General features: G+C 39.2%; 2 protein-coding genes across 4 annotated transcripts; both read right to left on the bottom strand.

Moving 5' to 3' along the window:
* Window positions 1-7083: 7083 nt before the first annotated feature.
* Window positions 7084-34674, bottom strand: ERCC3 (ERCC excision repair 3, TFIIH core complex helicase subunit). Of its 2 annotated transcripts, XM_087871205.1 has the most exons (16): window positions 34568-34674; window positions 34004-34209; window positions 33110-33346; window positions 31351-31400; window positions 30796-30931; window positions 30431-30595; window positions 29938-30142; window positions 28393-28707; window positions 23384-23568; window positions 19769-19971; window positions 18895-18991; window positions 17671-17788; window positions 14145-14263; window positions 12079-12231; window positions 10545-10691; window positions 7084-10203 (listed from the first exon to the last, which is right to left on the bottom strand). In XM_087871205.1, the coding sequence occupies exons 1-15, from the start codon at window positions 34593-34595 to the stop codon at window positions 10560-10562; spliced, it is 2349 nt and encodes a 782-aa protein (XP_087727331.1). In that variant the 5' UTR covers window positions 34596-34674; the 3' UTR covers window positions 7084-10203; window positions 10545-10559. The 2 variants fall into 2 exon arrangements, with proteins under 2 accessions (XP_087727331.1, XP_045633659.1); XM_045777703.2 differs by lacking the exon at window positions 7084-10203 and having other exon boundaries at window positions 10241-10691.
* A 7908-nt stretch (window positions 34675-42582) lies between these two features.
* MAP3K2 (mitogen-activated protein kinase kinase kinase 2) lies at window positions 42583-123229 on the bottom strand. Of its 2 annotated transcripts, none has more exons than XM_045777739.2 (17): window positions 122674-123229; window positions 82424-82492; window positions 80314-80432; window positions 79191-79231; window positions 77776-77875; window positions 72503-72616; window positions 72032-72119; window positions 67413-67543; window positions 66518-66597; window positions 65078-65145; window positions 64808-64903; window positions 64237-64443; window positions 62631-62779; window positions 62125-62256; window positions 57958-58087; window positions 52462-52639; window positions 42583-51707 (listed from the first exon to the last, which is right to left on the bottom strand). In XM_045777739.2, the coding sequence occupies exons 2-17, from the start codon at window positions 82428-82430 to the stop codon at window positions 51482-51484; spliced, it is 1866 nt and encodes a 621-aa protein (XP_045633695.1). In that variant the 5' UTR covers window positions 82431-82492; window positions 122674-123229; the 3' UTR covers window positions 42583-51481. The 2 variants fall into 2 exon arrangements, with proteins under 2 accessions (XP_045633695.1, XP_045633696.1); XM_045777740.2 differs by having other exon boundaries at window positions 64808-64900.
* Between the last annotated feature and the right edge of the window lie 3877 nt (window positions 123230-127106).

Below are 127106 nucleotides of genomic sequence, written 5' to 3'. Positions count from 1 at the left end.
AATAAGAAAATATACATGTATTTACTCTTTGAGGAGAAGAAAACAACACATGCGAGATACTCTATAAACTTAGATGGATGGCTATTGGGCATGTCAGGAAATGGATGGAAAAGACAAAGGAAGTTGGGGGGTGGGGGAGTTAGAAAGACACTTCTCTGAATGTAATTTTTGGTAAAGTTCAGACTTTTGCAATCATGTTAGTGTTTCACATATCAAAAAAGGAAAATAAGTAAAATCTACAAGGAGGGGGAAAATTTAATACAGACTAAAATTTAATACCGCTAATAAAAAAAACTTCAAATGAGCCAAACTGCATATCCCATGAATAACGTAACCCCACTGAAGGGGGATTAGGGAAAGAACCCAAATTATGTTCGAACACAGTATTAGAATGTATGCCCTCAGGCTAAAACCCCCAAACATCCCTGAACAAACACTGAACTCTAATTAATAGGCTTCTCTTCTACGAAGGCAAAAATTAACATCTCTGAAACTACCTGATGTACCTTCTAGGACTGAAAAAATAGGAAAATAAATTGTGTAAGATGGGAATCAGTTTTCTCACTGTCAGAGAAGAGAGTCGTAAATATGAAAGATAAAACCTGTGTGTTGAATTGGAATTATAGGTATCAGTGTGAATTCATGGGGAGATGAGTAGGTAGGTGGAAGGAAGGAAGGAAGGAAGGAAGGAAGGAAGGAAGGAGGAAGGAAGGAAGGAAGGAAGGAAGGAAGGAAGGAAGGAAGGAAGGAAGAAGGAAGGAAGGAAGGAAGGAAGGAAGGAAGGAAGGAAGGAAGGAAGGAGGAAGGAAGGAAGGAAGGAAGGAAGGAAGGAAGGAAGGAAGGAAGGAAGGAAGGAAGGAAGAAGGAAGGAAGGAAGGAAGGAAGGAAGGAAGGAAGGAAGGAGGAAGGAAGGAAGAAGGAAGGAAGGAAGGAAGGAAGGAAGGAAGGAAGGAAGGAGGAAGGAAGGAAGGAAGGAAGGAAGGAAGGAAGGAAGGAAGGAAGAGGGAAGGAAGGAAGGAAGGAAGGAAGGAAGGAAGGAAGGAAGGAAGGAAGGAAGAAGGAAGGAAGAGGGAAGGAAGGAAGGAAGGAAGGAAGGAAGGAAGGAAGGAAGGAAGGAAGAAGGAAGGAAGAAGGAAGGAAGGAAGGAAGGAAGGAGGAAGGAAGGAAGAAGGAAGGAAGGAAGGAAGGAAGGAAGGAAGGAAGGAAGGAAGGAGGAAGGAGGAAGGAAGGAAGGAAGGAAGGAGGAAGGAGGAAGGAAGGAAGGAAGGAAGGAAGGAAGGAAGGAAGGAAGGAAGGAAGGAAGAGGGAGGGAAGGAAGGAAGGAAGGAAGGAAGGAAGGAAGGAAGGAAGGAAGAAGGAAGGAAGGAGGAAGGAAGGAAGGAGGAAGGAAGGAAGGAAGGAAGGAAGGAAGGAAGGAAGGAAGGAAGAAGGAAGGAAGGAAGGAAGGAGGAAGGAAGGAAGGAAGGAAGGAAGGAAGGAAGGAGGAAGGAAGGAAGGAAGGAAGGAGGAAGGAAGGAAGGAAGGAAGGAAGGAAGGAAGGAAGGAGGAAGGAAGGAAGGAAGGAAGGAAGGAAGGAAGGAGGGAAGGAGGGAAGGAGGGAAGGAGGAAGGAAGGAGGAAGGAAGGGAGGGAGGGAGGGAGGGAGGGAGGGAGGGAGGGAGGGAGGAGGAAGGAAGGAAGGAAGGAAGGAAGGAAGGAAGGAAGGAAGGAGGAAGGAAGGAAGGAAGGAATGGAGGAATGGAGGAAGGAGGAAGGAAGGAAGGGAGGAAGGGAGGAAGGGAGGAAGGGAGGAAGGGAGGAAGGGAGGAAGGGAGGAAGGGAGGAAGGGAGGAAGGGAGGAAGGAAGGAAGGAAGGAAGGAAGGAAGGAAGGAAGGAAGGAAGGAAGGAGGAAGGAAGGAAGGAAGGAAGGAAGGAAGGAAGGAAGGAAGGAAGGAAGGAAGGAAGGAAGGAAGGAAGGAAGAAGGAAGGAAGGAAGGAAAGGAGGGAGGGAAGTGGGAGGAAGGAAAGGGGAGAGACAGATATTAGATAATACTGAAATGGATATAGATGTATAAGGGTGTGTGTATGTGTGTGTATATACACTCATATAATGCTACTTTTATCATGAATCAGGTTCTCCATGCTGAGTTTAGTTTTAACTAGGCTGTCTGTTCCATTCCACTGGTGTATTTTTCCATTCCTGTGCCTACAGCATTTCTCAATTATCTTTAATACTTTATTTCCTTATTCTTTGATATTTTACAATTAGTTTGTAAACTTCCATGAAAATTCTGGTTAAGAATTTGATTTAAAATAGATCTAATTTGGGGGCATCCTTGGTTTCAGCTCAGATCATGATCTCAGGGTCATGAGACTGAGCCCTGCATGGGGCTTGGTGCTCAGCGCAGAGTCAATATGAGATCCTCTCCCTCTCCTTCTGCCCCTACACCAGCTAGCATTCTCTTTCTAAAATAAAATAAATAAAATCTTCAAAATAGATCTAATTTATAAAGTAATATAGACGGAATTGATATTTTTGATGATTATCCCTAATTTTCTATTTTTATGCTATTGAAATTGTATTTTTTGTTTCAATTTCCTGTTTGTTGCTAGTTTATAAAAATGTAATTGATTTTTTAAAAGATTTTATTTATTTATTTGAGAGAGAGAGAGCACGAGTTGAGGGAGGGGCAGAGGGAGAGGGAGAAGCAGACTCCTCGATGAGCAGGGAGCCTGACACAGGGCTTTTATCCCAGGACCCTGGGATCATCACCTGAGGTGAAGGGAGAAGCTTAACAGACTGAGCCGCCCAGGCGCCCCACAAAACTGATTTTTATATATTGATATTATATCCTGCTATCATGCTAAATTCACTCATTAGTCCTAGGAGGTTTTTCTGTAGATTCCATGCGATTTTTTTATATAGATAATTATGTCATCTGCAAATATAGTTTTATTCCTTCCTTTCCAATCTGTATGACCTTGACTTTTTTTCTTACCTTATTATACGTGCTAGAGCCTCGGGTACAATGTTAAATAGCAGTAGTGAAGATGGACATACTCGCCTTGTCTCTGATCTTAGTGGGAAAGCATTCAGTCTTTCAACATCATAGATGATGTTAGCTGTAGGGATTTGTAGATTCTCTTTATCAGTTTGAGGAAGTTTTTGTCTATTCCTGGTTTCCTGAGAATTTTTATCATGAAAAAGATGTTGGATTTTGTCAAATGCTTTCTTTGTATCTATTGAGATGATCATGTGGTTTTTCAGTGTGGTGAATAACATTGATTTTCAAATGTTAAGCCCACTTTGCAATCTTGGGATAAAATCTGCTTAGTCCTGTTATGTTATTTTAGATTCGATTCGCTTCAATTTTGTTAAGAATTTTTGCATGTATGCTTATGAAAGATATTGGTCTGTAGTTTTTGTTTTCTTGAACTGTCTGCTTTTATTATCAAAGTAATGCTCTCTTCAGATAATGATTTGGGGAGGAGGAGTGTGTCATTCATAATATTCACTTACCCTTTTAGTATCTGTAGAATTTGTAGTAATGTCCCCTCTCTTATTCCTAATATTGGTAATTTTTCTCTCTGTTTTCCCTAATCAGTCTGGCTAAAAGTTTGTCAATTTTATGGATTTTTTTCAAAGAACAAGTTCTCAGTTTTGCTGGTCTTCTCCATTGTGTTTTGTTGCCCATCTTACTGATTTTCTGTTTTAAAAAAAAATCTTTCTTTTCCTTGCTTTGTAAAGTTTTATTTGCTCTTTCTTAAACTGGAAGCTGAGTTCATTGATTTAAGATGTTTCGTCATTTCTATTACAGTTTAATGCTATATATTTCCCTTTAAGAACTGGATTGGCTGCATGCCCCAATTCTTGATATGCCGGATTCTGCTGTGTTCTTTTATGTCATGGTCAGCCAGGCGTAGCTACAAGAGAAGACATGGGAGAGGTTTATTATATTCACAGGTCCTAGAAACACGAGGCACGGAACACCATGCCATATAGGGCCACCTGGGGGAAGTCTCAGGGCAGTCAGCAGGCAGATAGCAGGAGTGGGCAGGGAGGGGGCAGGCTGGGGCTAGAACCTTTACTGGGTTTCTGTGGGACAGGCAAGGATAAATACTTTAGGGTTGGCTAGTTTGAATAATTTCAGCAGGTCTAAACTAGAGGGATGGTCCCTCGTTGCCCACATCTGGCTCTGCAATGATTAATATTACCTCTTAGGGTTTCTGGGCCAGATGGAGGAGGGACGGCTCCGGATTGGTTAGTCTGCAGATCAGAGACATGCTCCTGGCTGGACCCTTCGCCGTCTCAAGAACTGACTAGCCCTAGGAGTCAGTCTCTCCCCAGCCAGAAAAGTTAAGATACCAACATACTGGAATATGCAGAAATAAAAAAATACAAACAACATGGCTTTCATTTTCGCTCAATTTAAAAATACTAAATTCCCTCTTGAGGTTTTTAATTTAAAACTGCACTGCTTGGTTTTCAAATAGTTGGGGTTTTCCGAGAGATGTTTCTTTTATTGATTTTTAATTTAATCCCATTGTGATGACAGAATATAGTCAGTATGACCTGAACACTTTTGAATTTCTTGGAACCTGCTGTATGGCCCAGAATGGAATCTGTCTTAGCAAATGATCTGTCTGAACTTGAAAAGAATGTGTATTTTGCTGTCAGTGGGTAGTATTCTAGAAGTGTCAATTAGGTCAAGTTGGTGGATAGCGTTGTCTTCAGTGTCTTAACTGATTTTTGGTCTATTTACTCTATCGATTATTGAGAGAAAGGTATTAAAATCTCTAAATATAATTGTAAATTTGTCCTATTCCTTCTTGCAGGTCTACCAACTCTTGCTTCATGTATTTTTAAACTGTTATTTGGAACATAAATATTTAGAGTTATTCCCTCTTTATGAATTGACCTCTTTATCATAATAAAATGATGCTCTTTATCTGGGATAACATCTATGCTCTGAAATCTACTTTCACCCGATATTGGTATAGCTACCCCAGCTTTCTTTTGGTGTTAAGGCAGTATATATATTTCCATTCCTTTACTTTTAACCCATTTGCATCCTAATATGTCATCTTTAAAAAAATTTTTTATTATGTTATGCTAGTCACCATACAGTACACCCTTAGTTTTTGATGTAAAGTTCCATGATTCATTGTTTGCGTATAACACCCAGTGCTCCATGCAATACGTGCCCTCCTTACTACCCATCACCAGCCTATCCCAGTCCCCCACCCCCCTCCCCTCTGAAGCCCTCAGTTCTTGTAGGCAACATAATTTGGTTCTTGTTCTCAGAATCTGACAAACTGCCTTTTAATTGAGGGTGTTCAGACCATTTCCTATTTATTCTCGATTTTTCCCATCTGCCTCTTATTTCCTTTTTTCACTTTTTTTTAGGGTTCCGTATTTTCCACAATTCCATTTTATCTCCTATGTTGGCTTATTAGCCATATTTCTTTGCTGTGCTATTTTAGTGGCTGCTTCAGAGGCTGCTTAAACTTAACCACAGGCTACTTCCAAGTAATACTGTACTGCTCTCTATATAATACAGGAAATGTACAATAGTATACTTCCATTTCCACCCTCTTGGCTTTTGTGCTATTGTTATACATTTTATTTTTATAAACTCCACCCTACATTACTGTTGCTATTGTTATTTTTTATTGTGGTGAAATATATATATAACATAAAACTTAACATTTTACTCACTTATTTTAAATATTTTATTTATTTGAGAGAAAGAGAATGAGCAGTGCGGAGGGGCAGAGGAGAGAGAGAAGCAGACTCCCCACTGAGTAGGGAGCCAGACGTGGGGCTCGATTCCAGGACTCTGGGATCATGACCTGAGCCAAAGGCAGATGCTTAACTGACTGAGCCACCCAGGCGCCCCTTGAACCACTTTTAAGTGCACAGTTCAGTGGCATTAATTATAGTCACATTGTTGCACAATAATGACCACTATCTCTCTCTCCAGAACTCTGCAATAAAGTCTTTACAAAATGAGGTGTAAAGAATAAGAAAATCTTTTCTATTCACCAATGTCGTTTGCAGTGCTCTTCCTTCTTTTGCATAGATACAGATTTCAAACTAGTATTATTTTCCTTTCCTTGGAAGAACTTCCTTCAACACGACTTGTAGTGCAGGTTTGCTAGTGACGAATTCTTTCTGCTGCCATTCTTTATCTGTATTCACTGTATATAACGTGTCCTCTCACTGGCTCCTTTTTAAGATTATCTTTTCATCACTGGTTTTAAGCAATTTGATTTTGATGTATCCTGGGTGTTGTTTCCTTTGTATTTTCTGTGCTTGGAGTTCATTGTGTTTCTTGTTACTAGGGGGTTACAGTTTGCATCAAGTTTAGAAAATTTTCAGCCATTGTATCTTCAACCCTTTTTTCTGTCTTCCCTTCTTCCTCTTCTGCTTCCAGGATTCCGAACAGATGCACCTGAAGTTGCCCCACGGCTCACGGATGTTCTGCGCATCTTGTTTCTGGGGTTCATTTTGGACATTTAAGGTGATATGTTTTCGAGTTCACTAATCTTTCCTTCCACAATATCTATCTCCAATAACCACACTGTTTTAGCTGTCAGTTACTGTTGGCAGAGGCTGAGAAATTTTTAAGCCACCAAGAAAGGGCTCCTTTTTAAAACAGTTCTGTCCTCCGTTTGCATCTTACTACTTAAGCAGCAAGAAGAAATAAGGTGGCACTGTGAACTGCTTGCAAACCTTGCAAACCTTGACCACAAAGTTCATTAGAACGTCCTGCTCTCCACAGAACCACAGACAACAGTGCCACTAAGGTTTTTGCCACTGTAAGAGATCCCCCTTCCGCTAGTTTCCAATACCATGTCCCTCACTTCCTTTTGAGCACTCACTGGCATAGTCCAGATTTCTACTAACAGTCTGGTGAAGGCAGTTTAGGTGTGCTCTAACACGTTCCTCCAAATCCCGGCAGCCTCTGCCCACTTGCTAGTTTCAAAGCCACACCCACCACTGCTGGGTATTTGTTATAGCATCCCACCCTCCGCGCCACCCTCGGTATTTGTTCTGTTGCCATGTTAACTATACGCAGCCAGGACCACTAACCATCTCCAGAACCTAGCAATCAATTCTACTTTAAAAAAAAAAAAGAAAAAGACATGTAAATAATAGAAAAGTTTTTTAATTTAAAATTCAGTGCCTTAAAATGACATTCACTATCTCATGGTTTCTGTGCCTCAGGAATCCGGGAGTCCAGGGCCTCAGCTGGGTCCTCTGGTTCAGGGATTCTCACAGACTGTAATCAGGGCTAGATTAGGGCTGCAGCCATCTCAGGTTAGCCATCTAACCCTAACCTTAACCCTAAGGCTCAACTGGGGGATGACCCGTTTCCAAGCTCACTCATGGGGCGGTTGGCAGGATTCAGCCTCTCCTGGGATGTTGGGTTAGCCCCGCCCCTGCGTGCACTCCATTCCTGGCTGTGTGGGACTCTCCACAGGGCAGCTTGCTTGGTCAAAGCAAGCAAATGAGAAGTGTCAGAGAGAGTACAGAAACAAGATAGAAGTCAAAGTCTTTTGTAACACAATCTTGGAAAGGATAGCCATCTCTTTGATAGATTTTATCCATTAGAAGCAAGTCTGTACTTCTAGCTCACCTCTAAGGGAGGAGATTATACCAGGGCCTGAATGCCAGAGGTGGGATAATTGGGAGCCATTTCAGAAGCTGCCCAAGACACCCATAGATTTTTCACTTTAGACATCATAGTTTTGATCTCTGACATGGGTTTTTACATCTTCTGTGTCAACGTGTTGAATTTTTCTGGCTTTGCGAGCATCTGAACCACAGTTACAACTTTTAATGGCCTGTGTACTAACTGTATCATTTGGGCTATTTCTGGGTCCATTTTATTTCCCATTTCATTATGAGTTGTATTTTTTTGCTTGCCTGGTAATTTTTTTCTTTTTTTTCAAGAGAGAGAGAATGCATGACGGGGGTGAGGAGGGGCAGAGGGAGAGGGAAAGAACCTTCAGCAGACTCCCACACCCAGCATGGAGCCTGAGACAGGTCTCGATCTCATGACCCTGAGATCATGACCTGAGCCAAAATCGAGACTTGGATGCTTCATCGATTGAGCCACCCAGGCTCCCCAGTTGCCCACTAATTTCTGATTGGCTGCCAGACATCAGGAATTTTACCTTATTGGTTGCTGGATATTTCTGTATTGCAGCAATTAGCTTTGTTCTGGGACACAGTAAGTTACGGGCAGTTTGATCCTTTCAGGTCTTGCTTTTAAACTTTGTCAGACAGGACTGAGGCAGCATTAGTTTAGTTCTCACTTCACACACTGCTGAGGCCGAGCCTTGCTTCGTGTTCTACTGGCGCCCTGTGAATTATGAGGTTTCTTGCTCTGGCTGACAAAATAACCAGGCCCTGGGTGGTCCCCCAGTGCTTTCACGTGGCTCCTTATATGCCTGTGCTGACCAGTGCTCGGTGTAAAACTCAGGGGACCCTAAACAAATCTCTAGGTCTTTGTGCAGCTCTCCTCTGGTACCTCATCCTGCCAACCCCATCGGCCATGGGTGTGAGGGCTAACTAAGGGCAGAGGCAGGAGGAGGGGATAGTGGGGTGGGTGGTTACCAGCAGGTGACTCACTCAATAAGCAGGCAGGGTTCATAGCGCTCCTTACAAGTCCACAAACATTAAGTTTTTAAAAAATGTTTGAAGATTTTTTTTTTAACTTCTCTTAAGTCCATAAACTCTTTTCAGAACCCAATTCGACAGTCAACTGGGCACCTACTATACACCAACCAGCTCCTAAGGTCCAGATGGAACTCAGACTAACAGAGTATAAATGTGAAAAACGAAGAAAACCAACACCATGAAGGACATAGGACAGCGGGGGCAAAAAATGGGAATATGGAAGATGTGTGCCTGGCCTTGTCAGGGAAACAAAGGGGGCATCTGCGAGTCTTGTCCAAGTCATATGGGGAAGGGCGGCTCTCTGCAGTAAGCAGTCTTCCAGAACACAAAAGATGGAGGACTTCTTTAACAGTCCCCGTTTTCCAGGATCACAGGGCTTGGGTTAACATCCACATTATCAGTAGACAGGTTACAGAACAAGAAAACCGTGAGCACCAAGGGCAGAAATGTGAAAATACAAGATGTATTTAGTATTGAGTATCTCAAGCATAAAAGTGTGACAGCAGATAAGAATCTGGGAATAATACCAGGTGTGATCAAGTCTGAGACAATTGCGTGCCAGCCCCTCAGGGTTGTAATGAGCAGGTCTACGGGCCTTAGCGCATACATGCCTGAGCACAGGCCTCAGGTCTGGCTGCTCCGGGCAATTTCTGAGGTTTGCACAGACAGAGCGGCTAGCTGCTGGCCAGACTGTGTTTGTCCCCGAAAGTCAGCTGAGAAATGGAATTCGGGCAAGGTGGCTCTTGCTTCAAAGCACTCCTGACCAAGTAGATCCTGCCTTCCCAGGCCTGGTCTGCAGCTGCCTCACAGAACAGCCGTGCAGGCATGTCTGATGACACAGGAAACAGAATGGGCTGCTGCGGAGCCTCAGGGGAGGTGGGGGGGTGGGCAGGGACTCCAACTGTAGAGGCCTTATTTATTTAGCACAGGCTTTCAACACTCCCCACGTGTGAGCGCTGTGGCCTCTTAGGATAAGCCTCCTCCTCAAAATAGCAAGGTTTTCTTCATGACCTATGTATGCCTTGTGTGTCTCTTTTTTATGAAACAATCCTTTTCCTCTTTTCTTTCATACCAGGAACAAGAAAGAAAAAGACACCTGTCAGAATAAAGGAACCAGCTCTTAAAGATCCAAGGGCAGCACACTGCTATTTGAAGAGGAACCCAGCCTCCCAACAACATCAAAAGTGCATCTGGGGGAGAAGTAAGAGATGACTCTCTCGGAGAAGCCCAACCGTAGGAGCTGTGTGCACGGTGGCTTCCGAGGCATGCGATGGCCTCCAGCTGACCTAGAGGACCTGCACACAGGGGTGCCGAGCGTGGAGCGCCCAGAGGCTAAATGGCAAACAGGCAGCTCAAGCACTTCCCTCTCTCTGGCCCTTGGCCCTGTCCACGCCTCAACACCAACTAGCAAGTCTTCTTTATCTTGGGGTGTGTCTCCCCAGTACAGCTCCTCAGGGATGGGCCCCATCTCACTCCCTCGTGCCTGCTACGAAGAGGGCCTCGATGGAGGTTTGTCACCTAGACGTAGCCCATGCCTGTGACAAGGCAAAGAACACCTGTCATCAAGAGTGGTCAAATGCTCCCTTTCTGTTTATTCAGAACATTAAGATAAATACATCTTAAATATTACAAATATTTATATACAGGAATGACCACTGCCCATGATTAAAGAGGGGTCTGAAAAAAAAACCCAAAATAGAGTCCCCCAACTTTTTTTAAGCCCTGGACGACCCATGAAGACAGAACCAAGCTCTCAATGCATTTTCTTCAACACAGTTAACAAACACTGCATCCGTTTGGTCAATGTTAAAGGAAAAAATACGGATATGGAAAATCCCTATCCAAAGCTGGTGCCGGGCCCCCAGCCTTCACCCACATGGCCCGAGGGATGTCACTTCCTGAAGCGCTTGAAAAGCGGGTGCACGTGCTTCGTGGAAGCCTTGCTCCGAGCTGAGTGGTACTCCATGTACACGGTGTCGTCAGCCCCAGACATGGAGCTCATGGTGCCAAAGCGCCGAGATACCTGTGGGGGGACCCAGCCCACAGTTAGTTTCCAAGGGAAAAGACACTCCTTTTATAACACTTATAATCATAATAAGTTTTATAAAGTTTTTAAGTTTAATAAATACTAATTTTTTAAGAACATTTATTGACCACTTACTGTGTCTCAGGCATTGTATGAAGCAGTTTACACGTATTTACATGTATTAACTCATCCAATTCTCACAATTATTATAATCCCCATCTTACAGATGAGGAAACTGAGGCACAGAGAGATTAAGTAACTTGTCCGAGATCACAAAGCTCTTAAAGAGATGGGACTTGAACCCAGGCAGCTGGCTTCAGATTCCCCATTCTTAACCACAATGCTACTCTGCCTCTCTTAGTGACAATTTATAAACAGAATTTTTCGACAGCGAGGGCAGCAGTCCCCAACACCTTAAGACTCCCCATTAGGCTCTGGATCAAGTGGAAAGCCAGACAGCCCTGGGCTTGAATCTTGGCTCTACCTCTCACTGGGTGACTTTGGACAAATACTGAATGTCTGAGCCTCAGTGAACTCATCTGTAAAACGGGGATAGCCTCAACAGTCTTGACATAAGTGGTGTGAACAGAAATCACACAGACAAGGGTCTGACCCAGAGCCTGGCACACTACTTGTACCAGATTACAAGCCAAGTATGCAGACAGGCACCAAGCAATGCTTTCAACAGCCTGACCTTAGGTGGCTCACTGGTTGGTGCGAATGGCCTTAGCACACAGTCAGAGGCAAGAAATTTCCCTGAAGCATCCATCCATGGAGAGTGCCCAGAGGGGGATCCAGCCCTCAGCCTGGAGGGAGAACAGCACCTCCCCAGAGGACACTGCTTTCTTTCCTTGTCCCAACTACAGCTCACCTTTTGACTCTAATATCAATTTAATTTGTTTCCAAAGCACCTGACTAAACTGTACTTTTCTCTTGGAAGGGATGATAAAAACTCCCCATAATGGCCCTTTCATTTATTATACCATTTTATATTGGTCTAGCACATGGCAGGCCCACAATACCCCCTCCCGCAGCCACCCTGGTGTAAGCCTGGGGCCACCTGTGCCACCCCGGGCTCCAACGTCAAGGCACTAACAAAATCTGGACCACATTGTGAGGTGAACGGAGCAGGAGGCCAGCTACGGCTGCCGTGGACTTGGCCGTGTGAAACAATATGGAAGGAAGGAAGGATGCACACCAAAAGGTTCACAGGGGCTGTTTCTGTTACTCTCTTCTCTGCGGCTTCCCGGGCTTTCCAAGTTTTTACAAAGGTCACAGAGGTGCACGTGCACACACACACACACACACAACTAAGTACATGTGTGTGCATAAGACTTCTGTCCTTCAGGAGAACTGACACCTGCAGCCTCACCCACTCACTCACCTGGCTGGATTTGGAGCCAAATTCTCCTGCCACCACCTCTTCCTCAGCATCCAGGTCAGTGGCTGCCAGGACTTTCTGTAAGAGCTGCTGCTGCTCTTCTCTCGTGGAAAATGCCAGCTCTTCGTCCTCCATGCCAGCAAGCTTTGTGATTACCTGTAGAGCCGAAAGCCGCAGGCCACATGTCCCCTTCTGTTTTCCCTCCCTCGGGCCCATCTGAGCAGGCAGCTAACAACGGAGAGCTCCTCTCTGGCATTCCAGAGACTAGCTTCGGAGCCATCTGGAACAAGGAGCTTAACTACTGACTGCAGGGCAGGAGGTGAAGGAAATTCCAGAGAAACCTACTCCCCAAACGGCAGATACACGATCACTTACAAAAGATCAACCGGGCCTCAGCAACCCTAAAATGTCCCTTCTGGCAGTTTTCCGTCCTGCATCAGAGAAAGAAGGGGACCAAAGACTGACAGGCACTGCTGCTGCCCTTGGGCAGGGTCTTCAGCCTCCTGGGAGCAGGAGGGAGCACTCAGAAATGAGAGCCTGTGGAGGGGGATTTACAAGATGTTTTCTCAGAGAGCAAGCGAACAGCATGGTGGAGATTTGGTTTTCCTTTCTCTGGGGGTAACTTACTACACAGCCTATCTATCCCTGAAGAAAGCCTGGACTGAGGGTGTACAGGAATCTTTTTTCCCCCTGTTAATTCTTCTCAGCATTTTAATTGAAAGCAAAGTCCCAGGAGCAGGGATGTGGCTGAGCCCTTCAAGCGGCCACAGACCCAGAGCGCAGACACAGGGCATTTCTGTCCTGGCCCGATCATCCCTCGGGAACTCCGGGGCCATGATTCTGGAAACTCTAACCTGGCTGCTCTCAGCCGGCAGTGCTGAAGGTAAGGAAGGCAAGGGCAGCTCCAACCAACACAGACAATCACATGCCCAGATGCCTTTCTGCCCAGCTCACCTTTCAAACAACCCAGAATACTCCCTGATCTGGTGCTTGTGTAATCCCTGACTCTCCGGGGATCAGGAGGTATGAAAATGCTGCCATCACCACACATTTTGTACAGATACATAAAAAGGCCTTCACACAAATCCTTCAAAATACAGTCAAGTATCCCATCCTCCAGCTCAGCATGAAATGTCCGAAACTGTCACTGCTTCTGGCTAAGAGAGGAGGGGCTGGACAGCCCTGACCTCTTGCCGATGGCTAATAACGAGAACTCACCAACTCGTAAAAAGACACGATCAAAAGTGTCTGAAAAGGCAGCCTGTAGTCTTCTGTAAACCAAGAACCTGGGAGCCTGCATGTTCTAGGGAGCGTCCTTTTAGTTCTCTGCTTCCCGCACCCCCATCCACTCCCACAAATAAAAATCTTCGGGACACTAAATCCTGACATAAACGGGAAAGAAAGCAATGGAAGTCACCTCAGCCAATGGAAATCAGCCAAAGCTTTGGCATCTCCAGAGCCGTGCAAATGCCCATTTGTCGCACATGGACAGCGCTGACGTGAGGCCCACTGAGGCCCGGGCTCACCAACAGACTAAAGGAAGGGCTCTCCCAGCCACCTGGAGGGACCCCCATCACAGCCTTCCTTGTATTACAAATCAGGTCTATGAACAACAGGAAATCCTAAAGCTCTGGCTGACAACCATTGCTGGGGCAGGAAAGTAACCCCAAGGCGCTCAGAGCAGCAGTGAGGCCACAGCTCCACGGCATCTCAAGTCCTGTGAGGCTAGCACATTTTCCCACTGACAACTAACACTCTGTTTGCAAGACAACCGTAAAATGTTAACAAGCAGAGAACCAAGCCCCTCGCTTCCGAGGCCCCATTCTTTGACCATTCACAGTGGGAGGCTGGGTGCAAGAAGGGATCCTGAACAACTGTTTCCCTCGAAGTCCCCAGCAATGCATGCCAAGATACAGGGAATGTGAGGCAGGGCTTCCAGTGCCCTAATGTCCTGTGCTGTCTGAGCTCTGTCCCACATTGGTGCCAAGGGCAGTGCCTACCTCTCCTGGAGGCACGGGTACAAAAAAAGCCTTGGTTCTATTCTGACCGGAGATCAAATGAATACATACCTTGAAGCTATAACCCTGATCTACCAAAAACCTCTGCCGCTTGGTTGAGTAAGCCATTTCCTGTGTGTCCTGGGATACCAACGAGTAGAAGAAGGCATTGTACTCCTCGGCAACCATCCCTTAAGAGAGGAAAGGAGAAAGGACAACATTAGCTGTTACAATGCTAGGCACCGAGGGTTCAGGGCTCAAAACTAAGTACAGCTGACCCCTGAACAACATGAGAGTTAGGGGCACCAACCCCCACACAGTTGAAAATCCACACGTAACTTCTGACTCCCCCAAAACTTAACTACTCATAGCCTACTGCTGACTGGAAGGCTTACCAATAACATAAACAGTTGATTAACACATATTCTACATGTTACATGTATTACATACTATTTTTAGTATAAAGTAAGCTAGAGAAAACATTAAGAAAATTGTAAAGAAGAGAAAATACATTTACAGTACTGAACTACAGTTATCAAAAAAATCCTTCACAGTTCAAATCCGTGTTATTCAAGGGACAACTGAATGCAGTGGAAGAACTTTGCAGTCAGGGGGCTAATGGCCTTGACTTTGCTCGGACACTTCATTAAATTAAAAACGTTTGTGCTTTAAAGGACACCACCAAGAAAGTAAAAAGACAACCCACAGAATGGGAGAAGATATTTACAAAGCATCTATCTGATAAGGGATTTGTATCTGGACTATATAAATAACTACTGCAAATCAATAATGAAAAGAAAAATGACCCAATTATTAAAAGGGCAAAGGATCTGAACAGACATTTCTCCAAAGAAAAGCCCATGAAAAGCGCTTGACATCATTAGTCATCAGGGAAACACAAACCAAAATCGCAGTGAGGTACCACCTGGCACTTCCTAGGATGGCCAGAATCAAAAAAGATAATTACAGCAACCATCAAGGATGTAGAGAAACCAGATTCTTCATACACTGCTGCTAGGAGTGTAAAATGGTGCAGCCTTTTTGGAAGATAGTCTGGCAGTTAATTAAAATGTTAAACAGAGAGTTACCCCAGCTGACCCAACAATCTACTGTTAGATATATACCCAAGAGAACTAAAAACATATGTCCACACAAAATTTGTGCATGAATTCCATAGCAGCAGTATGCCTAAGAACCGAAAAGTGGAAACACCCCAAGTGTCCACCAACAGAAGAACAAATAAACAAGACGCGGCACGTCTGCACAACGAGTGGTCATTCAGCAAGAAAAAGAAGGAAGTACTGGGGCGCCTGGGCAGCTCGGCCAGGTAAGCATCTGCCTTCAGCTCGGGTCCTGGGATCCAGCCCCATGTTGGGCTCCCTGTTCAGTGGGGAGTTTGTTTCTCCCTCTGCTCTCCACTTGTGCTCTCTCAAATAAATAAATAAAACCTTTAATTAAAAAAAAAAAAGGCAGTACTACTACATGCTACTACGGAGGACCCTTCTGAAAACATCAGACTAGTGAAAGAAGGCAGTTGCAGAGGGCACAGATTGCATGATTCTGTATGTAGGCAATGTCTAGAATGGGCACATTTATTAAGGTAAAAATAGAGTCATGGCTGCCTGCAGTTGGGGCTAGGAGGCAAGGGGAAAGGAGCGACTGCCAGCCGGAAAGGGTTTCTTTTCTAGAGTGATGAGAATATTCTAAACATAGCCTATGGTGATGGTTATACACTTTGCAATTATATTAAAAGCCACTGGGGGCGCCTGGGTGGCTCAGTCGGTTAAGGGTTCAATTTGGCTCCAATCATGATCTCAGGGTCGTGAGATGGAGCCCCAAGTCGGGCTCTGCACTACGTGTGGAGCCTGGTTAAGATTCTCTCTCTCCGGGGCGCCTGGGTGGCTCAGCTGTTAAGTGTCTGCCTTCGGCTCAGGTCGTGATCCCAGGGTCCTGGGATCGAGCCCTGCATCGGCTCCCTGCTGGCCAGAGAGCCTGCTTCTCCCTCTCGCACTCCCCTTGCTTGTGTTCCCTCTCTCACTGTCTCTCTCTGTCAAATAAATAAATAAAATCTTTAAAAAAAAAAAAAAAAAAAGATTCTCTCTCCCCCCTCCCTCTTCCCCTCCCCACCCCACTGTACACACCCATTCTCTCATGCATGCTCTCTCAAAAAAAAAGAAAAGAAAACAAAAAAAAACAATGAATTGTTCCCTTCCAATGGACCAACTGTATGGTATGTGAATTTTATCTCAATAAAGTTACTAAAAAAAAGAAAAGAACGGTTCAGAGAGAAAACCTAGAACAGAATTATCACAGAAACTAGGAAAGAGAATACTGCAGCTATGAAAGCTGATTCTTCCAGACAATCTGCAGGTTCTGTTTCACAGTTCAATTGTCAGCAGGTTCCGTATCTGTGTCCTGCCTCTGAATTCAACTGTTTCTTAGTCTTACAAGAGCTCAGAGATGCAAAGAAAGCAGCCAAATACCTTATATCAAATATAAAAAACCAAAATTCTACTCAAATCCAAAGTGGTTTTCAAGTTAGATTTGTTTCTTTTGGGGAGGTGGTGAGTAAGTCATAAGTTACGAATTATGTTCACATATGCCAGGCAGATTATATCCCTGTCGGTTTATAAAGGCTGCAATTTATCCAGCAGCCTTCTATACCCTGTTACTCCTCACAACAACTCTGCAAGACAGGATGTACTCCCACTCTGGATGGAAAAGCAAGGCTAAGAAGGGCAAACTAGCTGCCCAAGATCACAAGGCTAGCCTGGTGCCCAAGCACATGCTCTTTCTACTAACGTGCCCTGTTTCCTTATTAAATAGTTAGCTGCCTCTTACACGTCTTCTAACATAGTACAATTCCAACATACGCCCACTAACCTTGCTTCCGAACATCCCAGCAGTCCGGCTATCTCCTAAGAAAGGAAAGCGAATACCCAGAGGACAAGGCCTGGGTCCCTGTCTTACAGCCTGCCTGGTCCCAGGAGGAGAGCCGCGGCCATCTCAAAGCAGCAGCGTCAGTGCCTGCCACGCCCACGGTCAGGGTCTGCGCCCTTCGATCACAGTTATCAGGCACAGACTCCGACCTCCTGCATCCTCACGCGCTGAGCATGCAACACCCCTGCTGCAAGCTGCCGCGCAGGACGGGGCTCTTCCCAGGTGGTGTGTGAGGCAGCCACAGGGCTGCCCAAGCTGCTCCTACCACGCCTTCCTCTTACTCCGACTCAAGGTCCAGGGTACAGCTCCTGCTCCTAGACGTCACTGGTGGCCCGGCTCTGCTTTCTCCCTCTACGGTGACACCATTACACACCGCTCTCCTGGCCCCCCCACTACCTACCAACGCAAACGCGCAGCTGAGAAGATATCCACGTGAACCAGGCAGCTACCAGGGAAAATATCCACATAGTAACCCCAAGGCATGAGAAATAATAAGAGCCAAGCCTTGCTCTGGGATCCCTCCCTGCAGAGTCCACTAGGCCCGGGGGCGCAACCTCGCCACCATGAACACGTAGGCAGCTTTGTCCTACCCTCTTCCTAACCAAAGTCGTTCAAAAGGAAAGGCTTCCTGGAGCAGAAGCGGTAAGACCACCTTTACCTTTTTTGGCTCGGAGCACTCGCCCCAGCCTCTGGGCCTCCTGCCGCCGGGAGCCACCGTGAGATGAGATCTGAATGAGAACATTTGCTTCTGGCAGATCAAACGATGTGTCGCCCACCTATGGAAATGAAACAGCTGTGGGCCTGGGAAGGTTTTTTTATTTGGGATAGAAAGAAAAAAAAATCAATTGGCCCTGAATTTAAATAAGCTCCCTTGATAATTTAGAAAGATAATCACCATCCTGAAAGATAATCACCATCCTCTTTTCTCTGTACCAGAGTCCTACGGATGCAGGCGGGCCTCTAGGACCTAGCGTGAAGTCTCCTGAGAGCTGTCCTAAAGAAGCGGTCGGGACCCACAGCCCCACTAGCTGTGTCAGCAGCATTGCCAGTATGGACTGCTGGGGCCCAAAGATGAGAGAGCCCTGTGAGCAGAGACTATCTGTAAATGATCCCTCTTCCTTTTTGCTACAGAAACATGTCTGCACAAAACCATCCACACTCTCAACCGGAGGCCAATGAAACCACCAGCACGTGCGGGACACAAGAACTGGTGGGGGCCACTGTCCACACCGGGCTGGATCTGGCTCCGGGTAGCAGCCTCCGTTTGAGGATTCCGACCATCAAGGTTCCCAAGCACCCATCAAAGTCTGGCACTTACTGACCCAGCCATGATGACTTTATTAGTAAATCTCATTTATTTTGAGCTTTGAGGTCTAATCTGAATGTCCGCTCTACACTGCTGGGCCACAGCTTCTAAGAGCATCAGCAAGCTGGGCCTTCATGAGTTTGCATCGAGCTTACATTCCCCACCCACCATCAAGGCACACGAGGAGCCAAGAGAAAGGCTGCCTACAGCCCACAGCAATCTCTAACTGCACAAAGAGAACCTCATCTGAATGCCTACTTCGGCCAGAACAGGTAATGAAAATTTCCCCCTTAGATAAATAAAATATAATGTAAAATTCCCATATCCCCAAAAGAAGCGGGAAAAATCTCAGTCAAGCAAAAAGACTTTCTAGATCATCCACAGTACGTTAAACCCTGCATCTGCTCCTTCTGCTATCCATCAGGATGCACTCCTCTGTCCCCCACACAGAAACATGGGAATGAAAACCCTTCATCAAGTCCCTTCAACAAGCATGAATTCGCGATCTAGAAATCCCCAGAGCTCCCCCAGCCCGGGGGTGCGATGCCTCACCACCACCCTGCACGCTACACAGACCTTGGATATGAAGATGGTGTTGATTTTGGGGTTGTGCTTGAAGTTCTGGAGAATCTGCATCCTCTCTCCTTGGGATGTAGGACCATAGATATAGGGTCTAGAGAAGAACGAAGCTGCATTAGGAAGGACACAGAATCACCCCCTCAATTATCCCGAAAGCACATCAGAGGGAAAGAGAGCTCCTGCAAGGTTTCTCTCTTCCAAGAAGCCCTCCGTCATGCAAGTATATCAGGAGGAGGCCATAAAAATGAGTGGCTATAGGCCCTCAGCTGGTCACCATTCTGGTGACCATTCTCTTCAGGATTCCCTCCTTTACTTTTTCCTTTTTTCTTTGTTTATGCTTTTTCCTGAGTCATCATCCCTCATCTAAGCTTTGTGTCTACACACGTAGTGCTAACACAGAACCCAGGTGGGGCTGTGCGCTAGTGAGGACATTGCTGGTGATTCCTGAGAAGTGCTTTCTAGATGCAGGGCCATAGCTGGGATGCTGGCCCGTCAGCCTTGCCTTCCTGGCCCATAGAGTCTGACCTCGGCTCCACCAGAGTGCTCACTCAGCTTGCCACTCCAGAAGCCAACTTGCGCCCACCTTTCCAAAGCAGCACAACTCTAGCCCCTGATCCCTGGGCTGAGAGTGACCGGGCTCCCTTTTCTACGTGCTCTGACCTCTGAGTCTGACCACTTGCTCCTCTGTCTTACCTGGTTCCTGGGACTGGGGCCACAGAACCAGACCTTTAGATCCTAAGAAGTTCCTGAGAGCTTCGAGAGAGGAAGAGGAAAACAAAAAACAAAAACACAAAAAACCCCAAGCACCTTCTGCACTCTAGCCTGGGGAAGATAAGCTGCCTGGAGGCAACCCCAACTTTTCAATTCTTACTTGTTCAGCCTAATGGCATATTCCTTCAGGGCAAACACATTGTCAGCAAAGACAATAATCTTGTCATTCCTCCTTTCATGAAACTTGATCAGAAACTGGCAAGCTCTGAATTTGTTGGGGTTCATGGTGTACAGCAAGATTCGTTTCTTGGTTTTGATTGCCACATATTCCCGGTAAAACTCAGGAGACATTGGGCACCAAACCTGTGACACGGTAATAACCAAGGGTCAGTTTGCAAGTTGAAACATCATATGCTTAGAAACTTTCGAAGACCATTCATTTAGCAAAACTAGCTTCAAAAAGGGGTGCATGGGTGGCTCAGTTGGTTAAGTGTTGGACTCCCGATTTTGGCTCAGGTCGTGATCTCAGGGTTGTGAGACTGAGCCCCATGTAGGCTCCAAGCTGGGCACGGAGCCTGCTTAAGATTCTCTCTCCCTCTCCCTCTGCCCCTCCCCTCCTCCTCCTTTCTAAAAATGGAAAAAAAAAAATGTATACACACACACACCCCAAATCAAATACCTAATGGTGAACCAGGACACTCTCATATTTATCTCTTAACACATAGATTTTTAAATGCATCGATATCCAGGGAATTACTTTTACACCAGCTTCAAGTAAGGGAAATCAGGTTCTCAACCAGTGGTCCAGGTAACCCCTCCTGTTTAGACCATCCCTTCACACGCAAGTTTACACAGAGTACTGCTATGGAGAACCACACACACACTTCCCAGCTCTGTCTGTTGAGTCAGCCTAGCAGTGACATCCTGGGAGTCACCTAGCATCCTGGGAGTCACCTAGCACCTAGTTCTTGGTTTGTAAATTCCATTCTCTACTAAAAGGGAACCTTGGAGCAATGGCTGATTCCAGGGCCAGGGTGGGTAGGGAAAGTACCAGCCTAAAATATCTTGCTGTTCCAGAAAACAAGGAAGTGCTCAAAGAATGCTGGGGACATGTCAAACGGATAGAGAAGCCAGCTGGAAGGGGGTCCCATTGGTTGCATCTGAGACAATTTGATCATTCAAATAAGAATGACAATAACACTCCTGAGAGCCTTCTCTGTGCTGGGCCCTGTGCATGGGCTGTTGGCAAGGTAAAGCAGCTCAGACAAATATACTGAAGTGCCATGGGCTTTAAAGGTCTCAAGGCTATGAACACACATTCAGGACCCTCTGGAAACTTTGTACTGAACAGGCCATAAAGCCTATACTGACAGGCTCTGAATTCTGTGACCAATGCCACTTTGTGTGATCATCACAGACCCTTTCTTCACGCTGCAACCACCGTGGGATTAGCTGCCATCATAATATGCCTAACACTGGGCTGAGCTCAAATTCATAGGTTTTACTGCTGCTGCTATATTTTCTGGTTCCTCTTAGGCCATGTCCTGTCCATGTCCCCATTAGAATTTCTAGTTCTTTACACACAAAGCAATTGTTTTTTTCACAGTAAAATCTTTAAAATTATGCATTTCACAGAACATAAGAAACGATATTCAACATCATCAGTAAATAGGAAAATACATATTGAGATCATAAAGGAATATCATTTTCATACTTACCACGTCAGCAAAAATCAAAAGAAAATAAAACTATGATGTGTTGGAGAAGATGTGGAAAAACCTCACTCACCCTTGATGAGAGTGTCAACTGATACAACACTTTGGAAAACAGAGTTTTCTAGGATGCAACTAGTAAAGTGAACATCCACGTAGCGTTTGGCCCAGAAATGTTATTTCCAGGTGTATCTGCCAGAGCAGTGGACTTCACAGTTGAATCATTTTACGTCACAAACCAAACATTCATATGCACGAACAGTTTTATTAAATAACATATACCCTTAATAGGTATTATTCTTTCTGGCAAATTCTATTCTATCCTGATCATGACCCAATAAAGTAATGTCACCATCCACTACGGAATCACAGCACAGTGTGAACAACACTGCTTTAGAAAAAATTACCCAAGGCCCCAAAAAACAGGTATAAAAATATATGCAGCAACACTGTCATAACAGCAAACAAACCAAGCTCCAAGATTATAGAGACAAAATAAATCAGTGCCTCACTAGGGCTGGGAATAGAAGCAAGGGTTCATGGCAAATGGGCATGAGGGAAATTTCTGGGGTGGTGATGGGGTGGTAGGAAGTTCAATTCTAAAACCGGAGTGTGAAGATGGCTAGAGAATTCTTTACACTTACTAAGATCACAGAATTTCTAAATCATAGTATTTACTTACAACAGGTGAATGTTAAACATGAACTTACAACTCAATAAAGCTGTTAAAAAGACAACTTAGCAACCTAAATGTCTGTCAACACTAGAGATTTTATTTTTACCTGCTGTGTAATATTCTATCATATATCAAACTGTGGTGTATTTGTACAATGGAATATTACAGAGCAATTCAAAAAAATGAACTACAGCTACTTGCATCATTGAAAAAGTAATACATTCTGCAAGGAATAAAAGCACTGAGCAAGAGACATATATAACCAAGTTCTATTTACATATATATAAAGACTTTTTTTAAAGATTTTATTTATTTATTTGAGAGAGTTAGCAAGCACAAGCAGGGGAGGAGTAGAGGGAGAGGGAGAAGCAGACTCCCCGCTGAGCAGGGAGCCCAATGTGGGGCTTGATCCCAGGACCCCAGGACCATGACCTGAGCCGAAGCTTAACTGACTGAGCCACACAGGTGCCCCTAAAGACTTTTTTTTTAAGGCAAAGCTAAACAGAATAGGTAAGGGAAATATACACAACAGATAAAATAAAGGGAAGCAAGAGAGTGACAAACCCAAGTTCCACAACAGTAGAAACCCTGGCAGGGGGAGGAGAGAAGCAACTAGAGAGGAACAGGGGGCCTCACAGATCCTGGCAACGCTCTGCTTCCTGAAACGGGCGGATTATGAAGCCACAGTGACAGGGTAAGGAAGTTTTCGGCAGAGCAAGTCCACGGGCACAGGTTCTTCACACTCACCTTGACCCGAGAGGCCCCCTTCTGCCCTTTCAGGACAGAGGCCACCCTACCCTTGCCGGTGAGTGACAGTCACTTCAAGGTGCCAGAAAGGATTGTTGTTGTTGTTCCTTCTGAGAAGACTTACCTTTGAACGTGTACTTTAAGCATTTACCTATGCAGGTATTCACTGCAGAAGAAGATCGGGACAATGTTTCCCAATGTGTGCAGAAATAAAATGACCTAGGCCACAGGTACCTTCTGGGGGCATCAAAACCAAGAGGCTGGGACACTGGCGTGGCCTGGATGGTTGCCCACGCAGGACCACCCAAAAATCCCTCAAGGGTGAGGGTGGGTGGGAACAGCCTCAGGTGCTCACTCCCAGAGAAGAAGAAGAGGAGCATAGACCTGGGACTCAAACCAGCCTGGATTACCGTCCCCACGTGAGCACTTCCTGACTGTGTGACTCTGGAACGTGATTCTGTGTCCCAGGCCTTGGAGTGGGAAGGACACCGCCTCATCCTGAGGCAACAGGCTGAGATGTGGCACTTTTGCCAAGTCCCGACCTGTGTATCTGCCCGTGGGGAGCTGACCCGATCCCTTTCCCCTGAACCCTGGGGGGGCGTCCCTCCCTTGGAGACAGTGCCAGGAAGGAGGCGGCTACCTCAGCACACTGGACTTTGGCGATGTAGCCGTTGTTCTGCAGCTCCATCCAGTTGGCCTCGTAGAGCTTGGGCCCGATCAGAAAATTTAAATCCACAATTTTGTCATCTTCCCGGACGAGGGTCGCGGTCAAACCCAGCTTGCAGTGGGCCTGCACGATGGTGAGCACCCGTCGGAACATCCTGGCTAGGGAGACAATCAGTGCATTCACACCGTCACTTTTTAAACGCTCAAGGACCACACACATCCTTGCGGCTTCACACTGGTCTGGGACACTATGGGGACTAACCCCCGGGTTTCTGAATTACAGGAACCTGGCTCTAGCCAAGAGTGACTAGGCAAGAACGCTTAATCATCACTTTCAGACCTGTCCAAAAGAGGGAAGAAAAAGAGAACAAAAGGGAGAAATGGCTTTAGGGAAGCCCCAAGTTAGGGAACCCCAGGATCCTTCCTTGCAACAGCTAAGCTACCAGCAGGAGCACAAATGGCAATCTGAAACATGACCTACAACACTTAAAATACCACTGAGCTCTAAACGATGCAAGGAATTTGCTCGACCTGAAACTTGTACCCAGGTCACAGAAAGATGGCTGGGTAACTGGGGGATCAGAGGATAGGAGCTGGATCTGCTCAGCTTCCCACCATCTTCCCAGAAACCAAGGAGAAAACAGGGAGACATGAAACTCCAGGCACCCTGACCTGCCTTGGAAACTCTCTTCTCTGCGCTTTTCCAATTAGATTCATCTGGTCAACCAGCAACCCCATCTCTCTCTCTTTGTAATGTTAAAATTCCTTCTGATTTATCAAATTAAATAAACACATAAGTGAGTATGAGACATTAATTTAAAAAAAAATCCAACTGTGGGTTTCCATGGGCTCATCTTTTAAAAACCCTAATACTCTGAGAGAAGGTTAAAATGTTCATGTCATGCTTATCTTCTAATACGATTAAAGGTAAGGTCAGTGATACCGCAGAAACAGACGTTAAACATCAGGAAAGAGGGGTCACACCACACCAGTCGAAAACATAAGAACAACGCAACAGCAGAGGGCTATCTAACCCCCAAGTAAGTACCAGGTCTTCCAAGCCTAACGTGGTTTGCACATACACTTGGAAGACAAAGACCAAAAGCACAGTTATGTCCGAGGACTGTGCCGCTCCAGAAAAGGGGAGCCAAGGACCCCAGACCAGGCTCCTCATGTCAGAAGGGCATGGCAGCCAAGGCAATGGAGACTCCAACCTAATGCGGGAGCCTGGGAGGCAGTACCAGCAGCCCAGATATTCTATCAACCCGAGGGAAGCCCGAGTCTCGACCCCGCCTGGACACTCTGCAGCCAGAAATAAGGCCTTCCTGTGGCATCTGCCCTGCAAACGCGTCATGCCCCACTACCACGTTCTCTAACAGCCATATGACTGTCTGGAGGAAGAGCTCACATACGCTATAGTGCATGGCTTGACCAATTTTTACACAGCTGTGTGCCTGTGCAATGTGCTCTCAGCACCTGGAAGTCTCTCCACTGACCCCTCCTGTCAGCGCTCTCCCTCAACGGAACCATGATCCGACTCCAGTCATCCAAACTTTATATAAATAGAATCCCAATACACACTTTGTGGGTATGACTTATTTCACTGTATGTTATGTCACAGTTGTCATTTGACATTTATTTGTGTGATTTTATGTCCCTCCCACTTCATCTCCAGTCCAAGCAGTGCCCGATACTTAGTGGGTTCTTAATAAATACTTGCTAAAATAATGAAATTGGCCCAATGTCTTGCATGCAGTAAGCACTTAATACACGCCAAGTCCTGCAGTTGCAAATCTCATAAACAGAGTGACCCAGAAGGGCTCTTTTTGGAAGATGTATAAAACAACACAGCAACCTTTACCTTTTGAGAGAGATCTCAGAGATTGATCATTCTACCTAATCCAACATGGTAGATGTTTAACAATCAAGAAACTTACTGTGATTTACTAGAACTCCCTTATTTAACATTGGCTCTCTGGCCCAGTGAGTGTCTCAGGCCAAGGGGCTCACAAGACTGAACTCAGAATTCTTCACAGCTGTTTGGTTTCACTCTCCTACCCAGCCAGAGACAAACTGACCCAGTGAACCAGGGAAGAAAGAGACACACGTAGACACCCATGGCAAGCGTGAAATTTTGTGGGGGTACACCTCTGAATCCTCATCACCAGACAACCAATCCCAAGCCTGGCAGCCACCCTCTGGGGTCTGAGACCCAGGCTAAAGAGGAACATCAACATAAACCAAACACACACGCAAGCGCAGAAAGCCTTTTTTCCCCAGCTTCAAACACAGCCTCCAACTAAACCACTACATGGCAATTCCAAATTCATCTGCAGGATGATTCTCTAGGTCACCAATTTCCGATCCAATCAGACCCAATACCTTCCTGCTCCTTAATGTTTTTTCTTTTAGTTTTCAAATTAGCACACAGTAAAACTAGTGGGTGGGATTGGTTCTATAAATTTTAGCACATGTATAGATTTGTGTAACCACCACCATAATCAGGATACAGACCAACACATTACCCCAAACACTCCCTCATGCTCTCCCTTTACTGTCACACCCTCCTCAACCCCTGGCACCCACTGATCTGCCCTCCACCACTATCCTTTCGTCTTTTTAAAGGCACCATACACTAGGTAACCTGAGATGCCTTGATTTCACTCAGCATGTACCTCTGGAGATTTATCTAAGCTGTTACACACAGCAACCGCGTGCATGTTCCAGGGGAGGGACGGACCCGTTGGTCTATCTGGTCACCCACTGCCAGGCATTTTGGTTGTTTCCAGGTTTTGGAGACTCTGACTAGAGATACTCTAAACACTCAGGAGCAGGTTTTTGTGTGAGCCTGAGTTTTCATTCTCCAGGATGGATGCCCATGGGTGGGCCTGCTGAGTCACATGGCAATTTTCTAAGAAACTGCCCAACTTTTCCACAGTGACTACATTTTGCGATTCCTCTGGTGATACATGCCAGCTACTCTGTCCTCTCATCAGTACTCATTATTGTCAGTATTTTTCATTGTAGCCGCTGTGATGGGTGTGTAGTGGCATCTCATCTCATGGTATTAATTTGCATTTCCCTCAGGGCTAATGATGTGGAACATCTCTTCCAATGCTTCTTGGCACCTCTACATTCTCTTTGGTGAAATGTCTATTCTTGTCTTTTGCCCATTTTCTTAACATCACTGCTACTGCCAGAGTGTCTAACTAGCAATCAAATGCACGTGTCTAAAGCCTAACTCCTGATCAGCGCTCTTCAAACCTGTTCCTTCCATAGCTTTCAACATCTCGATCAATGGCCAATTCTTCCTTCCAATTACTCAAGCCAAAAACCTTACAGTCATCCTTGATTTCTATTTCTCTCAGATCTCACATCCAGCCTGTCAGCTTCACCCTCACAAGACATGCAGAAGTAGATTACCTTTATTCTTACTCTTGTTGGGACCCATCCAGCTGCTTCTACCCTTGCCTCCTTTAGTCTATTCTCGGCACAGCAGCCAGGGTGGTATTTTTTAGCCATAAATCAGACCATGTCACCCTCTGCTCAAATCCCTCAAATAGCTTCCCACCCACTCACAGTACAAGCCAAAGGCTCTACAATGACCTATGAGGTCCTATGGCATTAGGCCCACACTCTATTCTGCCTCTCCCTAACATTGGCTTTGACTGCTCTCATCTATGTCCCTCCCACCACATGGCCTTGCTGCGTTGGACCATGCCAAGTACTCTCCCACCTCAGGACCAACGCCCTGTTCCTTCAACCTGATCCCTACCTGGCTTGCTGTGAACATCTCTAAGTACCTTCAGACATCCAGGAGTGCTGAGGGGCTCTCACTGCACCGAAAAGAACGGATGCTAGGGCCAATTAGGCCATATTTTGAATATTCTATGTGAAAATGCCTCTGATTTCATTTCATTCAGAGAAATCTCCAATTTACACTTCTTAATTTATCAGGGCTCCCCCTTCATTTTTTTTTTTTTTTAAAGATTTTATTTATTTGACAGAGAGAGAGACAGCCAGCGAGAGAGGGAACACAAGCAGGGGGAGTGGGAGAGGAAGAAGCAGGCTCATAGCGGAGGAGCCTGATGTGGGGCTCGATCCCATAATGCTGGGATCACGCCCTGAGCTGAAGGCAGACGCTTAACCACTGTGCCACCCAGGCGCCCTCCCCCTTCATTTTTTTTATCAAAAAAAGATTTGCCTAGAATACTACTCAGCAATAAAAGGGAAGACACTATCAATACGTGTCATAATATCGATAAATGATCATGCGAAGCAAAAGCAAGCACATATAAGAAAATATGTATTATATGATTCTATTAATAGGATATTTCCAGAAAAGGCAAATCTATAGAGACAGGAAGCACTTCAATGGTCCCTGGGGCTGGGGGTGAAAGCACTGACTGTAAATGAGTATCAGGGAGAGGTTCTAAAACTGGATCGTGGTGACAGCTGCCCAAGTCCACATATTAACTAAAAATCTTGAATTGTACACTTACAATGGTTGGATTTTATCAGTGGATAATATATCAATACAGCTATTCTTTAAAAAAAAAGGACTGCCTGCAACACTTGGAGAAGTAGGGCTTCTGTGATATATTTAGAATCAAAACTTCAGGCGTCAAACAAAACAAACACCACTGTGACAAGGACTTCAGTGCTCCTGGTCCAGTTTTCATGGTACCACAAACTAGGGGGTTAAGGGTAAGCTGAGCTGCAAGAGTAAGATGGAGAAAGGAGGGAAATACCATTTCCTACATGACTACTCCTGGCGCATGATTAAGGAAGCCGTGAAGAGATACACCCATCCACCACCCACCCTCATCCTCGCCCCCACATGCTTATGACTTACTTTAAAACTCTACCCACCAAGCCTTTCTACTGTGATATACTACATAGCAGTCCTTCCCTCAACCCAACAAGTGGCAATCAATTTCTGTCTCTGTGATGAGCGGGCAGCTCAGCTCTCAGCCTGCTTACCTGGTATGGTATGGACTTCATCCAGGATCATGAGGCCCCACTCCTGAGTTTTGAGCCACTCCATGACTCGCTCAGCCTCCCAGGACCTTTTGGTGGTGTGGCCCAGCATGGAGTAGGTGCTGATGGCGATGGAGCAGCCTATGGGCTTGTCCTTGGCGTCAGAGGTAAAGCGGCAGATCTGGCTGTCGTCGATGGTGGACCACATCTTGAACTGGGCTTTCCACTGCTCCACGGACACAGCTGAGTTGCCCAGCACCAGACAGCGCTTTCTCACAGTGCATGCGGCTGTCACACCAACCAGGGACTTCCCAGCACCTATGCGAAACCAAAGGGCAATGACACCCAAGGCCAGATTGCAATGGACATGGACAGAGAGAATGACTCATCAACACACGAATCTGGGCAAATTACTTGTAATAATCCTCACGGAGGATGTTGTGGGGCACTTATTGCTCCAGAGCCTCTGTTTTCTCCTTTATAAAAAGGAAACATGCCCAGGTCACGCCAAACATGAGAATTAAAAGAGACAAGCCCCAGGCCCTACTGTAGCATTTTCCATGAATTCTGTTCAAATGCTGAAATCTCAAAACAAACCAGAGGTGAGAGACACTCCTATTGTTGCCATTTTGAACATGAGAAAGTAAAAGCTGAGGATAACCTGCCCAAGCCATGGGGAGGTGGCACTGCTGGGGCACACGGACCGCACAGAGGAGGGCTCGGAACAAGGCAGCTGCAGCGGGCGCAGGGCATGCTGGGCTGAGATACGGGAAAGGCGGACACTACTGGCAGAGACAGAAGCGAAATGCCAGGGCTTCCAAGTTTACTATCACCCACCGTTTGAAGATCAAGATAAAAACCAAGCTCTTCCTTTAAACAGCAATTCCTCTTTTACCAGGCATTGCATCAAAATCATCCAGGGTGATTTAAGAAAAAAAAAAAGAACCTGAAGGCACAGGCCTCTCCCCTGAAGATTCTAACCTCATTAAGTCTGAGGTAGGGCCTCCAGGTGAAACTGTTGTGACCTGTGGCCAAGAATGCTGGCCAGGACCTGACATGACTTAGGACAAATGACATCAGACAGGTGCCAAGGGACGTGCAGACTGTAATAAGCCATCCAGGAACAAGCAGTTTCTGTACTAGGTAGTCTCCACATACACACAACTCACAAGACTGACTGCAAAGAACGAGACCCTAGCACCTTCTCCCCATCAGTGTCTAACGGCTCACCCTACCCTCTTCTCCAGTCCCCAAGATCTGACACAAGCTTAGTTGATCTGTTTATCCTCCATCTCCCTACCACCAAAACAAGCTCCATGAGATCAGAAGTGCTGTTCTATCCACCAATGTATACCCACTGCTGAGGTCAGAGCCTTGCACACAGCAAGCACTCAAATATTTGTTAAGTCATGAATCAGGGAGTCATCTGAACTCCGCTGCTCCCTGGCCAGGTGTGATTTAGAGAAAGGTGCACAAAAGAGAGTGAGGGGAAGCTGGCAGACCAAGAGAGAAGGGCCTGACCACCTTCTTCACTCAGGTGTCACTTACCACAAGGAAGAACAATGACCCCAGAACGGGCACGTCCATTCCCAAACATCTTCCGCAAGCTCTTCTCCTGATAAGGTCTAAGTACAGCTGTGGGTTTCAGATCGATGTTGATATCAGGGTTAACGGAATCATTCCGGAAGTCATATTCTGCCAACAGAGGGTACTCCAGGTGGATGCAACGTTTCTGGAGTTCCTCAATCATTTCCTGGGGAGTGAGCATGAAAGAGGTTTTATAATCTTAAGTCCAAAGCATGCTCATAAACTGTACATAACCCAAGGGGCCATTTCCTACATCTCCCTAGGACCTGTGAAGACTGCCACACCAGCCTGAGGAACAGGACACTCAGATCAAACTCCATTAGGAGGAACGATGCTACAGCCCACAGACACCAAAAAGGAGGAAGCAATACAGGAACAGACGGGGACAGCCTCTCCCACAGGCTGCACAGTCCACGCAGGGCTGGGCCAGCTTAGGCAGGGTGCCTTCACTAACCTGCTTGACTTCAAAAGACACTGTCTGGGTCTCTTCTTCTTCTTCCTCGTCCTTGTCCATTTGTTCATAAAAGTCAAACAGGTCCGTGGGGATGTCAGATTTACCCTGTGGTTCTGTCACCCGGGAAGTAGAAGGCCCACCACTGCCTTCAACAGTCTTGGCAATCTGTAAGAGAAATGCAGGATCTGGACCTCTGTTCGACAATGAGCCCTCCTGCTACCAGGTGAGAGCCAAAGTTGCACAGAGAACAGCAGCTGTAAGAAGACTGTAGGGTCCCAAGGTTGCAAATGCTGAACTAACTGCCTCTGAGAGAGCTGACACCCCAAATGCTCCCACCCCCAAGGGTGACCCAGGAGGCCACATACGGCAGACTTGCTGGTGAAGGTCTCTGTGATGAGCTCTGTAGCCTCCCCCTCAGAGTTCCGCAAGCGGCATTCCCGGATCACTGCATCCTGGAGAAGATGCTGGATGACATCAGGGTGGGAACTTTCAACGAAGTACCTGCAAGAGGGGATGAAGGAGGTGACTACTGACCAGTACACCACTTCCAGAAGGTTCTGTTGCTCATCTGATCAGATGGTCTGGAAATAGTGGCTTTGTGCCTCTCTCCACTCTTACTCTCCCACAGCCTTGGCCAAATCTGAGCAATGAGCTGCTGGCCAAGATACAGCAAATGAGGAACAACACCCTGCTTTAAAGTCAAATAAGGAGGGTCTGAGTCCCAGCTCCACTGCTAGGGGGAACACAGTGGCCAGTGAACAAATTTCCAGTTTGGGTCACTTCACTCTGCTTATTCCTTTTATCCCCTTACTCAGGGGAGTAGGTGCTAGTGCAGACAGACAGTCCACGGATGTGAGCTCCTTGTCGCCTTCTATGCACAGGGTTAAAGTGCCTCGGTGGGCCTGCCCAGAATCCCTTACCTGTTGTGCTTCAGGACCAGCTTGACTTTTCCATAGCTGACAGTACACAACTGCAAGGAGTGACATCAAATAGGCACAATTAGCAATACGCAGCTCACTTGGGACACATTCATTACTGGGTATGTCTTACTACGTACCAAGTGAAGAGTTCATTTTCCTTTAGGAAAGCCCAGTGTGCAATCCTAAAGACGTTAGGTCAGCCTAAACTGAACTTTTTCTTATTAATCTCTACTTTTGAGAATAAAAACTTGCCCTTGCCTGGCTCTTTCTGATACACATCCCTTGATTTATAAAATGCTATATAAAATCTTTTATTTTCCCTTCCCCTTTCTTCTCCATTGCCACAGGCCCCATCCTAATCCGATGGTTCATGCAGCCACATAAGCATTATTATAGCTCCCAGCACAAAGCTGGCACAGAGTAAGTGTTCAGTAATTGCTGCGCAAATTAAATGCAAAGCTTCCTGGCCTCCTCACCAATGTTCCTATTTCCCCAACCAGAATGTAAGCTTCTTGATGAAAGAGAATACAGCTAAAATCTTACAGGTTCCCAACAATCTTTAGGATGGAACGCAGAAGAGGTTGTGTGGTGGCCACGGAAACTCACCACTCAGATCTCGGGCTGAGGCCTGCCCCTGCTGCTGCCTTTCTGGATCTACCACTGCACTGTACCAACACCTACATTCCTGCAGGCAGCTCCCAGCCAAGACAGCACAGCCAGCGTGCTGATGCCGGGTTCATTCCAGCAAGGTGCAGGCCCTTCTCCCCGGGCACCTTTCCACATCACAAAAAGAGAGAACGCTCACCAGGGCTCCTATCAGCTTCTGAGATTGGATGCCTTACTGTACTGGACGCCTATGGCACTCACCTGCCACTCCAGATTGGGGGTCTGAATCCAACTCCCTTTAGATCAGCCAAGGGCAACAACCGTCATTGTCCATCTCTTCTGAATGGCATTCACTTGTCTCTCAGGACAAAGCCAAGCATGTTCAACTGCTCTTCATATGGAACCCTAGCCACTTCGACACTCGGAAGTTCTTTTTGACATTCCCGAACAGAAGTTGTTGACTATTAGTCCCATGCAGGTATACAGCCTTAGACAGTTTACCAGTTATATTAGTCTACTCAGCTGCCACACAGGACACCACAGAATGGGTGATTTAACAACAGAAACATTTCTAGAAGCCCACAATCAAGTTGCCAGTGATTAGTTTCTAGTTAAGGCTCTCTTCCTGGCTACTTTTTCACCACGTGCTCATATGACCTCTTTCTTGTGCACATGCAAAGAGAAAGAGAGCACGTGAGCTTTCTGGCTGACTCTTCTTAAAAGGATGCTAACCCTATAGGATCAGGGCCCCACTCTTGTGACCTCATTTAACCTTAATTACTTCTTCATTCCAAATACAATCACATTAGGGGTTATGGCTTCAGCATATGAATTCTGGAGGGGACACAATTCAGTCCAAAACACCATTTGCTTTTGGCTGCATTCCCAAATAACCCTGGCCAGACGGGCTGAATTAGTAGCCCCAGTGTGTTAGTACCTATTGTATTGGAGCAGCTTGTGGGAAGTGTGGCCTCAGCAAGAATACCATGCTGGATTCCAAAAGAGTAGGAGCTGGGACAATCAGTTATGTGTGCTCCCCACATGACATCTGAATGGCATTTTCATGACTGCCACAGGCTGACAATGTGTAGCATCTGTCTTCATTACTGCATTAACAAGGAAGGCAAAAGAGCTGGCCTTAGCCCCCACTTGCCTTAATAAATTGAATAATTCCATCAGGGACTCCCGTCTTGCTGAGCTTCCGGAGGTACTCGGTGATGTCACTAGTCTGCAACCCAACGCTGACAGCTGCATACAGGGAGTAGGCCGTTAGTTTGTACTCATGCACATGGGTTGGTCGGCACACTGGCTCTGCAATGGCCACCAGGAAGTCTTGAGCATATTTGTAAACTGGAGAGAAGGCTTCTAAGAAGATGTGGCCATCAGGAGCCTAAGAAACACCAAATGGACACAACAGATAAAGAAATTAATGAGTTGTAGAGACTATTATACTCTTTCCCAGATCATTATCCAAAAAAGAGAAGCTTCCCAAAAAGTGATCTTTAACACCAGGGAGATGATTTTGTAAGCACTCCTTCAGCCAACTGTGAGACCTGTTACATTAATCAGATACAAGGAGGAGAGACTAAAACAGGTTTCCAAAATCAGTAGCTGCTTCCCACTATTCTTCACAGGGAAAGCCCACCTTATTGCCTATCCTCAAGTACCTTTTGGCCAGGTTTCAAATGAATGTAGAGTATTAATTATTTCAAGTTGAACAAAAGGGCTGCCTAGAAAATACATAACTTCCATGAATTTTTTAAATGGGGAATTAAAGTATTACACAATAAATGGCATTTATTCAGTAAATAAATAAGTATTTCCACGAATGAGGCAGAAATGGAGGGAAGGTGAGTAAGAGGAAGCGTTGGAGATAAAGGGACCCTGAGTCTAGCCAGCACACATGTGCCATACCTACTCATTCCTATCTTGGGCTGCTCACAGTATGTATGAAAGCTCTCTCCCAGTCAGCTCTGGAGGGTAGTACCCTGCATTTTTTTTTGGGTCCACAAACTCTGGGTCCTGACCTCGCTGAGAGTATGCTTACCACCCAGAGAGGCCTCGAGCTGTGGTCGTCCTTCAGCGGCATCTGCAGCCTGTAGTCCTTGGCTCCATATTCATCCACTTTGGTGCCAGACTCATCCACCTGCTTCCCGGCCGCCGAGGGGACGGCTTCCTGAGAGTCGTTCCCAGGGACGTCGTCATCATCATCTTCTTCATCCTCGTAGTGCCGCTTCTTGGACTTCTTCTTATCTGCAGATAAGGACACAGAAGTGAGCCCAGCAGGAACCTTGGACTCCCTACGCACTGCCTAGCGGCATTTCGAGGAAGCCGGGCAGCGGCCGTATTTCACCAATGCCACGCACTCCTAGCCAAGAGCCACCTGCGTGCCGCGGGCGTCCTCCCCCTCAAATGCTGCCCACCCGGCCCACGACACAGCGCACCCAAAGGTCAAGGATCGCCCCTGGCCCAGCGGCCTGTCGCGACAGCCTGTACAAGCCGCAAGACACTGCGGGGTCGGGAGCCGCTGAGAAGGGCGGAGCAGCTACGACACAGGACGATGGGGACGGCGAACGCAGGCAGGCCCCAGCGCGCCCGCGCCACGTCTCACCGCGGTCCCCTCGCTCTCTTTTGCCCATCGCAGCAACAGCACCAAACAGCGGACGATATTGGGTCTCCGCGGCGGCTGCTCTCTGGGGGACTTCCGCTTCGCACCGGAAGTTCTTTCGGCAAACGCATAGGAAGTCCCGCCTCTGAGCTCCTGGTCTCAGGTGGGCGCGCAAACCTGGCGACAGCGTTTCTTCTGTGGTGTGTTCCTGCTGCAGGCCCTTTTCCCCTCCCATTCCTTCGTGTAGTCAGTCAATGAAATATTTATTGAGCAGGTTTATGAAAGTCCAGGCACTGTTTTTAGCGGCCGGGGTAGAACATTGAACAGAGTTAGACTCTGGCCGCCTGGAACTTAAATTCTGAAAGAGATGTGGGCTGTAAACAGATACCGGCGTTAAGAGTTCCAAGAAGAAATAAAACAGGGCCCAGAGTGACAGACAGTGCCATTCTAAATAGAAGGATGCCAGAATGCCTCTCTCCGGGGTAACTGGTGGTGGACATTGGGGAGGGTATGTGTTGTACTGAGCACTGGGTATTTTTTAAGACCGATGAGTCACAAACCTGTACCCCTGAAACAAATACTACATTATATGTTAATTAATTTAAATTTTTAAAAATGAAAAATAAAATAGGGAGAGGTCACAGAAAAAAAAAGAATGCCTCGCTCAAGTGGCGTTATTCTAGTAAAAGTTCTGGAAAAGTGAGGCAGTGTCCTACGTAAATCCCAAGGGAGAAGCAGTGTGAGCCTAGGACTCGACCACACAGGTTTGGCCTCTAACAGGAAGCCGAGAGGAGAGCAGTGTGGCTGTGAGAAGTGGGGGAGAAGACCCAGTACCCAGTACTGTGCATGTAGATTAGTGGTTCCCAAAGTGGGGTCCCCTGGCTGCATCAACATCAGATGGAATGGTTCAAACTGATTAGAGAGGCAAAAATGCAAAGTATCAGCCCCACCCAGACCTACTGAATCAAAATTCTAGGGACACAACAGTCTTGCCCTCCACAAGATGCCGATGGTCAGGTTTGAGAACCACTGATGTAGAGCCTTGTAGGCCATTGGAAAAACTTGGAATTTTATTATGAAATAAGAAACTGCTGGAGATTCTTGAGCGAAGAAATAACAACCTGATTCAATACTAAAAAGTCAGTCTACACTAGCTGCTGTGTTGAAGATAGTCTTTACAAGGTCAAGGGCAGCGATTGCAGCACTCCAGTTGAGAAGTGCTGGCTTCACCAGGGTGGTAGGGGTAAAGGCAATGAACAGTGGTTCCAGTCTGAATGTATTTTTAAGGTAGAGTGGGAGTTGCTAACTGACTGGATATGGAAAGTGAGAGAGAGGCGTAAAGGATAACACCCAAGATGTTTGGCTTCCGTAACTGTAAAAATGAAAGGTACAGGTTTGAAGGGTGGTTCTGGACATACTAAATAGGAATGGCTGTATTAGTCCACTTCAGTGCCATAATAAAACGCCACAGACTGTGTGACTTAAACAACAGAAATTTATTTTCCCACGACTCTGGAGGTTGGAAGTCCAAGATCAAAGTCCTGCTCTCTTCCTGGCTTGCAGATTACCAACCTCTTGCTTCCTTGCCGTGTCCTCACTGTGGGGTTGAGGGAAGGGCAAGAACTCTGGTGTCTTTTCCTCTTCACATAAGGACACCAACCCTTCCAGATTAGGGCCCACCCTTATGACTTCATTTATATTTTATCACTTCCTTACAGGTTCTGTCTCCAAATACAGTTCACAACTGCAGTTAGGGATTCAACATACAGGTTTTGGGGAGAATACAATTCTGTCCATAGCAGTGTGCTATTAGACAATTAAATAAAATGTCAAGAAGGCAGTTGGATATAAGCCTGAAGTTCAGGGACCAAGAAATCTAACTTTGGGAACTGTCAACATATGTATGGTACAGAAGCTATAGAACTGATGGAGGCTGCCTAGGGAATGAATGTAGGTAAAGAAAAGTTTGGGTTACATTTCACAGTGAAGAGGCTGGAAGGTAGAGAATTGGGGCAACACAAGGAGTCAAGGAGCAATCAGAGAGGTAGGGAAATGAGGAGACCTGGAAGTCCTGCTTTCATTTGATGGCATTTCAAGGTAGAGGAAGTGATCAGCTGTATTAGACACTGCTGATCAGCTTAGCAAATTGAAGACTGAAATTCAGCCATAGAATTTGCAGTGTAGAGATCAGTTCTCAGCTAAATGGCTTTCAGTAAATTGAAGGTTTTTTGGTCCCTGCTGTAAATGAATTTCACTCAAGAAGTGGAGGAACTATAGCTTTAAAACTGGATTTTCCATTTTTCAATTTTCCATCTGATTAAAGTACCATGTAAAAATCTTGGAAAACAGAGAAAAGCATTGCGAAGGCTATTTAAATCATACATAATATCACCCCTAGCTATTTACATTTTGGTTTATTTTCTTCCAGGCTTTTTTTTTTTTTCTGCAAGTAGGTGTTTTTACACCACAAAGATGTTACTTGGACATATGATTTTATAATCCTCCTAACTTAAGCTTCTTTCACCCTTTGTTAGAATGAGTGTTTAATGACTTTAATTTTTCATGGTATCACAATATCATGATTTATTTAGCCAAACCCTAATTTGTGGGCATTGGAGTATTTATAATTTACCCTATTATATAAATAGTTCTGTGATGAATATCATTGGATATAAATCTTTAACTGTATCTTGGATTATTTTCCCAAGTCAAGTTCTGAGAAATAGAAATACTGGGTTAAACATATGGCCTTTTTAAAAGTTCTTACTGCCAAACCTGCTTAATTTTAGTGAAGGAGGTGATGAGGAAAAATGGCTACTCTAACATTTTCATAATTAAAAAATATTTTGTGAACTAATATTTGACAAGAATACTCCATGGGGAAAGCATAATCTCTTCACTAAATAGTGTTGGAGAAACTAGACAATCACAAGCAGAAGAACGAAGTTGGACCCCACAAAAATCAACTCTAACTGGATTGTAGACTTAAATATAAAATCTGAGACCATATAAAACTCCTAAAAGAAAACATAGGGAAAAAACTCCTTAACATTGCTCTTGGCAACAATTTTTGGATGTGATACCAAAAGCACAAGAAACAAAGACAAAAATAAATAAACGGGACTACAATAAACAAAAAAGTTTCTGCATAGCAAAAGAAACAATCACAAAATGAAAAGGCAATTTACAAAATGGGAGGAAATATTTTCAAACTATGTATTTGATAAATGGTTAATATCCCAAAATAGATTTTTAAAAACTCAATAGCATTAACTCAACTTTACAGCATAAAAATACACAATCCAATTTAAAAATGGGCAGAAGAACTGAATGTTTTTCCAAAGAAGACATACAAATGGTCAACTGATACATGAAAAGATGCTCGACATCACTAATCATCAAGGAAATGCAAAATAAAACTCCAATGAGCTATCACCCCACACCTGTTAGAATGGCTATAAGGTATAACAGATGTTGGCAAGGATGTGGAGAAAAGGGAGCCCTGGTGCCCTGTTGGTGGGAATATAAATTGGTGCAGCCACTATGGAAGACAGTATGGAGGTTCCTCAAAAAATTAGAACTACTATATGATCCAGCAAACTCACTTCTGGGTATTATCCTAAAGAAATGAAAACAGGGTCTCAAAGAAATATCTGCACTCCCATGTTTATTACAGCATTATTCACTATAGCCAAGATATGAAAACAACCCGTTTGTGAATGCATGAATAGATAAAGAAGATGCGGTGCATATATATATACAATGAAATAGCCATGAGAAAAAGGAAAATCCTGACATTTGAGACAAAATGGATGGACTTTGAAGGCATTATGCTAAGGAAAGTCAGATGGAGAAAGATAAATATTGTGAAATTTAAAACTATCTGGACTCACAGAAACAGAGTAGTGGTGGTTACCAGGGGCTGAGGGGGTGGAGGAAATAGGGAGTTGCTGGTCAAGGAATAATATTTCCAGTTAGGAAATAAATAAGTTCTAGGGGCTAATCTGTAAGATAGTGATTACAGTTGATAATACTATATTATAGGCTTGAAAGTTGCTAAGACAGATCTTAATGTTCTCACCAAAATGAAGAAATGGAAGTCATGTGATATGATGGATAACCCTATGGTGTTAATCATACTGCAATATATAAGTGTATCAGCTCAACAGATTGTATACCTCAAGCTTACACAATGTTATATGTTAATTTTATCTCGATAGAGCTGGGGGGGATGTATTTTGTAATAGGCAAAAACACCCACATTTATCATAAAAGTTTAAAAATTACATATAAGCAAAAATAATAACCAACCATAACTCCACACTTGAGTGACATATATATCCTCCCGATGCTTTTTTTCTATTTTAAAGCAAAAAGTGGGATCATACTATACATCTCATGTTTCTTTCTTTTTTTTTTTTTTTAAAGATTTTATTTATTTATTTAACAGAGAGAGAGACAGCCAGCGAGAGAGGGAACACAAGCAGGGGCAGTGGGAGAGGAAGAAGCAGGCTCCCAGCAGAGGAGTCTGATATGGGACTTGATCCCAGAATGCCAGGATCATGCCCAGAGCCGAAGGCAGACGCCTAACGACTGCACCACCCAGGCACCCCTGTAACTTGCTTTCTTTTAGTCAGTAACACATGGTGAAGAGTTTCATTGTATGGATATATACTAGTTTATTTGCTCAGTCCCTGTGATGGTTCATTTTATGTGTCAACCTGGCTAGATTATGGTATCCAGTTGTTTGGTCAAACAGCAGCTTAGATGTTGCTATTAAGTTAGTTTTAAAATATAATTAACATTTACAAGCAGTAGACTTTAAGTAAAGCAAAATATCTTCAATAATGTGGGTGGGCCGCATCCATTCAGCTGAAGACCCCAAGAGCAAAGACAGGTTTCCCAAGGATAAAGGAATTCTGCAACACCAGAGTTTTGCCTCTCTGGAGAAGCCTAATACAGAGTTTGGTAAAGGAAAGTGGGAGGCTGCTATAACAAATACCTAAATATGGGACCTAGAGCATGTTATGCTAAGTAAAATAAGTCAGACAGAAAAAGACAAACCCCTTACGATTTTACTTATATGCAGAATCTAAAAACAAAAAACACAAATGAACCAAGACAAACAGAAACAGACCCATAAATACAGAGAATTAGTGATTGCCAGAGTAGAGTTGGGGGGAGTGGGCAACATAGGTGAAGGGGATTAAGAGGTACAAATTTCTAGCTATAAAATAAGTGCCAAGAATGAAAAGTCAATAGGGAATATAGTCAATAAAATTGTAATAACTCTGTATGTTGACAGTTGGTAACTACACTTATCATGGTGAGCATTTCATAATGTATAGAATCGTTGAATCACTATGTTGTACATCTGAAACTAATATATTTTTTCTTTAAAATCCCTTAACTTGTTTTATTTAGCTTATTTTTTAATTTTTTAGTATGTTAGTCACCATACAGTATACCCCTAGTTTTTGATGTAAAGTTCCATGATTTCGTTATTTGCGTATAATACCCAGTGCACCATGCAATACGTGCCCTCCTTACTACCCATCACCAGCCTATCCCAAACCCCCACCCCCTCCCCTCTGAAGCCCTGTTTGTTTCCCAGAGTCCATAGTCTCTCATGGTTCATTCCCCCTTCTGTTTACCCCCCCCCTTTCTTTTTTTTTTTTTTTTAAAGACTTTATTTATTTATTCGACAGAGATAGAGACAGCCAGCGAGAGAGGGAACACAAGCAGGGGGAGTGGGAGAGGAAGAAGCAGGCTCATAGCGAGGAGCCTGATGTGGGGCTCGATCCCAGAACGCCAGGATCACGCCCTGAGCCGAAGGCAGACGCTTAACCGCTGTGCCACCCAGGCGCCCCTACCCCCCCCTTTCTTTTTCCCTTTCTTCTCCTACCGATCTTCCTGCTTCTTATGTTCCATAAATGAGTGAAACCATATGAAACTAATATATTTTGTCAACTATAGTTCAATTTTAAATATTTTTAAATAAAAATGTGGGAGCAGCTTTAGAATTGGGTAATGGGTAGAGGATGGGGGAATTTTGAGATGCAGCATAGAAAAAGCCTAGATTGTCTATTGTTAGAAACACAGACATTAAATGTGATTCTGGTGAGGTTCAGAGGGAAATGAGGAAAGTGAATTGGAAACTACAGGAAAGGTGATCCTTGTTATAAAGTGGCAGAGAGCTTGACTACATTGTGCTCTTTTGGGTGGAAGGTAGAAGTTGTAAGCAATGAAGCTGGATATTTAGCAAAGGTTGGATATTTAGCAAAGGTGTGGCCTGCTAATAGTAAAATGTGACAGGAAAAAAATAAATTGAAGAAGGAACTGTGAAGCAAAAAGGAACTAGAATTTGAAGATTTGGGAAATTCTCAGCCTGTCAGTATCGCAAATAATGGGAAAGTATGCTCTGAAGAAAACACGAATGCTGTGGCTGGACAACCATTTGCTAAAGATATTAGGCTTGTGATCCATGGACCCAGTAAACTATCTCAGCAGAAACACTGATGGCTTGGAAGGGGACAGAAATGGGATGAAAGGCAGGTTGTCAGATTTTTGTGATTCTGCAGGCAGGAGAAGAACCGATAGAACTATTTGGCTGTAGACATGTTACCCTTCAAGAGGGAAAAATGATTTGAGGGCAGCTCAGAGGCCCCCCAAAGAGGACAGACCCAGGATGCAAGTCTGCTGAGTCTTTGGGCCACCTCCTTGGTTGTGAGGGGCAGTGTCACCACCCCAGCAGGCTCCTCAGAACAGAGCATGGAGGTTGTGAAGATTATTTTCAAGTCTTAAAATCCAGTGGAACTTGCCCTACTAGGTTTCATACTTGCTTGGGACTCATGCCCCCCTTTTCCTTCTGACCTCTCCCTTCTGGAATGGAAATGTTCAACCTCTGCCTATCCTACCACTGTGTTCTAGAAGCAGATCACTAGTCTGGTTTCAGGGGTTCCCAGATGGAAAGGAATCTTGCTCCAGCATGAATCCTACCCCAGGTCTTCCCCATAACTGGTCTGAATGACTTAAATGAGAGTTTAATTGGTGGTATGTGGATGAAATACTGGCCTTAGAGGTGATGCTAGAATGATGAAGACTTTGGAGGATGTTGGGATTGGCTTCCCATGCGGGAAGGATGTAACTTTTTAGGGGTCACAGGTTGAGACGGTAATGGGTTTGTTTCCCCCAAAAAAGATTTTTTTGAGGTCCTAATTTCCAGTACCTCAGAATGTGACCTTGATGGAAATACGGTCTTTACAGATGCAATCAAGTTAAAATAAGGGCTCTTAGGGTGGGCCCTAATCCATTACGACTGGTGTCCTTATAAAAAACGGAAACACAGAGGGACACCACCACATGAAGATGTTACTTGTGTTGCCATAAGCCAAGGAATGCTTGGGGCTACCAGAAGCTACAAGAGGCAAGGAAGGATTCCCTTACAGGTTTCAGAGGGAGCATGGTCCTACTGACACCTTGATTCCAGGCTTCTAGCCTCCAGAGCAGAGGCAACAAATTTGTTATAAGCCCCCTACTTTTAATACTTTGTTACAACAGCCCTTATTGTTGGGACATATAGAACCTCAATTTTGGGCTTTTCTAGATAAACCTTAGCACATCTGCAATCATTTCCACAGGGTTAATTCTTAGAGAATTGCTGGCTGAGAGGATATACAAGATTCTGAGCCTTTTTGACTTGCATCACTAAGTTGCCCTCTAGATGAAGGTATTAATTTAAACGATCTCTAATACCGTGGGAGCACCCATTCCTTAAACTCTGATAGTAGGCTTTTTTTTTTTTTTTAATCACTGTTAACTTCTGATTTGGATAACTGAAGTGTCCATTAAAAGACATGCCAGAGCATGTTGGGTTAGGATTACAGACATATCCTGGGAAGATTTAGTTGCAATGTTTCCCAGGTCAGTCTGTGCTTGGTCTCCTAGAAAGTGGTCAACTCAGGCAAAGGAGGGAAAACTGAGAACACACTGTCCAAGAACAGATCGGGACAAATCAATCACAGTGGAAATAAATATCAGCTTTATTAACACTCAAAGTGCCATTCATTTATATTCATTCCAAAGTCCAGAAGGTTACTCAGAGTAAGCCTTTGCACCACAATCTTTCAAAAAAATGAACATGTAAGAAAAAGCAATTTTCATTGTGCTAATTATTGCAGGCCTTCATGCACGATAAATCTAAACAAAGATGTGAGCCAACAATATACAAATTTCCATATAAACAAAGTCATTGATCACTAACAAAATATAAACATGGTTTCTTTCACATTAGATTTAAAAAAAAAAAAAGCTATTTACCAGCAAGAAAAAATAAGTACAAAAAACTGTAAAACTCAGAAATTTTATACATTTTTACAAGCACAATTTTGAATGAACAACACAAAGTCAAAATGTGCATGAAATGTGGCACATACCACACTGTATCTGGCTTCTGGTAGGTTTTTCTAATCATACCGGCTCCTTATAACATAATACACTTAGTGACATTCAACTTCAACAGTGGACTTTATTCCTAATACAAATAATTTTTACGTGGTACCGCATATTAAAAACAAGGTTTTCCTTAAGTACAATAACATTGTCAGACTGGAAATTTAATTTCCAATTCTTTTTCTGCCAGTTACTTAAAATACACAGTACAGTCTAAAGACACAACAATGTATGTTCAAACATTTCTAAACCAATTTATAGTCAATTACAAAAGATCACAATATGTCAATGTACTGTTTTATAAATGCAGTCTGACTTTGCCCAGTAAGAGAAAAACTCAAAGTTGAAATCTTTAGGGTAGAATATAGGAAATATTCAAACAGGCCAACAGCAATTGGAGATATAAAAAATCCTGACATCTCTTCAAGACAATTTAGTTTCAATATTTTGATAATTCAAAGGCCATTTTAATGGACAGTGTGTTTTTGCTACTGCCTTAAAACCTATTTTTCCTCTTAATTTGCATTTCACAGAATTCTCAGAAGAGAATTCAATGCCCTTCCTTGCAAGAGTATTTTAGTTGATATCTAAGTAAATTTGCATCCAATTCTGGAAATACAAATACATTTTAAATGGTTAAAAACAAAATTAAAAAAATATTTTTGATCAGCCAGCTGAAAATATATTCATATAGTAAATAATCTCTCAGAAAGCTTTTATATATATTTAATTATTCTAACTAAACAGTACCCTTATAAAACAAGTTCATAAAAATGTAGAAATGAAATTAAAATAAGAAATTACTGGGATATATACATGTGCCTACAGACAGACAAAGACATCTCCACACACACATCCCCTGATACGCAGAGTTACAAGCATACTTTCAACTTAGTCATGGATTTTAGAATACATATAAAATCAGAAAGTGATGTTGAACTCCTGAGTTCTTCAACAAAGATAGAACCATAGTTAAGTATACTTTGTAAAAGCAAGAAGGTCCATTTAAGTCAGTAATAGCAGTGCAGTTACTGATGGCTACATCTTAAAAGAAGTTAAAACATAAAGACACAGACAGTAGTTCAATGCACGCATTCATGATACTCATACACCCATCAACAATTATTGGTCAGAGTAGTAAATCAGTGTACAAATTAAACATTTCCAAAAATGTGCAAAAGTCAACTCTGATAGGAAAAAAACATCTTTGTACATAATTATAAACTGCCCAGCATTCAACTGAGATTAAAAACGTTTACAGAGAGAAACTATTTAATAGATTAAATATAGACAATTTAATGGCTACATTAAAAAATGTACATTAGGTCAGAGGGTAAATTTACAAATTGATAATCATAGTTTGCAACAATTAAAAGTTTATTCTCAAATTTATCCAAGTTTACTTTTATTTACAATGATATTTGAATAAAAAGAACCATGTGAAATGTAAGAGATGTCAGACATTAAAAGTATTTTTGGTATTAACTCTTATAATACTTCAGAATGCAGGGTAGCAAATTTTAAAACCAATAGCAATAGAAAAAATGTAAACTTTTTACTTACTAATTAAGATTGTATTACAAACAACTGTTTGTTTTTAAAGAAGTATTCTTATCCATAGACACTGTACTTGCACGTGAACAGGGTATATTGCAAGGGTTTGGCCCACTTTCCTTTGCCCATAAGCCTTTCCAACTCAAATGTTTCCACTAGTCCTCTCTTCTTATTTCAGGTGGAAAAAAGTCTTTGGAAAAATGAGAATATGTCAAATCCACTTTGGAGCCTAAGTATCTAATAGAGCTTAAGATGTGACTCTCTTAACTTATCTCTCCCCTCCAAGTAATGCTTATGCTAAAATCACCACTAGTTACATGTGTTGGGTTTTTTTTTTTAATTCTAAAAATATATAAATAAATGAACACAAAAGTGCTTTTCAGTATAGTCACAAACTTTACCGTTCTCAACTGGCATGAAGGGACTCAGAAATCCTTATCTGGGAACAAATTCTGCATGTATACTGGAGAACAGGCTCTTCCTTACGTTCCAAAATGTCCATGGCACAAAGCAGACATCAGCCCATAACCTACTTTTCTTCACAGCTTTCCTAAAATGCCCCTCAAGTCAAACACAAGTTCATAAATGTTAAGACACTAGGAAGAAAGTATGCCACCAACCTGAGGCATCATATGTCAACGTATATGTATATGCATCTATGGTCAAATGACCGTAAGATTGGCACACGTACAAGCTCAAATTTGTAATGTTTATGTAGTTCTATAATAGCTGAAGTTCTGTATGTCTAAATGCAAACACCGAGCACCTGTCTTTTTACTTGAAGGACAGATTGGGATACAAATTCTACAAGTACCTGTTTTAACATGTTTATACTATTAGCTTACAGGTGGGCAGAAGTAACAGTGATAATCATTTTGGCTATGTGTGCAGGGAATATAAAAGCTTTGGTTTAAAGTGATTCTGATAATACAGATTGTAAATACAAACAAGGAGTCATCAGGCATAGGAAATAACAGTACTCACTGACTCAATGCCTTTGCTGTTATTAACAAAAATATCACATTACAATCAATTTAAATGCATAATTATAAAAAATATGAAGAATTACATATGAGACTGTATACAGGCAACAAATAAAAATGTATTCTCTTCAACTATGACTCCTCCCTCAACTTTCTGAAACTGAACCATGTCCGCTCTATCACCAAGAAGATTCTCTAGACTCCCCTGAAAGCTCATCACCATCTACAGCTCTGAAAGGTGAGTATGGAGAGATGGTTGGCCCTGATACTTCCCATACCTATTATGGCATCCTGTCCAGACTGTGGCAGAAGTCAAAGCAAAGCTAAAGACAACTATAAAGTAGGAACAGTGGCTTCACAGCACGTCTCCCCTAGCCAACCAAAAAGAGGTATAAGACAATTTCCTTTTGAACACTTGGTAAGCTAAGGAAGCTTGTTTTCATAATGTCTGGAAGAATTTCTATTCCAAATAGCTCATTAAGAACTATGCAAAATCAATTATTTTCTATTTCAGAATTATATATAAGCTCACTATTATACACACATATAAATTCAATTTTAATCTACTTTTACCAACCAAGAGCTTGGCAATTTACAATAAATACCTTTATTAAACAATCACTTGTACTAGCTACTTGTGGAAAATGTGCTGGCGTTCCTACCCGAAGACAATTACTCTCATCCATCATCAGTAGGTCATACACATTTCAGTTGTTCTTCTAAGAACAGAGACTAATCTAATTGAATATTCATCCTTTCCTTTCCTTCCCACCCTGCCCCAACTCCCAAACACACACACACACACACACACACACACACACACACACACACACGTGCACACACGCGCGCACACACACATTCTCTCTCTCTTCACAGAAAAGTAAGCTAGAGCTTTAGTCAAAATGTTAGTTAAGAAGTAAGGATCAGAACTGTTATCCCTGGATTCCTTGCACATTGCCCTAAGTCTCATTGCCTTAACATTTGTAAACCATTTAAATGACCTCTTTAGGGCAAAATTAACCATTCTAGCTCTGCTATGAAAATCATAACTGAACCATGATATACAAAGAATTTGGACAGCCAATGTGATTGAAAGTCAAGTTACCAAAATGCGAAACAATTTGCTATGTCTCTTTAGAATCAGAATACCTCTTTCTATCCTTATTGTAGGCATTCACGTCTAGTGGAGACTGCAGTGTGTCTATCACAGACTAATGCTAATGTTTCTCTTTGAACATATATATATGTAAAATATGGACATATATACATATATTTACATATATATATGTAAAACAAAAAGAGGTAGAGAAGGGTAGGAGGAGGAAGCAGGCATTAAGAAAGGTTTATGGGCCAGTATACAGTCCTAAGGCCAAATGAACTCTTGAAGCCTATTGATTTTGGAAAAACCTTCACTGCGGTGGGTAACTTGAATTATTATTGATATAAAATAAAATTAAGGCATACAGAGAAAAAGGCACTACCAAAAATGAACAATTAAGTTGCTTTTCATTAACACTTAATCAATCTTAAAATTCAAATAAATACGAGCATTACATTTGTAAAAAGGCAAAACTTAATACAACAATAAGGTCTCAAGAAACTGTCCTGATCCTAGCATATGTAACACTGTTGAAAGAATTCAACTTCTATCAAATGTTTTGGGCATTTTAACAATTTAGATTTAAAAAAAAAAAAAAAGTTTTCCCTTTAAAAGAAAAAGCAGGGGGAAAAAATCTCACTATGTTATGGGATATATGCCCCTCACCACTAGAACTGAGTAGGGGCTGGACTTTTATATAAGGGGGAGTCCTGAGACAGAGGCCGCCTGAACTATGGGGTCCCTCCAATTTGGGGATACTTTTAATCCCTGTTAATGGCATTTTAGTTTATAACAGCCAATGATTGCCCAAAATTGCTTTCCCTTCATTTCATAAAAAACAGCAACATTTTAAAACACCACTGCTGAACTTTCAGAGTTAGGGTATGCCATAAAATAAGTCTGTTTGCCCATGTTCCTCCTAGACTGTGACCTACTCAAGGATAAGTTAATCTTGTACCTGACAAATAGGCCACAATTATTGAATAAGCAAGTGAAAAAGATTCACCCTCTTTAAAAGAAATTGATAGATTCCTATACTTGACTGACAACCAGGTGGTTCTGTATCAAGCTATTGGTCTCTAGGCCGCAAATGAAACCACTGGCACAGAGCTCTGCTGTGGCTCAAAGAGTTCGCATCTGACAAATATCTTGGCTTTTGCACCCAAGCTTGGTCGTCCCTATAAACTACCCAGATTTGATTTTCTTAGTGATTTCACATATCTTATAACAACTCCATCTCAGAAGTACTACAGACCAGACCTGACATATGTAAGAGCTAAAACAGCAGAGAGCTCTTAAAAAAAAAGTAATAATTACACCTTTTTAATGTACTTTCCATTGGGAATAAAATAATGGCTCTCTCAAGTGAAAGCCAATTCAATTTACTCTGAAATAAGTTTTAACTTTCCTTTTACATTTCAGCCTGTGCATTAACATTTCAATCTCTTCTATAAATTATATAAGGTTGACTGCCTTTGAGAACTTTCTAAGGCGATCGTCTTTAACCATTTTCAAGTTAGAAACATGTTCTGTAAAAGAGAAAAATTGAAAAATTTTCAAGATAGTCATACTGAAAATTTCAAAGTCTGTATACTTTTAAATACATTTTAAAGAATTACCAACCATCAAAATTTCCATTAGTCATTACGATATTTTTCAACCCTTTTATTCAATACAGTTTGTTTGCAATGTAAAAGATCTTATATTTGGTCCAAGCCTAAGTCATGCCATTTTGAATCTCTCAAGGCCTAAGTAGAAATATATTTCCTGAAAAGCACATATAAGACTGCTAGTGAATCTTCTCCAGCACCAAAAAGTCTGCCACTATCAAAGCAGAATGCATTTTAAAGGCACAAAGTCAGCAGTCTGGCCATTTTCCAGCCTCAGCAAAGAAACATTACAGTATAGAAGAATCAGTTGTGCATTTAAAAAACAAAATACATTTAGAGTCACTTTTAAAAGCTCAAATTTCATTTGTTGATTCATACCATTAGAAAGAAAAAAATTGGAGTGTCATATTTAACTGCCCCTAATAAAGGGGTTTCCTTTCAAAAAAAATTTTTTAAATTTACTTTTGGTCTTTCATACCTCATCCCACTTCAAGCTTTTTTGTTCTAGTAGTTGCTATATATATTAACTTTTATTGTCATTTTTGGTACCTTTACAACTTGTTTGAAATAAATTCACATCACATTTTATATAATAATTCTGTAAACTATTAGTCTATTTTTAAGTCTTTACATAAAGAACAATACTTTCCCATATTTTTCTTATAAAACAAAGGTCTTCTGCAGCAGTGTTAAAGGAGTAGTTTCTTTTCAGGTGGTTTTATCTTCCATAGCATTTAGAGATGAAAAAAGAGACTGGAAAAAGCAAACGATTTTGCCTTGGGCTTCACAGCCCCCCAAGATTTCTCTCTAAAGAACACCTGTCTCATATTCTGCACTGCTGGTTACCCTGGCAGACCAAAAATGAGCTAAAAGGAAATCAAAACCACACAAGACAAAGGAATGAAGGAAAAGCCCACTGGTCCAGATACCATGATCTTGCTCAAGCAGAAGAGATGCCTTCAGTCATAAAAGATAAATTATGATAGATCCACATCCTTGGGGACTATGTTTATAGCAAAGATTTGGCAGTTGATTTTCAAGGGGGAGGGGCCACTAATTCATATTCTTCCTTGCAAGCTGCTTCCTTTGATTATAAAGGTATGGGAGAAGCTTTGACAACCATATTTGTGCTTTGACTTTTTCTCACACTAGCTAGTGGAATTTCATATATTCCTACAGAAAATGCCAGATAGGACCTTGATACAGGAAACCAAGATCTACCTAACTTCAGAAACAAAGTATTTTAAGAGAGTCCCTAGAAGAGCATACCTTTTAACAGAAAATAAAATACCAGAGTCCCTTATGAATCCCATGAAAGGCTTCACATTTGGGGCCTCCAGAAAGACTACTATTTCCTAACCTTTAAAAGTACTTAGCACTTGCTTTATTATGCTGAAACAAACTGCAAGTAGCTAAATTACTGCCACTATTCATATTTTTCAGTAGCACAAGTCCATTAGAGATAGTGGGAGTTTCCCAGCTGCCTCTTTCCACTGGATGTCCTTGCTTTTGGTGGATATGTTATACTAGAAATACTTGGCAGTTTTAAACCTTCCTATAAAGTAGTTAATACTTTGTTTTGATATGCTTTTCTTTTCCCACACTTATGAACTGATTTTTGAGGAAAGAATATATCCAGATGGCTGGGTTTAATAGGCTCCATGTTTAAATTCATTTTGTTTCTACAGTGGAAGTTACTGATTTGGGTGTAATACACAGCTGGTAAGGAAAGGATTACTATTTGGTATCTGTTGAGATTGTTCACCCTTGACTTGAAGTAGTGGTATCTGCTCTTGTAAAACCTTTATTATGCATTACATCACTTTCTCTCTGAAATTTACCTTTTGCAAGGAACCTGCTCTGTAAATGGCTATTTTCAGTTTATAACTGGGGCTGGTCTTTGCATCAGGTTCTCAACTTCGGCACTTTCGACATTTTGGGCAGGATAATTCTTTGTTGGCAAATGGGGATGCTGTATTTGTATAGTGTAGTTTTTTTGGTGGCATCCCTGGCCTCAGACTACCCAGTGCCACTAGCATCCTTCTAGTCGTGACATGAAAAATTGTCTCCAGGCATTGCCAAATGCAAAGCAAAATGATCCCCACCCGACACTTGAGAACCAGTTTTACACGGTAACTATTCTGTGATCCCAAGAACAAGGATTTTTATCTCATAACACTAGCTTTCACATGTGGATACTCCAAGTTAAATTCTTAGTTCCCAAAGAATGTTATCTATGGGGAATCAGGAGCTAGAAATAGGAAAATGTAGTATACATGATTTTGATTATTTCTCTTTTCCTTTAATTTTGGGACTTTCTCCCTCCAATAAAGACCATAGTTTAAAAAATACTAAACAACATTTAGTTCTTCTTTTCATTATTTCTATTAACTGGCAAATGTGGATTCTTCTGCCCACACACTGAATTAGAGTAATCTCTTTTTGCCTTTTAATTTGGATTTGCTCACTGACTTCCCATATCTGCTTTACTCTGAAATAGTACCTTTTTTTTTTTTTAAAGCAGAAAGCTATCCCTCAAGGTTTATAGATTCCAGTAACATGGATCTATTATAGTGTATTTGCCTATTATACTGGTTAGGATTAACAAATAAACATACCTCTCAGAGATTCATATTTTCTATCAAGATTCCTACTGAGCAAAAAGCTTGGTAGACAGAGGTTAGGATCTAAAGAATACAGATATAAGAAGGAACCTATATTCTTTAAGTTGAGTACCTACCCTAAACTCAAGTTTAGGGCTCAACCCCACAAATGAGGACCTATTTTAAATACTAATCACTAAAAACTACAAATCATACATCATTTTCTTCTCCTTGTTTTCCATGTCTCCCCAACACCACCAATCTGTTAGTGACATGGGGAAAGACTCTGCAATCCTTAGGTATTCTAAATGATTTGTACTAAAAAGAGCAACTATGTACTAAAGTGCTTTATCTCTCTGAACCACATCAGTACATTATAAAAAATTAAAAAAAAAAAAGGGAGTTTCAAGTTCTTGTAAGGGAAAAAAAAGATTAAATATAAAAAATTTAGGTTACTATTATTATTAAACAATTTAACCAAGAATCAAGAGAAATACTTTCCCTCTTGTCTTTTTTTCTCCCCATCTCTCTTTTTTATAAAAAAGAAAAGTGCAGTCAGAGAGAAGGTGAATGAATTGATGGGAGCTGCATAGAGGCACAGGAGAGGTTACTGGCTGCTAGTGATAATGCACAAACATGTGCCTTAACAGTTCATCAGCTGAAGGTCTCAGTTTGGCCTCTATAAAGATCCGTTTGAGGAAATCTCGAGTATAGTCTGAGACATGAGGTGGCAGCTTTGGGTTTGTTGGCTGAGTGGCGATTTTAAAGATGGCAGCCATAGCTTCGAATTCCGCCCAAGGAGGCTTTTCAGTTAGCATTTCCACCACAGTACAGCCCACACTCCTATGGGGGATAAAAAATTACACAAATAGTATCATCATGAAGGAAAGCCACTTAACTACAACATGAGAAACAGAACTGAAGTCTATTACATTGAAATACAACTTGATTTCAAGTTTAAAGTTTCATTAAAAGGTTGTAATTATATAAAACTATAATTTAAACATAAAAAATCAATGAAAATAAACCACGATTTAAGGACTAACTCAAATGGTTAGGCAAAGAACATCATTCATTTTATAACATTTGCTTTATATAATTCTCTAACTTGACATTAAATATAATTTTTTGTCTTCATCTTACAAAGAACACAAACATTAGAAATTCCATTTGCCTTCAGGTGCCTAAAATGAGTATCTATTAAACACATTTCTGGGTAGGAAGTAGGAAATAGCCATTTTATGTTCTAACTTAAAATTATTAAGCAATTAAAGATTAAGTTACATGATACTAACAAAAGAGATTAATAACTCTTAAAGTTCTTCAGGGAAATAAAACAAAGGTAGTTTTCTAATGCTGAAATTTGTTTTAGATGACATCTTTCCTAAACAAAGGAAGACAGGTTCAAGAACTCCATTTATTTAGCTAATTACTAAGCCACAAAGAAGCAAAATTAAAACAAAAGTAATCCTTGTAATCCTGACACCCTATTTCAAAAGTACAAAAGGTCATTTAAATCTGGCTCAGTAATTTCCATTTTGGGTGGAATTACGTAAGAAGGCAGGTGTTTTTAGGCAAACCTAGCATCAAAACCTACCAGATGTCTGCTTTTCTGCCATAGCCTTCTCCACTAATTACTTCGGGGCTCATCCAGTATGGTGTGCCTGTGACAGACTTCATCCCTGTCCCTGAAAGACAGATGGTCTGAAGCCGTTTGCTGGCCCCAAAATCTCCCAGTTTGACGTTGCCTGTTGAATCCCGCAGAATATTTGCACCTAAAAATATGAAAACATCCTCAATTCATTACTTTTATTGGCTGTCTGGAATTTAAAAAAAAAAAAAAAAAACAATGGCAAAGAATTACTTAGCAGACTCATCAGTCTGTCTCCAAAATTAGGCTTTTTGTCTTCCCAACAGTACCTGACATAATGCCAGTCACACAATCAAGGCTCATTAAGGATTTATTGCACAAACACTAAATTTTTAGAGTCAGCTGTGTGCGCTTTAGAACCTAAGGAGGTTTGCCCACTGATAAGGACTGGGGTCAGTAGGAGGTGAGGATGACAAAGAAGAGAAAGAAGAAAAGGGCTAAGAATGTGAAGCTCAGAGAAGGATACAGAAAGCAACAGTAGGTTCTCTGCCCCAGTTTCTCTGTGACAAAGCGAGAAGCCCATCTTGCAACTTATTTCCCTGAGAAGCTAGCTTCTCCTCAGGAACTTCCTATGGGACCTTCATAATCAACAACTTCTAGCACTTTCCCTTCTACTGTAATTTAATGTTATCTTACATTTTATAGTTTTTCTTAGAATTGGACTTTGTTTTATGCTAATTTTATTTCTCAATTTCTCTCTATATTTTAAATCTCTAAGTAAGCTCTCAGCTTTCTGTTTTAAAATTTCATTTACTTTTATAATAAACTTTTAATTTAATTTACTACAAAAGGGCCTTGATTGCAAGGTGTGAGGTAATGCTTGCTGAACTCCCCACTGTGAGTTACTCTTCCCTCCCTTCCCTACAGCACTCTTTGGAAGAAGTTCACTATGTGCAGCCCACAATCAAGGTGTGAAGATTTTTTTTTAAATTTTTTTTATTATATTATGTTAGTCACCATACAGTACATCCCTGGTTTTGATGTGAAGTTCAATGATTCATTAGTTGCGTATAACACCCAGTGCGCACCATGCAATACGTGCCCTCCTTACTACCCATCACCAGCCTATCCCAATCCCCTGCCCCCCTCCCCTCTGAAGCCCTCAGTTTGTTTCTCATAGTCCATAGTCTCTCATGCTTCATTCCTCCTTCTGATTACCCCCCTTTCTTTATCTCTTTCTTCCCCTACCGATCTTCCTAGTTCTTATGTTCCATGGATGAGAGAAACCATATGATAATTGTCTTTCTCTGCTTGACTTATTTCACTTAGCATTATCTCCTCCAGTGCCGTCCATGTTGCAGCAAATGTTGAGAAATCGTTCTTTTTGATAGCTGAGTAATATTCCAAGGTGTGAGGATTTATGCTCCAGGCTGAGTAGCTACATAAATTATTTGTAATTATTCTGCATGGGACATTTGTCTCCTCTCTTGCATTTATTCATTCAACCTTTCATTTATATCAGTATGACCACATGGATATGACTCTGAGTCATAATCAAATATGACTTTATTTTTTTGCTCAAGTTGTTCCAGCTTTGGCCATTGGGAACTCTTTGTATTGGCTTCTGTGTCCCTTGGCCATACCCTGAATCACTGTGTTCTTGTTTTGTTTGGGTTTTTTGTGGTGGTGGTTTTTAAGCGTTTTCTTATTTTCTGGCACTAAAAGATGCTCTGGGCTCAACTTGTATATTTCCTGCAACAGGAATCCTAGAATTTAGAATCAGTCATTCCTCCAAAGAGCCTGGTTCCTTTTAGTGGAGAATGGTATCAGAAATCAAGATCTAGATTCATTTCTTTTTTATTCTCTCTTCTCCCTTTCATCATTTTTTGAACTCAATCTTTCTTCTGGGATTATAAAGCTGGTTTGTCTTACATAAATTATTTTTATTCTCATTTTTAAGTCTTCTATAACCTTAACCATATTTCAAAAAAAACCCAACTCCTTATTTGTCCTTTTATCCTTTTTTTTTTTTAATGGCCTCTAAGAAGGAGAATGAATAGTAGAGAAAATCTTCATTACAGAACAGAGAGAATGTAGACTGTGCATCCCCATCATGGACTTCTGTACTTTGTCTTTCTGTTCTCCCAGAAAATTCCTCAGCCTAGTCAATGATGGCTCCCCAAAGCCTCTCTTCAGGGGAGGGTCCTGGATCCATTCTCTGCATGCCATAAGCCTACGTGTGCCATGGTACCAGACCCTCAAAAAAAAAAAACACTGCCCATTTAATACCTCCCACCATCCAAAACTTACAGAAAGATTCTGTCAAAAAAAAGCCACTGTCTGATTTAGCCAGAGGAAGGACAACAAACAGACTAGTTTTTTCTGTCTATGAGCTGGGAAGGAACAGTCCTGGGCAGGTCACAGACTGGGAGAACCATAAAATAATCACCAGTGGTGAACCAGTGGTGAACCAATGCCTACTCATATGAAGGGCTGAAGAGAAAATGTGTAGCCAAGCTCGCAAAATAACTTTCTAATTTTTTAAAGCTCATTTTAACTACATTAAAAGTAAGCTTTTAAGGAGACTTTTCAAACATACAAAAGCAGACAGGATAGTATATGTACCCATAACCCAGCCCCAACAACCATCAGGACAATCTTCCCCCACCATACATACTGCTAGCCACCCCTTCCTCCCTCTCATATTATCTGAAGCAAATTCAACACATTATGATCAACAAAGAGTTTACTACATGTTTTTAAAATACAAACATCACACCTAAGAAAATGGACAATAACTCCTTAGTATTTTTAAATATATACTATTTTTAACATTTTTAAAAAAATCAGAATCCAACAAAAGTCCATACATTGAGACTCACTGATACGTCCTTCCTAATCTAGAGTTCCCTCTCTTTTTTTTCTTTATAATTTATGAAGAATCTAAGTTGTTTCCTATCGCTTTCTTATGGTCTAGATCTTGCTGACTCCAACCCAAGGAGTCATTTAACATGTTCATCTGTTCTATATATGTTCTATAACTCAGTAGCTGAATCTAGAGGCTTGATCAGATTCAGGTCCAATTTCTTTGGCAAAACTACTTACACAGATGATGTATTATTCTACAAATAGGAAGTACATAATGCTGGACTATCTCTGTTTTAGTGATGTCAGCAACTATTCATATTTAGTACTTATATCTATTAATTCCTTAGTGGTTACAAAATGATACTAGTCTATCATTCCTTTTTCATTTGTTAGCCAACATACTTCTATAAAGGTAAGTTTCCTTTCATCTAGTATTTAGTCCTCCATAGTATAGTCTGTAACACAAAAGCAGAGTAAAGGAACCCTATTATGAAATAAGTTGGTTCCCTAGCAACAACAATCAATTAGTTTCTATCTTAAGTTTCATTATAAGCTCATGGGTTTTAACTTTAAAAGCAACCATCTTTCCTTTTCCCTCACCATTTAAAAATTGCACAATGAAAAAACTAAATTAAAAGTAAAAATAAAAATTGCACATTATAAAAATTTGGGAAGTACAGAAAAAGTAAAAGTATGCAAAAGAAAACAACCATCACTCATCCTGCCATTTGGAAATAATCACTGTTAATTATATGGAAATTCTTCTCCTAGGTCATACTTTAATTTTGCAAACTTGAAATCATATTGCATATACAGTTTTATATCTTGTTTTTCTCTTACAAATCTATTTGCCCATTATGCAATGCTTTTAAATCTGCTTGCTTCCAAACTCATTTACCAGAATCGTTTATCATTCTTCATGGCAAGGTTAGAAGAGGACCCCCTAGGGGGTTGCTGCCCTCAGTTCCTTTACCTTTTCTCATTATGAAAGCTAGAGAGAAACTGGCTTAAATAGATTATTCCTAATAGAATAATTCACAAACAATTTCCCTATGTGGTTCTTTAAGCTATCAGGTTTTGTACTTGACTAGTGAGGTCTGCCTAAGCTGGGCAGATCTTGAGGTAAAAGGTTCCTATTTCTTTTAGATCATGAGCCATGTCCGCATCTTCTCAGACTCACTAACAAGCTCCATTCCATACAAGCGATCTGGCTCAGGCATTCTGCAGCAGATTTTATTCTGTCACCAGAAACTGGGTAGAAATGTTCTCTTTGGCCTGAATATGACCATATTTATGATGTGACACTACTAATAGCCTACTGCGGACTGGAAACCTTACTGATAACATACATTTAACATACATTTTGTATATTATATGTATTACATACTATATTCTTATGATAAAGTAAGCTAGGGAAAAGAAAATGTGTGTTTTTTTTTTAAAGATTTTATTTATTTATTTGACAGAGATAGAGACAGCCAGCAAGAGACGGAACACAAGCAGGGGGAGTGGGAGAGGAAGAAGCAGGCTCATAGCAGAGGAGCCTGATGTGGGGCTCGATCCCATAACGCCGGGATCACGCCCTGAGCCGAAGGCAGACGCTTAACCGCTGTGCCACCCAGGTGCCCCAAGAGAAAAGAAAATGTTAATAAGAAAGTCACAAGGAAAATACATTTACAGTACTGCACTTTATATAAAAAAAAAATCCATAAGTAGGTGGACCCATATGGTTCAAATCGGTGTTGCTAAAGGGTCAACTGTATATGTGTGTGCATATGTATTTTTACTGATGAAATAAAGTGATCTTCAAATGTGGGTCACAGCCCAGTGTTTACAGAATCGGACCTCTGGGTATGCTCTGCAGTACCAGTGTTAAGCACTCTCAAATGTGAAACACCCCTGCCAACTGCTTTTGTCTCACGTCATGCACTTCCCTTACATACCTGCTCCCTGCAAACAGCCGAGTTTCTGAGTTTTAAAAAGTGAGTTTAACTGAGTTGGAGTTCATCAAAGCTCAGTCTTCTTCCCTCTTCTTATTCTCTCTCTAGGTAATGACACCCATTACCATGGCTTTAAAAATGATCTTGACATAAAGTATGTCATCGGCATAGCTAAGTTTTTGAGAGTTTTCTAAATACAATGTTTTAAGCATATTATATACACTAACTCGTTTAATCCTTACAAAAACCCTATGAGTTAGACACTATTATTATCCTCCTTAAAAATGAGGAACTGAGGCATAGAGAGATTATGTGTCTTGTCCAAGGTCATAAAGTGATGGATAAAGCCCAAATTTGCATCAGGCCAGCTGATGTCAGGGACCCTACACTTAACCACTATATTCCAATGCCTATGTCCCATGTATGAAAACATGTTCTCATTTTCATGATCACTTGAAATTTACTGATTCTGTGGACCCCCCACAGATGAGCTACCCACTTGTGGAGACGTGAACATCAAGACTAATCAGAATATTGACTGTGTCAGTGAGAAAGCAGAATTGTTTCCTAAGGTGTAGTAAGTAGTAATTTAGATGTAGTAATTTAAATGCTAAATTTCTTAATCATATCACTTGTTTCATTCAGAGTCACAAAAAAATTGTGTAATTAAAATAAAAAATACCTCATTACTTACCTTTGATATCTCTATGAACAATCATGTTACTGTGCAAATAATGTACCCCCTCCAGAATTTGACGGGTGTATTTCCTAGTCACGTTCTCAGTAAGAGCTCCGTATGCTTTTAATTGGTCCTTAATTGAACCCTAAGATAAAAGAAAACAAAAGAAAACTATGCTATGGTTTGAAATGAAAACCACTATTAAAAAAAGAATCTGTAGTTCACGAGTGGGAGGCTTTAGCTGGGGAGTACAGGAATTCTCAGTGAGGACATTATATGCCATCTAATTTAACATAAACTCTACTATATTCCCTGACTAGACCTGTGGAAGAGCATGGTCATAGCTGAAAGAAGCCTTTTTTTTTTTTTTAAAGATTTTATTTATTTATTTAACAGAGATAGAGACAGCCAGCGAGAGAGGGAACACAGCAGGGGGAGTGGGAGAGGAAGAAGCAGGCTCACAGTGGACGAGCCTGATGTGGGGCTCGATCCCATAACGCCGGGATCACGCCCTGAGCCGAAGGCAGACGCTTAACCGCTGTGCCACCCAGGCGCCCCTGAAAGAAGCCTTTTAAACTATTTTTTGACTGATGTCCTTGTTTCCACGGCTATGTTCTCTCTCTTGTTCCTTGCGATCATGTTTTTTAAAATCTTGTTTTTGCCCTGAATATATTTTTGTTTTTCCTATTTGCTCTTCTTAATATGCCCTACTTGAATCTTATTTATTTTGTTGATATCTGCTACTTTACTTTTCAGGAGAAAGAGTGGATATGATTAAAAAATCAGAACACATACGTGATTTTTTAAGTTTTTCCTTTATATACATACTCAACATTCTAGTTCAAAACGTGAAAATATATTAAAGAAGAATTTCAAATTTTCTTACGTGTTTTTAAAGGCAGGATGAGGTGCCATCTCTGAGAATGCTGAATCATTCTGAGGTGAGACACTGGCACTTAAATTTTGAAAAACCTTCCCTACTGGTAGATTCTAAGGTGCAAATTTGATGACTAATCAGCACTTTAAAAGATGGGAATAAAAGGATTCCTAAGGGACAAAATCTTTTCTTTTAAACAGAGAATATATCCAAATGTTTCTGCCTTTCCTTGAGCTCTGGCCAACGGTGTACTACGTCACATGAAAGTAGTTCCTTAGACTTTACAGGTTTAACCATTTGCTGTTTCCACTATCCATGAGCAATCCCTGAAGGGAAAGCAAGATGCAATTCTGCTGACTCAAACTTGGAAAGACATGTGTGGAAAGCCTTAGGCAGCCAAGCACCTGTAAGTCAATGTGGCTCATTTGTTCAGTCTATTTATTATGTGTCTACTTGTAGTAATACACAAAATAATATACCTAGAACTGAGCTGCCCAAATAATAAGCCCCCAAATACTTGTAGGCTGCAAAATAAGTGACAGACTTAAGGCTTTTCTGGGCCTTGGGTAGTTGGGCCAGTGGCCTACAGCTGCTAACAGCTCCACTGATGTCATCTATTTACCCCCGTGTACCAAAGAAAGTTTTCTTCTTCAGTGTGAAGAAGCAGAATGGGTTGCAAAGCACTGTGCCAGCAAAAAACTGTGTGTGTGTGTGTGTGTGTGTGTGTGTGTGTGTGAGAGAGAGAGAGAGAGAGAGAGAGAGAGAGAGAGAGAAATCAACTGCTAGTCTAGGGACTGAAAATAAAGTTACGGTTCTGTTCTGAAAGTAGTTCTAGATAACCTAAGGAAAAGAATGCTACATTTGGGAAAACTGAAAAACAGAATGACAATTTTGGCAAACCAGGAAATCTAGGGCACAAAAAGATCCATCATACTAAATTTAATGAGAGAAATTCTATAGCATCATTCACAAACTTGGAAATTCAGTAAAGTCTAAGACCATGTACGTCTGGCCTATATATGCCTGGGCTTGGCATATGTATAATTCATTTTAAGATTGTTGATGAACTATTATTAATTTAGTAAAATGATTTCAATGACAACCTATACTCTGAAGAGACAGTTGCCCTTACAAAACCAAGTAGGGCTAATGAGAAACATGATCTAACACCTCTTCCTGAATAGTCCTGGCTTAGTCTTAAGATTGCTAAATCTATAAGATCGCTAAATCTATAAGATCACCCATTTCCATTTGTGATTTCAATCAGTTCTAACCAATTAACCATTTAATCTTATCTTCAATAATCTGCGTCCCTACTCACACTTATTCAGAATTATTCTTTTATTTCTAATTTAAATATTTATTGCACAGTAATGGAAATCTGAATAAAAGAGAAAAATCAATCACAATCCCAACATAACACATTTTCAAGTTTCTTCTGTCATTGTCCAAATACAGATACTTTAAAAATATCATAATCTTTATTTAAAAGTATCTTATATTATTTTCTCTTATTGTAACTACTTCCTCCAACTTTGCTACACAGCCTTTACAATCCTCTTGGACAATGCCATCATAACTTACTTCCACTGTGGGAACTGATATTTCCATCACAGATAATACTAAAATAAATGTACACAGCTTTTTCTTTCTTTTGAATTATTTCTATAAAATGAATTTCTGTGAAATCACCAGGTCAAAAGGCTTTAAAATTTCTATGGCATTTAATATATCACCCACACTTGTTTTCCAACGGAATTAAAAAAAAAAAAAAAACTAATTTACTTTGTCAACAGGCTCTTTGCAATAAACAACTAATTATTCATGATGATAAGGAAGAAAGTAAACTTAACTGCTGGTCTTGTGAAACAGGATGATTAAGACCATGACTATCCGATATTGATCCATAAGCTTACACTGCAACTTTGTACATGAAACATATAATTCTAATAAACAATCCACTTAAAGACCCATAAATCAAATCTTTTCATAACATATAAAACCAATTAAATTATATGAATGCATGCATTTTTAAATGAATAAATACATCACCATCTTGAAAATCAATATTATAGTATCAATATATCAAAGTATCAATGTATTAAAGTATCAATATTAAAATATATACCCTACAAATACTTAAAATAACATAGAAGGAATGATAGTTTGCAAGACACATTTTGCAACTCCTACTGAAACCACTGATTCAGGCAGATTACCAATCTGTGTTTAAAAAAAACCTTAGATGACTGAAACAGAACTGGACTTTTTTTTTTTTTTTAAGATTTACTCATTTGAAAGACAGAAAGGGAGAGGGAGGGGACTGAGAGAGAGAATGTGCACATGAGTAGGAGGAGGGGCAGAGGGAGAGACTCTTCAGGCAGACTGCCCACTGAGCATGCAGCTGGATGCAGGGGGCGGGGCTCGATCTCATAACCCATGAGATCATGACCTGAGCTCAAACCAAGAGTTGGACACTTAACTGACTAAGCCACCCAGGCACCCCAGGAACTAGATATTCTTATGTGCCATTGCTAATAGCTCAGGTTACTTTCTGGTCTTCAGGAAAAAACAAAACCTTACACTGAAGGAATCTGGATGTCAATCATCCTAATTTAGCATTCAATCTTTGCATCACTAACAGTGAACAACCAGAAATTGTATATCTCCTAAAGGGATACAACATGAAATGCACAGCATCATCTATGATGCATTCTAATAAAAAAATGTTGAATTTTAATCTAATTTAGATATTAGATCTAACTTCTAGTTTATAGGAAATAAGAGGATAAAGGAACAAATTAAACACCACCATGAGGATGCAAATAGAGAAATCTATGAGAAGAGACTGTCAAAGAACTAGCCCAGTCTCTTTGTCAAACCTGTGTCATGTAAAAATGTTCTGAATTAAAAAAGAAGTAAGGGACATAACAGTTAAAGGTAACGTGTGGTCCTGGATTGGATCCTGCTTTGGATAAACCAGCTATTATGGTTATTTTAAGAGCATTTAGGGAAATCTGAGTATGGACTGCTATCGTATCTATAACCTATTTTAGTATACCTCAGCATTGTTTTTAAATGACTTAAAAAAACACAGAAATACATAGAAATAAAAATAAGTTAAAAAATACAAAGATAAATGAAGATAGAAAACAAAATTATATTACCCAGCTCTAATTTAAAACTTCCAAAATATCCTTAATGTCCATAACTAGTTTAACATTTTATAATCAAAGTTCTGTTGTTTTTCTTTCCTCATCTAAGACTTTAAAGAGAAGATGTCTATTTTCAAAAAATGTACTTACCCCTGGCATATATTCCATAAAAATGGAAAGTGTTTTTTCCTGGGGATCCCTCAAACAGCCATAATACTGAACGATTCGCTCATGCAGCAAGTTTTTCAACAACTGAATTTCACACTCAAGTGCATTTACTTCCTGAAAGACAGAACTTACTGTTAAGTCTTTATAGCATTGCAAGTAAAGCAAAACATTCGACTTCATGGACCATTATGGTGATTTCATTCTGAGATTTTTGCTTCCCAAGGAATAAACATTTTAAAGTCTCTAGACAGTAACTTTTGTAACAGTCCTTGATGGTATATTAAAGCAACATTAAATCAGATTAGGAATATAACTGAGCACTAAGAGAGAAAAAAAAATTCACAGTACAAAGTAGATAAATGTATCTAATTATAGACTGATTTGTTTTGCAAATAATTCGTATTAAGAAAGAACAAAAATTCTATTGTGTTATATTTATTTAGTAAAAATGCTTCTTATAAATGTGACAAAGTAGCTTGGGTAGTTACCTTGCTGGTCTCAGGGCTATCAGGGTCAAACTGAACTTGTTTAACTGCCAATTCTCTTCCTGTATCGACATCGTAACAGAGGTAGACCCTGCCAAATGCTCCCTGGCCAAGCAGTTTGCCCAATCTCCAGTTGGTTGGAGCACGAGGTGCTAAAAAAGAACATCTTTTTAAAATGGAACAGCCAAATGGCACACAAATGGTTAAGGACGAAATGAGTAAACTGCATTAGTGATATCCTTAATTGAATATGCTTAGATATAAAGGGAAAATCATGATCATCCAAATTCACAATGATCATCACTTTGAATATTTTTCTCCTTAGTCAATTTTCTAAGAATTCTAAACCCAAACAAGGCTCATATATCCCGTCTTATTTTTTTCCAATAAGTTTATATTCTCCCCCTGATTAAAAATGTAATAGCATCTTTCACTCAATCCAGGATACCACTGATTGTCAGATGCACTATTCCTAATCTTTATTGCAGCAATATTTGTAGTTAGTTTTCCATCTGTTACAATGTAGGAAGCTGGAAAGAATATCACTCTCATTCTAACAAGAGAAAATCTTGAAAGCAGCCAGAGGCAAGAATAAAGAATAAGTGTACACATAAATATACATAAATTATAAATACAGAAGAATAAAGATAAAAATTACAGCAGACCTTTCTTCAAAAAGTATACAAGCCAGAAGACGACAATGGAGAGAGAGCTTTAAAATGCTAACAGAAAAAAAAACTGCCCAGCATTCTATACCCAGAAAAAAAAAAATCTTTCAGAAATAAAGGAGAAAAAAAGATTTTTTTCAAACAAACAAAAGCTGAAAGAATTCATTACCAGCAGAGTTACAAGAAAGGTTAAAAGCAATTCTTTTAAGAATTTGATACCTGATAGAATCTGGGATCTACATAATCTATAATCTACAAACTCCTAGGTCTACAGAAATAAAGTGAAGGATATATAAAAGATATTCTTCTCTTATTTTCAATTACTTCAAAAAAAATAGCTGTCTAAAGCAAAAACAGCAACAACGTAGTATTAGGTCACAAGCGTAAATGTAAATATGACAATACTAGCACAAAAGGGATGAATGTGAAGTATGCAAAGACTGCTGCAATAAATACCTTTGAGCACAAATCTTGGTATGCGCTACTTACATGATAAAGTCCAAATACTCCATGATCTGGCCTTAATTACCATTCTAGTCCTTTTCCTATGGTTTCAAGTAAGAACCCCATTCTCAGAACATGCCATGTCTTCCTGCATATATTACCTCCTGAACTGGTGAATCCTACTCACATTCAAGATCTAGATTAAATACTGTACTATAATCATTTCTCCACACACCATTCTCCCCCCTAGATTATATCTTAAAGGTCATATTTGAATAAATGACAAGTTGGTAACAATTTTACTAACAAAAGAGAAAAGAATCAGCTAAAGTAATTAGCTTATACCTGACATTCCAACCAACTTTAGAAACATTCTTTTTACCTTTTTTGAGAAGTCTGTCTCACCCTGAGGACTGGTTTGGTATTTATTCCTTTTAATACTATAAAGTTCTGCAGAAGTTCTACTAACACTCACTGTGCCAATTTCCATTACTTACAGCGGCTGGGTGGGCTGATGTCCATTACAGTCAAAGTAGGATTGTCTATGTCACTTCCCCTTCTTCTTATTCGACTATCATCATACTCTGGGGTAAAGATACTGCTTCCACTGCTAGTGCTTAAAGAGTGATCAGTAGGACTGAAACTCACAGGAGACCGGAAGCTGGTCCCCTGGGTTCTTCTAGCTCTTGGAAAAGTTTTACGACCTAGAAAATCAAAACAGAATTACCTTACAACTTTTCTTCATGTTATAACTGAAAGTATTTAAAATTTGTAACATAAGGTACAGATGTCTGTCTTGTGACTAGACTTGACTATGCTAAGAAACAGAAATAGCAATGCTTATTTGATTACATATTTTTAAACTTAAGAGTAGTATGAGGTAAACTGGCATAAACCTAAGATATTAGCATAGTTTTAGTTACCTAATTCCTTTCAAAAATTGTTTTAAGCAGAAAACTAAATGATTTAGAACAAATTTATTTCTAATGGTTTATTTATGATATTTTAAAATTCTGATTTTATTTTTGAGATTTTTAACAAGCTGTGGTCTAATTGCCAGAAACTTACCATCATTATAGTCTTGATGGTGATATGAAACATGATACCTTCTTGGGTATGTTCCTCCTTTTCCAAATTTCTCAAATATAGGGTTATCATAGTCTACTGAGATATAAGAAAGTTATATGTTATAAAAAAGTCAAATATCTCTAATTTTAAATAAAAAACACATTTACACATTTTTATTCATTTCTTTTTTTGAAATTCCCCTCTCCCTCTCAGCCAAAGCACTGTTTAATGACATAAATATTTAAACATTTAGAATACGGAGAGTCTAACCTGAAAATTCCTGATGATTATCTGGGTAGCTCTGTGCCCTAGGCATTCGTGATTTTGGATAGCTCTCTCTAAAAATAAAAATGTCATGTTAAATGAACAGAATGTAAATAAGACATTTAAAATATCAGTATATGTATGTGTGGAAATTATACATATATACATATACATAAGAATAAAGCAGCTCAGTCTGAAATGTTAACTGAAAAAAAGACATCTTTTTTAACACTTTTTGGTGCAGGGAGGCAAAAGCCTGGCTTTTAAAATTAGCCCATAGGGCACAGCAGCAAAAATGGTAAGTTTTGGAATTATGGATGTTGGCAAACACCTGTGTTTCAAACCTAGCTCTACCACTTAACTAGCAGTTGCAACCTTGGCATATCACCTTTCTGAGATTTTCCATATCTATAAAAACAAGATAATAATTTCCAACTCATCAAGTGGGTGTGAATACATAGTGCTCAGTACTCTCAAATATTAAGAGTTCAATATACAGCTTTCACATTACTACTTCCCTGAATTTCTTAAATGTTTCAAATATCTATCTTGAGGTAGACACGGGCACAAAGGTTTCATGTGTACAGGTAAAAAAAATTAAATGTGTATTCCCATGAAGTATTACATTTTCAGAATTTGCTCCAAAACGAAATCCCAGAGGAGATCAAATAGGTAAAGATTTTATGGACTCTGTGTGCTACATGTAAACAAACACTGTCTTATTGAGACCAGGAGAGAAGGAGCACCTGTAACAAAAAATTCACAGTTGCAACTTCACCCAAGTTATATTCCTGAACTGCTATTTCACAAAACAAAAGTACTTAAATTTTAAATGACAGCCAACATACTGGGCCACAGTTACCAAGAAAGTACGTTATCTATAATTTGGTGCCAGAATGAATGTAATCCTGAACAGGTGAAACAACTCATGAAACCTCCAAAACTAAATGTATTTTTTTAAAGATTTATTTATTTGAGAGAATGCATGTGCACACACATGCACACAAAAGAGGGGTGGTAAAGGAGGAGGGAGAGAGTGTCCAAAGCAGACTTCACGCTGAGCGCAAAGCCCTACGTGGGGGCTCAATCTTACGACCTTGAGATCATAACCTGAGCCAAAATCAAGAGTTGGAAGCTCAACCAACTGTGCCACCCAGGCACCCCACCAAAAGAGTTTTAAAAGTAAACATACATAAATTCTAAGTTTGCATTTAGCTTCAAACATAAAATGTTGCCAAGCAGAAATATTCATAAACAGATCTCATTTTACCTGATAAAGATACCCAGGAGGGTATCTTAACCTAGGAGGTTAAGGGATTTGTCCAAACTGTGAAAAAATTCATTTGCCCTAAGTATAGACGAGTATCAATTACATTCCTCTGACATGCTATATATACACATATTTACCCACATATATTAAAAAATGAGAACTACAATCAATATTACCCATCCAAAGGACTATCAAGAGATGGACAACTTCCTGAGCCAGAATTTTCAGGGCTACTTAAAGACAATGGGTCCAGCATCTAGAAAAATAAAGAGTTCCTCCATGATTCAATGTGATATAACCAGAAGTTACCAGTTTCTTTTAAACAGCTTTATTGAGATATAATTCATATATTGTAAAATTCACCCATTTAAAGTGTACAGTTTAGTGGTTTTTAGTATATTGAGAGCTGTGCAACCCTCACCAGTATCCGAGAACACTTTCAGTACCCAAAAGACCCCATATCTAAAAGCAGTCACCTCCCCTCAGAGTACTAATTTTTTAATGTTTTAAATGTAGTGATCCCTTATAGGTAGGTAACTTCAAAATTACCTAAGAGAAAAATATTTTCTCTATAGACTATTAGCTTAATAACTAAAAGCTAAAAGATTTCACATAACTTTGCTTACTCAACACTGAACAATACTCCCACCACTCAAACTGAGAAATGACACCATGACTACTACATTATTAAAACATTTAAAAACGTTTTACAAAGTTGACAAACGTAAGCCTCACAAAGTTAAATATTTGAAATTTTACTCTATCTTTCAACTGTCAAAAATCTGAATGTTAACCCCATGATTACAAACAAATGCATTCATTTATTTATAGATGAGCAAAGTAAGAAAACCAGCCTTACTCCAGCTTTGTTTATACATGAATGCACACAGGCACATATAAGTTAGTTGACATTTTCCTATGTGTTTTACTATTTTGCTCACTTAAAAGGGAAGATATAGGATGGGAGAAGAGGTCACACACTCACACACACATAGGATACTAGCCGAACCACACAAATCCTGACAACACCCCTTTAAATGAAATGAAAAATGACATCCAACTTTTGCTTACTTGGTCCATGCTCTCTGGAATGAACTCTCCTTCACTGTTGATACTGGTGAATGACCCATTCCGGGCAACCTGGTGTAATTCATCTGGAATGTATCCTGGGGGAGGGGAGCTTCTATCTCTACTAGTGGGACCTCAAAGGAAAAAAATTATACAATTTTATAAATATCAACTGGGAACTAATTTTTGTTTCAACTAAATATGCACACAGGATTTCTGGACCATACTACCAATAATTTTAGCTACTGAAATCCAGTTTATATTAAAACTTATCCGAATATTCAGTTCTATAAATCTTCAAACGTATTTATACCTTTTTAAACTCTCACCCTACTATAATTATTAACCTCACTGTAATATTCATTTATACTTATTAGGTGGTATGTTCCTCTAACTGCTGACAACTGCATTATGGGGCTGATATTATAATAAAGATTTTTAGATGCCACTGCTTGTGAACTTCCAAGGATCATTTGTACCTAGATATATGTTACCCTTTAACGGAACTTATGGAAGGCATCATAACGTAGTGGAAAGAATGTGGGCTTTAGACCCGTTTAAATCTCAGTTCTAGTTATTTATCAACTGTATGGCTTTGGTAAAGTTACCCAATCCCCACAAACCCGTTTCCTCATCTGTCAATGAAAGACTAAATCCCTCCTTTCTTAGAGAACAAACTGGTAGTTGCCAGAAGGAAGGTGGGTGTGAGGACAGGTGAAACAGGTGAGGGGAATTAAGAGTACACTTATCTTGACAAGCACTGAGAAATGTACAGAACTCCTGAATCATTAAATTGTACACCTGAACTAACATAACACTGTATGTTAATTATATTCGAATTTTAAAAATAGACTAAAAAATACGTAAAGCCAGCACTTAGGGTAAACAAACAGACTAAATCCCTCCTTTGCAAAGGTATTGTTGTGGTAAAATTACTCATAATGAACAAATGTTATGCACATTTGGCTCCATGATGCTCTTTCCGTTCCCTTTCCTTAATCTTTAGAAACCTAAAGTGATACACACAACTAATGAATCGTTGAACACTATATCAAAAACTAATGATGTCCTGTATGTTGGCTAACTGAACATAATTAAAAAAAGTAAATTTAGAAAAAAACCCAAAGAAACCTAAAGTGAGATTACTTCTTAAATCACTTAGGCCATATTCGAGTGCTTTCAAATTGGAATCCTGAATTTTATTCTTGGGTACTTTAAAATTAGGTTTTATGACAAGCCATATTCCTGGCATTTAAATTTCTTCACAGTTTAGAAAATGAGAAAATCTAATATAGTTCATCTAATAAATCACATCATTTCTTATGAGACAATAATCCACTTTATTTTTACCTGGTTTTATAGAAGTAACATTGTTTGTTAACACAACTCTCCCGTTTTCTCTGAATATTTTCAAATTAAACTATTAAAAAAAAGATATGGGGAAGTTATGTGAGCATTTAACTTTTGGTCAGATTTAAAGCAAAAAGGCTTTGCCTTATAAAAAGGGTCACTGCAAGTATATGCCAACATTTCTTAGTGAGGAGATAGGGAGAAAGAGAACAAAAGGATTACCAAGAGATGTACACAGAAAAGAAAACTTTCTACTTGACTCTGAAATAATTAGGAACTCAACTCTGAGCCAGGGATTTACTTAAGCTTTGTAACAGCTATGATCACTCTGCCCCTAGTATTTTTATTCCTTCCATATACCCTTATTTACAAAAGAAGATCAGTATACTCACTACTAAAAGGAGATAGAGAAGAAAAACTGCTATGAAAGTTTCTTCATCTCCTTACTTAATAACTCATTTTTCTTTTCATTTACTTTATTTTTATTGAAGTCTAGTTGACATGCAATGTTAAAACAATTTCAGGTATACAACACAGTGATCTGACAATTCTAATGCTCACCACTCTAAGTGTAGTTGGCATCTATCGCCATGTGTTATTACAATATCATTGACTATATTCCCTACACTGTGCTTTTCATCTCCATGACAAACTTATTTTACAACTGGAAGTTTGTGCCTCTTGATCCCCTTCACCTATTTTGCCCAACCCCTCAATCCCCTGACAACCACTAGTTTTTTTCTCTGTATCTAAGAGTCTGGTTTTTGCTTGTTTATTCATTTGTTTTGTTTTTTAGATTCTACATATAAGTGAAATCAGATGGTATCTGTCTTTCTCTGACTTATTTCACTTAGCATAATACTCTCTAGGTCCATCTGTGTTGCCACAAATGGCATGATCTCATTCTTTTTTATGGCTCATCAATATAGCATTGTATATATATACACCACATCTTTATCTATTCATCTATCCATGGACACTTAGGTTGTATCCATATCTTGGCTACTGTAAATAATGCTACAAAAAATACAGGGATGCATATAACTTTTCGAATTAGCTTTTCTTCTTCGAATTTCTTTGCATCTCATTTTCTTTACCAAAAGACACAAGAAAAGATGCTCAACATCACTCATCATCAGGGAAATGCAAATCAAATCACAATGAGATATCACCTCACACCTATCAGAATGGCTAAAATCAACAGCACATGAAACAACAGGTACAAAAAAAGGATGTGAAAGGATAGTTCATGAACTGTTGGGGGAAATATAAATTGGTGTAACCACTGTGGAAAACAGTATGGAGAAGATTACTCAAAAAATTAGAAACTGAACTACCATATGACCATATAATTCCACTATTGGGTATGTATACCCAAAGATAACCCATTTTTCTTAACTTTTGATGGTAATGGATATCCCAAATCACTCTTGGTTGAGACCTCCACACCAGCATACACTCCATCCCAAAGGTAGTTTTTCCAATGGCTATCTTTTATGAAAATAATTAAAGAGAATAACTGTCAACAAATAAGGAAAAATGTCATATCTATAAAAGCCATTCCAAGTGTAAAGAGGGGGCCAATAAAAGGTCAATAATTTTCTATATTACAATTTCCAGTTTCTTCTTATGCTAGCACTTAAATAAGAATATTTACTAGTAGGACAAGAGTGAGGTATTCAGTACAGTTTTAATTCAAAATGAACTTAAAATGTCAATTTAATGCATTCAGCTTATTCTAATACAACTAGAGTGAATTGGCAATTTTTTACTTTAAAATGATAAATACTATGTGATAAGGGAGTGAAGAAAGAAATGTATGTTTAATAACAGTCATGTTTTCTAGTTTGAAAAGCAAAATGCTCTTTAAAAGAGTTCTCTTAATTTATTGCCACAAGAATCCCATGATTTTTTTTTAAGACTTTATTTATTTGAGAGAAAGAGAGAGAGAATGAGTGAGAGAGAACACAAGCAGGGTGAAGGGCAGAGGGAGAAGGAGACTCCCTGCTGGCAGGGAGCCCAATGTAGGACTCGATCCCGGGACTCTGGGATCATGACCTGAGCCAAAGGCAGATGCTTAACCAACTGAGCCACACAGGCGCCCAAGAATCCCACGGTTTAAGGATGAGAACAAAGTTACTTGTCTCAAGTTAATTAGAGAGATGGAATTTGAATTCAGGCATCCCTAATGTTCTTTCACCAAAATTCTGAACTATAACAAAATATATTTGAATGAAGATAATAAGCAATTTCTATTTTACTTGTGTATCATCTCTGCTGTTCACATTTCCAGCATTTCTGAAACCAAAAGTAGGACTTAAGTAAGGCAGATACTTAGAAGGAACTAGTTATAAAATAGCTTCTTCTGCGGTTCCAAAACAGAAGACGAATAACAGATTTTGGGGGGGTCCCACACACCAATTTAATCTTTTCTTTTGTTATTAAAAATCTTCCTCTGTTACCACTCTTGGATTCCCAACATCTCTTATTCTGCCCCCTCTTCTGTTTCTCCCTCTCCAGTCATGTTTCACCTCTTCTACCTTTCCCTTTCAAATCCATATGTTTTCATGCTGTTTTTAATGATCACATTCACTGCCCTGTTAAAAAACATTTATACCAGTGGTTTTTGAGCAATGTAATACTTTTATCACATAAAAATGCAGATTATCAATGTTTTATACTAATTGAAGAAGATCCACTGAACTGGGGAGTTTAGAGCACCTCTGCCTTGCCCACACCTCTCTACTAGACCTCCTTCAAAACTGACAATACACGGGATCCATTGTTTCTTTGTATACTACAAGCTTAATTTTAACAATCTATTATTAATGACGAATACTGAATACTAAGAAAGCAACAATCTGGAAACTGTTAGCAATTCATTTTGATGTAATGACAAAAACTTAGAGAAAGGCTTATTTAGTCCAATCCCTTAATTTAAGTATATTAGAATTACTTTTAATTTCTTCCGTTCAGTTTATTTGTACAATTAGAAGCTCTTTGAGGTTTTACTTAAATTTGTTAAATATTAAAATACCCTAGGTACATAAAGAAAACAAATATTTAAGTTGGTGATTGTTTATCTTGTAACATTTGACATAACTCTTCAAGGAACATCAGAAACTAGAACATAGTTGACTGAGAAAAATTACAGAGAGTACAAAGGTAGGCTGCTATTTATCATGGTTATGTTTAGGTGTTACCCTACGTTAAAGGATGGAGAAGAAACTGAGATATTGCCCATTTTATGGTTCAGACACTAGCATTCTTACCTATTATGGAAAGCCGCTTTTTCCTCTCTGCTCCAAATACTGTGTTATCCAAATCTTCTAGTGATGGCAATGGTTCTAAATTAGTAGCCTACAAAGAAAAAAGGATGATTAATGCTATTCTTCTCCCTTGGGGCTTCAAACAGAATTCTTTCCCATACCAAATACAACCTAGATATTCTACATTGTTTGTAGGTCTTATCAAATCTCTTTGAAATTTTAATTCCAGCATAATTCTTCCCAAGTTCTCAGTATTTCTATTAGTTTCATATGTACAGTATATTACACTTATTTATAATTTTGGCTACACAGTTTTGAGGGGCAAGGATATTAAACTATAGCAATTCAATATGTAAGTTTACATTCCATTACACTGAAAAAGTATCAATGATACAGACTGTAACTATGTTTCATATACTGACTTTCACTGGCATAAATCCTATAATCCTCACTGAAAGAAGTCTCAATTCGTACCTGTGTACTTCCGTTTATTACAAGTAATATCTTGAGGCTCTTCATGTGAATACTACGATCCAGCAGTTCCACAGCTTTGTCCAAGTCATCTTGGGTAGTTAATGGAATTACCAACTAAACATAAAGGAACATAATGAATCATGCAACCATCCCAACAGGTCAAGTCCTTTCAGGAGCATCTCTGTTACTATGGAATTACAAATTTCAAAATACCCTGGCTCTTTCATTTGTCAGTATAATGAAATTCTGAATGAATAAATGTATCTAAATCATTATACTCTTCCCATCCTACTACCACTAAAATCATAAGGACAATTTTCTAGGACATTCCCATAAAGATGTGAAACGTAAGGTATTGTATCTTCATCCCAAACAGCACTGAAGAACACACACAAAAACTATATAAAATAAAGGTACTATATTTCATCTGCACTGATGAAACTCTCACATTTTTCTCTATAGTAACTATGGATTTGCATTCTCAACTAGAGTGCTTATCAACATCGCAAATACAATGAACATCTGTAGCAGTTGCCATGGAGTGGGCCACTAGCAATGTACCTGCAATCTACAGTCCACTTGGGCTCTCATCTCTGACCCTGGTGACTTGACCACTAAACTCTAAACAAATAAGCTAAATGGGTCAGCCATCCAAAGTAAACCCTAAATGTGGATATATGCTTTCACTAGTTCTCTCATGGGTCAGATGTCATAAGGGACAAAAGCAGGGGTGCTGGGTGGCTCAGTGGGTTAAGCAGCCGACTCCTGGTTTTGGTTCAGGTAATGATCTCAGGTTCCTGGAACTGAGTCCCATGTGAGGTTCCACACTCAGCAGGGAGTCTGCTTGAGGATTCTCTTTCCCTCTTCTCCTCATAACCCTCTCCCCCATGCACATGCATGCATACTGGCTCGCTCTCTAAAATAAATCTTTAAGGGGCGCCTGAGTGGCACAGTCGTTAAGCGTCTGCCTTCGGCTCAGGGTGTGATCCCGGCGTTTTGGGATCCAGCCCCACATCAGGCTCCTCCGCTAAAAGCCTGCTTCTTCCTCTCCCACTCCCCCTGCTTGTGTTCCCTCTCTTGCTGGCTGTCTCTATCAAATAAAAATCTTAAATAAATAAATAAATAAATAAATAAATAAATAAATAAATAAATAAAATCTTTAAAATAAATAAAGGACAAAAGCGCCTGAGAAGTCTATGAGAAAGTCATGATTTACAAAACTTAAGAAAATTAAAACTTTTTTTAAAAATGTAAACTTTTCAATGTATATTCCATCTCACTGAAGAACGGACAGAATAAAAACAAACGAACATATTCCATACCTGTTACCCTGCTCTAATTAAGTACAGTATAGAAGCCATTCAAATGTAAAGGCCTAGTTAGTTTGGGGTCCTCTACAGTATAAATTCCTTTAGGACAAGGACACTAATAATTGACAAAGAGCATGGCAAAGAGCAAACACTTGGTAAATACTGTTTAATGGATATTATAAGGTAAAAGCTTCCTCTGTAACTAAACGTCTCAGCCGACATGGTATGCATTCTCTGCAGATTTCTTTATGGAAAATAGTCCTTGTTTTAATAAAGGCTGCCAAACACAAATAATGTGGATTCTGGACTAATGTGAATTCTATCATGCAATCCACTTAAATTTACTTAATGTGTACGTGAAATTATATTCCCAATTTCTTTTTGTAGCTACTTTAGTCGTTTTGTACTATTCCAACTGACCTACTAACCAGGCCTTTTTTCCCTCTATGAGAATTTTTCTAATAAAAAAAGAATATTAACTGTTTGGTATCACAGAATAAGCATTTGGAAAAAGAATAACCTTTCATTTTCCTATCAATTATGAACCATATTAATATATCTTGTTCCTATCTTTAGTATTTTTAATTATATTTTAAGCACTAGAAAACATTTTAAAGCAATGATGATTATTTTTTCCAGTTTTTCATTTCAGGGGAAAACCTGAATGTTTACTTTAACTACAATATTTATTAATAATTGGATTGTTTACTTCTCCAAGATACTGTTGCTTTTGGGGGTTAAAGACACTAATTTAAAACACAGTAACAGAATATTAACATAAATGATTCTGTTCTTCAGTTAGCTAATGTGAAATCTGGGCATTCTGGAGGAGTATGTGGATTGGTAGTCTGGACTACTTTACGGTTCTAATGTGACCCCTTATATGTTCTAAGGTCACCTATCATCAATTTTACAATAAGGACTAAGAGTCAAGAACAAGTCCCAACTTGTCTATATTAAATAAATCACACAATGTTTTCCTGCTTGGTGAATTCATTTCAGCCTCATTCATGAAAATTTCCCTCTGCTTTAATATTGATATATTAGTTGTCAATATAAATCCTTTCTGTAAACTAAAAATTGAGTCCCAAAACCCACTAAATAGAACCTAAATTTGAAAGAAGTGACTTATTTGTGTGACTTTACATAGTGAAACATGATAATAGTCCATAAACAGGCTTCCCTCCTCTAACTATCTAAAATGGGAAAGATCTTAGAAAACCACTTACCTTGCCTCAACACTCTCACACTCATCTCCCATGACAACACACACACACATTCTCTCTCCATTCTTTCTCTCTCTCTCCACTATTAAATAAAGAGGAACCCAACTAACAAACCCAACCAATCCCAGCTTACATTTTCACACTGTTTCAATTCTAGCAAGGTACAAGTTTATAGAATAATGGTTCTTTTAGAACACAGGGATTTATACTATACTAGAAATAAATAGCTACAGAACTGGGATAATAAGCAGTATAAATGAGTTTTTCGCTTGTCCCCAAGTCCACAAAACTAAGACTTTATAAGTCACCACAGTGTTGAAGGGCACGCACTGAGTTTGTCATGATTAACTCACAGAATCACAGAGTCTCACAGAATCTTAGTTTCAAGAAATTGTTCTTACCCTAATGTCTCTTCTACTACATTCCTGCCAAGAGGCCACCATAATGGCAGAAGCACTCACCAGAAATCCTTCAGAAAGCATGAGAAAAAGAAACTGAAAATGGAGAAATTTTCCAATTTTTACAAAATGGGAGAAGGTTCCTGAAACTACAGATTAGTTAGCTTGATGTCAATCCTCAAGAAAACTCTAAAAAAAATTATATAAATAATTTGGGAGAACTCAGAAAAGAAACAGCAATTCTAGGAGCTAGAACAGATACAATATGAACAAATTATGTCAGACTAATCTCATTTCTCTTGATAGACCTTTTAGACTGGTACGTCAAGACAATATTGTAGCCTTAATATATCTTGACATTTTAAAGTTTTCCATGATATAATTTTAGACCAAACAAAAACAAAGATATACCTGGTTCCCCTAAAAGCATACCATGAAATAAAGAATCAAATTCAAGCCTGTTTATATGGGAAAAGATTCTAGGAATATGGTAGGGGAATGGGGAAGTCAGGGAAGGAGGCCCATAAAGGGTGTGTTATCCAACAAGTTACCACTGTGATTAAGTGGAACCCATCCATTCCCACCTCCCATCCCATCCTTGAGTCTAATTCTCCCATCACCTCCCTGGCACCCCCACATGTACTTTAGGTGTAGACCCTACAGCTGTACCTCTGAAAAGCCCTCAGAGTCTCAGGGGCTGACAGCTGGAAATTAAGGCCAGCACAACAGAAATAATAAGTGCCAACACAGGGCCAGGCAACAAGAGGTGTTCATGGCTAACTGAAAACCCAAAAAGTATTTGAAAAATGAAATTTTAAGGTATTACTACAGTATGATACTCATCACTTTGTTCAGGGATATTATTTGTTTGGATACAGATTTTTACTTTATCAAAATATTTTCTGCTTTCATCAGTAAGCGTTTCTTTAGACAAACTAATCAGCATATTTTTTGCTTTAAATAATTCATTTGAAAATCTAATATTTGAAAATATTTATTTGCACAATTCTTTAACATTGGCAAAGCATTCACATGTTTTCTCAAGTTAATTTTTACTAAGCTCTCTACCGTTACTCCACTCCCATTGGCACTTTTTCTATTCCTAAAATATATTAGTCTTTTCCATCTTAGGATCTCTGTAGGCACTTTTCTCAGCTGCTCTCTCTACCAGGAATGTTCTTCCCCTCAAACTATTTGCAAGTTTGGCTTTTCATACCTCAAGTCACAGTAATTAAACATTACCACCTCAGTTCTTAGCGTACTATCTAAACAGAACACCTACTGCCTTGCCTTTATTCTTTTTCACGGTATTTTATGCATGTCCTTCAAAGAACCTCATATATTTGAACAACTCATTATTTAATTGTATGCTTTTACCACAAGTCTATAAACTCCATGCAGGGCTCCAATTCATAAATCACAGCATTATGCCTGCCAAATTCAACCAGTATTTTCTAAGGAAAACAACAAATTAACCAATCAACCCCAATGTCCCTGAAAATTTTAAGATTCAAGATCTTGAGATCTCACAGGATCTGAAAGAAACCTCAGAGATTATCTAATCCAATCTGAGTTTTACAGATAGTTCAAAAGAGGATTTTCCAGAACACAGCTCCTCAGTGCCAGAGCAAGCCCTTAAGATCACATGTACTGACTCACAAACATAAATATAACGATCTAATCATGTCCTAACCAATATGAAAATAATCCTTTTAAAGTTTTAACTAAACTATCTGACTACCAAAGCTCTATTGTCTCTATAGCCAAGTGCAGAGAATGAGAAAATAAGACAGTTCACCAAAAAGTACACAGAGTGATAATAAAAACATACATAAGAAGCAAAGTTTTTTTTTAAAGATTTTATTTATTTATTGAGAGAGAGAGAAAGAGAAAGAGCGCACGTGCAAACTGGGGAAGGAGCAGAGGGAGAGGGAGAGAGAATCTCTGGCAGACTCCCCACTGAACAGGGAGCCTGACTCAGGGCTTGATCTCACGACCCTGAGATCACAACCTGAGCCAAAATCAAGCGTCAGACACTTAACTGACTGAGCCACCCAGATGCCCCAGCAGCAAACTTCTAAGTAATACATATATTTCCTCCTTCAGAAATATATTCTCATTCAATTATTTGCACAGTAGCATCTTTCACAATACCTTCCACAATGGGAAAAAAATCCATTTCAGTTAGTTAAAATTTATAAATTTACTTGTAGTATTTTATTTCTCTAACACACCATAACCTTATCAATCCCTAAATAAACATTCCTAAAACAGTCTCTTAAATGAACATACTACTTTTCAAAATAGGAGCTACTGAAAGTTAAACTCTACAAGTTTACCTCATTATTGGTATAATGGAGATCCATAGACTGTCCAAAGGCAATTTTAGCCTTAGATCTCAGATCTTCCAGTTTAACTGGTCTGGGGAACTGAAGGATTCTACACAGACAGAATTTTAAGATAATTAATTTTCTTAGGCATAGTTAAGTAACATTTACAACAGCTATCTCTTTGGTAGAGAAACACACAATTAAGTCTGAAACTGTTTTATGAATATTAAAAAGCAATTGTAAAATGTTCACTGAAGAAAGTGATTAAAATTAAACTTAACTACGTGACATCAATATAATGGAATGCAATGAAACTGTTAAAAAGCATGAAGTTGTTCCCTGGGGATTTAAATTTTGATTTCTGTACCCTTATCAACTCAACATTTTTGAGCACCTATATATCATGTAAGTATATCCCCAAAATAAGTATTTTTTAAAAATTAAAAATTTTAAATTCTAATATTTTCTTCCTATGTAGCAAAGCATTAGCCTGCAATCCCCATGGGGAGGCATGCACTTAAACTTGGGAGATTTCTGCACCAGGCTGTAAACTCTGTAAGGGGGAAGGACCATGTCTGTTTCACTCACTTTATTCCTTCACGGACCAGTACTTATGCTACTTAATAAATAGTGCTCAATGAATGGGAAAGAACTGAGAAAATATCCATTAAAGAACAATAAGTGGGGAAAAAGTAGATTGGACAGCAGGATGGTATATCTGGTATAACCCATTTTTGTAGACATCACTGTGTAAAGCATTTATACATCTTCAGGTTATATGACTTATGAGCCTTTTTAAAGTCCTTAAAATGGATAGCTCTTTCATTAAATGAATTTCAATGAGACACTAATAACAGAAATGAAATCCCATCTTCATTAACTCCTATTAGGCCTTGCTAGCAATTTTGTTGTCAACCACCACCACCACCCTCCACCACTGCATTAAGATAGAGATATCCAGTGGAAGGCTAGGCCTTTGCTGATTAATTTATAGCCACCATTCCAACTCATCTTTCTCAAAGTTACTAATTTATACAAGTCATATGATTGAGGCCTCTCAATCAAAATTATGAATGTTAACTCCATGTATATAAGTTCTATAAAATATCTGAAGGGATGATACAATTATGATAAGGAGAAATATATTTAATTTCCCCTGACTAAAAATAAAAGGGAATGGTAATATTTAAAAGCTGCATTATGCAATGACCTTTTTTATTTTCTAAAATAAAAACAATCATTTCTAATGTTTAGCTTAAATTTTGACAGATTCTAAGTTCACGTTACACATTACCAAGGACTATTCCATTCTCAATTTGTAAGCCATGAACCTCCACTAAAGTCCAGAAAAAAACCTCTAATGGCTTTGATTATAACTCATTTGATTAAATTAATAAACTGATATGTAATGTTTCTTTCCTTACCTTTTTTCCCCTCTATGTTCAAATTTGACTCGAATATCATTCTGTAATGAAACAATAAATCGTTTCAGAGATCAGACAAAATTTCTAGAATTTCTAGGTTATTTTTTTCTTAGTCACTCGTTTTTTTTTCCCCTTGGTCACTCATTTAAAATGGAGCAGGGGGAAAGGAGGGTTTCATTTTCAGTGTGAACTCCAATCAATTGATAGTGTCTACCAAACAGCTGGCTTGAGAATTATGTTGCTGAATCTGGGCTGAAAGCAAAGAGCACCAAGATGTCTTAGTGCTAGCACCATGGGTATGAGACACTTGCTAATCCTGTTAGAGGAAAATATAGGATACTGCATTACCACTTTTTGTGTTGAACATCTGAAACAAATTTTACTTATAAAAATCAAAATGATGCTCATTTGTAAATAGAATAATACACTATTTTTAAATAAAAACAATTTGCTTATCTTTTTTTTTTCAAGATTTTATTTATTTATTTGACAGAGAGAGAGAGAGAGACAGCCAGCCAGAGAGGGAACACAAGCAGGGGGAGTGGGAGAGGAAGAAGCAGGCTCATAGCAGAGGAGCCTGATGTGGGGCTCGATCCCAGAACGCCGGGATCACGCCCTGAGCCGAAGGCAGACGCTTAAACGCAGTGCCACCCAAGGGCCCCAACAATTTGCTTATCTTAAGTGCTTTAAGAATGGATGAAACATCAGCATCAGAAAGCAGTTACCACATTAAATGAAACTCTAGCACACCCATTTGGAAAAATGTATGACAAACAACAAAATATTTGACTCGAAAGTGTAAAAGACAGACACTTTAACAAACCCTCTATGAGATCAGGATATTCAAGACAAATAGATCATATAACAACAATATATTTTTATTAAAATATTAGGGGCGCCTGGGTGGCTCAGCCATTGAGCATGTGCCTTCGGCTCAAGGCGTGATCCCGGCGTTCTGGGATCGAGCCCCGCATCAGGCTCCTTCGCTATGAGCCTGCTTCTTCCTCTCCCACTGCCCCTGCTTGTGTTCCCTCTCTCACTGGCTGTCTCTATCTCTGTCAAATGAATAAATAAAATCTTTAAAAAAATAAATAAAAATAAAATAAAATATTAAAACAAATACCTGCTTTTTTGGTGATGAAGATTTTGTTTTTCTGGTTTCCTGTAAAGATAACGCTGGTCGACTGGCTTTATGAAGAACAGCCAAATCTTGCATGATTGAGTTCAAAGCCTGCTGATCATCTAAGTATTTTCAAAATAATATATACACAGAATTGTAATTTCAATATTCATCATAGATATCAAACACAAAATTGATCATGAAATTTAATGCAAAATGCATTAATTTAACACAAAAAAGCATCTAGGACATTTTCAATGCTTACACTGTTATTTTGGTGAAAAAATTTTTATTTAAAAACTGAAGACAAGTAACATTAAAATGCACTAGACTCAAGCACTAGCATCACACTAGGTGTTACATTTACAGGCAAGATGAAGCCATTCTGATTCTTGTAACAATGTAACATCCTAGTATATGTGTCAAAACAGCCCCATCATAACAAATTACTTTCTGTAACTCCTAAATAAAACATCAATAGAACATCTAAAATTTTAATTAAAGCAAGTTGGGGGAGGGGACAGACTTTCATCATTATTTGGCATTTATGTTCAAAGTACAAATTTCTTTTAGAGTTTTTTCATCAGTACTTCAAGTCAGAAACAAAAAGCTTTATCTGTAGATAATAACCTGCTAATATTTGGAAGTGTTTTCTTGAACTTCCTCACCATAAAGTTCAACAAGACTACAAACATTTAACAGACTATTTAATGATCTCAGCCAGTAACAACTTAAAAGGTAATAATGTAAGAAAAATGTATTCCTTAGAAAAAAGTAGTGAATCCATAAAACTGAGTGAAAGGATCATGAACCACGAACTTTTAATTTCTTCCAAAATATATCAAAAATTTCTTTCTAAGACTATAAGCATGACTCTCCTAGTAATACCAATTATATGCTCTCTGGAGAAGTTCAGAGACAATTTAATTGATTTTTCACTAGTAAATCAGTTCTACTAACGATAATCAGCCAGTGGTCAATAAAGGAACTGAGGAATTTTTACAGCTTACATTTTAAAATGTAACTATTTTGGTGAACAGTAATTTATGTTTCAGAGTAGTAATCGTTAAAACATACTTTATCCTGTAAGGAGAAATCACTAAAAAGAATGTGGCAATTCAATGGCTTCATTAGCCTTTCAAACACACAAATAGCTGCCTTCTCTAATGTATTAATTTTTTATAACACTCAATATATTCTGCTCTATAATGAAACTATTTGAATATTAAAATTAAAATTAATGGTGCCATAGGCTTATTAATAAATTCCAAGTTTAGAGAATTTTTATAATCCTTTACAAGCTATTCTTTGTAAAATAAAATTTCATCATGTTAGCTTAGCCAAACACCAACTGAGCCAGTTGGGTATAACGTACTCACAAAGTGAGTGCTGTCCACAGGTCTAAACCAGACCGTGTCATTTATTCATAAAAATAAATCTGCCCTTAGGGAAAAAAATTAGCTGAGAATGATCTCAATTGGAATAAAATTATCTCATGTAACCTTCTTGAGAAAGGTAAGATCCTTAATCCTATACTGGGGAGAAGGGAACTCTTAACACCTAAATGTATGTATATATGTTCTAACTATTTTCTTCATTAGGAAAACTTAAATACTTGAATTTAGATATTTTCTCATGTTTAACATCACAATACCAAAATAAATGCCTGGCTTAAATCTCTTATCACATTTACATATACTAATTTCCTTGTTTAAAAAAATGAGTACGTTTTTTCTATTGTAGATGTAAAAAGGTAAAGAGGATCATTTGAATAAAAGTAACTTCTTAGTGAAATGACATACAAACGAAGGGCAATTTAAAAGTCAGGTTTCTTCATCTAGTATTCTCCCTGGACATCAGACTCTAAGTAAGTCCCAATGCATCTTAGCAGTTTATTTTGAATGTCCCTACTAGGATATCCTGCATGACACAGTCATTCTAAATCTGTAAGTTAACTCAAAAAGTGCTTTAATTGAAAATCTAAAGTAAATAAATATAAAACATTACATAAAACTTCATTATAAATATGTTTTTTTATACACACAGAGAAAAATTTTTCTTCCCCATTTTATACCTTAATTACAGACAAAAGTTGCTTTTAGTTTGAACTCACCCATCATGGCAACCAGCTCAATAATTTGAAAATTAGGAGAATGGTTCTTCCATCAGCATTCTTTACTGCCTTAGGAGGAAAAACGATGAACATATTAGTAATAAAAAGAAACAGAAGAGGCAGCCACACACAAAGTAAGAATAAATAACACTAATGAGAATAATACAATATTAATACTTTATACATTTTGCTGGGGAGAAGCGCTTTATTTTTGCAACATACTCAATTACTGAGAATGAACTAAGGATCATTAGCATTCCATATTAAATTTAACTCAGTATTTTTCAGGCTGTCTGTCTACACTAGGGGGAAAAAAAAGAATTTTTCAGAGTCAAAAATCTCTTTTTTCTTCCCCTTGCCCAAAGAAATCTCTTCTTTTTTTATTCAAAGATTTTATTTACTTATTTAAGAGAGAGAGCAGGGGAGGAGGAGAGGAAGAGGGAGAAAGAGGCAGAAAGAATCTCAGGCAGACTTTGCTCTGAGAGCAGAGCACAAAGCTGGGCTTGATCTCACGACCCACGACATGATGACCTGAGCCAAAATCAAGAGTTGGACGCTCAACTGACTGAGCCACCCAGGTACCCCAGCAAAGTCAAAAATCTTAGGAATAACCAAAAAAACTCAAATTCCTACAGGGCAGATATAAAAATGAATAGAAAAGGTCATGTTTAGAGACAAAAAAGAGAACATCAAAAAAATAGTAATTATCTACAAAAATTCTCTCTTCCAAAAAAGAAAAAATTGTCAGAATCAACTTTTTCAGAACTCTGGAACTACCCAAAGGCTTGCAGCAATGCGGGCAGCACTTAAGAAATTTGGTAAAAAGAAAGCCTCTGACCTTCCCTATTCCTATCTCCCACGGTTATCCCCAGCTCCGAAACAGCAATGTAAACCAAATAGTTCACAGTCACTGTGAAAATAAGCAGTTTGACTGCCACTGGAGAGGGCAGAATGGGACTGGAACTTCTTCAAAGTCTGATTCCAAAAAAAATGCCATATGACCTATCTAGTGGTTGGTCAATAGACACAACTTGAAAGGCTGACTTTATTTAACCTAACTAAAGTTCTTCCAATGCAAAGAGCTTGGGGTGTTTGTTGAAACCTACTAAGAACAACTGCTGCATATCTCAATGGTCTGAGAAAGGGGAGAACTGTTGGGGCAAACAATAGGTTTTAAACAAGTTGAGGAATGAGATTTCAGTAAGGTGCTCTGAATAGCTCCAACAGATTCCTGGGGCTCTAAAAGTCACACACATGCCCAGAACTGTTGCATAATCAAGAAAGGCCAAAGAAGGCCCTAGGCTTTCACCTAACAACTAAACAAACCAAGTAATCTTCAGTGACCACACACAGCACAGAATATAAACTTTAAAAAATTAGTGCCCAAAAGTCACTAAACAAATATGAACAATAAACAAAACACACTGGAGTGGGAAAAGAATCTGATTTCACGCTATTTTTTTCAAGAAAAAATTATGAGATGTATAAATACAGTATGACCCATACACGGGGGAAAAAAGAAATCAGCAGAAACTGACCATCAGGGAGCCCAAATGTTGGACTAACTAGGCAAAAAGATTAAATCAGCTATTTTAAATATATTCAAAGAACTAAGGAAGTCATGACTAAAAAACTGAAAAATGTAAGAGAATGATGACTCATCACAGAGAATATCAATAAAAACCCAAAAACTTTAAAAAGGAGCCAGACAGAAATTTCAGAGTTAGAAAATGTAATATCTGAAACCATTAAGCACACCAACATACGCATAATGGGAGTCCCAAAAGTACAGGAGAAAAAGAAAGGCACAGAAAGAATTTTTCAAAAAATAATAGTGAAAAACTTTCCAAATTTGGTGAGAAACAATTTACACAGACAAGAAGCTCAACAAACTACAAGTAGGATCGAACTGAAGTGATCTATACCTAGACACATCACACAAAAACTGTTAAAAGATGAAGAATATGAGAGCAGCAAAAAAGAAGGAACTCATCATGTACAAGGGATGCTTAACTGATTTTCACTGATAACCTAGGAAGGCAGAAAGCAGTGGGTAACATTCAGAGTGCTAAAAGAAAAAGACTACCAACCAAGAATTCTATATCCAGCAAAACCATCCTGTAAAACTGAAAACAAAAATACGACATTCCTACATAAACACAGAGAATTCATTACAACTAGAGCTGCCCTACAAGAAATTCAAAAGGAATCCTTCAGGCTGAAATATAAAGGACACTAGACAGTAAATCTAATCCACATGCAGAAAGAGCACCAGTAATGGTAATTAATTACCTATCTAAAGCTTAAAGACCACAAAAATGTTTGTTTCTTTTCATTTCTTCTATATGTGAATGTGATAGGTACAAAAATGGTCCACCCCAAAGGTGTCCATATCCCATTTCCTAGAACCTTTGCATATGTATTACCTTACATGGCAAAAGAAACTTTGAAGATGTGATACATCAATAAATTTGAGAGGATCACCCTGGATTATTGGGGTCAGATCTAACATAATCACAGGGATTATTATAAATAAAGGAATAAGCAGGAAAGTAAATGTCAGAGTGATGCTGCATAATAAAGGCTTGACCAGTCATTGCTGGCTTTGAAAATGGACTGGGATAGCCATGAGCTAATGAATAAGGACAGCTGCTAGACAGTGGGAAAGGCAAGAAAAATGGATTTTCCCCTAGAGCCTCCAGAAGGAGTACAGCAATGCTGACACCTTGATTTTAGCCTAGTGAGACTCATTTCAGACTTCTGACTTCCAAAACTTTAAGACAATAAACTTAGGTTTTAAGCACCAAATTTGTGGCAATCTGTTACAGCAGAATGCAGTGAGTATTTAAGATCACACCCAGCTTCTATGACTTGCTAGAGACAGCAATATAATCACACCAACAAGCTAATAATTTATTTGGCAAAAGGATACAGAGCAAAATCAGCAAAGGGAAAAGGCACATGAGGCAAAGTCCAGGGAAGGTCAGGGCTAGATCTTAAGGATCTTTTTTTAACAGAGTCACATAGGACACACTTAATTCCTCCTGCCTGCCACCCAGACATGAGCTATGACAACACATGTAAAATGTCACCAACCAGGAAAGATTAGAGACTGAGCACCCAGGGTTTTTATTAGGAGCCGATCAATAGGTATCCTCTGCCCAGCACATACCAAAATTCCTAACTCCCAGAAGAAAAGCAGGTGGTCAGCATAAACTATATTGTTTGTATAAGGAGCTTAGGCACAGTGAGCCATTCTTATCAGTTAGGCAGGTGACCCTGATAAGTTCTCAGATGCTAGCCAAGGGTGGACCTCTTAAGCAGTTCATTCCAAGGATATGCAGTGAGGCCTACTATGTTAATTCTTTTCTACACAAGCAACAACAAGAAATACACAGGTTCAAAGAAACTGCATAAAGCAATAATATGAAGTGTTTTCTCGGGCACATAATATAACATAATTTGTATAACAACAGCACAAAGGGGAAGAATGGAATTAGATTAAAAAGTGTATGTATACCATTATAATTAAGTTGGTATCAACCCAAAATACATTATTTTAAGTTATTAATTTTAATCCAGGTCAACTTTAGAAATAAACTTTTAAAAAGTTGCAAAAGAAACAGAAGAAATAAATTAGCATACTAGAAAACATCTAACACAAAAAAAAGCAATAACAGAAAAATGAGGAACAAAAAAAAAGACATAACACACATAAAACACAAATATAAAGTAGCAGATGTAATTCTACCCATGTATCATTACATTAAATATAAGTGGAATGAACAAACCATTTAAAGAATAGAGATTAGCACAACAGATTAAAAAGCACTGATCCAACCATAAACTGTCTACAACAAACACACTTCAGATTCAAAGACAAAATAGGATGAAAGTAAAAGGATGGAAAAAGATATACCATGCAAGCAGGAGTCAGAAAAGACCTGCAGTGGCTATACTAATAGAAAACAAAATGGAATGTAAAAATTGTTATTAGAGACAAAGAAGAACATTTATAATGAAAACATGGCCAGCTCATCAACAATATATAGCAATTATAAACATGTATACACCTAACAACAAACTCTCAAAATACAGGAAGAAAAAAAATTATAGAATTGAAAGGAGAAATAATTAAAAAATAATAGTTACAGATTTTGATACCCCATTTTCAACAATAAACAGAAAAACCAGTGAGAAAACAGAAGACTTAAATAACACTATGAAACTTCTACGATTAATAGACATCTATAGAACACTCAACCCCAAAACAGCAGAATATACATTCTTCAGAAATGCACATAAAACATTTTCCAAAACAGACTGTATGTTAGGCGATAAAACTAATCTCAGTAAGTATAAATAGACTGAAGTCGTATGAAGTAGGTTCCCTGACAATGATGCAATGAAACCAGAAACTGACAACAAGAGGAAATCTGGGAAATTCACAAATGTGTGAAAATTAAACACACCCCTAAAGAACTAGAGTCAAAAAAGAAGTCATGAAGGAAATTAGAAGATACTTTTGGATAAATGAAAATGAAAAGAAAACATACTGACACTTACTGGATGCCCCTAAAGTACAGCTTAGAGAGAAATCTGTAACTGTAAATGTTCATATTAAAAAATGACAAGGTCTTAAATCAGTAACCTAAAGACCTTAAGACCCTGGAAAAAGAAGAGCATTTGAAACACAAACCAAGCAGAAGGAAGGAAACAGTAAGGATTAGGGTGGAAATAAACTAGGAAATAAAAACACAATATACATTTTTAAAATCAATGAGATAAGAAATTGGTTCTCCAAAAAGAAGAAAAAAATTAACAAACTTTTAGCTAGACTAACCAAGAAAAAAAGAGAAAAGACACAAATAACTAAGCTCAGGAATTAAAGACAGAGCATTACTACCAACCTTACAGAAATAAAAATAAGGGAATACTACGAACTGTATTTCCAATAAATTAGATCACCTGGATGAAAGAGACGAATTACTAGAAACTAACAAAACTAACTCAAGAAGAAACTTAGAAATCTGAATTCAATATAAAAATTAATGAGATTGATTTAGAAATGAAAAATTTTCTGCAAATAGAAGTCAAAACCAGATGCTTTCAAATATTCAAGGAAAAATTACCACTAACTGTTAAAAGAAAGAGAAAGAGTACTGAAACCAGTATTACTCTGATAACCAAACCAGACAAAAAAAATTACAAAAATACTAGACACCCAAGTGAATACAGATATGAAAGTCCTCAACAAAATACTAGAAAAACCTGATCTAGAACATGAAAAAAAGAGATTATACACTATGAACATGTGGGATGTGTCCCACAAAAGCAAGGTAGGTTCAGCATACAAATATCATTGTAATAAATAACATAAATAGAATAAAGGACAAAAACCAAATGATCATCTCAATAGACACAGAAAATGCATTTTGCCAAAATCCGACTGCTTTAATACTCAAAAGACTAGGGAGAGAAGGGAATTTCCTCAAGTTGATAAAGGGCACCCATGAAAAACCCACAGCTAATGTTGAAAGACTAGATGCATGCCTCCTCCTAAGAGTAGAAACAAGACAAGGATGGCCAGTCTTGCCACTCCTTTTTAATACCGTACTGCAGGTTCTATTCAGAAGATGAGGCAAGAAAATGAAATAAATGGAATCCAGACTGGATAAGAAGTGAAAGCATCCTTATTTGCAAGTGATAATGTTGTATACAAAAAAATAATAAATTCACAAAAACATTAGAGCTAATGAACAAGTGCCATACAGTTGCAGGATGAAAAGGTTTTTAAAAAATCAGTTTTATTTCTACATACTAGTAAGGACTTCATGAAAGTTAATTTATGAAATCAAAAATAAATTCCATGTGAATATTATTCAGCCATCAAAAAGGATGAAATCTTGCCATATGAAACAACGTGGATGGAGCTAGAGTATAATGCTAAGTGAAATAAGTCGGTCAGAGAAAGACAGATACCACATGATTTCACCCATATGTGGAATTTAAGAACAAAACAAATGAACAAAGGAAAAAAAGAAAGATAAACCGAAAAACAGAATCTTAACTACAGAGAACAGACAGATGGTTACCAGAAGGGAGGTTGGGGGGGGGGGGATGAGTAAAATAGGTGAAGACAATTATCTTGATGACCATTGTGTAATATACAGAATTGTTGAATCAGTACATTGTACACCTAAAACTAATTTAACACTGCATGTTAACTATGCTAAAATTTAAATAAGATTTTTTAAAATCACGTAAAAAATAAAATAAATTCCATTTATAATATCAAAAAGATTAAATTATTTAGGAATATACTTTAAAACACACAAGTTTATATATACTATTGATAAAACATTACTAGAAAAAAAATTGAAGATCTAAAAGTACAGAAAGGCATCCCACATTCATGGATGGAAGACAGTATTTTTAAGAGGGGAACACTCCCAAAGTGATCTATAGATTCAACGCAATCTCTATCAAAATTCCACTGGTTTTTTGTTTGTTTGTTTGTTTTGCAGAAATGGGAAAGCTGATTCTTAAATTCATATGGAACTACAAGAGGCCCTGGAGTCAAAACAACATTGAAGAAGAAAAAGTTGGAAGAGTCACATATCCTGATTTCAAAGATTACTAAAAAGCTATAGAATCAAAACAGTGGGAGTACTAACATAAGGATAGAGATCGGTGGAAAAGAACTGAGTCCCGAAATAAATCCGAACATCTTTGGTCAAATGATTTTTGACAAGGTTGTCAAGACAACAGTGAATGAACAATCTTCAGTAATGTCACTGAACTGGATATCTACATACCAATGCATGAAGATGGACTTCTACCTCATACAATATGCAAAAAAATAATTCAAAATGGATCAAAGACCTAAATGTAGCTAAATCCATAAAACTCTTAGAAGGGAACGGAAGTATAAATCTTCATGACCTTGGATTGGGCAATAGTTTCTTAAATGTGATAGAAGCAACAAATGAATAAATTGGTTTTCATCAAAATTAAACATTTTTATGCATCAAAAGACACAGTCAACATAATGAAAAGACCACCCACAGACTGGGAGAAAATATCTGCAAATCACATATTTGATAAGGAACTAGTATACAGAATATATAAAGAACTACTACAATTCAACAATAAAAGGACTAACCCAATTCTAAAATGGACAGTGAGTTTCAATAGACATTTCTCCAAAGAAGATATAAAAATGGCCAATAAACACTTGAGAAGATGCTTAATATCACCAGTCATCAGGGAAATGCAAATCAAAACCACAATGGCATACCGCTTCACACCCAATAGTATGGCTATAACCAAAATGACAGACAAGGACAAGTGTGGGTGAAAATGTGGAAAAATGAACTATATGAATCACTATTTCAATTCTTAGGTATATACCCAAGAATACTGAAAACATATAACCACACAAAAATGTGTACACAAATATTCAATGCAGCATTATTTATAAGAGTCCAAAAGCAGACACTCAAATATCCATCAACTGATGGATGAATAAACAATATATATCCATACAACAGGAAATTAAGTCATTAAAAGGAATGAAGGACTAATACATGTTCCAACATTGATGAATCCTAAAACATTATGCTAAGTGAAATAAGCCACATACAAAATGCCACATACATATGACTGCATTTATATGAAATGTCCAGAATAGGCAAATCTATTGACACAGAAAGATTAGTGGTTTCCCAGGATGGGGGTATGGGAAATAGGGAATGACTACAGGTCATGATATGCTCTGGAATTAGTGGTAATGGTTATACAACTTTGTGAATATACTAAAAAATACTGAGTTATATGTATACTTTTAAAAAAGTTAATTTCGTGGTATATGAATTATATCCTGGAAGAACAGAACAGAGAAAGGGAGAGAGAGAGGGGGAGGCAGAAAGAGAAGGGGAGAGGAAGAAAAGAGATAACAGAAGTGGGAGATTCTGTTAATAACTAGAGATCACCTGCCCATCTAGAAGAGCAACAGCTACTCAGGTCCACTCAACAGGTGCCTACAGGAATTCAGGCTCAGATATTGTCAGATAAGCTGATTTTTCGGGGCACTTGGGTGGCGCAGTCGTTAAGCATCTGCCTTCAGCTCAGGGCATGATCCCGGCGTTCTGGGATCCAGCCCCACATCAGGCTCCTCCGCTAAGAGCCTGCTTCTTCCTCTCCCACTCCCCCTGCTTGTGTTCCCTCTCTCACTGGCTGTCTCTGTCAAATAAATAAATAAAATCTTTAAAAAAAAAAAAAAAGATAAGCTGATTTTTCAAAAAGGTCCAAATTTTAATGTGAGATGTCCTCATTTTCAAATATTTGCTAATTTAAATTTTTCAAAAATCACTGTGTGTATTTTTCTTTTATATTGCCACTTTCCAACCACTGACATCATTTTAGTAGTTCTCTACTGGGGGGGGGGGGTGGCATACATACAGTTTGAAAAAACAAATTAAACATTAGAGCTGCTTTAATTTCTTTTTAGTTGTAATATTATTTTGAAATGTCAAATAGCAGTAAAGAATTATCAAAGAAAAATTTAAATATATATTAACATATGGAATATAACAAAAAACATAAAAAGCCCTTTATGTCACCCTGGCAATACTATACCCAAGGGGAATTACTACGCTACCTCAGTGCTTAGGGCATTTTATTTAGGCAAGTAGATGGCTAAATTTTAAATAGTGGAGAAACAAAGATCTAGGCTAAACCCCCTATTTTACAAATAAGAAATCTGAGGACCCAAAAGATACTATAATTTACTCAAGGTCATAAAGCTGGGCAAAGTTAGAACCTGAATACTCATTTCTTATTTTTCACTCAAACTTTCTATAATACTGTGTATGTCACTCAAATTCACCTTTCAAAAACGCTAGTGTGGGAAATTCTCCTACCATACATACGCACATAGAGAACATCACAAAATGGTTGAAGAAGGTTTATTCAGTACATTGTCTTTCTACAGATTTAAATTCTCAACTGAATTTTTCAGTTTTTAACTTAAAATGTTTAAGTCAAACCCTGACTAACCTCAAAAATATTGTGAACACAAAATTAAACAAAACATCCCTTTCAGGAAAACAATAAAAATTCCCCCAAACCACAACAGTTAAGTCAAAGAGGCATAAATCTAATGGAAATCAGCTCAAGGCTGCACTTATATAAACAGCTGTGGTACTTTTACCAATATTCTGAAGCTAAAAGTGGCAAAAACATGAAAATATAAGTGTACAACAAGTTAATAGGAAAAAAAGTTCTTATCCACAACTTATTTTTAGTTTTGTCATTTTGACATTTATTACATTAGTTTTGTCTGTTCTTAAATTTCATATTAATTAACTCACACAAGACATAATCTTCTATATTTATTTTCACTTGATATCTGTTATGGCTCTGAGATTCTTCCACATTACCTGAGTATTTTGTTCATTTTCATTGCTGTGTAATATTCCATTATATGACTATATCTCAATTAATTTGCCCACTCTATTACTGATGGACATAAATGTTTCCAGTTTTTGGCTATTACAAATACACGTTCTACAAACCTCCTTGAACATATCTTTTGGTGAGCATAAACACATACTTCTGTTGGATATACACCCAGAAGAAATCGTTAGGTCACTAAGACATATATAGTTAACTTTAACAGATATGGCCAAATGCTTTTTCAAAGTAGCTGTCAATCTATATACTCTCACCAGCAATGTAAAAGAGCTCCAGTCCTTCCACATCCTCACCAACCTATTAGTCATTCTGGTGATTATGTAATATCGCACTATAGTTCTAATTTACAATCACCTGATAATTAATGATATTGAGTACCATTTCAGAATGGCAGAATGAATTTTAAAAAGCATGATCCTACTATATGCTGTCTACAAGATCAAAGAACACGATAGGCTGAAAGTGAAAAGACAGAAAAAGATATCTCATGCAAACAGTAACCAGGAGAGGTGGAGTGGCTACACTAGTATCAGACAAAATAAACTGTTACAAGACACAAAGAAGGACATTAAATATTGATAAAATGGTCAATTCATGAAGAATATATAATAATTATAAACATATATGCACCAAAGAGTGGAGCTCCAAAATATATGAAGCAAACATGGACAGAATTAAAGAGAAATACATACCTACACATTAACAACTGAAGGCTCAATACCCCACTTTCAATAAAAGAGCAGCCACACAGATCACCAAGGAAATAGAGGACTTGAACACTGTAGACCAACTAGACCTTACAGACCTATACAGAACACTCCACTCAAAAACAGAATACATATTCTTCTCAAGTCCACACAGAACATTTTTCTGCATAGACCATACGTTAGGCCACAAAAAAAAGTCTTAATAACTTAATAAGACTGAAATCAAAGTACCTTTTCCAATCACAGCAGAATGAAACTACAAACAGCAGAACGAAAACTAGAAAATTCACAAAGATGTGGAAATTATACAGCAAATTCTTAATCAATGTGTTTCAAAGAAGAAATCACAGGGAAATTAGAAAATATCTTGAAAAAGATGAAAATGAAAACACAACATACCAAAACTTATGGGATGCAGCAAAAAGCAATACTAAGAAACTTAAAGCTGTAAATACTTAAGTCAAAAAAAGATTTCAAAACAACCTATTAGTTTTGTTGACTGTTTCCTTTGCTGTGTAGAATCTTTTTGTCTTGATGAAGTCCCAATAGTTCATTTTTGCTTTTGTTTCCCTTGCCTTTGGAGACATGTCTGGCAAGAAGTTGCCGTGGCTGAGGTCAAAGAGGTTGCTGCCTGTGTTCTCTAGGATTTTGACAGATTCCTGTCTCACATTTAGGTCTTTCATCCATTTTGAGTTTATCTTTATGTATGGTGTAAGGAAATGGTCCAGTTTCATTCTTCTACATGTGGCTGTCCAATTTTCCCAAATCTATTTGTTGAAGAGACGGTCTTTTTTGCATTGGATAGTCTTTCCTGATTTGCCGAAGATTAGTTTGACCATAGAGTTGAGGGTCCATTTCTGGGTCTTCTATTCTGTTCCACTGATCACATATGTGTCTGTTTTTGTGCCAGTACCATACTGTCTTGTAATAGAGCCTAAAGTCCAGAATTGTGATGCCACCAGCTTTGGCTTTCTTTTTCAACATTCCTCTGCTACTGGGGTCTTTTCCGATTCCATACAAATATTAGAGTTATTTGTTCCAGCTCTGTGAAAAATGTCAATGGTGTTTTGATAGGGATTGCACTGAATGTGTAGATTGCTCTGGGAAGCATAGACATTTTAACAATATTTGTTCTTCCAATCCATGAGCATGGAATGTTTTTCCATTTCTTTGTGTCTTCCTCAATTTCTTTCATAAGTGTTCTATAGTTTTTAGAATACACATCCTTTACCTCTTTGGTCAGGCTTATTCCTAGGTATCTTATGGTTTGGGATGCAATTGTAAGTGGGACTGATTCCTTAATTTCTCTTTCTTCTGTCTCATTGTTATGTATAGAAATGCAACTGATTTCTGTGCATTCATTTTATATTCTGCCATGTTGCTGAATTCCTGTATGAGTTCTCCCAGATGTCCAGTTACAGATAAATGGATAAAGAAGATGCAGTGTATATTTACAATGCAATATTACTCAGCCATCAAAAAGGATGAAATTTTACCATTTACATCAACATGAATGGAACTGGAGGGTATGATGCTGAGCAAAAAAAGTCAATCAGAGAAAGACAATTATATCGTTTCACTCATATGTGGAATACAAGAAATAGCACAGAGGATCATAGGGGAAGGGAGGGAAAGCTGAATGGGAAGAAATCAGAGAGGGAAACAAACCATTAGAGACTCTTAACTATAGAAAACAAACTGAGGGTTGCTGGAGGGGAAGTGGGTTGGGGGATAGAATAACTGGGTGACAGGCATTAGGGAGGATACGTGATGTGATGAGCACTGGGTGTTATACGCAACTGATGAATTACTGAACTCTACATCTGAAACTAATGATGTACTATATGTTGGCTAGTTGAATTTAAAATTTTAAAAAAGAAACCCAACCTAAGTCTACATCTTAATTAGTAAAAGAAAAACAAATTAAACCAAAAGCTTACAAAAGGAAAGAAATAATAAAGGTTAGACCAGAGATAAACAGAGAAGAGAAAAACAATAAAGAAAATCAATAAAACGAAGACTGGGCTCTTTAAAAAGAGAAACCTTTAGCTAAGACTAAGAAAAATAGAAAAGATTCAAATAAACTAAAATCGGAAATGAAAAACATCATATGGGAGCAGTATGAACTGTACATGAAAAACGGTATAACCTAGGTGAAATGGACAAATTTCTAGAAACATAAAACCTACCAAGGCTGAACAATGAACAGAAAATCTGAACAGACCTATGATCAATAAAGCTATTGAACCAGTAATCATAAAGCTCCCAACAAGAAAAGCCCAGGACCAGATGGTTCCACTAATGAGTTTAATCAAACATTGATAGACTGTTTCTTCTGAAACAATTCTTCCAAATTCTGAAACATTCCTCCAAAAAAACTGAAGAGTAAGGAGCACTTCCTAACTCATTGGATGAGGCCTACCTCATGATGAGGCACTACCCTAATACCGAAGCCAGACAAATACATTACAAGAAAACTATAGACCAATTATTCCTTATGAATATTGATGAAAAATTCCTCAACAAAGTACTAGCAGACCAAATTCAGCAGCATATTAAAAGGATTATACGTGATAACCAAGTAGGATTGATTACTGAAAGACAAGGACAGTTCAACATGTGAAAAATAAATGTAATACGACACTAACATTATAAAGGGGGGAAAACACAAGATATCCTCATGTGATACACAAAAAGCATCTGACAAAATTCAACACCTTTTCATGATAAAAACACTCAACAAACAAGCAATAAGAGGAAACCTCCTAAACTTAATAAAGAACATATAAGAAAATCCTACCTAATATCAAATCCAATTAAAAAAATGAAAAACACTAGAAATGTTAAGTACAAGAGTAAGTTTAAAAGATTAAAAAATTTTTTTTGTTTTTCAAGATTTTATTTATTTATTTTTCAGAGAAAGAAGAGAGAGCACGCATGCACAGAAGCAGGGGAAGCAGCAGGCAGAGGAAGAAGGCGGCTCCCCACTGAGCAGGGAAGCCCCATGTGGGATTCTATCCCGGGACCCTGGGACAATGACCTACGCCAAAGGCAGACACTTAACCGATTGAGCCACCCAGGCGTCTCTAAAATGTTTGTCTTCCCTTCTCTTAAGCTCAAGAAACATGACTGTATAAAGCTAACACACACACACACACACACACACACACACACACACACACACCCCTCTCATTCCACCTAATAAAAAAATATATACGTTCTTTTCAAGCACCCACAAACATTCACCAAGACGGACCTAAGCCATATCCTGGGCCACAAAATAAGTCTCAACACATTTTTTAAAAAATTGAAGTTATACAGATTATGTTCCCTGATCATAATACAAGCAAATAAAAACAGACAACAGAAAAATCTCCAAACATCTGGAAATAGAACATACTTCAAAATAATCCATAGCTAAAAGACAAAGTCTCAAAAATTCTTAATATATAAAATTAAATGGAACTAAAATATGTAAAACTATATAAAACACAGATAAAGGAGTGATAAGAAGAAAAATTATAGTATCATGCTGGGCTGCTGCTGCACCACACCTGCCTATGCCAACAGATGCCCTACCTAATGTCCTTTGCGCTCTTGCAAATATGGAAAGGGGTAAAGCAGAAATGAACCCTGTGGTACTGGACTGAGATCAGAGGTTTCATTATGAAATAATGTTTTTTAAAAATATATATGGATAAACAGATAGATACAGATGTACATAAAACACAAACACACACACGTTTGTACCTATATATGTTTTATAGCTTTGTCTACTGAGACCTGGGAGCACCGACATCCTACTCACAACGTGTACACCTGCTAGATGTTGGGTTTAAATACCAATCTCCACTAAGAGGTACCAAGGATCCTTGAAAATATGAGTTATTCTCAGGTATGAATCAGGTAACTACAAGATGAGCCTGGAACATTTTACTGTGTCAGAAAGAAAGAATACAAAGAGTCATGGGACATGTCAAAGGGACACGAACCAGTTTTAAAGGACTCTCAATGGCCAAATAGATTACAACCATTGAATAAATAAGGAATCCATGAGTCCACAAAACATTATTTTAAAAACTAATCAATACATGGGAGAAGAGGAAATTTTTTCTTTTTTTGACACTCAAAGTATGGGTGCTTGAATGTAAACTAATAAATTATGTAATGTAATGAAATTATGAAATCACCTTTTGGCAATCACCAATAGTTAAAATGCAGCCAAGAAAAATCAATGAGTGCTGAAACTCATGTGTAAAAGTATGATGAAGAATGAAATACTTAAGTCTCAAAATATCTTCCCCCAAACATTCATTAACTATAAAGAAAAAAATAGAGTATCTTCTTTAGTGTAGAAACTTGGCAGAACGCTTAGTGAACTGATTGATATTACGATCACCAGTAATGGACAAATTAAAGTCATTTACCACCTGACAGGATGCATCGAGAAGAATATTCACCTCTATGATGTTTCTGCCAAAATAAAATAACCTAAACTGAATCATAGGGAAGCATTATTAGACAAACTCCAACTGAGAAATATTCTAAAAATTAACTGCACTATAAGCTTCAAAACTGTCAAGACCATGAAAGTCAAGGGATCATGAAGGAGTTGTTCCAGATGGAAAAACACTAAAGAGCCACAACAATAAAATAAAAATACGATCCTAGATTGAATTATTTTGCTAAAAAGGATATTATTTGAGACTACTCAACTTTGAATGTATTCTGTGGATTAGCTGATACTACTCTATCAACGTTAACTTTCTGATTTTGATGGTTGTATTCTGGATATGTAAGAAAATGTCCTTGTTGATAGCAATTACAAACTAGTATTCTACATTGATGAGGCCTCATATGTTGGCAACTCATTCTCAAATGATCAGAAAAGAAACTTCTTTATATCCACCTTTGCAACTTCTAGAACTTAAGGTTATTTCTAAAGAAAAAAACTTCAGAACAAGAACAAAGTTGAAAAAACATAAGCATTACCTATTCGTTCCCAGTCTTCTCCATCTCATCAAAAATAGGGGGAAAAAAAACCCTCTATTTTTCCAGTTGCTCAAGACAAAAATCTTGAAATATCCTTAATTTCTATCATTCTCTCACTCTACATTCCAAATCCTGTTAGCTTTTCCTTAAAAATATGTATGTATCTCTGCCACCATCATTCCATTCCAACCCATGATCATCTCTTGTACAAATTACTGCAAAAGCTTCCTATCTAACCAGGCTGTTTTCACTCCAAGCACTCATACAATTTATTTCCCATACAGCAGTGGATAAAAGCCAGTGGATAATAAATTGTAACATGTTCAATCAAATATTATTCATTGTTAAAAGAAATGAGCTATCAAGCCATGAAAAGACATGAAGAAATCTTAAATTTGTATTACTAAGTGAAAGAAGCCAATCTAAATGGCTACCGTATGAGTCCAACTATATGATATTCTGAAAAATGCAGAACTCTGAAGACAGTAAAAAAATCACTGGCGACCAAAAAAAAAAAAAAAAAAATCAGTGGTTGCCAGAGGTTGGAAGAGGAGGGGCAGGGAGAGAGATGTGTAAGAAGAGGAGCCATCAAAATGGATACAAGTCATTATGTACTTGTCCAACCCCAGAGAATGTATAACACTAGGAGTAACCCCTAATGTACACTATGAACTTGGGTGATTATGAGATATCAATCTAGGTTCATCAATTACAACAAATGAACCACACTGGTGGAAGATGTTGATAAGGGAAGAGACTATGCATAAGAGGGGGAGAGGGAGAGAGTATGTGTGATATCTCTGTACTTTCCCTTTAATTTGGCTGTGAAACTGAAACTGCTTTAAAGAAAAAGTCTTAATTAAAAAACAAGACAGGGGGGCGCCTGGGTGGCACAGCGGTTAAGCATCTGCCTTCGGCTCAGGGCGTGATCCCAGCATTATGGGATCGAGTCCCACATCAGGCTCCTCTGCTATGAGCCTGCTTCTTCCTCTCCCACTCCCCCTGCTTGTGTTCCCTCTCTCGCTGGCTGTCTCTATCTCTGTCAAATAAATAAATAAAAATTTAAAAAAAAAAAAAAAAAGACTTAAAAAAAAAAAAACAAGACAGGAAAAAATAAAGTCGGATCATGTTAATTCTCTGCTCTGAACTTTTCAGGAGTTTCTCATCAAATTTTGAATAAGCTCAACAGTCCTTGCCAAGGGTTACATGCCCATATATAATCTTGTCTTCCCAATCAGCATCTCCCCCACCCTGGTTTTATTGAGATATAACTGACTTCCCTACTTCTTGCTGTTATGTTCTACTACAGTAAAGGTTACATTAAATGACACTGCTGGATGATTCCTCTCAAAAAAGAAGGCTGGGGCACCTCAGTGGCTTGGTGGCTCAGTCGGTTAAACATCTACCTTAGGCTCAGGTCATGATCCCAGAGTCCCGCATCACACTCCCTGCTCAGTGGGGAGTCTGCTACTCCCTCTGCCCCTTCCCTCTGCTCAGCCTTTCTCTCTCTCTCTCTCAAAATAAATAAATAAAAATCTTAAAAAAAAAAAAAAAGCTGTTTAGATGCTGGTAGCTGAGAACATAAATATCCACAGCAATACACTCTCATGACTCTCCCTACTCCACCCCCCCATCTCCCCTGTCTTCTTTAGAATTCCTTCCTCTATTATCTGGATGTTAAATATCAGTGTTATTTGAGGTTCCATTCTCACACTATTGCTCTTTTCATTCTACTGGCTCTCTTGGAGCAACGTCATCTTCTCCTTTGATTACAACCACCACTACCTATAAGCTAATAACCCTCAAATCTTTATTTCCAATCTACGGGTCACCTTCATATTTCAAATTACAGAAAGTAATCTGAAATTTTCATCCAGGGCCATATGCTAAGGATGACAAGCAATAAGCTAAAAAGGGTACTGATTATTTCCCTCAGTCTCCAGACTGATTATATCAAAAAATTAATTTGGTAACCCTCTGTATTTATTACCCACAGCCAAATATATTTCCTGATATAGTGAGATATTGAGAAGATGAGGCTCTGGGCAATCACTCCCTGATTTTACCATTTATATATGGGTTTCCCTCATAAAACTGTCAGACTGTCGGACTGGAAAACTTTGTAATTCACAGGGCAGTGGACAAAGTATTCTAAAGAGTTTGGCCTCAACAATGGAAAAAATTTTATGATGGACTAATTGCTGCTCTGGTTCCACCTAACAAGCTTAAAAGTTAAAAACAAAACACAAAAGGATCCGTTTCTAAGTAACTTACCTAAATCCCAGAACAAAGACTATTTATAAGAATACAAAACTGCAGGCCCAAAAAGGTAAAATTCATAATTTGTATAAAATCGAAAAGTACCAAGTAAGAAAAGAAGGAGAAAAACATTATTCAATCAATCAATACAAACAGACCCAGAAACAACACAGATGATAAAGTCATTAAAACAGTTATCATAGCTACATACCATATGTTCAAGTAGAGAAAAGATGTTAAGTACACACAAGGAAGATATCTACTTATTTATGTATTTAAGATTTATTTTAGAGAGAGCACACATACATAAGCGGAGGGGAGGGGCAACGGGAGAGGGAGAGAACATCAAGCAGACCCCCACTGAGCACAGAGCACACCGTGAGGCTTGATCCCACGACACCAAGATCATGACTAAACCCAAATCAAGAGGTGGACACTTAAGTGAGCACCCCAGGAAGATTATTTTTTTAATGGAATTTTTATAGATGAAAAATATGTTTAAGACCAAAAAATACAGTGAATAGGATCAACAACAGTAAATCAAACACTGGGGAAAAAATTAGTAAAGACATACCAAAAAATGATTTAAAAAATGAAAAAGTAAAAAGAGTGGAGGGAAAAAATGGAGAGGGCATCAATGAATGCTAAAAAAAATTTAAGCAACCTAATAAACATGTAACAAATATCCTCAAATGAGAGCAGGCCAAGATGGAAAGTATATTTGAAGAAATATCAAAACGGTACCAAAACTGATGGAAACTTTAAACCATAGATTCAAAAATCTCAACAAACTCCAAACACAAGAAATACAAAGAATACTATACCAAAGTAACTCAAAGTCAAATTACTTAAAAGGAACATTATATACATGGAAACATCAATAATGACAGCAGACTTCTCATCAAGAACAATATAAGCCAGGGGCGCCTGGGTGGCACAGCGGTTAAGCGTCTGCCTTCGGCTCAGGGCGTGATCCCGGCGTTCCGGGATCAAGCCCCACATCAGGCTCCTCCACTGTGAGCCTGCTTCTTCCTCTCCCACTCCCCTTGCTTGTGTTCCCTTTCTTGCTGGCTGTCTCTATCTCTGTCAAATAAATAAAGAAAATCTTTAAAAAAAAAAAAAAAAGAACACTATAAGCCAGAGGACAGGGAACCAACATCTTTAAAATACAGATCACCTTCATCTTAAAATGGAGTTATGTTCCTATAAATCCATCGTAAGTTGAAACATTCTAAGTCAAAAATGCATTTAATATACCTAACCTACTGAACAACATAGCTTGGTGCGTAGCCTCCCTCACATATGCTCAGAATACTTATTAGCCTACAGTCTGATAAAAGCATCTAACACAAAGCGTATTTTATAAAAAAGTGTTGCATATCTCAGGTAATTTATTAAATAATGTACTGAAAGTGAAAACCAGAACGGCTGTATAAATACACAACAGTTGTTAGGTGTATTGGTTGCTTACTCTCATAGTCGTGTGGCTGACCAGGACTTGTGGCTGGCTGACCAGTATCAACAGAGTATTTATTGTACCACATATCGCTAGCCTGGGAAAATATGAAAATTCAAATATCAAAGGACAGTTTCTACTGAATGTATATCATTTTCAAACTACCCATACAGTCAAAATATCGTAAGTGGAACCATTACAAGTTAGGGATCATCTGTCCTGAAAGAAAAAAACCATCAACCTAGAATTCTAGACCCAAAAACATACCTTTCAAAAACAAAGAAGAAAAAAAGACTTTTGCATATATATATCTATGTATATGTGTATATATATATATATATATGTATATATATGTATGTGTATATGTACATATGTATATATATATATTGTTTTAAAGCTGAAGGAAATCATCACAAGATCTGCTCGAAAAGACAAAAAAAAGTTAAAGGGAGTCATTCAGGGAGAAGGATAATGCCATCAAATAAAAGTCAGGCACAACAGAGAAATGAAGAGCACAGGAAATGGTAAACATGTAGATATACATACAAGAAATATTTTTCCTATCTTAAAAATCTCTTTAAAAAGGTAAATGTGGGGGTGAATGGGTGGCTCAGTCAGTTGAGTGTCCAACTCTTGATTTCGGCTCAGGTCATGGTCTCCAGGTCATGCGATCAAGCCCCACATCGGGCTCTGCGCTCAGCGTGGAGACTGCTTGTCCTCCTCCCTCTGCTCCTCCCCCCACTGGTGTTCCTTCTCTCATTCTCTCTTTCTCTCTAAAATAAATAAAATCTTTAAAAAATAAAAAGACATTAAAAAACTGAGACACCAATATACCTCATTATCATAGATGCAAAAATACATAACTATATTTTAGCAAACTGGACCCAAGAACATTTGAAAAGAATAATCTATCTAGACAGGCAGTATTTATTCCAGGAATGCAGAGCTGGTTTACACTGGAAAATAAATCAATGTAACTTACTATATTAGCAAACTAAGAAAAGAAAAACCATTATCTCAACAGACACAGAAAAATGCATTTGACAAAATCGAACACCCATTCCTGATTTAAAAAAAAAAAAAAAAGATTCCTAGCAAAGAATAAAAGTAACCTTTCTCAACCTGATAAAGGCATCTAGGAAAAACAGCCAATATCTTTTTCACTGATGAAAGACTGAACGCTTTCCTCAAGATCAAAAACAAGGCAAATGACAAAGGGGTCTAAATGACTCAATGAGAAAAGAATAGTCTTTTCAACAAATGGTGCTGGGACAACTAGACAGCCACATTCAGAAGGATGAAGTTAAGTCCTTGCCTTACCATATACAAAAATTAACTCAAAATGGATCAAAGACATAAATGTAAGAACGAAACCTGGAAAATTCTCAGAAAAAAACATAGTGGTAAATCTTTATGACCTTGGTCTAAGTAATGGTTTCTTAGACATGACATCAAAAGTACAAGCAACAAATGAAAAAATAGATAAATAAGATTTCATCAGAAGTAAAGATCTTTGTGTTCCAATGGATACCATCAAGTAAGTGAAAAGATGCACAGCAAAGGAAACCAACAAAATGAAAAGGCAACCTACCAAATGAGAAAAATATTTGCAAATCATATATCTGATAAGGGACTAATGTCCAAAATATGTAAGGAACTCATAAATGTGAGTGAACATTTTTCCAAAGAAGAAATATAGATGGCCAACAGACACATGAAAAGATGCTTAACATTACTAATCAGCAGAAAAATGCAAATCAAAACCACAATGAGATATCAACTCATATGTGTTAGAATGGCTATTATCAAAAAGACAAAAAAGTAACAAGTGTTGGCAAGGATGTGGAGAAAAGGGAATCTTGGTGTACTGTTGGTGAGAATGTAAACATGTAAACTGGTTTCCCACTATTGGAAACAATATGAAGGTTCTTCAAAAAATGTAAAAATAGAAATGCCATATGATCCAGTAATTCTACTTCTGGGGATCTACCTGAAGAAAATAAAAACACTAACTTGAAAAGATATATGCATCCCTATGTCTATTTTAGCATTATTTATTTGTAATAGCCAAGATACAGAAGCAACCTACGTGTCTATAGATAGCTGAATGGATAAAGACGATGTGATACACACACACACACACACACACACACACACACACACAGACACACGGGAATATTACTCATTTAAAAGAATGAAATCTTGCCATTTGCAACAACACAGATGGACCTTGAGGGCATTGTCTTAGATGACACAGGTCAGAGAAAGACAAATACATACAACCTCACCTATATGTGGAATCTACAAAACCCAAAGGAAGAGAAAAAAAAAAAAAAACAAGCTCACAGATACAGAAGACAGACTAGCAGATGTCGGAGGCTGGAAGTTGAAGGGTGAGTGAAATGAGTAAGAGTGGTCAAAAAGTACAAAATAAATAAGTCCTGGGGATGTAACATACAGCATGGTGACCATAGTTAATTCTGCATTGCATATTTGAAAGTTGCTGAGACTAGATCTTAAAAGTGCCCATCACCAGAAAAAAAATTTTAACTGTGTGTTGATGGGTGTTAACTAGATTTATTGTGATCATACACAATATATACAAATATCAAATCATTAAGTTATTTACCTGAAACTAATATAATATGTCCATTATAAAGCAATAAAAAATAAGAAAGAAACAAAGGAAAAGAAAATAGAGATGTTTAATGGTTACAGTGTGTACCCAGGGTCCTGCAGCTATCAGTAAGGAAGTTGAAATCAAAACCCATTTGTTTTGACTCTCCATCCTTATTCTTTATTACATTGCTATACCATCTCCTACAGAGGTATTTTAAAAATGCTTATCTAACCTGATAAAATTTTAACTTTTACAGTAGAGTTAATATATTTGATTAAAACTGGCTTAACATTCTAAATAAACTTCTCTTACTGAAAACATAGATTAGGAAACATAACTCTCTTCCAAAACACCTAAAATAACAGTTTTTTTGAAAGTAAAAAGAAAATCCACAGAAAGGGGGAAAAAATTTGCAAAGCATATACATAATAAAGGACTTTATCTAGAATATATAAAGAACTCTTACAATTCACTAATAAAAAGACAAATAACCCACTTTTTTAATGTGCAAAGGATCTGAACAGGTATTTCTCTGAAGAAGTTACAGATATGGCCAATAAATATATGAAAATATGCTCAACATCACTAGCTATCAGAGAAGAGCAAATCAAAAATGCAATGAGATGCCACTTCACATACCCTAGGATGGTTATAATAAAAAACAGTAACAAGTATTGACAAGGATGTGCAAAAACTGGAACCTTCACACACATCGGGCAGAAATTTAAATTGGCGCACTTTGAAAAATAGTCCAACAGTTCCTCAAAAGGTTAAACATAGGGTCCAGCAACTACTACCCCAGAGAACTGAAAACATGTCCATACAAAAATGTGTAAGTAAATGTTCCAATCCAAATGTCCCTCAACTGATGAATGAATAAACAAATCTGCTATATTCAGCCATAAAAAGAAATGAAGTACTGATACATCAGACAACATGGATGAACCCTGAAAACATTATGCTAAGTGAAAAAAACCAATCACAAAAGACCACAAATTATACAATTTCACTTACAATGAAATGTCCAGAATAGGCAAATCTATAGAGCCAGAAAGTGGTTGCCCAGGACTAGGAAGATGAGAGTATTGGGGATGACGATGAAAGGGTACAAAGTATCTTTTTGTTGTGATGAAAATGTTCTAAAATTGATTGCAATTCTGGTTGCACAGCTCTGTAAATATTACTAAAAACCAATGAATTATACACTTCAAATGGGTGAACTGTATATGTGAATTACAGCTCAATGACAAGGTGCTAGAGAGTTACTCAATGGGGAAAGAAAAATCTTTTCGATTAATGGTGGCAAAACGATTGGATACCTTGGCCCTTACCCCATATACAAAAATTAACTCAGAATGGATCATACATGTGAATATAAAAGCTAAACTACAAAACAACTAGAAAAAAATTTGCGACCTTGAGTTTGGCAAAGATTTCATTTTTTTTTTTTTAAGATTTTTTTATTTATTTGACAGAAAGAGAGAGAGAACAAGCAGGGGGAGCGGCAGGCAGAGGGAGAGGGAGAAGCAGAGTCCCCACTGAGCAAGGATCCCAATGCAGGGCTTGATCCCAGGACCCTGGGATCATGACCCGAGCTAAAAGCAGACACTTAATCAACTAAGCCACCCAGGTGCACCAAAGATCTCATTTTCTTAGTAGTATCTTTTGAAGAGCAACAGTACAAATTTTAAAGGAAAAAATGCACTGAACTTCATCGAAATTAGAAACTTTTGTTCTTCAAGAGACATTATGAAGAAAATGAAAATACAAGCCCCAGACTAAGAGAAAATACATACAAAACTTATATCCAACAAAGGACTTGGAAGTAGAGTATTAAAATACTACTAAAACCCACTAAAGAAATACAAACAACCAAATAAGGAAAAGGGTAGGAAATTCAGACACACATTTCACTAAAAAAGATACAGATGGCAAATAAACACATGAAAGATGCTCAACGTCATTAGTCATTATGGAAATGCAAATCAAAACCCACAATGAGATTCCAAAAAACTGGCTACTAAAATGCTCACAATACTGCTGTTGAGAATGTCAAATGGTAAAGTCACTTCAGAAAACAGTTTAGGTTTTTTTTTTTTAAGATTTTATTTATTTAACTGAGAGAGAGAGCATGCATGCACCCAAGCAGGGTGGGAGGGGCGGAGGGAGAGGGAGAAGCAGGCTCCCTGATAAGGAGGGAGCCCGACTCAGCGCTCCATCCCTGGACCCTGGGATCATGACCTGAGCCAAAGATGCTTACCCAACTGAGCCACTCAGGTGCCCAGTCTGGCAGTTTCTTATGAAAGTAAACATACTCTTACCATACAATCCAGTAGCATGCTTCTTGGTATTTACCCAAAGGAGATGAAAACTATGTTCACACACGGACATTTAGAGCAACTTGATTCTTAACTGCCAAAACTTAGAAGCAACCAAGATGTCCCTCAATAGGTGACTAGAGAAACAAACCACGGGATGTCCAAAAGATGGAATATTTAGTGATTAAAAAAAAAAAAAGAGCTATCAAGCCACAAAAAGACATGGAGGAACCTCAAAGGCATACTGCTAAGAGAAAGAAGCCAATGTAAAAAGGCTACTGTATGACTGATTCCAAGAATATTACGTTCTGGAAAAGGCAAAACTACAGAGACAATAAAAGGGTCAGTGGGTATCAGAGTTCAGGAGGCAGGAGAAAGGGATGAATAGGTCAACCACAGATTTACAGGGCAGTGAAACTGTTCACATTACAGCATGATATTGAAATAACAGTAAGTAAGTGTCATGATACACTTGCGAAGACCCACACAATATTCAAAAGAGAGTGAACCCTAATGTAAACCGTGGACTTTAGTTAATAATAATGTTATCAATATAGGTTCACCGATTATAACAAATGTGTCACACTAATGCAAGATGGTAATAAATAGGAAAACTAGGAGGGAGTGAGAGAGTATATGGGAACTCTGTACTTTACCCTCAATTTTTCTGTAAACCTAAAACCACTGCTCTTAAAAAAAAAAAAAAAAGTAAAATTCCCTCTTTTTCATCTTTGGAAAGAAGGTGGGGGAGAAAGAGTCAAAGGAATGGACAATCTAAAGTGCTGACAAGGATGCTGAGCAACTAAAACGTTCATATTGCTGGTAAGAATGTCAAATGGTACAACCACTTTAGAAATGAGTTTGGCAATTTGCTACGACCCACCCATTCCATTCAAGAAATGGTATTTACTCAAAAACAAAACAAAAACAAAAACTGAAACTTACATCTACACAAATGCTTGCGGGAGCTTTACGTGTAATAGCCCCAAACTGGAAAATCAAATGTCCATCACCAAATGAATAGGTAACTTATAGTGACAAAAAGCAGCAGATCACTGGTTACCTGAGGATAATGGATGGTAGTAAGACAGTGATGGGATTACAAAAGGTCATAAAGAAACTTTTGGGGGTGGGATGCCTGGCTGGCTCAGTTGGTTAAGTGTCTGCCTTTGGCTTGGGTCATGATCCCAGAGTCCTGGGATTGAGTCCCGCATCAGGCTCCTTGCTCAGCGGGGAGCCTACTTCTCCCTCTGCCTGCTGCTTCCCCTGCTTGTGCTCTCTCTCCCTCTCTCTGACAAATAAATAAAATCTTAAAAAAATATATATTAAAAAAAAAAGAAAAACTTTTGGGGGTGATGGATACATTCACGATCTTAATAAGGGTGACAGTTTCACAGGTATATACATATGTCCAAATTTCCCAAATTACATATTTTAAATGTGCAGTTTATGTCAATATCTCAATCAAGCTACAAAAATTTTATTCTATAACATTACAAGCACTGCAACTCTGGCCATTACTAAGCCAATTTATGTCATACCAGGAATCTCAATACCTTACAGATGCCCCTCCTCTGATTTTTAAAACTATTACTCAGACAAGTAGCCCCTTTATTTGCCTGACTATAAATGAATTCTGACTCTAAAAAATAAAATTTCCATCACTGGACAGATATATCCTAATTGCGAGCATTCAAAAACTCTGAAGACAATTTCTAAGAAGGATTTTCCCTAATAATATTGGTCACCTCTGGTTAAGAAGAACTGGATGGCTGGGGAGGAAGACTTCCACTATGTATCTTTTCAAATTTTTTAAACTTTGTACATATAATCTACTCGAAGCCATATAAAATTCAAATTTAAAGAGAATTTTAAAAGTGTTCCCAAAACATTTAAATAATATAATGACAATAGTCTCCCAGAATGATTAAAGAAAGCAATATTTACCTAGATGCAATGAATGGTTAATTCTTAAAGATAACTTATTAGCCACAACTCATATGTAATTTCAAATTGGTTGATCACACCTCATATACAATGTTAATAATTTGTAAACAAGCCTGCTCATCCTTAAAAGATAAGGAATGTGACTGTGATGACAAGGTAGAATTATAATAGAGAACATCTACAACAAAGGGAGTGATTGAAGTTATTCACCCATCATAGTGGCGTTCTTCTGGAAACTTGTCCCTCTGACCATCTCTACCTCCAAACGCCCACCGAATTACTGAGTGTCACCAAACTAGCACAGTGTGGTCCCACACCCCTCACTAAACTGATGCCCTAGGGGTAGGCAACTGACTCAAACAGGAACCAACTGAGACAATATCTAGAAATTACAAATAGATTACCAAAAACAAACTGTAGGAATCAACAGGTACTGAGCTGTGCTAATGAAGTACTACATGTCTTGTTGATGCCCACCTTTTATTTCTTCTGTCTGAAATGCTTCCTCCTGGGGTGCCTGGGTGGCGCAGCCGTTAAACGTCTGCCTTCGGCTCAGGGCGTGATCCCAGCGTTCTGGGATCGAGCCCCACATCAGGCTCCTCCGCTAGGAGCCTGCTTCTTCCTCTCACACTCCCCCTGCTTGATTTCCCTCTCTCACTGACTGTCTGTCAAATAAATAAAATCTTTAAAAAAAAAAAAAAAAAGGAAATGCTTCCTCCCTTTATTCTACCTGTCCAAACCATCTTTTAGAGACTCAGTTTAAGCCTTCCCTATCGCCCTCACCTGGTCATCTTTCCCTCTATAAATGACGGATGTGGAAAATAATTATCCTCTATACACTGACAGTATGCTAGGCATTATTTTTCTCCTTCTCCTTTCTCCTTTTTTTTCCAGTATGCTAGGCATTTCACATACAATACCACTTAACCTAAACTACATCAGAAATGACAGCACTTGCTGTCTCTCCACTCACCATGACAAAGAACCATCTTTCTTAAAGGATATTACTTCCTATAATAGCTTCCTTACTCGTCTATGTGTCTACATGTGTTCCCTGCATCAAGACTACAACACTCTCAAATATAGGAACCATGTCTTCTACTTCATTCTTCTCAACATCCTTCTCTCTTCCCTGCACTTCTCCCCTCCATTTTCAAAATATACTCTTCCCTTCTCACTACTCATTACTACTCTTAATAAAAGCTCCTATTTATAATAGCTTGCACTATGCTTACACTCTGCTAAGTGCTTTCAAACATTTCACCATCTTCAGAACACTCCCATAAGGTAGATACTATCTCCCGATTTCAGAGATGGAAAAAGGCTTGGAGAATTTAAAGAACTTGCTCTCATAGAATGAACCTAAGATCTATAAAATATCACTGTCACCACAATCACATCCCCCACTGTAGTTCCCCACTCACCCCACACTCATCTGCTACGGCAGTTTGTACTATGCCAACTTGGTTAAGTTTAAACTACATTTCCCAGGATCCTCTTCCCATATGACTCCAGATTAGAGTTGGCCAAAGGAGGAAATTACTCCGAAGATCAGGGTTAGATAAACAGGTACAGAGTTGCCGGCAGATTCCACCATGTTTCTGCTCTCCCCTGCTCTGCATACAGCTCTTCCTGATTGCACCTTGCTGACCAAACAGCACCTGCAGGTCCACCACCAAAACCTTGGCTGAAAACCACAGAAGAGGTAGCTATGCAGAGGCAACAGCTTTCCACAGACTTTCCACCAGCTTTACTGTATGGTTCCACTCCAGCACGTGGCATACTAGACTCCTCAGATTTAACTACACTCTGATTTACCCACTGCACCACTGCTTCAGAAAGGCTGATTACTGACTTTGATCTGCTAATTCCCCCTTACAGAGTCTGATTTCTGAGTTTCTCCCACAAATCCCTTATTCCATAATACAGCACTTCTCCTTCCCTGACTGAACCCTAACTAATGCAACTACTCAAACCTCCTCCCAATCTTTTTTTTTTTTTAAGTAATCTCTACACCGAAGGTGGGGCTCAAACTTACGTGCTTGATGTAATGAGCACTGGGTATTATATAAGATTGATGAATCCTGAACTCTACCTCTGAAACTAGTAATACACTAGGTTAGTTAATTAATTGTATTTAAATTGAAAGAAAAGAGTCACATGCTCTACCAACTGAGCCAGCCAGCTGCCCCAAGCCTCCTCCCAATCCAATTACCAAGAAATCTCTGCAAACTTTCCTTCTGAAATCTTCCTGCATAACCAAATCTAGACCACTTGGTCTTTTCACAGCCTCCAATCAAGCCTTCTTTTATAGTTCTACATTGCCCATCCTTGCTTCCAAACAGGTTGAAGTGTCCCTTATTCTAAAGAAACCATGGGGCACCTGGGTGGCTCAGCTGGTTAAGCGTCTGCCTTAGGTTCAGGTCATGATCCCAGGGTCCGGGGATTGAGCCCTGAGTCAGAACTCTTGCTCATCAGGGAGCCTGCTTCTCCCTCTCCCTCTGCCCCACCCCACCCCCCCAGCTCATGCTCACACGTTCCTTCTTTCTCACTCACTCTCAAAAAAATCCTCAAGAATAAGAAAAAGAAACTGTATCTCCCTACTTGATCCTTCCATTTACAAAAAAAGCAAGATTTAAATGACAGAAAACACCAGAGTGGGTATCAGATTAACATATCAGTATCAATTTATTAGCTAAGAACAATAAGCTAAGAATACTTAAGGTACTTCTATGCTCTGGTTGGAGACATGAAGATGGAGAAACAAAGAACAATGATATGGAAGGATTCTGAGAAGAAAAATATTTGTTGTGTGGTTTGTCCCAAATGTTTTTTCCACTAAGAAGTAGAAAAGCTTCATTTTTTTATGTAATCATTTTGGGCTTATACAAATATATCCCTAAATTATTTAAAAATTTCTAGTGGGCATTAAAGACTGAATGTACAATTTTTCCAATACTTTTTTTGCTCCTTTTCCAAAAAGATCTTCCCTCTCTTTTCAGCTCAAGTATTTCCAAAGTTTTGGTTCCCTGTTCATAACATGAGAATAATTCAGTTGTTATTTTCTAGGGCTCAATGTTTACTATCCTGGATTTTATCACTGAACTGTTCACATATGATTCTGATTTCTATCACATTAGTTCTGAAGTTATTCATTCACTCTTTCAACAAGCATTTTACTGAAAGCCTATTATATGTCAAGCTCAATGCAAGGTATCTGGCTATAAACTAACGTTAAGAGATCTCATTCTGCCAAATTAGTCACACTTAAACAGAGCTATCTATCCTCCAAATGCTGCCCTATAACAAATCTTCCCTGGACTACAGTGATCTTAACAACCCCCCAAGCAGGAGAACTTCAATCTCTTTTTCTATTATGTTGTGGGTCTCACAGGCTAGACAGGTCCTTAAGAAATCACCTAGGGCAACTTTTTCAAATTCAGAAATGTTGAAGCCCTCTGTCACAGTCTATTTCTAATTAATGTCGGATTTAAGACTGAACTCAGGCTTTCCTACCTACCATTAGTGTTCAACAAACAGTATGGAATATAGTTTGTGGTACTCCCTTCAGGAAAACTCTAGGCAAGAATCCCTCTGGCACATCCCTGAGTAAACCTCTTGACAGGCAGTATGCAACAGTCCATGACTACAGGGCAAACTTTGTAGTACTGAGTAATAATATACATTACATGATCTCAGACCACATAACTAATCTACCCTTTCCCAAATCATAAGACAAGATTATATAAGCAGGGATATGGTTCAGGGGTGAAGTTGTTAAAATGAAGCCATGTACTGCTTACAAACTAGATGGTTAACATCATACCATCTCTCAAAGTAGACTTTTATCAATACTAAGGCTGGGCTACCTTCTACTTCTTTGTTTCCTTAGAGTAATCTAAGCAACTCAGATATTTTATATATAGTTTGATGTACTCTTCTCTGACATGTTATACAAAATCCTACTAATTTTAAAAAAGAGTCCAGTGGCTATTTTAAAATGCTTAAACGGATTTAAAAATACACTAAAGCCATCACATAAATCATGAAGTTAATCTCTCCTTAAATTAAATCAGAGGACATTAGTCTCATTTCCTTATTGTATTAAAACAAAAAACTGAAATATTTTGTATTAAAACTCCACAGGGGTGGCTGGGTGGCTCAGTCAGTTAAGCATCTGACTCCTGATCTCAGCTCAGATCTTGATCTTAGGGTCATGAGTTCAAGCCCCACACTAGGCTCCACGCTGGGCATGGGGCCTACTTAAAAAAATGGGAGTGGTGCCTGAGTGGCTCAGTTAAGTGCCCCACTCTTGATTTAGGCTCAGGTGGTGATCTCACAGTCCTGGGATCAAGGCCCACCTCAGGCTCCGTGCTCAGCTGGGAGTTTGCTTGAGATTCTCTCTCTCCCTCTCTGCCCCTCCACATCCCCTCCTACGCGTGCTCTCTCTAAAATAACTAAATCTTAAAAAAAAAAAAAAAAACTCCACAAATACCACTAAAATGCAGTCAAGTAAGTCAAACTTAACTACAGCAATCACAAACTTTTCAAATAATGATAATTAAGCATCTTTAGGTCAAATCTAAAACAGAATATGACTTGAGAACAATTAGCAATTATTAAATAATAGCACAGAAACAATTACAAACTGACTTCATTTTAAGCTGTAGCTCTGTTCCCAAAGATTAAAAAAAAAAAAATCGATTCATATTTTTCCCACTGGCTCCTATTACTAATTTCCAAAAATAATTTTTGAACAGTATTCCACAGCACTGCTTCTGTGGTAGGACTGTTCACAAATACTTGATGTTCTCCTTCTGGGTATTTGGAAATATTGAACTTTCCCACCCTGTTCAACTCAGGTACAGCCATGAGACTTCCTCTGGCCAATATATGTGGTTGGAAGTGGTAAACGTTTCTCCCAGGTAAAAGCTTTAAAAGCCAGAGTGTGCTTTCACACATTGTATTTTCCTTCTGTCCTGGTGTGAGACTGTAATTTATAATAAAAAATATGTATCTGATCTTAGTCCCCATTTCTGGCAAAGAGCTCAGAAAAACCAGGTCTTTTTTTTTTTTAATTGAAGTACAGTTGACATGCAATGTTACCTTAATTTCAGGTGAACAATGTAGTGATTCAACAAGTTTGTACTTTATGATATGCTCATCACAGGTGTAGCCAGAATAATGTAGGTGTCTTTTGTTATTCATAACGAATACCTTTAAGCCACACCTCAGTTTATATTAATGAGATGACTTTTGAAAAGCGCCTAGTGATGGAAGCAGGTTGCCAAGAGAAAACGTTTTATGTGATTAGAGGACTGGAACTTTGAGCCTCTTTCCTTGGCTTTTAGGGAGGGGAAAGGGGCTGGAGATTAAGCTTAACTACCAATGGCCAACTGATTTAATCAATCATGCCTAGGTAAGCCTCCATTAAAAACCAAAGAAGATGGGATTTGGAGAACTTCCTGGCTGGTAGACACCTGGAGGTTTTGGAAGAGTGGCACACCGAAGAAAGGATGGAAGCTTCACAGCCCCCTCCTTTCCCCAAACACTGCCTTATGCATCTCTTCCATCTTCTTGTTTCTGGGTTATATCCTTTTATAATAAACCAGTAATCTAGTATTTTCCAGAATTCTGCTGAGTTGCTCTAGCAAATTAACTGAACCCAGAAATTCCAAAGATGGGAACCTCTGATTTACAGCCCACTGGTCTGAAGCATAGGCAACTACCTAGCCTTGCCACTGGGTCTGAAAGGAGGGCAGTCTTAACCTGTGGGATCGGACAGTACCTTTGGCTGGTATTACAGAATTTCTTAAGGTGTGGAAACCCCTCCCACATACACATTTCTGTTCACAAGAGGTGTCAAAGTACTGAATGTGAAGAGGTTCAGAACAAGCCCCCTTCAAATATGCCACTTTGGCAGGTAGACTAGTTTGAACTCAAGTCCATCAAGGCCCAAAAGATTCAGAAAGAGCTTTTTACCTCCCCTTAACTGCCTAAAAGAATTTAGATAGAGGGTCTGGTCTATCTAAACTATCACCAGAGATAACTACAAAGAATATGGGGAGGCATGGTAATTGCAAGGGAACTAACAGGGCCTGGAGAGCAAATTCCTCTCTGTCCAACTGTCTCCACAAAGCATGGCAAACATGTTTACCAAACATCTGCTCTTCCCATCTTCCCATAAATTGTTTTCCTCCCCCACTTTGAAGTCCCAGACCTCTACCCCTTCTCCTTTGCTCAGGACAGCATATAAGCCTCAACTGCCTACCTGTGGGTCTCATATTCTTATGGGGCTCCCGTACATACATAATTCAATTCAGTTTATCAGTCTTATGACAATTTACCAAAGAACCTAGAAGGATAAAGAAAAATTTTTTTCTTCCCATGAAGCACAATATAAAGGAAAAACACAACTATAGTGTATTTTTCCTTTACCTATGGCAACCAGTTATGTTCCAGATAGTGGCTGCTCCCAAGTGAAGTCCCAAGGTAAGGCTCCAAAGTAGGATTCAAATAAGGATGACAATGTTGAGAAGCAGCAGCCCAACTGACCCTCAATGAACACACACCGTAGCAAAAAATAAATATTTGTTGTTTTAAGCCCCTGACTTTGAGGGTTACTATTCACAGCCTATTAAGAATGATAGTCTAAAACTTAATTTAAAAATTACACTGAAAATTCCTCATGTTCATTCAAGAAATTTTATCAATTCTCTGACCAAGTACATTAAACTCTCTCATATCACTTCTCCTAGATACCAGAAAAATTAACATACTTCCCATACCATTTACTTAAAATGGACCAGTTTATTTTCATTCCACTGAAAACTGTACCTAATACAAACAAAGAAATCATTCAGGTTTACCCCAATATTTATCAGAACTCTCTGATTTAGCAATTATAAAGAATGAGAGGTAAGAATAATATCTGGGGGCGCCTGGGTGGCACAGCGGTTAAGCGTCTGCCTTCGGCTCAGGGCATGATCCCGGCGTTCTGGGATCGAGCCCCACATCAGGCTCCTCCGCTGGGAGCCTGCTTCTTCCTCTCCCACTCCCCCTGCTTGTGTTCCCTCTCTCGCTGGCTGTCTCTATCTCTGTCGAATAAATAAATAAAATCTTTAAAAAAAAAAAAAAGAATAATATCTGTATTTGAGTGTGTTTTCCAAAAATTATGTTGGCCCTACCCCCAGAAGACTCCAATGAAGATATTTCCAAGGAGAATGCTTCATGTAAATAATGTGGAGGCAGAGAGAAGGCTAAGGAACACCTGCTCTAACTAGAAGAGCCATGCAAAATCCCCAACTCTACTATTGTGACTACGAACAAGATTCTTAACACCTGTAAGCCTTAATTTCTTTGCCTGTAAAATCAGGAATAATATGGTCTACCCTGGTTACTGTAAAATTAATGTGTGTAAAGCTTCTGGCATGTAACAGACATTCAAATGTTACTTCTTCCTCCCAAGATACAGTTTGAAATTTGTAGAAAACTGTGTGATTCCCTCAATGCCAGAAGACATGCCTTTATGAAACATAAATGAAAGCTAAAGACCAGGCTGAGATGCAAAACAAGGATGAGAGGGGGAAAAAAATGGGAAAGACCAAGGATTACCAAGATAATAGAAATTTAACTACAGAATTAAAATACCCATGAGATGAAAAATATTTTTTAGTGCACATTGGAGGGCAAAAGAGCAAAACTGTGAATGTGGTTATGCAACCACACTGTGTCAAACACAAGCAGCTCTCCTCGGATGCAAAGTAAAATAACAGAGATGAAAATATTGAGAGATGATGACAAATATGAAGGATGGAGAATGGAAATCTGAAAACTATACACACTGCCAAAGAACCATAATACAAAGAAAAAAACAAAGACACAGATTGGGGGGGGGGGGGGGAAGACCTGAAAGAACTAAGATAAAATTGAGATATTATGACTATTAGCTTTCAATCTACATTCCCTATTCATTTAAATATCTTATAATACATCCATTAACTCAGAAATAGAAGGCAAAGAATCAACATTTTCTCTTACCCAACCTCCTTAACAAACCAACTTGGCAAATTAACCAACACTCTCTAACTTTCTAAAATGTCTTCTGATAAAATGTTGAACATTCAATATTTATTAAGCTTATTTTTTACCAAACCAGTACATTGCCACATTCATCAATTTACCAAGAATCAAATATGTTTATGTACTTGTTATAATTATATAGTTTAAATATTATATAAACCAATGAAATTGTGAATGTGAAGAGTTTTTGTTTCTATGAAAATGAAGTTGAGTGTTTAGAAAGACTCAAAGGCTAAGTTTCAAATAAAAAAAACTATCGTTAAAGTGGGCATAGGTGAATAAATTGTAAAAGACTAAGGGGAATAATCATACAATTCTAGATGGATTATGTAACTCACACTTCTCTACATATCCATTCTTTTTTTAAAATAAAATATTTAGGGGCGCCTGGGTGGCTCAGTCGTTAAGCGTCTGCCTTCGGCTCAGGGCGTGATCCTGGCATTCTGGGATCGAGCCCCATGTCAGGCTCCTCCGCCGGGAGCCTGCTTCTTCCTCTCCCACTCCCCCTGCTTGTGTTCACTCTCTCACCGGCTGTCTCTCTCTCTCTGTCAAATAAATAAATAAAATCTTTTAAAAAATAAAATAAAATAAAAAAATAAAACATTTAAAGTAAAAATGTGTCATTTCTAATTCCCTTATGTTTTTAAAAAATTAAAGTAAACTAATTGCATCAAAAAGAATGATTTCTATATACATCAAAATATACATAATCTAAGTGAACTATGGGAGATTTTTACAATGCTGATAAATGTTTTTTGAACACTTTTTATATGCAAGGCACTATACTAAACATATTATCTCATTTAAACCTCATGACAAACCTATGACTTAGGTACTATTATCTCTATTTTACAGATAAGTGAGGCATACAAAGGATAAACAGCAAAGCTGGGACTCACATTCAAGTCTGACTCCCAAGTACATACTCTTCACTGATTATTAATTTTTTTCTTCTTTACCTTTTCTATATTTAATTTTTTTCAATAAACATTATAATCACAATCAGGTAGTCCGTAGAGTTTACTAATTTTGTTAACTCAGTTCAAGTACCGCCTCCTCTTCAGGGCCTTCTAAAATGCCCTCCCCATCCTGGTACATAGTAGGCACTCCATGGATGGTAAAGACAGTGCTCTGGCAAAGCAAATCTAATTTTCTGGTTGCCCTGATAAGGCAGAGAGGCAACATGTGCGATTGTTAAGAGCACAGATTGTGGAACTAGACTGCCTGCATTCAAGTTCCACCTCCAACATGCGCCAAGAAGTGTGAACATGCGCAAGTTACTTATTGTCTCTGTGCTTCAATTTCCTAATCTGTAATAGGAGTATAATAATAGTCACTAATTCACTGGGTTGTTAACAGGGATTAAATGAGCATATACTTAAATCAGTGCCTAGAATGTAGAAATTGCTTAAATGTGCTAAATAAATAAATAATACCACAAAAGAAAACTCAACCAGCAAAGTAAGAAGAAATGTTTTGTAAATGATCAGTGATTTGGTAGGCACCACTTTTAAGAATCTCAGGACACTATAAAAAGACGTCCCTTCTGTCAATTCTGTTATTTACTCAATAAACATTTGGCTCCCGGCATTGTCCTAGGTGCAACAAAATCAACAAAATACTGCCTTTGTCCTTGAAAGAGCTAACTTCCTAGTGGAGGACACAGAAATAATTATAGCACAATGTGGTGAGTACCGTGGTAGAGGCAGGTGCAGTGTGTTTGAGGAGCATTCTGAGGTAGTGGTGATGAGGGGACCTAATTTGGGAATTACCAAAAAATGCTGATAAAATCATACCTTAAACTATTATTTCAATTTGTCATTATTAAAGTCCACACAAATGACTAACCGCACAAATGGGAAAAATTACCTTTAGAAAAAACTCCCAGGGGGCGCCTGGGTGGCACAGCGGTTAAGCGTCTGCCTTCGGCTCAGGGCGTGATCCCAGCGTTCTGGGATCGAGCCCCACATCAGGCTCCTCCGCTATGAGCCTGCTTCTTCCTCTCCCACTCCCCCTGCTTGTGTTCCCTCTCTCGCTGGCTATCTCTATCTCTGTCGAATAAATAAATAAAATCTTTAAAAAAAAAAAAAAAGAAAAAAAGAAAAAACTCCCAAAGTTTATAAACCACACAGCACTTATAAAATTTATGGTACTACGAATCTCAAACAAAACACTGAGCACTTGTAAGAAAGGCAGTATGCAAGTTAGAGGAAGGAATCCAAAGATTCTACCCTATCCTATCAGTTGGGAAGACAAAGTGTAACAAAAAAATTAAGCAACAATCTCAGAGTTAAATAACAATAAAGACAACAATACAAAATATGTTACAAAGCCAATCCATGATTAACGTCATAAAAAACGCAGTCAACCAATGTTCCCAATAAATCCCAGGGATGTACAAGGCAAAGAACACAAAACTACACAGACACGTTTCTTATAAACCTAAGTGTGTGTACAGATGGAGAGCTATACCTCACACAACACTTGAGAATAAGGGGAAAGATTCTTTATTTCTATGCATACAGTTCATCCTGACTTACAAAAGAGATGTGTGAAAAAATTTCATGTAAACTGTTTAATGAATTAAATCATATTTTTTAAAAACATTATTTTAGAGAGATGAGAGAGCACTCACACGTGCGTGCAAGCACCCACCGATATTGGGGGAGGGAAAAGGGCGGGGGGGGGAGGGGGGAGAGAGAGAGAGAGAGAGAGAGAGAGAGAGAGAGAATCCCAAGCAGACAACCAGAGAGGAAATCCAGAGTTGGACACCTAACCAACTGAGCCACACAGTCGCCCCCAAATCATATTTTTAGTAAGAGAATGTGTTACTTAAGTAAATCCTATTATGAAACCTTCTTTAAAACATTAACCTAAAAAAAATTTTTTTTAAACCAATAACCTATTAAATGTCAGTTAATTAGTTGGGAAATAAATTCAATTTTATATTACATATATTTATTTCTACCTGGCTCAATTAAAATGAGGTTCACCTCTAAATGTAGCCAACATACCTCATTATCACAAATCATAGATTGTATTCATAAAACAAGTCACAGGAAAGTAATATACAGCATAGAGAATATAGCCAATAATATTATAATAACTACATAAGGTGACAGATGGTATCTAGACATACTGTGGGGATCATTCTGTAATGTACAAAAATATGGAATAACTATGATATACACCTAAAACTAACTGGTTACTGTGTGTCAATTATATTTCAATAAAAAGAAATTCATAAATGTTTACGAACTTGATCATTATGGAATGAAAACACTAAGTGAAGTTAAAAAAATTTTTAATTCTTAAACTTCACACAGTGGTAGAATTACAATTAGAATTTAGACCTCTGACCCTCAATCCAGTGCTCCTTGCATTATACCAGAAAATAGACAGTTTCTCAAAATGTTTTTAGTAAATCCATTCTTCCTTTATTATATTTCTAGTTATTTCTGTCAACAAATATTGGCTAAGTAAAACTTAAACGCACTCCTTCAGTCAGAGTCCAGGAAAAGACAGGCATTGAGTTTTTCCCATTTTTCACAAGCGAGGGTTTTTTTTTTTTTAATTCATAACAGGAGATATATTGAATTCATAATTTAAAATTTTTAAAACCCACAGAATCTGATTAATATAGCTGTATAGGATATTTTGTAATTCCTGTGACTTGTTTCTATGTATATACCAAAAAAAGATTGCTAACCCTGAAATTCAAAAGTTAGCCTAACAAGGGTCAGCAATATATGCTACAACTGTTCAGTGACAGATTATTGGAGAACAGCTAGCACTTCAGTGCTAATTTATCATGTGACAGATTACTAACTGCAGTGGGGAAAATATACCTTACCTTAACTCCCATAACCAAGTGATCAAACTCAGCATCACAAATAATGGGACTTGACAGTATATGACCTGATGGGAAGCAATATGAACTATACAGTATCACTTAAGGGTTATTCTCGCCCAAAATATTTAATTTGAAATTAATCAAGCCTTTAAAGCTAGCTTATAGTTAACTAACACAGGGGAACAAAGGAACACACTAAATGACACCATGAGGGGGGAACAAAACAGACGAGTAGAAAATGTGACTCATTTTATAAGACAACTGACTTGATCTCTTTTTTTTTTTTTTTTTTAGAAAAAAAGCAACCTCATTTTAAAAGGGGGAGGTGAAACTTCTAGATTCGAAGAGATCAAAGAGACTTAACCAAACGCAGTGAATAAACCTTGTATCCTGGTTTGGTGTGGGTGGGTGTAAAAAACCATAAAAGACCTAACAGCATAAATAGGAAGATTTAATTATGAATGTTAGATTACATTAAGGAATTATCAATTAAGAAACTATCAACTAGTTATTGATTAGACAATCTGAACTAAAAAAAACTAACGATAATGGTATTTTGGATATGGTAGGAAATGTCCATCTTTGGAAATGTATGCTGACATATTTAGGTGTTAAGTGTCATGTTTACAGCTTAGTTTCAAATGGCTGAGCCAAAAATTATACACATACATTTACAGATAAAGAAAATACAGTAAGATGTCAACAAATACTGAATCTATGGATGTTCACTCTATTAGCACTTTCCTGTACGCCTGAAATTGTTTCATAATAAAAAAAAGTTGGGGGAGGGTGTTGAGCAGCCCAGAGAGCTCCAATTCTACAAGGGAAAAAAAGATCAATCCAAAACCAAAAGGTGTCGGGACCCTAACGTGACTTCATTTTAATATAGCATCTATTACAGTTTACCGGTTTGGTATCAACAAGGTGAACTAAAAATGAAAGACCCATTAATAGACTGAGTCCATAATGTAATCCAATTTTTAAAAATAGCTTTAAATAGCTACTTCTCTCAAAAGAGACACATGGAGATCATGCCAAGATAACCGTTCTATAATGCTATCACACTCAACATTAATCAACAGGACTCAACATAGTTCGCATTTTAACCAAACAGCAAATCAATCTATAGACCAACCACTCATCAACTCTATAATTTGACCTTTTCTCTACAGGAATACAAAAACGTTCAGCTACAAATTTTCTTGAACCCGTTAATATACTGGAGAAAATTACAGAGTACAGGAATTAGGCATCAGTACATTTCTTAAACATTTGCAACTACAAGTGAAGCCTCAACTACTCAAAGGAATCAATATTTTCTTCTATAAAGAGAAGTATTTTATTTTTCACTAACCATAATCAAAGAAATAATACAGGCCAATGCTAAAATGACAAATTTTAAACACTTATCAGTCACCACAAACAGATGAAAGGGAAAAAAATCACACCATTAAAAGATAACTTTCTACGATATTCTACACACTAATTTTGACACTCAACTCAGAAATATTGCATAAGACTGCACCAATTACTAAGTATGTTCAGCCATTGCCACATAATTCAGCAACAAGTTTTGCAATAAGGAAATCTCAAGCTAATAACCCAACTGCGAGTTCCCCGTATGTGTCAAGAAAAAACTGCACAAATAAAATTGTAACTGTTCAGGAAATATGCATTTTAACGATTATATTTCTTCTTTTGTCATCTTTTTTAAATATATATTAGTCTTTATTACATTTCTTCTTTTAATAAAAGCGACATTTTTTCTGTTCAGTCCTACTGCAAAAGGGTAAAGGTGCCCGCTGCCACCTTTTAAGAGTAATTTTTTAAAAGAAGAAAAAAAAGCCAAGAAAATGATTTGACTAGGCTGCAGCAAAACACTTGGAACAGCCCACGTTAGGTATAAGAAAACCACATCTACCTATGACGTTTAGAATTTACTCCCAGGAAGAAACTCTTCAACTATTCTCATTTTCTTCACATATTTATTTTTTCAAGACTCAAAAATACAGTCCTACAGAAAAGACATCATATTTGAATCAAGGCTGCCCGGATTACCAGCTGCATGACCTTGGGCAAATTCCCTAATCTCCCCAAGACTCAATTTTTCATCTGTAAAATGGGGAGACACGTACTGACCTCACTGTGCTGAGAAGATGAAGTCAGACAATGCAAGACAACTGAACGGTAAGTGCTAGCTTAAAGCTTGAAGGAAGAATCAACCCCCATCAATAGATGATCACAATGTGACAGTGCAAAGACAAGTACTTTCTCGCTTACGGCATATAACATTTCTTCTCCCAGGGACCAGCTGCAATCTTCCTTCTAAAATCCCCGCAGAATACATGTCTGACAGATACACAGCCCAGCAGTCTACTTCGCTCAGACCTGGGCTTCAGGACAGGATGCGGAGACCCCCGAGATCTGTCCACCCGGAGCAGGAAAACCACCTTGCGAAATCCCCGCCTGGGTAGCTGCGCAAAGACCCGCCGCGGCCCCCTCCCCGCGGCCCCCGCCCCACACAAACACAGGCACGTACCGGCCGCTCCGCGGGGACGTTGGGAGCCGCAGGCCCGAGGAGGGGCCGCCGCCGCCTCCGAGCCCGCCCCTCCGCCCCCGCGCGGCCTGTCACCGCGCCCCCCGGTCGGGGGAGGCCGCGGGCCCCCGGGGGCCGGAGGGGCGCGCGAGGAGTCTGGCGCGGGCCGGATCCCTCCTTCACATGGAGCCCGCGCCGGGCGGGGTGGCGGGCGCGTGGACCGTAGCGGCCGGCCGGGGCCTCTCGGCGCCCCTGGGTACTTCTCGCCGCCGCGGCCCCGAGGCCCGCGCGAAGCTGAGCAGGAAAGGAGGAAGCCGTGGGCCGGGCGCCGCCAGAGGCCGGAGAAGGGGCGGGAGCGGCGACTCCGCGGCTGGAGGTGCCCGGCCTGCCGGTCGTCGTCCTCGTCCTCGTCCTCGTCGTCGCCGCCCCACGCCGCGCGACCCCTGAACGCCGCACCCAGCGGCCGCACCACCTTCGTCAGGCGCCGCCGCTGAGGGCAGCTGGGCCGCCACTACACACGGACCCGTGACGTCGGGCGTAGCGCTGCGCACGTCACGGCTGGCTCGCCCGTGCGCGCGCAGCCCTCCGCCCGCCGGGAGCGGAACCCGCCGCGGGCGCGCGCGCCCAGCCTGCAACGCCACACGAAGGCCAAGGGGAGCGTTCCCGCGCCTGCGCAATTACCGGCTGCGCCCACGCACGCTCTGTTGCCCCCACCGCTCGGCAGTGCGGGGATTCCCAACTCGGGTCAGCGCCGGCGCCAGCCCCGCCCCCCGCTCCAGGACCCGTGCGTCCCCCACACGCACGCGCGCGGGAGTTCGCCTCTCCGTCCTGCGGGAGTTCTCCGCGCCCGAGACTTCCAAGCAAACTCAGGGGAGCAGCAGAGCAAGGAAAGGCTGCGACCGACTCTGAGTCTTTGGCATGTTGTTTGCAGGCAAAAAGCCATCTGCCTCTTAATTTTCGGACTTCATTGCATAATTTTTTTTCTGAAGGGCTTTAGAAATTATTGTCGGCTTGTCAACTAACAGTAAACCACCACCCGCCCCCCCCCCAACCACACACACCCGGTATCGGCCTTCTAAGTTTTACAGCTGTTCTCTGTTTAGTTCCTATCACCGTTCTAGGTCGGCCGAGCAAGTACTACTTTCCCAGTTTACCAGACCTGGAAACAGCCCGGAGAGATGAGTTGACAGCCCACCCCTAGAGCTAGTGGCAGAATTTGAAACCTGAATCTCTTTCAACTGAATCCTTCCTCCGCTCCCCATCGCCCACAGGATAAAAACACAAATTAATCGCGTTGGCTTTGGAGGCCCTCCGCGAAGTGACTAACCTGTATTCCGACTGTTTTTAGCCCACGGTACTCTGACCCAAAAAGCATCTTTCCCGCCCCATCTCTTCTTTCCTCAAGTACCCCCTGACAACTTCCTGTACCAGTTTTTCCCTCGCTCAGCGTCTACTTGGTTTCTCGGTACATTATGTATCCCACCCCCTTCCTGCCTATTCCAGACCACATTTCCACTCCAGCAGTTAGTTGAATTGAGAGAGATGGGAGCCGCACCCGCCAGGTCTGGAGGTAAGCAACTGCTCCAACTTAGGGAGCCCTAGCTGCTCAAGGGAGCTGGCATCCGTGGGGCAGGGGCTGAGGGAGAGAGTGTTGTGTAATAACAATATGTGGGTCCCCTTCCTGGAATTCTCATTACATATCCTTTCGCAGAGATGTAAAAGGCGCGGGAGCCAAGTTGCTATTTGACAGGGGTTTGTAATAGTGAAAGCCTCAAAACAACCTAAATGACTATCAGACTGAGCTGATAATGGTTCGTCTGCTCTGCAGAGAATTAGGCAGCCAACACAAAGAAGGGCCAATACCAAAGGACCTCAAAAATACAGAGCTCAATAGAAAATCAATTTGCTTCCACTTGTTTAGAAAGTAGAGGATTTTAAAGCTTAAGTACACATAAAATCAAGGTCTTTAAGTGTTTCCATTCTAACATTCTAAGCCCGGTATGCCACAGAAAGGAGGCTCTCAGTATTTTTGAGGGCAAGATTTGAATCCTGTATTGTTTTCCACCGTTCCTGGCCTGACTGCATAGCAAACATTCAATAAATACCTGTTTACTAAGTAACGTAGAGATAGATTTTTCCTCATACTTCTGCTTACTTCTTCCTTCACCAACCTTACCTGGGGACTTCATTCACAGCTGGTTCCTCAGAAACGCCCTACATGTGTATTAATAACATTTTTTTCTCCATTCTCTTTTTACATTGGTGACTTTATCTCTTGCTTAGACATTAAATCTGCATCTTTGGCGATTTTAGTATATATGATGACAAATTAGTGATCTTGGGATTTTTTTTTTCTTGATGAAACCTTCATTTAACCAGTATTTTTTGCTTTCCTGCTCTGTGCCTGAGATTGCAATGATGAAGTGATAGGTTCCAACATTTCTCAGGAACTCTGGAATCTGTGAGGAGGGTGGACTGCTAAGTGGATCATTATAATACTTGTGTGACTTGCCCTGTAGCAGGGCTGTGTCTGAGGTGCCCCAGCAGCAGAGAGAAGTCACAGGTGTGCTTGAGGAATGAGGGAAGACTTCAGAGAGGAGGCATGGTGTGTGAGTTTTCTATTGCTGTGTAACCGACTGCCACAGACTTAGTGGCTTAAAACAACACCTATATATTAGTTCATAGCTCCCTGGGTCAGAGTTTGCATGGCATCATGGCTGGGTTCTCTGTTCAGTATCACAAGGCTGAAATCAGGACGTCACATGGGCTGAGTTCTTATCTGGAGGCTTTGAGGAAGATCTGCTTCCATTCTCATTCTTGTTGTTGGCAGAATTCGGTTCCTTGTTGTTGTAGGGTTGAGGTCCCCATTTCCTTGCTGGCAGTCAGCCAGGGCTTGCTGTCAGCTTCTAGAGCCCACCAGCATTCCTTGCCATGTGACCCCTCTGTCCTCAAATCCAGCAACAGAATTTCTTGAAAATCAAATCCCCTTCACATGTAGAATCTCTGTCTGACTTCCTCTTATGTTACCAGCCAAAGAAAACTCTCTGCTTTTTAGAAGTTCATATGATTAAATTGGGCCCTCCCCGATAACCTGTTCTTAAAATCAATTGTGTCGGGGTGCCTGGGTGGTACAGTCGGTTGGGCATCCAGCTCTTGGTTTCAGCTGGGTTATGAGATGGAGACCTGTGTCAGGCTCTGCACTGAGTGCAGAGTCTGCTTGGAGATCTCTCTCCCTCTGCCCCTCCCCCCCCAAAATAAATAAATCTTTTTTAAAAAATCAACTGTGTCATACCACATAACCTAATCATAGAAGTATAGCTCATTATATTCACAGTACCAAGGGCTATGCAGGCTATGTTTACCAGTGGGATCTTCAGGGACATATGAGAATCCTGCCCATCACACATGGTGAGCTGAAACTTGAATTTGGGAAGTTATTTGCTGGGAGGAATAAGGATGGAAGAATGGGCATTCCAGGCAGAAGGACTCAAGTGTGCACAAACTTGGAAGTATAAGAGAATAGCCCTGTCCTGGGAAGGGCAGGAGCTGCCGGCCTTGGGGTGTTGGGAGAAATGTAGCCAGGGGGTAAATCCAGAGAAGAGAGCAACCAGATGAGGAAGGAAGGATGTTTAAGCAGGCTAAAGATCTTGAGTAAGAAGGTGAAGGTCTAAACCACAGCAGTAGCTGTGGAAGTGATATGAGAACTATCAGTTGGGATACATTCAGCTGCAAGAAACAAGACACCTGGCCCAAAACAGCTCTGTTTTGTGAAGCTCTGTTCGTGAAGTTTATTTTCTTATATAACAAAAACCCAATAGAGGGGTCCTAAGTTGGTTAGGACGGTGAATGATCATCTCCGCAGTCAGAAGATTCTCCTTCAGCTCGAAATAGCTTGGCTTCCTACACAGGAAAGGGGAAGGATTCATATATTCATTCTTTCTCATAATCTTTTAATTTTAGAAAAGGTTTAGATTTATGGAGAAATTGAGCAGATAGTACAGAGAGTGCCCATATACCCCACATCTGGTTTCCTCAATTATTAATATCTGAAACATTTGTCAGATGAGGGAACCAACATTATCATTAACTGAAGTCCACACTTTATTCAGATTTCCATAATTTTTACCTAATGTCCTTTTTCTGTGTCAGAATGCCATCCAGCATCCCACATTATATTTAGTCCTCCTGTGGACTTAGACTCCTCTTGGCTATGACGTCCCTTGGTTTTGATGACCTTGACAGTTCTGAGAAGCACTGGTCAGAGATTTTGTAGACTACCCCTGTGTCTTATGTTTTTCTGTGGTGTGTCTTATGTTTTTCTCATGCTTAACCTAGGGTTACGAATTTGGGGGTGAAGATCACAGAGGTGACATGCCCTTCTTATCAGTGGTACACATCAACATAATTTATGGCTGTTGACCTTGGTTGCCTCTTTG

This window comes from Ursus americanus, chromosome 1 (assembly GCF_024610735.1).
Source record: "Ursus americanus isolate L20-20 chromosome 1, mUrsAme1.1.p, whole genome shotgun sequence".
In the NCBI taxonomy this organism is placed as follows: domain Eukaryota; kingdom Metazoa; phylum Chordata; class Mammalia; order Carnivora; family Ursidae; genus Ursus; species Ursus americanus.
Note: the sequence above shows the minus strand (reverse complement) of the source record. Positions and strands in the feature narration are given on the sequence as shown.

Excerpts from the sequence above, each read along its gene's own strand:
- ERCC3 (XM_087871205.1), bottom strand. The coding sequence starts at position 34,595 with ATGGGCAAAAGAGAGCGAGGGGACCGCG. Across the intron at positions 34,210-34,567 it reads AAGAGAGCGAGGGGACCGCG|ATAAGAAGAAGTCCAAGAAG; the intron begins GTGAGACGTGGC and ends CCTTATCTGCAG. Across the intron at positions 18,992-19,768 it reads TATGCCATTAGGCTGAACAA|ACCCTATATCTATGGTCCTA; the intron begins GTAAGAATTGAA and ends GTTCTTCTCTAG.
- MAP3K2 (XM_045777739.2), bottom strand. Across the intron at positions 66,598-67,412 it reads TTCCAGAGAGCATGGACCAA|ATGCTGGACCCATTGTCTTT; the intron begins GTAAGCAAAAGT and ends TTATTTTTCTAG. Across the intron at positions 52,640-57,957 it reads TGTTCATAGAGATATCAAAG|GTGCAAATATTCTGCGGGAT; the intron begins GTAAGTAATGAG and ends TCATATTTTTAG.